A 143481-nucleotide genomic window follows, 5' to 3' on the forward strand; every position below is an offset into this window, starting at 1 on the left:
CGCCGGGGGAGGCGGGAGCGGCGGGGCGGGTCAGGGCGGCCCCGCGTCCCTGCGCTCACTCCCTCGCTCACTCACTCACTCACTCACTCACTCACCCTGCGCCGCCGCCATCCGTCCGCTCGTTGCCCCGGTGAGCATGAGGCGGCCCGCCCCTGCCCCGCCACCATTGGGCGAGCCGCGCCCGGCGGCCGGAAAGGGCGGCCCCGCTGATCGGCGTCCCGGGGGGCGAATGGCGCGGCGAGGGCGGGGCCCGGCAGCGCGGGAATGGGGCCGGGCCCGCGGCCGCACTCGCTCCCTCGGCGGCGGCAGCGCCGCGCACACGGCGGTGAGTACCGGGAGCGGCCTCCGGGCAAACCAGCCCGGCCCCACAGGGGTGTTTTGTGCCTCAGGGAGGTGGAAAGGGGCCTCTTTTTTTTGTTGCGGTGCGCCCCAAAACAATACACATGTATATCAATATCCATATATATAATACCGATATCCATACGTATCAGTATCCGTATATATAATACCAATATCCATAAATATCATACCAATACGCATATATATCAATATACATATACACCATACCAATATACATATATATCAATATCTGCATATATCAATATCCATATACATCATATCCATATCCATATCCATATATTTTATCAATATACATATGTATCTATACATATATGTCATATCAATATATATCTCGAATTATACATATTTATATGCAATGTACATATATAGCATATCAATATGTAATATAAATATATAAATGTACATATATATAATAACAGTGCATTGCCATATCTGACTTGGCCGTGTTGATCCTCATGGAGTGAGATGATCATTTTAAGGAACTTGGGGGGGACAACCTAAACGTTCCAAAATCTGCCACAGACCTTATCTGCTCACAGTATCGAAAGCCTTGGTGAGGTCGACAAAGGTTACATAGAGACCTTTGTTCTGCTCCCTACACTTCTCTTGCAGTTGTCTGAGAACAAATACCATGTCTGTGGTGCTCCTGTTGGCTCTGAAACCACACTGACTTTCAGGTAGAATTCCTTCTGCTATAGCAGGTATTAGTCTGCACGTATATCATAATTTATATCATGCAACATAAATATGCAATATTTATATCATAACCTATACATACAATATGCAATATATACATACATAAATACGCAATATACATATATACCATATCATTATACGTACATATCACATCAATGTGCACTAAACACATATACATATTTCCTACTGTATACACACATATGACTTCTGATAGCTGCTCAAAGCTAAACTTATTGATTGCAAATAAATATATTTCATAGTAGACCTGTCAGGAAATTTTTGCAACTATCAGGTATTTTCCATCTTCCTGCTTCAATGGGCATTTGAGTATTGTGTGCTGCCAGAGAAATCCTAAATTCCTATTGATTTATGACAATTTGCTGTAAAGGAGACTCAACATCATTTCCTGAGGCTGCCTTCCCAGGATAAAGGACAGATGTATCTGAACCCCATTTCCCTGATACCTTCTCAGATGATCATTACCATCAGTCCTGGGACCCAGTGAGACACTCATTATCCCAGTGCACACTGACCACAGTTCCCAAAGTGCCTTCACACCTCTGGCTCCTGCTCCTTCCTTCCTTCCTTCCTCCTCCTCACTTCCTTGAAATGAGTCCAAATGTCCTTAGAATTTACTTATATTGTAGAGTACATTTATCTTAACTGACATCTCAAATTTTCATTTGTAAAGCTCAGCCTTTTAGAGTTGAAAGCCTAAAACTTTTACAATATCAAAACAAGGTTGTTCTTCTTGCAGAATTCACATTTCCTTGATCTCTTGCTCAAGCTCCAGCATAAGTGATAGCATATATTTTATATAAAATATTATCCTGACCCCTCTAGGTGAAGCTGATTTCAACTCTTCCCCATTTTTGTTTCCCTAGAAGTGAGCCCAGCATGTAGTTGCTACACTAGTTCCTGCAACAGTGGACAGTTATTAATTGTTCTCTGCAAACAAGCTGTCAGGAAATCACCTGTGCTTCAGCCAAACTACATCTTTGAAGGGAATTTTTGCAAATTAAATTTCTGTGCTACTTCTCTGACAGTGATTTCATTCACTACTTACAAAAAATATCTTTTTCATAAATTATTTAATAATTATAAATAATAAATAATAAATGTATCTTGCAGTATATTGCTCCATTTGCCCATCAGGTGTTCTTTCCTCAATCAGAGAAAAGTGCTGCCTCTTCATCCAAGTCTTTCTTGTTCCCTCCCCTCTGGAGCGTGTCCTGGAGCAGGCAGCGGCGGCGCAGGTGCCTCAGGTAGTTCATGAGGGACACGGGGTTTTCCCTCTGCCGGCCGATCCCCTCGTCGCTGAGGTGGGAACCTTCCACCAGGCAGCAGGTCCTTGGCCATGCTGAGGGTGTCCAGCCCTTCTCCTGGGAGACACAGGGCAGGGAGCACGATGGAAGGGGCAGAGGGGCCTGAGGGGCTGAGAGCCCTCTGGCTGGGCTTGGGCTCTGGGGGAGCTGAGGCCTGGCTGGGCTGCCCCAGGCAGCAGGATGCCCGGAGCAGGTCACGGGCAGGCTCTGTCTTGTGGCCCTTGTGGCTCAGCCCGTCCTCGGTTCCTCCTGGGAGGAAGGAGGCTGAGCCCAGCTCTGCCTCTGGCCTTGGGTGCAGGGCTGGGGCAGAGGCAGAGGGCCCTTGGTGCCCGCCCAGGCTTTGCTCTCCACAGGGGCTGCCAGTCCTCACCCTACACATCACAGCCCCAGGCCGTGGTGTGTCCTGGCACCATCCCAGCTGCCTGACCCCATCCCTCACCTCTCTCCGTGGCCTCTTGGCTTTTCTCCAGAGGCGGCATCCAAGCCAAAGCGCGGCCACCAGCAGGGACAGGGCCAAGCAGCCACAGCCGAGCACCTTCAGGGGCCACAGGCCGGCACTGCCTGTGCCTGTGCCAGCGCCAGCGCCCGGCTGCTGCAGGGCCTGGGCAGGCACATCCAGCCCGGCCGAGACCCTGATGGGACGGCTGCCAGCGCCGGGGGTGCCGGGGAGGGGCGATGCTGCACAGAGCCCCTGGAGCAGGGAGAGCCCCAGGAGCAGGGAGAGCCCCGTGCAGAGCATCACGGTGCTGCTGCGATCCTCCACTGGCACCCGGAGCTGAGCTCAGGTGTCACCAGTGGCACCCACAGGGTCTGTGCAGTAGGAGGGTGGTGGCCTCAGTTGTTGTTCCTCGCACACTGTGATGTCTTAAGTCCATTGCCTGGCAGCCAGAGGGCTGGGAAATGGAATGTGAGGGTGGCATGAGAGGGTGGTGGCATCAGAGAGAGCACAGAGGTGACACCAAATATGCTGTGATGTCACAAGGCCATTTCCAGCCAGCCAGTGGGCTGGGAAGTTCATGGCAAGGCCAGAAGGTTTGAGCACGTGGCTGTCGCAACTCCTCTGGTCATCACTTTTGAAAAAGAACATAGAGATGCCACTTAAACACTAACGAGCAGCATAAGCACACTGATAATCCTAATTAGGCCTTTGCATATACTTGGGTCTCAGGATGTGTTTATTTTTACCAGAGAACATATAGTCAACCTATCTCAATAATTTCATAACACTTTCTGTACATCAACTCAATTTTGTCAAACCACTTCCAACTCAAAATATTCATGTCCATTTACATTTCATTCAAAAAACTGCTGCTTCCACTTTGTAAGATCACATTGGACCCATCCCTTCCCTTTTAAGCTGCCTCTAATATTTATCAGTTCTCCTTCTTGCCTGTCATACTTTCTTCACTCTGGATCTCGTCCCCTTGTTACAGAGGTCACTGTTCTGTATGTATTTCTCCACAAATACATACTAGTAAAGTATGTATTTGGAGAAATACATACTAGTGGAGAAATACATACTAGTCTGTCTCCTGAAGAACATGAGCCAAAATGATTTAAGAAATTGGGGGTGCTGGTGGGTGAGAGGCTAGACATGAGCTGGCAATGTGCACACGCAGCCCAGAAACCAACTGTGTCCTGGGCTGCATCCAAAGCAGTGTGGGCAGCAGGGGAGGGGGGGATTCTACCCCTCTGCTCTGCTCTGGTGAGACCCCACCTGCAGTGCTGCCTTCAGGAAGAACATGGATCTGCTGGAGTGAGTCCAGAGGAGGTCACCAAGTTGATTAGAAGGATGGAGCAACTCTGCTATGGGGAAAGGCTGAGAGAATTGGGATTGTTTAGCCTGGAAAAGAGAAGGCTTTGGGGTGACTTAATTGCTGCCTTCCAGTACCTGAAGGGAGCCGACAAGAAAGATGGAGAGGGACTATTTACAAGGACCTGGAGTGACAAGGCAAGGGTGAATGGCTTCACACTGACAGAAAGTAGGGCTAGATGAGAGATTACGAGGAAGTTCTTTGCTGTGAGGGTGGTGAGGCCCTGGCACAGGTTCCCTGTAGAAGCTGTGGATGCCCCATCCCTGGAAGTGTCCAAGGCCGGGCTGGATGGGGCTCGGAGAAACCTGGTCTAGTGGAAGGTGTCCCTGCCCATGGCAGAGGGGTTGGACTGGCTGAGCTTTAACATCCCGTCCAACTCAGACCACTTTATGATTCTGTGATTTTACCAAATAAGCCCAAAGCACTTATTGCAGTGAAAAAACCCAAAACAACTCTGACTATTAAACAAGTGCTCAGAGAAAAACAAAGACGAGGCTGCTCAGCCGCTCGCAGCTCCCACAGGGCCGAGCCGAGCAGTGTCCGAAGCCCCTCACAGAGCGGCCACGGAGTGAACGGAGCGCAGGGGCGGGCAAGGCCAACACTCCCGTGTCTGTGTCTCAGCACCAGCGACACGGGGGGAGTTTATTTTTAAGCGGTTTCGGGTTTTGCAGCGAGGCCGGAGCCGGGCGGGCCCCGGGGCGCTCCCGCCGCCGTGCCCCGTGACGTCACTGGGGAGCCCGCGCGCGGCCGCCTCATGGCGCCGCCCTCACGGCCCTCACGGGTCCTGCTTCCCCTGACACGGCTGTCGATCACCGCCCAAAACACATTTCACAGTTACTAATATCTGCTAACAAATTTGCTTACACTTCTTGCCGCCATCACCGCCTAAGACAAGCACCTTTTGCTCTCGTGTTTGCGTTAGACACACTTCAGCCTGTGGCCACCGTTTTGTGCACAGGTTGTATTGTATATTAATGACAGGAACTTGAGCACTGACCTGGCAAGAAGCGAAAAAAAATCAGATAATGCTTTGGGTTGGAAGGGACTTTAAAGATTATCCACTTCCACCCCCCCCCCTGCCGTGGACAGGGACACCTGGAATCTTTTCACCCCTAAATTTTACTTCATCTCCACCATATCCTAGTCTTCCTCCATAGGATCTTCCCCAGGGATTCAGAAGCCTCCTTCCTGGCCTGCCTTATAATCACCGAACGTCCTTCTATGGCTTTTTTTCCCCCCAATAAAAATGTGCTTCCATTAACTTTTGCATTATTGACTTTTTTTTTTCCCAAAGAGACAGCCTTAATCTTTTTTTAGTGATGCAAAAAATTGTCAGGAACAAATGCAAGTCTTTTTCAACACAAGTTTTTGGCATACAAAACTATGTGGCTTGTGGAGAGCAGCTTTTGTCTTCCACATTACCAGGTGCTTCCTCTTCTGTTGGATAAAACTACAAGGAAATCATGTGAACTCCACAAACCCTTAGAAAATCTTTGGCCTCCTTTCACAGATTTTAACGTGAGGTCCAAATCCCAGTTGAGAGTTGCTCTGTTGCCAACTTTTTTTTTTTCTATTTAAAATCCTCATTATTCTTGACAGTGATGCTGGAGTGAACCAACAAAGGTTCCACAAAGTACTTTTTTTTTGCCTCTCATATGTCAGTAGATCCATTTGAGCTAGGACAGTCTGATTTGCGGGGTGGGGGGGGGAAGGTGGGTGTTGTGGAAATGTTGCAACGCATTTGCCTTCTGGCTTCAGCCTTTCTTTGATAACACTGGCCACTACCAAAGCAGCTTTGATGTGACCTTGTGTATTCATCTCTCTGTCCTGTGTAAGGTCCTGTGCACCTTCTACTCCCCATTTTCCCTTTCACTGTCCAGCTCTCCATCTGTCAGCTAAGAGGCAGCGCAGCATGTGGCTGACTCTCAGCTATGCATATTTTCACTTGACCCTTCTGTCAAACCTCCTTGAAGTTGGCAGCAGGTTCAAATTATGAAGATAGGGCTGTCAGGCTGATGGATGGACAGCCTGATCATGGACCCCTTCTTCCTTCAGGGAGGAAAGCAAAAACCTTATCAGTGTTTGGTCCAATGCTGTTCTCCAGGAAAGCTGGATTTCAAATCCAAATATCTGTTTTCACTTGTTTTTTGATGCCTTTACTTAACTTGTCCCCTGCTGTCAGTGACAGTTTCCAAACTGGCCAAACATTTATTGTTTTTTTCCTATCTTCTGGTCCTTGCTCTTCTCTAGATTTGTGGTGCTAATCCAATAAAAATGTGATCTCATTCTGTAAATCATTCCTCAGCATACAGGTTTGACGTGAAAAGCTTTCTTTATTCCTTTTACAAAGATTCCAGCTATGTTTTAATGCCTGGTTTTGTTTTTGTTCTATTTCTTGTTGATTATCTTAGATTTCTTTGAAGCAGCCTCTACTGGGTTTACTTCCTAATTTGATAAAAAGCTTATCTGCTGCTTTAATTTATTTTGGATAAAAGTGGCTGTTGAAGTCCAGAGACTTCAGTGAGGCTTTACAAATGATGTTCCAGGCAAGAAATAGCTGAATATTTGGTTTGGGAGTTTTCAGTGCTTTTGGACACCTGCTAAAGGACAGAGATGCTGGGGAAAGGCAGTAGAAGAGGAGAAGACTCACATCCCTCTCCTATTCCTTTTAACCCAGATAAGAGACACCCTTAAACAATCAATTGAAGACAACTTTATTGCTTTAATGAAGAATTTGTCTGAGAAGTGGCCACGTGGAAAAGAAAAAAGGCAAGCACATAGAAACACAGCTCTATATCAGTCATTCCAGTTTAATTTAGGAACTTTTGGCTGATTTCTTCAGTCAACAGAAAAAGAAGCTGAATGAACAAATAAATACAAACAGGAACTTGTTATCTGAATGATTGCATGTACAAGGAGAATAGGAACTGAAGGCTGGAATCAATCCATTCAAATACCACATCATTAATTCACCTGAAAGACTGGCTTATCTTTGCAGGTAGCATAAATAAGCCTGCAATTCTCCTCCAGGAATGCTTGTTGTTTCCTCTGCATATGAAGAGGCCCCTCCTTTGACTTCTAGCCAGTTTTTACTTTTGTAAATTTTACTTAATGTCTTTTCCAGATAATGAGGCACTTCACATGAGGAAAATACTCCAGCATCCTGGACCTGTCTATGTAGCATTCCAGGCACTCCCGGCTGCTCAACGCCCACACACGGTTGTTTCCAATGCTCCTTCCATGGCATCCCAAACAGCTCTGACTCGGTGTGATTGTGATCTGTCGGCCAGCTTTCAGGGTTCTGACTACATGGGGGCCAAATCATAAGACGTGGGACTTTTGAGAAATGAAACTTCAAATATGCACTTGTCAGTTGTTGCCAAAATAACCACTAGTAGCAAATCCCTGCGAGGTTTTGTCTTTATTCCTTAAAAAGTGAGTTATGTGAGTGCTGGGTACGTAGTGGCCACTGCAGCAGGACAGTCATCTCCCATCAACTGCTACAGCAAATCAGGAAGCCAGGACTCGCACAAAAGTGGTTGTCAGAGATCATTCCTCTTCATGCCCACACAAAGCATGGTGCAGGTTTAAAGCTGACAATTTAAAAATACATATTTTGGCCAAACAGGCCAAGCTGGTGACTAAGTAACTCTTGAACTGGGCTTTCTACATGGGTTTGATCATCTCATTATTTTTATGGGGTTTGACCTGCATGGTTGCTTTCTGCAGCTCTCTGTGGGTAATGATTTAGTCCAAGCCAAAGTTGTTTTATTGCACTCAAGGTATGATACAATTTCAGTAGGGCAGTTTTCACAACATCCTCCTCTTCAAATTCTGTGATACTGGTCCAATTGCAACAGAGAGACTCCAGGATTCCTAAGTTGACTGTGAAGCTTTAAGAAAAATTGGCAGAATTATTCGCTTACTGGGGAAGTTCTGATCTTCAAGATGTGAAATAAGGGGGAAAAAATTCCACTGTCATCCCTCGGACAAGCTCATGAGCTCTATCAGCGAATTCACATTTTGGTGAGGTTGAGAACAGTACAAAAATCAATGCAGGTTTATTTTAGGATAAAATTTGCACTTTTAAACTACATCTCTTAATACATGACTAACTTTGTTATTGTTACCCTTCTCCTGCATTTTGAACCTTTTGTCTTTCAAAACATTTAACTCACAGCAAAATAAGGCAGTTAGTCTGTGGCAAAATCATCTTTCATATGTACTGTGCTGACATCATTTTGGTTCCTAGGCACTTTTATTTAGTTTCCTCATACAAAACTCTAAAATTCACCAAATGAGAAATATGTGAAAAAATTGGTGTAACTTCTGGTTGGTTCAGGAATTATGGACCTTCTTTCCCCTCTCTGGCTGTAAGGACACCCTTTCACATCAACTCTTGCCCAACACCAGAAGCGTTGCTCATCACTGCATAGCCTCTCAGGCTCTCTCCCTGCTGATGCTGCTCAGAACTCTCTAAGGAAAAGATAAGCCTGTCCCAAAATCCTCCTAAGCCCAAGGCAGCTCATGCACCTAACTCCCTCTTTGAGTGCCCAGGCTTTAACCTAAGGGGAAAAGCAGACAGGGGAACAAGGAAGGGAAGTAGCTTATGCTTAAGGGGGTTGCATTCCACAGAAATTATTTTAATCTTAATCCCCTGTAGGAATCACAGCCTCCCCAAAAAAGTCACTTGGCTGTTCTTAGTCCTTTTGGTAACCATTGCTGTTCAGATTTATATTTGCCATGGACAAACTGCCAGAGGTGGCTCAGATACACACACTGTTGACTGCAGTGGGCAGTTTTTCTGTTCAGACTTTAAATGTCCATCTTTCACTTGTGCCATTGGAAATCCCTACAGACCCTGTCTGCCTCAGTTGTCCTTTCCCTTCTTCTTTGTCCCAGAAATATTAAAAGGGAAAGAAATGTCTAAGTGCACCAGGCAGGATTTCTTGGCAAAGCCAAGGGATTTGTGCAGTGCCAGGATCACGGGACACAGTCCAGGAGCATTTGCCCATGAAAATGTGGCAACCAGCCTTTGGATTGGGTGTCTCTGAGGATGGGAGAGGAGCAGGATTTGCCAGTGGGCTCACTGGAGGCTACAAGCAATATTGTTTAAAACTCACAGTCATGCATGGCTGAAATACAGAGCTGTAACAGTCCTGAGTGGGGATTAGTCATATACTACTGATGATGAGGATAGAAAGTAATAATGACTTTAAATGACATTAATCTAGAGTGGATCCAGAACCCAAAAATACTCCCATTTATCATATTTTATGTTAAGAACAGAAAAAATACACAATACACCTTTCTGCCACCTTGCCTTCCTTTTTACAGGGATGCAGTAACATAGTCCTCTGCATGAAAAGGTCCATTTTTACTTTTAGAAAGTTGCAGTTTTTAAAGTATTCTGGGAAATAATGAAAATTACTGTGCCATCAGAAGTACCAGTGTTGTTGTTCTCATCACAGTTACAAAACTGAGACTGAGGCATTTAACTCATGATTTAAGACAAGTGCAAAACAACCTAATTACTCTAATACTTTTAAATATATATCATATATAACATAGGTGTCTCAGACATTATTTAGAAAACCCACAGTATTTTGGTTGGTTGGTTTGCTAAAAAAGTACATGATGGCACAACTTACTATTATTTTTGGACACCACTAAAATATAAAAAGAACAAAGAGCCAACTTGCTATTAATTGGAAGTAATACATTTAATTTTGAGAAGGAATAATTGAAAACATACGTGGCTTTTCATGTCTAGTTGTCTGATCTTTCTTGTTTTTTAAATAAACCCTCTTGTGATTTTCACTTGTAATATTAGAGCTTTAAATGCCTGGCTTAGACTTATAGCATGAGCTTTGCTGGCTGCCAACTTGGAGACAAACTGCTTTATACCAGACCTCCCTAAGTTGCTAGAAAAATTAGTTCTGTCTCACTTTTAAGAGTCTTGGTTTTTAATGTGTTATTTCACTGCCATCACTTTTGCTGGTTACATGACATTTAGTGAGAGGGAAAAATAAAATCATATATAAAGTTCAGAAGCTAGAACTTCTAGACCCTATTTTCCTGTTTAAAAGGATGAGATGGTCAAAACCATAATTTGTTTTGTTTGCACCAAGGGATATGAATTGCAAGGGGGGAAAGAAAAAAGAGGATTCAGAGATAATCATCTTATAAACAGACCAAAAAATTCCCACCTAAGATGCATACTGGGACAGAGCCTGCAGTTCTTCCCAGCCATGATGCCCTGCCAGGACTTGGCAACTTGAGAACCAACCAACAAAGACACGTAATTAGAGAAAATGATTGTACATTAAGCATTTCAGGTCAATACACATGACTATACAACAAAATAGTTTTTTCAACCATAGTTGAAATCACTGTCAAATCTTCCTTCATCCTTTCTGTGCATTTTGTCTTGCTGTGACTTCCAGGTAGAGGCCAGGCTTACTAACTGGAAGAAAGAAGGTGGCCAGCACATGTACATGTGAAGAGAAGACACAACACAACTTAAACTATCTAATTTCAATAAAGAGTTCTCACAGTTTGTGACTTTTTAGTTTTATAACCCTTTTTTTTCAAATTAGTCCTCCAGCCAAGTGAGCATCAAGGACAGAGGATGGCAGGAGCTCAGAAGTTCTGTTGGAGTTTTGTACCAGTGAGTCACTCAGCCTATCTGGGCATTCCGGAGGAGCAGAGATCCACCAGTGCTGCACGTTGACTTCCAGTGAAGTTATAAAAACACTGAGCCAAAAAGAAAAGCACTGATAACACAGAAGTGTTCACCAGAACTCAGCACGGTTAGAGGATTAAGGAGTCAGTGCAGTTTGTTGCTTTCATCTCCCATCAAATTTGTTTTCCATACAAATTATTAAACAAAGTTATGGAAGACTATCTGTGGACCCAGTATTAAACCAAAATTAATCTGAAGATGTTCAAATGTTTATGAAGAGCAGTTTCGTTTAAAACAGTTGAGGTCTGCAAATATTCCTCAGGTACATCGCTGCAAAGCACTCCCATAAAATCCATCTCCACCTGTATTTCCATATTGTGTTCCTTAATTCCTTCAGCCATTTTGGGCACTATACAGCCCCTCATGGGCTAAATCTAACTCTGTAATATCCTTTACATAGTGAGATAAATTTACTTGCTATAAACACTAGTTTTTACTACCTATAATTTTAACCTCTGTTTTATGTTAAAATTTGTAGAACGTTTTGGAAATTAACAATACTTCTTTCAAACTGCAAATTACCTTTCAGCTCCTTTCTAAAGTTTCCAGTCATTTTTTGATGCAATGTTGTATTTCCATTAGAGCTGATACAGCAAGCCCTTAAAAAAACCCCAACATCCCAACTCAACCCAAACCTTAAGACAAATCAATGGCCACATTCCAGGGAACAGCAGTAATTTTCTACCTACTGTATTTTCCCTGCTCCATTGACACCTTCATCGCCAACAAACAATACGGTTTCTAAAAATTGTATCTAGGTCTGCCTTGGATTTTTTTAACACATGCAATGCTGAAAGTCTTTCTCTGTATGTAACCATAATCATGGGAATGTAATATTAATACCAAAAAGTTTAATTTTGGCATAATTTGATTGAGGCGCAGAAGAAGAAAACACAGCTAAAGCCCAAAATTCCTTTGGGCCAATTTAAACCATTTATTTCCAACGTATGTTAATGAAACACTTCTAAATGGCAGTATTTCCATTAATTAGTTCTATTACCTAGGAAGTCTTTAAGGAAGAAATTAAAAAAGCATATATATAATCTTTTAAAAATATACAAAAAACTTGTATACAAAATTTCTTCAATTTGTAGTCATATTACTTCCTTCTTTCTCAAGACAGGTATTCTTTACAGATCTCTGTGGAATTAAAAACTTTAAGATCACTCAGTCTCAGCAATAAGCCTCTGCAGAAGTGTTTTTATTATTTATAAATACATCCATAATTAGGGCTACTTTTTGTAGCCATCTTCAGCACTTCTATTATTTTTAAGAGATGACATGATACAAAACTAACTGCCCCAAAACCTGTGTGTTTTCAAGGTGTAGTTTTCCAATAGTAGTACAAAACAGTAATTGTTGTGGCAGAGGAACAGAGCGATTATTACTCTAATTACTTTAAAACTCACCACCATAATTAAGTGACTGTTGGGGAAATTTTAGGTGGACAGGAATCAGAGCAGGCTGCAGTAACTTCAGTAGGTGTCACCAGTTAGAAGAGCTGAGACTAAAGTAAAGTCCAAGTAAAACCAAAGTTCAATTATTTGAATTTCTGCTTTTTCCTTGCCTGGAACTCTTCAGTTTTATTTTTGACAGACTTTATGAGCATTGACAAGGCAGGATCTATGGCTTTCTTAGCAACCTCTCCTTTCTTTGCCACCTTGTTCTCCTGGCCCTTGGTTGCCTCCTTAAGATCCTGCTCCTTTTCTTCTCTTCGGCGAGCTTTCTCTTCCAGGATCTTTTCTACTGCCTTTGTCTTCTTGAAGTTTGGATCTGAAGGATCCAAATTAAACAGGGGAGAAGTAAACATGGCTTGGAATCTTGTGTCAGCAACATTTACCTGAGGGCAGAAAGGGAGCATTTATTTTAGGTAACCTTTTCCTGTGATAGCAAAGCTTTCAAACCCAATAAAATATGAGCTGTTTAAGAAGTCACAGCTCACGAGACTGTTTGTCATCCTTAGAACTGCTCCAGCCACAAAATCAAGAGTACTCCATTACCTGGAAGTCATCTTCTAGTAATTCTTTCCTTTTCATAAGAAGTTTCTTTTTCTTCTTGCTCAAATTCTGTTGTTCTACAATCTTTTTATAATTAAAGTGTTTTCTGGTGTCATCCTCATCATCCATCATCAGCAGGGCCATTTCAGCCTGTCACAAAACAAGAAGGTCCATGTACACAATGAAATTAAGTTTTCTATGAAAAATACAGCATCTTGTTAATAAAGCCTGCATGAGTGTACATTTATATCTAAGAGCTGAAATAGGGTTGTCAGGGAGTATTATTTCATCCATAACAATATTCTTTTAACATTTTGAGGTGTATTTCCTTTTTATTAGATGTAAATTAGCCTAAAATATTTCCTTTTTATCGGATACAAAAATAATTTTATATCTAATAATAGAATAATATGAATAACACAATGCTTTTGTTATAAATTTATATTATTATAATCATAGTGATTAATATATAAGAATACTAATACTCTAATTTGAAAATTGTACACCATAATTTATAAGTTGCTAATGGATACAATTTCATATTGAGATTTCTATAGCAAAATAAAAATTAACGTATCTGGATTTAGTACATTTATTTAGTTAACTTGTTCTGAGAAAGAATGAAAAGCAAACATGCAACAGCAAACAACTCAATCTTCAAGGTTAAAAATCTACAGGTTTGAACACACAAATGTTTCATACAATGCTGATGTTAAAAGGTAATGGTTCAGCACTGCCCAACAAACTTTTTTTGGGGTAGTTTCTGTTTTAAAAGCTCTCCCTATTAAAATTATGCAGTTTTATTAACATTATACAGTTTTATTAAAATTATACAGTTTTATGCCGTTGCCATCCTTCCTATGCACTCACAAACACATACCAAATATTTGCAGAATTCAGGCAATGCAACATCTGTAATTCTTAACATTTTAAACCACTCTACCTTCTGTTTTTCAACTTCATCTTCATCTTCTGAGGTACTTTCTACTGATTCTGGCTTCTTCTTTAGACCTAAGTGCAAATAGAGGACATACACACATTTATATAAGCTTTTGAATGAGGGTATAATTTACCTATGGTTAGAACCTCTGAGTACATCTCATTTTCTTGCAGTCAACACTTAAATGTCAGATGTGGAAAAAGGCTGAAAAGTTAATAAAAAACAAGCAGACTTAAAGCAATAAAAATACACTGAATATTTGTTCAATGGAAGGAACAGCAATATTCAAATGGCATAAACAAGTCAACAAAAAAAAGGACAGTTATGAAAAATGGATTTACTGTATTTTTCATAGAGCAGTAGAGAGAGGTGTCACAACAGTGCAGGCAAACATATGACATCACACCACTGCCAGGGTGTTTTATCATGGGAATTAGATATGATTGACTCTGTTCAGCCTGAATATTGTTCTGATGAAGCTCTCTTACTCTCTCAGCATTTAGATACACCGTGATTAGACAGACATAATGAACAGCAACAGCATAAGACGTGAGTCAAACATAATCTTTAATGAAAACGCGCTCATTTATAAATGAGTGAAACGTAATCTTTAATGAAAACAGACCCATTTATAAATCCTACAGAATCAAATTCTTCTCTTTGGAATGCCTGGAGATCTTGATCAAGAAGGAGCAGGAGAAGCAGAAGGTTTGGTTTCCTGACCCGAACCACATACTCTGACCTTTGAGCTTGGAATTACATTCCCAGGCATCTCACTGCAGCCCACTGGGGGTACTCTTAAGGAAGATACTTGGCTTCATTTTGCTAAGCCAGGTTTGTACTCAGACTAGAAATACAGACATGCCAGAAACATGTCAAGTTATATATCACTAAGGATACTCTGGAACAGGACACATTTTTTGAGGAAGATTTTTTTTCTGCCTTAACTATTCTCTTGACTATTTCTATGTGGATTCCAAGCTGGAAACGGATCTCCAGAAGAAGCAAACCACCACCATCAAAAAATAAACTATCCTGATGCACAATGTCATCAGCTTAAAAACTACTCTTGATTTAGTAGTTCCAGGAAACATGTAGATTTAGATATAATATTGTTACCTAAACTACAGAATTTAACAATTTAACTACACAATTTAAATTAATTTGTAGAAGGGAGAAATAAATGTCTTCTGTAAGACTTCAACAACTGTGGAATCTTTTTTATCTTCCCAGAAGTGGCTAAACTAGGGAAAAGGAAACAAGGCACAGAAATACAAATTGGAGACAATTATATGAGAAGTTAAATCAGTAAATCTCTGTCTTTCCACACATCCCTCAAGGAAAGGCCCCTCAAGTCACCTTCCCTCATCTTACCCACATCTTTCTGTGGAATCACAGAAGTGAACACAGGTTATCTTTATGCCTTCAATATTTTCTGTGGCTGCTGGTGGGCCTGAACCAGGAGCTGGTATCAAACTGAGCTCTCCTCCATGAAAATAAATAAATTAATAGAACCTTTATTTCTTATTATGACACTATGAGCCAATAAAACCATCTCTGGACCTAAAAATCACTCTTAGCACTCAAAAATTTGCACCGTATTGAAAAGTTTGGTTTCAGAATTCCCAAATGGATCATTTTTTGTCTTTTCAATACACTCCTTCCACAATCCCTCTTCCCACATACATTCTGGAAGACACCCCCCCACACACTTTTTGCCCACTTATGGCAAACTGATTGCAAACCCTCAGATTTTTCCTAGCACCTCATTCCCACTGCCATCTTTTCATCAGGTTTGTTCCCCCTACAGCAGCAGACACCCCAGTGTTATGCAGAGACATCTGGGAGCTGCTACCAGCCAGTAGGAAAAGTTTCCAGTCCTTGCTGGAATCCCACCCCCCCTCAATCTGCCACTTGGCTCTTTCTCAGCTCAAGAATTTTGTTTGCAACGTTCACTTTGCACATCAACAATTTTCCAGTGCTGACAGCAAAAGCTAATCATAGTTCTGAGACTTCAGTACAGAGGCTGACCCCAAATCTAAAACCCCTCTCACAAGACCTCTTATCTGCCTTACTCAGAAGCTTGAGAGTCAGTCTCAAAAGCCTCACGAAGACACACAGTAAATGAGTCTTTTCATCTACTTTATCTTCCAAGTACAGGTTCTACAGCTATACTGAGATTTTGCTGTTAACCTCTAATGTCCCTGCAGTCCTACAGCTCCCTTCCAGCTTTAAAAAGCCATCAATTCCTACATATATCATAAATAAGATCATGAGAAGGCATCAAATGGTTTGGAACCTAGAGGAGTTACAATAATGTTTAAAGACCTTTTCCTCAAAGAAGGATCAAGAGAAACTACATTTAATAGTCTGAAGTGTTCTGGAACTATTCAGTGACCTCCAAAATCAGAACATTGCTCTCGTGTTAATAAGCAATTGCACTATTCAGCTATTAATTTTCCAAAAGTTTAAGCTACAAGAGTCATTCTGTCTCCCATGAACCTTTTATGAGACCCCACAGAAACCGATGCAGCGAGATTGAAACCGGCCAAGCCAAATCCAAGTTTTCCAATGCTTTTTGAAACATTATGGGCATCAATGTAAAATGCAGGTGACAAATGATTTTTTTTCTTGACAACATAAAACTAGAATCAAGCTTCTGGAATGCAACATCAAGGCTCATATGCAGAATCTGACAGTTTAGCCCATGGTACTATTAAAAAAACACATGAAAACTCTGTGCAAAGCAAGCAGTGTCATGAATTTCAGGGGGGCTGATGTGCACACACCTGCACCCTGCACAGACACCCTTTGGGCACAGCAGCAATGAAGAATTCACTCTACCTGGCCTCTCCCAAGATGAAGCACCCCCATAGTGTAACAATCACTGCCTGCGTTACAAACAGTTACCAGGAACAAAGACATACCTGAGGAATTTATGCTTGAGTAGACTTACCATAATTTCCAGTTCTCCTTTCATAGCACTCAAAGGTGTTGTGCCCTTTGCATGCTACAGCCAATTAGTGAATCCAGCACGGGAGCAAATGCAGCCCTGCAAAACCCTAACAGCACTGCTGCATCCTTAGCTCCTGCACTGCTCCACAGGAGTCTGCAAACATCCCCCTTTTTCAGCATAATCCAAGATAATCTGACAGTCAGTTGAAGGGAGAAACTTCAGTCTTTCAGGGGAATTGCAGATGGCTTGTGAAAAATGATGACCGTTCGAGTTACTGCTGCCTGTACCCTACATACAAAGTTGGTGGAGTTCCACTGAAGGTCAAAGATGATTGTAACCCACTTTCCCCCACTGTATAAGTTAGGTGTGCTTAAAAGCAACCCCAGCTGTGAGACAGAGGTTGTTCTGGGTAAACTTGGTGAAAGCCAAAGTTGTGCTGTGTAATTACCATTAAAACATCTCCTGGCTTGCAGCCAACCACTGTCTCCTCCCTTTAAAACCTCTCAAGGACTAACCATGTTCTGGTTTTCTCCTGTATCTCAGCAGATTATCAGTAATCTTGCAGACAAAAGCTTCACTTTTCTTAACCTTTATGTCTATTTTATTATCCTCACAGACTCCACAGACATTAAAGTCTATTCCCCAGATTATGGACAAGAAGGTTTAAGGATGTGCAGCTACAACCATTCACTACTGAGCCCCTCCATGGCACAAAGAACTTCTCAGAAAGCAGAAGGAAACATTTTATCAGAGATTTCATATATTATGTTGAAACATCAAATATTAGCATGAGAGTACCTAGGTAATCTTGCTATTGAAGAAAAACTAAAAAATTTGGTGGTAGTAATGGTATCTTTAGAATGAGTTATTTCAGAACCTGTAACCAACTCACCGTGGCAGGAAACAGCATTACATGACACCTTAGATTGTTTTTTCTAAGACATGGGCAGGACTCGCCCTACTGTTCTGTTTTTCAGACTATTAAAACATACATGTAAGCATGAAGTCATTCAGGTTTTGTTTTTTAATTACTTACTTTCTCCTAACACAAATATCAAACAATCAGGTCAGAAGCCTGTGCTGGCTGGTATCAAATTAAAAGTGATTTACACTTTTTAAATGGAATTTGGATTTGCACTGCTCTGCTGAACCCCACCCATCAAAACAATACACTGGTAATATTTGTAAATCTATTGCTATCTTCTTTTTGTTTGTTTTCTTCTGTCTTTTTTTCTTCTTTTAATGGACTGTAGTATGAACCACCCTTAGGTTTTGGTTCCCAAAAACACGAAATGCCAGGAACTCACCAATACTGATTTTAAAATCAGTAAAATCAGTAAAATCACACGAAACAAATTTGCTGTTATCACAGCAAAAGTTAATTTACACATCTGACTGAAGAGCTTGTAAAAAAGGTATCCTCAAAATACCTCGAAATGTGAGCAAGTTATTTCCTAAAATACTGCATTTCACTGTTTGTGTTTCTATGCAGCCAAGAGTACACAAGTGAAAATGTGTATCAGCCTGGAAGAAAAATGATTTCTTCTGAAAGACAACTTTGTTATAATGCAAAAAAGTTTGATGTTTTTGTAACTGACCCACATTTCAAAGGGACTCATACATATCTGGCTCTTCCTCTGTAAAAGAATACAGACTTTAAAAGCAATGGAGTTCTCTTCTCTGGAATATTTAGGGGAGCAGCTTGTTTTTAACATCCAGCCCCAGAAACTGGCTAACTAATGGTATCTGCTGAAAGCTAAGAGGACATTCCCTAACATTCCACATATCAAAACAGGCATCATTTTACAAGAACAGCAATTTTAGGCAAATGACACCTACTTCATTTAATTCTGAATATTCTGTCTGTGCATTTACTCCAGGCTGGCTTTGTTCTGAAAGCTCAGCATTTAAAGAAAGGGCAGATTTATTCCCCAAGTCACCTGTCTTGACCCACCTGTTTTCTCTAATTCTTCAGCAAAATACGGGTCGTTGAGATCAACATCAGGTGGAAGTTCATCTTCACTCTCTTCTCTCTCAGCAGTGGCCTGTAACAAAGCACAAATATTATTTCAATCAACATATGAACAACCACTTAAGTCGCACTGGAATTAGATGTTCCCTCTGTTAGTAACTGTGTGGATGATGAAAACTGAAATACTGTACGTGGAACATCATAAAACTGGAATACACTAAAAACTGCTATAAAGACAGATCAACAATTTAAAACCTGTTTCACACATTTAAAGCTTTTCATTAAGTGTACCCTCAAACTGTGATGTACCAGCTAACCACTCCAACAAATTACAGGATCACAGCACTGTTATATCCTCCCTTTGTGTTCCACAGATTTTCTACTTGGGCAAATACTTGAACAAGGAGCTTCATTTTGTGGCCCGAATTTCAAAAAGACTGAGCTTGGATTTAAAAGATTAGATTTTATGTGCCCCTTGACTTAATTTATCTGACTGAACAAGAGTATTATGCCAGAAAAAGTTGCTCTGCTACCTAACAGTGCTACTTTATTCGGAACACCCATGAGGTTGAAGAAGTTACTAATCAAATGCCAGTGAAAAATAATTGGAAGTCAACGTGTAGAGATTACTCTCAGTAACATTATTATGCAATATGAGCTATAGTCAGAGTAATTTAAGAAGTTAGGGAAGCTAAATTCTGTATGCCACATGCCTTTTTTCAAGCACAGGCACAAATATTTCATTTATCTGCCTATTCCTGCACATCACTGCCACAGGAGTCAGCTGCTTCACCATTACTTTCCACATGTGAGAAGATGAAGCAAACAGCAATTTTCACATTAGTATAGGACTGTTTTGTTATTTATACACAAAGCTGTTTACCAAATTTGCTCTTGCAAATTGAAATTGGAATAGTTCTTTGTGGCTATTAATTCTTTGCCAGCTTTGGCAAACAATCCTGTATTATTTTAGCCCCAACATTTCCAAAATTACAATTATCATTCTCATCACAGCTTTGCACACAGTAGCAAAAAGACCCTTCCTAATGCATTCCAAATGCAAACTAAAGCTGACTGTTATTATGAATAATTTATCTTTAAAGCAGCACAAGTAGATAAATGAAGTTTTGTGTAACATATGTATGGTCAGTAGTATCCTGAATATCATTTGCTTTCTAAGTTTGATGAGGTATCTCAGTCTTTCCACGCAAGTGACTACTGCATATTTTAACCTTAAAATAGTACTAGGAGCTATATAATCTTTTATTTAGTTTATCCAAAACAAACAATATCAGCAACTTAAGAAAACAAACAAGAAGTCGCCAATGTAAATATTACCTTTCTCTTTTTTTTAAGTATTCTTTTTTCTTTCTTCTTCTCTAGATATTTTTGCCATGGAGTCAGGTTATCCTTTCCTTCCAACCTGTTTTTGACCATTTCTTCAGCAGTTTCTTTGAGGCCTAGAAAAAAAAAAACACTCCATAGTAAATTAAAGAAACAAGATGAATCTGAATTTTTTAATCAACTGTTTTCTCCTTCATAAAAGAATAATCAAGTTTTTTTTTTAACAAGTCCATGAAAACAACGTAAATATTGCTTAAAACAACATCTTTATAAAGAAGATCACTTTACAGGATGCGTTTTTCCAAATAAAACATTCCTTCAGTAAAACCTGTACAAGAGTCAGAAGAAGAACTTCCTTATGTGATACCTGATTCCCAACATTCTTGCTGTTCCCAGGAAAGGTCTCCTCTCCCCACATTAGACTGTGCAGTCCACAGAAGCCACTTGTCATACACACATACAGACATACATAGAGCCATTATGTTTAATGTACCACACTAATTAGTTAAGACTCTGAATTAGTTTCTGAAACTTTGCCTCTGTGACAATATTGTGATAATGCTGCAGGATCTCTCCTGACCAGTGTATTTTTTGTTCATCATTATAAATGAGAACAGTAAGATATTATTTGAATAAATTTAAAATAAAAATAAATACATAGCTAGAAGGCTCAGAAAAACTGTGAATAAATCCCCTAAATTTCTTACATTGTGTACTAATGTCATGACATTACATGCTTTAAGTTAAACTAAACAAATTATTTTAAAGTTATCTAGTCATTTAAGGCTACTTAGTACTAGTCTGCTTTAACAATAGAAAATTATCTCAAATAAAAAAACCAGTAAATTCCTGGTATGACAGCAAATCTAGATTTAGATTCAATGCTTCAGTTAAATAGCTTGCTTTTGTTTTTTAAAGTATTTGTTAACAGGACGTTGAGATTAAGGGCCCAGACTGCTTGAAATACATCAGCCTCTCAAAAAAAACCAAAAAATAAATAGTTGAGAGAGTGTTTTCTGTTATCACTGATTGCCAGTTCAAATTGTAATAACTCAAGATCAAAAAAAAACAGATTTATAACACAAAAAGGAAAAAGCAGCAAGAGAAATAAACCATCCTCTTACTTGATTAGCACACCAAGTGAGTAAAAGTAGTTTGTGTATTTAGCAGCTGTGTGAACTGAAAGACAGAAGGAGAAAAGTACCATTCTATCACCAGACAGATTTCTGAAAAATTCGATACAGTTCAGGAATGCTTTTTCAACAGTCATTACATCATACAGCACTTGGATGTTATGAGGACAAACAATGAATTCAGATGCAGCTTATCCACTTTCAGCCCCTTCCTCACAGGATGGGCACTTGCAAGAGCAAAATTCCTTGATGGAAAGAGATGAACTGACTTCTGCACTGGAGCAGAATTCAGTGGCAGGAACAGAATCCACTTCCCTGGCAGGAGGTAACAACTGAGCAATGAAGGATTTTTCTCCTACCTGCAATTCCTTGCTTCCTTCACTACATACTTCTTTTTTTTTCAACTTCTGTAACAAATCAGTCAGATATCACACAGGTAACATCCTCTCCTGTGAAATGACTGAAATATCTTGGGAGTTTGGAGGAATCGTGTTTCTGCTTTGTCCTCCAAGTCTGCTATTTGCCATCTCTTCCCCAATTCTACTTTTTCTGATTTTTTCCCTTCAACAACCCCTTCTTGCCACCCCAGTCCAGCCCTCACCTGACCACATCCTACTCTCCTGCCCCTCATTCCAGTTTTAGTGCTCAGGAATCATACTGGGACCTCTCCAGATGTCCTAGACTAGATCCCATTCTTTCTCAGGTTTCTCAATTTGCCAGTCACTGCTCCTCCTCATTCCTTCCAGCTCTCCTCCATATGGAAGAGCTGAAAACGGAGATCATAATGGAAAAAATGGGCACTTTCATGGACAGTCCTGCCCGTCCACAGAAGGGCAGGCAGAACATTTTTCTGGAAAACTGCAAACACCAATCCGTGTCCTGGTGCTTGTCCACACTCCAAAAACAATTCCAAGGCTGGACAGCTGGTTACAACGCATCTGAAATACGAAGTGTGGACAAGATCTAAAATCATATTAAACCACAGAATCATAGGAAGGAAAGAGCGGAGCAAAAACAAGATAAAGGATCCTTCTATTATCCTGGAAAGATGACAGAATTAACAATAAGGGGAAAACTGTTACAGCCACAAAAATCTGGTGCTAAACCGGCAAACAAATCAGAGCCACAATAAAGGAAGGATATTGCATAGGTTCACTAAAAACGTGCCATTAAGAAACCCTCTCATACAACAAGGACAAACATTCAGTTATCTCCAAAGACAATGAAAGCAGAGTCATCAGCTTCCCAGAAATTGAACTACTATGACTTTGGATACTACTTTAGAGTACATTTATGGAAAAAATTACTGGTCAGGTAGCAACCTTGTAGATTCTCTCTGAAGGTAATAAATGCAGAATTAAAAAGTGTATGTCACATCTCCAGAGAAAGAGATCCCTGAGAGAGATCTCAAAGGAGGTTACAATATTTCTGATTTATTTGCCTGGAAAATGGAATCATTTGATCCATCTGGCACTGAAGGACTTGGAGGAAAATCCAGCCCTTTCTTGTGGTATTTGGCAGTCTCATGAAAGGCATTTGAGTTTCTCCACAGATTAGAATGGCTTAGAAACTACTGTCCAGACCACTTCCCGAGAGTAAGAGTGTATTTAAGTGGTCAAAAGGATTTTGATTGCAGAAGGGGAAAGGAATTGTCTACTTTAGGTAGAGTTATTAGCTGGCCATAGAAGGGGCTAATTTATACCCTTATCAATATAATTTTTTTTTTTTAGAATAAATGAATCACACTGGTTTCATTTAATCTTCACAAAGAAAGGAAAGAGAGGAAAAGGTCGTCTTTATTAGCATGCAATTAAATTACTCTTGAGCTAAAGGATTAAAAGTGTGACAAATACTTTAAAAAACTAAGAACACTGTTGTCACCCTGGTGGGGAAAGTGAGGAAGGGTGGGCAAGCCAGAACTTTTACTTCTCTAAATACTTAGTTTGGAAAACTTGTGGAAGTTTAACAGTCTGCAAGCGTCACACCTATTAGAGGCTAAAAAGATAAATCTCTGTTCTCAGGAAATTCTAAATGAGAGAGTTCATCTTGCATGTAATGTCTCACCAGAAAAAAGAATCATCTTGTTGCTGGTGGGTAAAAGGAATGGCAGGTAAATGCTCTGTTAACATTAGAATTTGTCACCCCCAAAAGACAGAATGTTAAGTCCAAACAGTGATCCAGGTGGAGACATACATTCCATAGGAGCATTTCTGTGCTCTACATAGTCTCCAACAACACACAGTTGGGCTTTACTGTGCACTTTACAGAGACACGAATGCTTTCTATTCTGTTTCTGACAAAAACAAATCTGAAATTTTCCTTTAAGCCCAGCTAAATATTTACATCTCCTTCTTCCCAAAGGAAGAATTTTTAAGTCAAATAAAAAAACCCCCAAAAACAAACAACAAAACTTGGCTGAATATCATCAAGAAATGCAGTTGCGGTCTTCTCCCTCTTCACTTTCTGAACGGAGCTTTGGGAGCTGGATAAGGATTCATAGTAATTGTTGCTTAAATCAGATATGATTAAGAAAACAGATGGATGCTTAAATATAACACTGATTTTGTGCCTAGAAGAAACAGACCAAAGAGAGTTGGAACTACATCTAATTTATTTTTGCTGGCACTGTGGTTTATTTAAAACTATTATGATTCAAGAATAACTGAATCATTCACGAAGTATGCTTTCTATAACCATGTGTAAATATCTGTGCCAAAACTCAATTTTTTAAATTAATTCAAATCTCTGCCTTTCAATTGAAAAACTTCCTAGATTTAACTGTTGTAATTCTTCTGTGTATTAAACATTTGGGCAGGAAAAAGATTTTGCAGTAAGTCAAGCACATTAAAGCAGAGCTTGATAATAAAAATATTTCAACAGACGTAAACTAGTTCTGAAAAAAATTAAGGAGCCTTAAGAGATTACAACAAAAGCTATTTTTGAACACTCAGGACGCTTCAATTGAACATAATTAAATTGTTTTGGAATTTAAAGAAGCACATTTGTTCAAGGAAAAAATAACATAATAACTAATGTACCTCCCATAAGGAAACACAGCTCTATGTAGATATTGCCAGAGCTATAAACTACTGTTCAGTGTGTGCTGACTGTGCTCCACCATAAAAGTATATATATATAAAAGTATCCCTTTGAGGTGTGCAGGACCTGCTCTCCAAATGCTGCCTGAAGTCAGTAACAGCTGAACTTTTGACTCAAAAGCCAAGTTAAAACACTGGTCTTCACTTTCAGGACTTGTGTTTTGGACAAAACCACATTGCAGGGGTTAATACCCAGAAGGGGCATTGCTGACCTCGAGGAGGTGAACAGTTTCTAGCAAAGGCAAGTGAGCTCTTCTATGACTTCCAGAACCTCTGCTCTTGGATCATCAACTAATTTTTTTCAGGGCAAAAAATGAGGAAACATTGACATACGCTGCAAAATCAGAGTTTCTAAATTAATGTGAAATACTACAAACCAGCAATGTAAACTTCATTGTGCACCCATGCACATTAAACCCAGTATCATCTGAACAAACCTGACCCAGGGCACAGACATCCAGCTGAATTTGGACAAAGTCAGTCAAATTTATTAGGATGAGGGGGGTTGTTTGGTTTGTTTGGGGTTTTTTTACCATCTCTCTCTCAAAAGAGATGAAATAGCAAAAGTCCCAGGAGCCCCCCAAGAAAGTGCAGTAAGGAAGGAGTTGGACTAGATGTAGTAAGAGACAAATCTAATTTTCTGAAGTCAAGTTCCATTGCAAAGAAACAGGGAGCCCATGGATTAGAGAACTGGATTCCATCTCCACTACAGTTCTACTGAATGTGAATTAATTTAACTGCAACATGCAAGGCACAGAGTTAAGAGGGAGAGCCTCTCACAAAACTTCTTGCTCTCACTGGGCAGGAGACACTAAAGAGAGAATAAAGACTAAACCAATTTTCCTGCTTCTAAAAGGAATGGTTTGCTCCAGATTCCTGACTACGTCACCACATTAAGCTGCTTAGACTTTTTTTAATTTACAGAACCTCTTTCATACAATTTGCAAGATTCTTGAGAAGACAGCAAGTAAAACAAACAAAAATCAACCCCAAATGTCCTTTCCAAACCAACACAAAAGATGGTAGCTTTAAACTATGTGTAAATAAAAAGATATATAATTACAGAACACATTCCTAGCAGTAATTAGTTTGACTGTGGTTTCCACCAAATAAAAAATACTTGTAAAAATCCTATAACAGATTCTATGTATGGAAACTCTTTGGTCTTGAATGTCCAGTGACAGGATGAATTAACTACTGAGCAAACAACACCACAAATGCAAGTACTGACACGCTGTGGACAGATGGAGTACAACTCTGTGTCAGCAAACACTTGTCCTGTCATCCATGATACAGCTTCTTCTAAAAGGTTTTGGAATAAGTCATGCCAGAAACTACTGGAATCATATATTTCAATTATATTAATTGAAAGCACACAATTATTTTTAATGCCAGTGTATCCTTTCAGATACAGACCTTCTTATAAAGAAATAGGAATAAAACTGTTCTGTTCAGTTCAGTCCATCTCAATGAACCACTACAGACCAAAATATTTAAGTGAGCATTTATATTCAACAGAAGTTATTTAAGTAAACTCAGGATAATATTAGTGTGAGTGACATAATTAGATAAGCATTCCTATCTGGAATTAACCCACAGTGGTGAAGGGCCTGAAATCTGATCCATCTCTGGTCTCTGTATTTATAGTAACAGATGAGGCTGCGTCCTGCCATAGCCTGCACCTGCTGAGCTGATGCAGCACCTTGCTGCTCCCAAAAAGGGAATGTCATACTTCCCTAGTCTTTGGGCTGCATTGTTTAACCCTTTGAACATTCACCAAATGCTTCCATTTGCACATCTGACTCAGCAGAAAAGATCCAGATTTCTTTTCTTCTTTGCCAGAGTAGTTCTGTCTTTTTAGCAAACAAAATTAAGCTTGCAAAGAGACCCACCAAGTGCCAGGGCTGGTTCAGGGATTCAGAATGAGTTCTGAGCCAGGATCAAGGAGGAAATGCCCCAGAGATCCCTTTGTGGATGTAGGGAACTGTTACCCTGGCTCATACACCTCATGGAAAGCACCCACCCATAAACAACAGAGGAGAATCAATCTGAATGTTTTATCATCATAAAGGAAAAAAAACCTGACTTTTGGATCTCAGGGTGAGTTCTGCTGGGATGCCACATGGTGAAGTTACCCTTTTAGTTTCCAGATGACAATCTGGATGTCACTATCCCTCAACTTCTCTTCCTGGTAGCTTTCCTTCTCTCAGAGCAGTCTCACTGGAAGGCCAGACTTCTCCCTTCTATGTTCCCCCAAATTTTTATCATAATGCAAGCAAGACTTTCAGACCATTCTCCTCTAATTTTGTGGCATGTTAACAAATCATACTGGTTTTCCTTTTTAAAAGTATAGGTACGTTTCATGACTCCATAGCAAACATGTGAATTCTATTTTAAAAAGTCTACAAAGTGATGAATGAAAAAGCAAATACAAAAGAAAAAAACACGGATTAAAAGTAAGCTACAAAAAGAAACTTAGACCTGAGGAACTGAGTTCAGTCATATTATTTCTTTTATTGGATTTCAATTTATGGGAAAAAAAAAGGTTTGTTTCTCCTACTATAAATTCAGCACCTTACACTATATCCCTGTTAGCAGGCCAATACTGCATATCCTCCCAGGCAGGAAAAAAAAATAAAGCTTACCTGGAACCCATTTAATCTCCATTCCTATATCCTTCTCTTCCTGTTTTTTCTCTTTTTCTTGGATACTTTGCAAAAGTTCTCTGTACTTGGCAATTTGCTCTTCATCATCTTTTTGGCTTTTCCTCGGTTTGTTGTCTTCCATTTCATTAACTACATCACCATCTAGAAAGAGAGAGGAAAACTATCACAGGCAGCCTCAAAAAAGTGAGCAACTGAAGTTCATGTTTAGAAACACCTTCTTAGATGAAATAAAAGTAGTATCTGAAAAGACAAAAGAAAATTTGTTCAGCAAATCCCTGACTGGACACAGCATTCTTTACTGTATTTTAAAATTATTATTTTCAGAGTCCCTTATGGCAGGGCAGTACCTAAATCTCAAAAAACAATGCTGTAAAGCATTTAGAAAACAGAATCCTACATTTTAAAAAGTGAACTTTAAAAGATTCTGTAACAGAGATAATTATTCAATGCCTTCACCTTCAGTGACACAAGATGGAAAGAAGGCTTTTTTTTCCTTTTTTTTTTCAAGTTAAACACAAAGAAAATGTGACTTACAATAAGCTTTTAAAAAATATTTGAGAAAGAATAGGCTTTAAAGATGCTGCAGATCCTTGAACTGTAGAAAACTAGGTTTGGGATAGGCTCCTTTTCTTCTGGTTCAGCATTAAGCTGTGCTTCCTACAGTACTGAACTGCAGGGACAGCACAAGTGGTGTCTGGAAAGACATATCACAGTTGCAAGTCTGGTTTTTGGCTAAAAGTGATGTGTGACACTGTTCTTTTCCACATCCCATCACTGTCCAAAGCTGGTTGTTGGCCGGAAGCAGAAATATTTACTGTATTTACTGTTCATAGAATCACAGAATCATTTAGGTTGGAAAAGATCTTTAAGATCATCGAGTCCAACTGTTAACCCAGCATTGCCCACCACTAAACCTTGTCTCCAGGTGCCACATCTACATGGATTTTAAATACCTCCAGAGATGGGGACTCAGCGACTTCCCTGGGCAGCTTGTTCCAATATCCACCACCTTTCCCTCATCCACCATGTCATAAAAGATTAGTCAAGCAGGACCTTCCTTTCCCAAGTCTATGCAACTGGGCCTGATCCCCTGATTGCCCTGTACAAGCCATGTGATGGCACTCAAGCTGATCTGCTCCACAACCTTCCCCAGCAGCAAGGTCAGGATGACAGGCCTGTAGTTCCCTAGATCTTCCTTCCAGCCCTTACTGTAGATGGGAATTACACTTGCTAACTTCCAGTCAACTCCCCAGTTATCCAGGATTGCTGAAAAACAACAAGAAGTGGCTAAGCAAGCACATCTGCCAGCTCCCTCAGCATTCTTGGGTGGATCCCACCTGGCCCCATAGGCCTGTGTGTGTCTAAGTGGTGTAACAGATCACTGACCATTTCCCCTTGGGATTCATTCTGCTCCCTGTCTTCCAGCTCCCAGAGAACAACTAGTCTTACTGAGGCAAAGAAGGCATTTAAGTATTTTATTAAGCCTTTTCCTCATCCTTTGTCACTATGCTTCCCCCTGCATCCAACAAAGGATGGAGTTTCTCCTCAGCTCTCCTCTTGCTGCTAATGTATTTATAGAAACAATTTTTATTGTCTTTCACAGGTTAAGTTCTAGCTGGGCTTTGCCCTTCTAATTTTCTCCCTGAATAACCTCACACAACCTTGTGTAATCCCCCTGAGCTGCCTTCCAAAGTTCATAAACCCCCCTTTCTTTCCCAAGTTGCAGCCAAAGCTCTCTGTCCAGCCACGCCAGGCTCCGTCCCCGCTGGCTCATCTCCCGCACGGCACATGGGGACACTCAGCTGCACTGTCCTCATCAGAAGCTGAGATCTAAGAGGGAAGCATCTGCTCACATGGAAAGCAAAAGCCAACCCTGTTTTGAAGATGAGAAGAAAAATAAGCCATTTGGTGTCCTGTGAAGCAAGAAGCTGGATGGGCACTGAAGAAATCCTTAAGCTAAGAAAGGCTCCCTAGAACCCGGCTTCCTATTTACCACTGGTTTTGCCAGGAGATATTTAAATATTTAAATGGCAATGCATATTGTCATTCTTTCTCATTTAGATAAAACTTGCAGTTCTTTTGTCAAAACTAACTTTTAAAACAAATGCTCAACACGGCCTTCAAAGGAACCATAAGAGCTTTTCATTCTGTAGGCAAACAAAGCACATTTGACAACAGCTGCAGGAAAGGAAAGTGAGCTGAGTATGTCCTCAAAGTTTGTTCAGAGTTCAAATAACCTTGTCAGTAGCTTTCAAGCATCACACTGTGTTGCACAACATCAGGAACCACTTTCTGCTGGATACTGAGGCAGCGATGCTTTCTGCCAACAGCTTGTTCAAAGGCTTTTTGAACAAAACACACCAACAAAACAAAAAGTTCTGGTGCATTAACAGCTGCACTGCAAGAGAAACACAATCAAACTGGGAAGGAGAAAAAAAGCAAAAGCTGATGAAATTTAAGAGTATAAAATACAAGTATATTCTTATTGTTTTCAAAGGAAAGTACTAACAGAAGTGCTAAAAGATTTAAAAAGGACAAAGTTAAAATCGTGAGGCTGGTCAGAAACACTCCAATGCAACAATGTGTGGGGGCATGTTTGTTTTTAAGAGTAGAAATTAATAAAAACTACAACCAAATGCAGAGGTTCAACATATTAAATTGGTGATTAGCAGCTGAGAGCAGATTCTTGTAATCACAGGATTGTGAAAAGATTGTATTCTAAGTTTAAGAAGATTATTTTACAATAGCTGAGTAGATTGATTCCTTTCATTTTTTAAACTCAGCCTTAGAAACAAAGATTAGAAAACTTATGGCAGATACAACATTTGACAAGAGGTCTCCTGCAAAGCTGAGTTTCTTTTAAAGATGGAAAGATAAAACTCCCTCTCATGACTTCATGGCACAGCAGAAAATTCAGCTACTGATTTGGATTCTGATGAGCCACACCATAAAAATGCACTAAATGGCTCAATTCTATCCAGGGTAGTTACTCAAATTCAGATAGATAGAAAGAAAAAAAAGAAAAACATAACTCTCCTACAATACATGTAGACCCACAAAATTACAAATATAAAGCTCTCTACTCCAGCAGTCAAGAAGTAAACCCAAGGTAGAGGGTATTGCACTGTATTACAGCATGATACGAAAAATTAAATGTGCTGACCTTAGTCTTGCACCAGAAAATAATGACAAAAAACCTGGGATTTAACCCCACTTTCCCACATTCTCAGCACTCCCTCAACAAGAAGTTGTGCAAATCCCAGTAGTTCATCCCAATGATAATAAGAAAAAGAAAAATTTACAATTCAAGGTAATCAAAAGAAGCTTATTTAAAGCACATCAGAGTCAATGTCTTTTCCTAAGATATTTTTCAGGGAGAAAAGATACTGGAAGAAGAGAATGCAAAGAGACAGGTAACACTAAATTAATGGCAAGCGTAAAATTATGGCTTTTTTTAGGGTTTTTTTGCATTTTCCTTCAGGTTTGTAGTGTAACCACTTGAGTGGTGTGCACTGGATGCAGTTTTTAAAACTCCCTTTGCAAACCAGGTGACTGTTGTCGCACCTTTAATTAAAAACCAAACCCAACATAACAGCTCCTGCAAATATGTTTTGGAAAAGTATTCAATACCTGCATCAGTTCTATCAAGTGCCTGGTAATTCATAGAAAGAAAATAATCAGGTTGTGGTATTTCTATTCTGAAATTCCCATGGAATTCCAGCTCATAAACTGCTGAATCCTCTTGCTGCTTCTTTCCAGAGACAATATTAAATAATTGCATGTTCTACTTCTGTCATCTTCCATGTCTTAGCCTTCTGTAATAGTTCTAGCAAATATAAACACATGTGAAGAGTGTTCATTATTGAGGGAGAAAGGAAGGCTGTACTGTCATCTGATAAAATGCTGTATATGCATTTAAATTTCTCTATGTTGTCAGAGTTATTGGACCGAATAGATTTCAGAATTGTAACAAGATTTAATCAATGGTCTGATTTTATTTAACATTAAGCACTAAAGTTACATCCCTTCCAACTCAGGATATTCTGTCAGCTAATTAAAAATACACCTATAAAGGTATTTTGTCATATAGTCTGTTCCAGTATCTGTGTGCTGTGCAAAGCAGAACAGTAGAAAAGATGTTGCTCTTGCCAAGATTTAAACAAAAAAAAAACCAGATTAAAAGCTGAGACATGAACCCCATAAGGCTTAATTTGAAGCATATTTTAAATGCCATACACTAAGGCACTGGTGCTTGTGGTCAAAATAGCAATTATGGGCTAGATTTGGTGAATACCACAAACAATTCCTGACTGGAACAAAGGCACCTGAGTGACAGAAAATTCAGCAGCAACGTAAAGGAGACACTTTGTGCTATGAACCACAACATTCCAGGTCACTGAAATACTTGACATTGCAGAACTGTTGTATAACAGTAACACTAACAGTCACGATGCACATATTAAAAGCTGAAAAATTCCATAAAAAATCCGTCAGATTAGAACAGGCCAACAAAATCCCGTTTATAAATAAAGCATTTTGATAAGTTTAAAGAGTATGAATAAAAGTCCAGGACATTTTTTCCTTGCTTATCACACTCCTACATGTCCATTCACGCAGCTGACATTGATTTTTCCCATTTGTGCATAGTGCCACAGAATTCTGCTGGATGGAATCCTGACAGATGGGATCCTGTTTTGTATCACATAACTGCATGGATAAAACCTCAGGAACACATTAAAGACATGACAACATAATTCCTCTATTAATAACTTACTTTTCAAAACCTCATTAGAATCCAGACATTTCCAGGTTTAAAATTTATTAGTGTGATAAGATTACTTTAAGGTCAATTTTTTTTTTCCTTCCCAGCAGTGGAATTTTACTCTTTAAAGGTTCTGAAGTATTGCTTACATGGATATTTGCTTTCATCACTGTCCTATCACAGATGCTAGTTAATATCATGATCATCTTGTATGATCCCCAAAGTTCACAAAGGTACAGTTTGTAAATGAATTTTTATGCATGAGAAGATGAGAAACAAATGGGACATTAACCCTGCCAAGATATTGCCAAGCTGAGTTTGCTGCCAGAAGATTTCCCAACTCCATAACCAGAAAAATCTGTAATTTTATTTTCCATGCTCCAAGCTCATCTCTGATTGCAATAACCTGCCTTAATGCAGCATAAATCAATTTTAACTCTGCTTGAAAGACCTGATTAAGGCTTAATGAAGTTTTATTTGCCTTGTAATTTAGGCTGTATATATTAATAAAAGCATGATGAATTTTAGAATGAAAACAAGCAAGTTAAATCAGGGATTTACACATTGGTGCACCAAACACAGAAGATTTATGTACCTTACAAAGTTAGATGAAATACTCTTTGTATTCTTAAGAAGTGAATCAAAAAGCATTTGAAAGATTCATTTAGTCATTAACCACTTGACATTTCAAACCAGAACTTTTCCTCTGAAAAGGACGCACTCACAAGTTCTATGGTTCTATAATTTTATCTCAGAAATGAAGAGATTAAAGTAGGTATTGCCCAACTTGACAAAGAGATGTCAAGGTACCCTGAAAAAAAGAGAAAGGGGGTAGGAGGAGAAATAAAAAAAGCAAGAAATTTTTTTTATGCTTAGAGTTTCAAGCTCCTATTCAGAAAGGAGTTACTCAGGGGCTCAGTCATTGGGATCACTCCAAATCACCTACTATTTGGTCATTTTTGATCAGTGTTAGTCAGACTTCACAGAAAGGCAACAGATCTTCATTCATTCAGCACCAAATGTACAGAATGGCTACCATATTCTCTACATAAATAATTCGAATGTATGATGAAAACCAACTTTTAACAGATTTACCATATCAACAATAAAGAAAACAGGTCATGATTTAGATCATGTGATCTTGCTACTTGAAATCCCTCAAACTATAATTGTTATACTGGGCTTAATCAAACATTAATACACCAAAGAAAGATTCTGCAGTAGAGAAATGAAAACCAGAGAGCTGTTTCCAAGCTAGGGTGACAATACTTAAGTCAAACTCCTACTAACAACCTTCTAAGTAAGCTGAAAGTCCAAATTCAGCTAACATACTTTATCTCCAAAAATAATGACACAATTTTGGGGTCACACCAGTGACATTGTTTACTTGGAGAATCAGAATTGGGTTTGCATAATGAGTATCAATGGTGGCTTTAGAGATACCATTTTAAAAACTGACACGTGTTTTCCTGTCATGTATAAAGAACACTGGAAAAGTGTATTTAACTCAAACAAACAGAAAGAAATAAAGAAAAAAAATGTCAAGGTCCAGGAAATTTAAAGAACTCTACAGCTTCCATGGTAAGAGGCCTAACATATGAATCCTCCAAAAAAAGTTTAGCATTTGTCAATGTTCTGTCATCAAGCTAATTATTTACTAATTGAAAAGAAAGAAGAAAAAATGCCAACATGCCCCCCCTCGTTTCCCTCCACCTTTAGGTCACACACACAAAACATAAGCACACACCAGTTTCAGAGCTGTTTAGCTCTAGAGGAAAGGCAGGTTATTCTCATAGCAGAACCTGACCACGGCTTTTACACAACAAGCATAAAACTGTACTTGTAAAAGATGACATTCAAAGCATTTTCTGTAGATACGGAATTGAAATATTTAAATAACTCCTGTTGAAAACACTGGAGCTAATGACTCTGTGGACAACATCTATTACCAAAGTACCTTGCTGCTCTTCTTCCTCTTCTTCACTTGATGAAGCCAAATAGGCTTGAAAATCCATGTCAAGAAGTTCCTCTTTGTTAAAAGTTCTGCTGAGTGATGTGACTCGTTCATGATCTGTCTCGTCCCATGTGATATCTACCTTAAAAACAAGAATGGCAGTTGTGGAAGCTGGAACACTAGAGTTAAACATTGTAACACTGGATTTTAGGGAAAATTATTTGATACAGCAATATAAACTTGTTAGTAAGCTCTCTACAATAATTAGCTATAATAATCATTTGCTAAAATAAATTTAATTATAACTTTTTGGAATTTATTTTACAGTGAGTTTCAAGGAGTTTGAGCTACATAAAAAGTCTCCTCATGTACTGAAGAGCTCTATAACAGCAGGTCACACAACACAAAACCTCAAGCCACATTTCCTTTGTGGCAGCAGATACTGGTGTTGAAGCAGCCACCAACTCCTCTCTTTTCCTCTTACAGCAGCAACTCACTCCCGGAATCACGTAGGGATCGCAGTGGGGACAACGAAAGTGTTTGTGCAACAGCACCCTCAACCAGAGCATGGAACAGATGAGAGTGAAAAATGATCCAGCAGAAAGTACTTATTTCTCAACTAATCACTTCCCCAGTCTGGTTCTCTTCACGGCCAGATGGAAGTGTTGGCTGGCAGTGAGACAGAGCAGGAGTGAATTGCTACAAGGAGGGGAAGCAACTGCTTAGGCCTGGGACTACCACCAGAAAGGCCCTTATTGACTTACACACAAACACCCATTTTAGGCAAATGAGAAGATTTAACTGTGAAAAAAACCAAAGCCATTTCATGTACGACTTTTACTGGGTTAAAACATGGTATTTAATTTGTAGCAGAGAATCCCAATCTCTTTTAAACTAATCCAAAACAGGGCTGCAACTTGCGGGTCCGTAACGCGTTCAAATCTTTTAATGTGTTTGATGACTTTATTTTGAAACAGTGGAGATAATCAGTAATCTTTTCCCCACTACAAACATAATTTCCAAGCTGACAGTAAAACTAAACACGTTAGAGAAACATTACAAAACCACTGTAAAGGTACCTTTGATGTCCCCATAGCAGCAGATGTGAAGTACTTTGGCTTATAAGCAGCTACGTTCACTTCTGAGGCTTCATCTTTCGGCTTATCATCAAATGTAACATTATCTGGAATAAATCTTAAGGGCAAATAAAACATGTTATTCTTCAAATACATTGGGAAATTTCATAGTATAAACAGCCTAAGATTTTCTCGAGTATGGTACATCAGCATGAAAGAATGTGCTAAAATAAAAAGTAGGTAAGCCTGAAATGGGAACAAAATGGATGAATGTTCCCGACGTGTAAGATGAACTGCCTGGTTTCTGCACAGCTATTCCACAGGTTTTCTGTGTGTAACACATCCTTTTTGGGAAGTAAATCAATTTCAGTCTGGTCTAAACAGAGCCAGAGGCAGGGGTTTTTTGGGTGGTTTTCTTTGTTTTAAGAGTCATCTTTGCAGGAAGCTTAATGTTAAAAGTTAAAAAGTGAGTAAAATGGAATTTGGAAACAGATAAATAAAAAAAAAATCAAAACATTTTAGGAAAAATTATAATTAGTAGGGGAAAAAAATGTTAAAAAGACCAAAGTCATGGGTAACAATTGAAGAACTTGGTTTAAAAAACCAAAAACGTTTCTACACTATGTGAGATTAAAATTTAACAAAGCAGAAGATTAAGAAAATCACTGGAGAATTTCAAACAGCTGTGTCTGTTGTAAAACATTACATTTCTATGTTTAAAATGATGAAAAGTTACATGTTCACTTGGCAAAGATCATCTTCTCCAAAATGGTTCAAAGCAAATGAATTAAGCTCCTCTAGAAAATGATTCAAAGCAAAAAATTTAACTTCCACTGACTTCCAAGAGTGCCCACAACACAGGTCCCAAAAGACAAACAGGGCTTCTGTCACAATCTTTTATGATTTAGTAACTTTTCTGCTCAGACTGAAAAGCTTCTTTGCAACAAAAGGAAATACTAACAATGAAGCAAACAATAATTTAGAATCCTTTCTTCCCCAAACGTGACTTTTGAAATATTAGAGCTTCCAGCTCATCCACAGGGGCCAACATATCTGTTGCAGCTTCACGACAACAGCAGCAATATTCTTGCCTCGTGAGAAGCAATCCTGACAAAATGCCACTTCTGGACCCTTGGGGAAAGAAAAGATAAAAAGAAAAAAGCAACACTGTGTTGCTGTTTTCTTTTCTAAATCCTATCCCTTTACTTAGTTGTACCAAAAGTTTGAAGATGCAACCAGGACATTTTATCTGGCTTCTCTGAAAATAATCTCTCTGTGCAGAGATGCTCTCAAACTTCCCATATTCCAATGGTCAAAAAGAATTAAAAACAACCAAAGGGAAACTCAGCAACCCACTGGATGCCAAATTTATCTTCATATCTCATTTTGGTTACAGAATAAAGTCAATATAATTTACTCCAAATTATTTTAAACTGCCTTTAATTCTCCTTCCCTGGCCCAACATATAAAAACATCCCCAGTGGAGTTACCTCAGGTCTATGAAAGAACAGCTACTTTCAAATTCCAGTCCATCACATTCCTCATAAATTTTATTGGCTGTTTCAGGAGAATCACATTCTACGACTGCATAGAAGTATTTCAGTCGCTTAAACTGATATTCCCGCAGTTTTTCCCTATAAATCCTGCCAAAGTGGAGAAAACACCACAGTCAGGTGAGCTGGCTTTAACAACTTCTCATCTGCAAAATATTTTAATTCAAAAATTAAAGTATTTATTAAAAACATGCACCAACAAACACACTCCCAATCTTATGATGAGATTAAATATTAAACAGCAAGAGGTTCCACCAGTTTCTATTCAGTTTTATCAAGTGTCCTCTGATGCACTAGGATCTTCCCTTATTTTAGAAGAATCCAGATTTTCTAAATGCAGGGCAGTCCAGCAGGATGTATTATAGAAATATGGTCCTAGCCAGGCTGCCAAACATCTGGAAATTCTGGAAAAATATAAAAGCAAAACCTTTAACAAAAGCTAAAAAAAAAACCCCAAAAGGCAAAAAAAGACATGCCTCAACAATGGGTTAAGTCCTAGTAAGCCAGGACTGCTGCTTAAAGCACTCAAGAAATCTCCATCTGGGAATTCTTGGCCCAAGTTTAGGTCCCTGTTGATGGACAGATATGAATTTTGACAGTGAGCACCAAAGGGAGTTTACTGCATGAATTTGTGGAGGAGAAATGCTATGTTAAGCTCTCATTCATTTCATTGATTACTCCAATGAGCTACATTATATGAATGTTGAACTTACTTATCAACAAGCAAATCTTCTCAAGTTTCATCATAATGCATTTATGAAATGCACTGAAAAGAACCAGGGCCAGTTGTAAAACATCACTTGAAAAACCTAAAAAATTGAAGTGTCCACAGGGGACTTCTACATACAAACTTCTGGAAACTTAATTGGGATTTTCACTGAGAATTAAACATGTTATATCTCTCATTTGAAGATATAAATACCCATCCTCCTCTGTGGTATTCTCTGGAAGCTCAAACAGTTCCACAGGTCCTTTTTGTTCTTCCTCTTTCAATCTCTCTTTTCCAAACTCTGAAGGATAAATCTACATATAAAAGAAACACAAAACAAAATTTTTAACTGTAGTGATGTAATGGGCAATAACTAGGAAAAAATGTCTCACCAGGTTTTTAGACTTTATGGTTTTTTATTTAAAATCAGTAAAGGGATCAATTCCATAACCTTTAATACCCTCCTAATTTTACTGTATGGAAAAGACAGCAGAATAACCAAACTGCCTGCTAGGAATGAGTATATTTTGAGACAGATGAAGAACAACAGGAACCCTGACTTTGTTAATTCCACTGTGACCCTCTTCAGAAAGGAGTATCTTGACTAACATTTCTCAGAAAGATGGAGGCAGACACTAATAATGGAAAAATATAACTTAATTGACCAGAAATCCACCAATTTATTAATAACTTAGAAGTGGTGAAAAAAACTAAGTTTTGTGCAATGGTAAGAGGGTTGGAAGGCATTTAGAAATAGCCAGGTTTAAGGTTGGGTTATTTATCATAAAAACACTGAAAATTAAACTTAAACCAAGGAAATGTTGAGAACGTCACTATTAGTCTCAGAAAAACAGCACTTAGAGCCAAGCTCATAAACAGGAGGAATCAATGGCTTTGGCCTCTATCAAATACATGCCCATTACTGAAAAGCAGCACATTTATTTCTAACACAACGACTTAAAATTGCAGCACAGTTTCTCATTTAACATGTTAATCTCTCTTTAGGTTCTCCACAGAACTGTCTTATTTTGTATTTTTCTTATTTTTTTTTTTTACAGTAAAAGCCAGTACTCCTTTTAGAAATCAGATCTTACCTTAACAGAAAATACTGTTCCTCCTTTGGGCGTGAAAGAAGTAAATAGAGCCAGCAAATCCTTAGCCTTCAGCCTATCCCAATCCATATTACAAACTGCCAATCTACTGGTAATCTGAAAAAAAAAAAAAAAAGGACATAAAGTTCATAGGTTTAATTCCTGACTTTTATGGGGAATACACAATTCTCTAGCAGAACTCCATGGTAAAAATCAAAGCCAGCAATAAACTTTGCTGAAAAAAAATAAAAGAAGCATTTTCCTCAGATGTTGCAGTGACAACATCAACAATTAGGATTTTGTTATCATCTTACATTGTTAGTCACAATAGCAACTAATATCAAGGTATTGGGACAGCACAAGAGTACTGTCATTTCTTAGACACTGTGCTAATTGTAAAGTCCTTCTTCACTATCTAATGATGTCTTAATTTCTAAAAGTGTAAGTTAAGTAACTAAATATACAACAAAAAGTGAAAAAACCCACCAGTGAACAAAACCAGTACTATTTAAATTCTGGAATTTCTGAAAAGCTCGATTCTGTTTGTTTTTTCCCCTTGCAGACAGCTTATCCCTAGGTGAGTCTGCTCAGAGGGAAGGGGAGACACCAGTGAAAACCACAGTCTCAGTCCTGATTTCATCATCCCTTGCGTTCTGTAACTAAAAGGCTGAAAAACCTTAATGAAAAATACTCCCCCAAGCTGTTCCACAGATGAAGGTCTGTAATGAACTCATGACATTTCTGAGCTTGTCATGTAGCAACTTTTCACATGGAAAGTATTGTTACCTCATCTCCACGAGGGGCATCTTTATCCAGCTCGCGCCAGGAATGCTCGATCTCCGGCTCCTTTGGAAACAGGTCATTTAAATCCTCCTCATCCTCTGAGCTGGTTTCAATATTCCCTATGCCTCTAGCTAGATCAGGTCCACTATCACTTTCTTCATCATCTTCTGAATCACCGTCTTCTTCACCTGTTTCTCCATCTTCTTCTGGCTCCTCTTCCTCGCCTGTTTCCCCATCGTCATCTTCCGGCTCCTCTTCTCCCGATTCTACATCTTCACTTGCAGAAGTTTCTGCCTCTAATTGGCTTTTCCTTTTTACAGTTTGATCACAGGTGTCTGTGCACAGAGAGATAAACATTAGATACCTATATTTATGGTGGAATTGCATAAGATCCTTTAAAAAAAGGAAAACTTCAGGTTTCCCTAATGGATATTTACAGGACCCCTGAAAGGTGTAACGGTGGAGGAACAAATTACACCAGGGAAGTGCAAATAATATAAAACATCAGTGTTGCCTCTTCTGTTTGCCTTGTTTGGTCTAATCTGATTTAATTGCTCTTTAGGCCCACAATTGCATTATCAATCTCAATTCTAATGAAATATCCTGTTCTTTTATTTATATGTATAGAACTAACATGCAAAAATCAGATTTCAATAACGTAGGCTATAGACATGCATAAGCAACCTAAAGAAAGTTTTTCTTCAGGACATCTCTTCTTTCTCATCCCCTCTAATATTAGTGGCTCAATCCTGTCATCTTTACATTTTCAGTCAACAGACTGTGATGTGCTGAAGCCCTCATGGTATCAGACCACGTATTTGCTGTTTGGTTTGATAAATACAGTAGTTTATAAGCTACTGGACATTTTACTTTTCTAACTGAACAAAAATTTCAACTCCAGCAATTCAAAGGACAGGGATGTTCACAATCTTACTGAAAAATGAGCACTGATTCTATACAGAGCTGACCAACTCCAATCCTTCAGCAACACTGAACCTGACTCAGGCAGCTTTTTTACAACTGATCTTGCAAAAGATCTTCCATGGATAGCACCAGCATCCAAGCAAACACAGATGAATTCTACTCGTTATTTGAACGACTAACCTGGTTCTTTTAGTTTCCCTCCCAGGGACTGGTCCCTCCTGGGAGCTTTCACTGATTCAATACCTCTTGCTTGTGAAGACTTTTGCTTCTTCTGATTTGAAATCAATCTTCCTCCTGATGCATCTCCTTGCTTGTTTCCCTCTCTGGGTAAAAGGCTTTTGTTTCCCTGAGAGGGATCAACTTCCACTGCAGTTTTCTTTGAGTCTTCCTTCAAGCTGAGTTCAGATTTGCTTTTTTTTCCTTCCTTTTTAAGGTCATTTAGTTTCGTATCCCCGTCACATGTTTGCTCCACCCCTTGTTTGTTTATTTTGTTGTCTTTTGGGAGACCACCAGCAGGTGGCTTTGCAGAATCTGTTTCTCCTTTACCTTTTCTTTTCTTTTTTTGCTTTTTTTGCTTTTCAGTGTGCTCTTCACTCTCTGAAACATCATAGTCAGATTCCGACAAGGCATAAAACTTCCTGAGGTTCTCCGTGGAGGAAAAGTTAACAGGGCGGCCTCTTTTATCCACTGTGTATCTCAGCTTAAACTTCTTGTCATGAAACATGGCTCGGAATCGTTTGTCAATCTTGACTTTCCGCTCTTTTTCAGGCATCTCCCAAAACCTGGGATCCCTTGCGACGCAGCTGAACCGCCCATCGCTCAGGATTTCCTCTTGGGATGACATTTTTGACTTGGACATCTACAATATGGAAACAAACCAAACATTTATGATTTAAAAAAAAAACAATTATCAAAGATTCAGATATGCAACTGAAAAAAAAAAAATTAAAGGACTAAGCAAAGTTGGATTTCTAACCTATACCTAAAAAGTTCTTTCCAAAGGCACATATGGCAATTTCATGGCATCACAGACCACCAGGTTGGAAGGCACCTCAAGGATCATCAGGTCTAACCTTTCTTGGAAAAGCTCAGTTTAGAGAAGATGTCCCAGCACCCTGTCTAGCCAAATCTTACAGGTGTCCATTGTTGGGGAATTCACCACTCCCCTGGGGAGATTATTCCAAGGGCTCATTGTTGTCACTGAGGAAAAGTTTCCTTTGGTATCTAAATGGAATCTCCCCAGGAGTAACTTGTATCCATTACCCCTTGTCTTTTGCATGTGACTCCTTGTAAAAAGGGAGTCTCCACCTTCTCTGCAGGCATCCTTTAAATACTAGAACACAGGCATAAGGTCTCCTCTGAGCTTTTTTTCTCAAGAGTGAACAAACCCACCTCTCTCAGCCTTTTCTCACATGGCACCTTCCCAGTCCTTTGGTCATCCTTGTGGCCTTTGTCTGGACCATCTGCAGCCTGTCCACATCTTTTTGGTATGGCAGGGACCAAAACTGAACTCAGAATTCCACGTGTGGCCTGACAAGCACCGAGTGAGGCGATGGTTTGTTATCTCTGCTGGTGATGCCCTTGCAGATAGAACCCAGCACCCTTATGGCTTTGCTGCAGCAGCAGATAAAAGAGTCACACCTGTAACTACTATCTTTTTTTCTTCCTCGGCAGTGGTGCCCTGGGCTGCATCCAAAGCAGTGTGGGCAGCAGGTGAGGGGGGGACTCTACCCCTCTGCTCCGGTCAGGTGAGACCCCACCTGCAGTGCTGCCTCCAGCTCTGGGGTCCCCAGCATAGGAAGGACATGGAGCTGTTGGAGAGAGTCCAGAGGAGGCCAAATGATCAGAGGGATGGAGCACCTCTGCTATGGGGAAAAGCTAAGAGAACTGGGATTGTTGAGCCTGGAAAAGAGGCGGCTTAGGAGTGACCTAATTGTGCCTTCCAGTACCTGAAAGCAGCCAACAAGAAAGATGGAGAGAGACTATTTATAAGAGCATGGAGTGACAAGACAGGGAGGAACGGCTTCACACTGACAGAACATAGGTTTAGATTAGAAATTAGAAGGAAGTTCTTTACTGTGAGGGTGGTGAGGCCCTGGCACAGGTTGCCCAGAGAAGCTGTGGATGTCCCGTCCCTGGAAGTGTTCAAGGCCAGGCTGGATGGGGCTCTGAGCAACCTGCTCCAGGAGAAGGTGACCCTGCCCACGGCAGGAGATTGGAACTGGATGATATTTAAGATTCCTTCCAACCCAAACCATTCTGTGATTCTGTGGTGAGGGAATACAACAAATACACCGCGCTGGCTGCACACACAGTCCTTGGTGACTCCCCACCAGACTCACGAACAGACCTCGGGCGAGCTCTGCCCGGTGCCTCCCTCAGCTGCGGCAACCCCCACTCCCCCTGCCGTTCCTTCCCCAACCCCAGCAGCAAACACAACCCCCGCAGGAGCCCCAGAGCGGCCCCGCTCGCACCCACCTTGCCCGGTCCGGTCCGGCCCCGCCGCTCCCAGTTCCCACCACGCCGCCGCCGCTTCACCTCCACTTCCGGCGGCGCTACGGCAGCCGCGGCGGGACACGGCTCCCAGCCGGGGCGCATGCGCGGGGGGCGGCGCGAAGCCGGGCCATGAGGGGCTTGTCCCGCCCGGTGCTGAGGGCGGGATGGTGCGGGCGACTTTGGGCTCCGCCGCGAAGGGCTCTGGCCGCTTCTCCACCTTCTCCTCCCTCTGCGACCTCGGGTGCGCTGAGCCCCTTCGACCGTCGGCTGAAGCGGAAGCAGAAGAACTGGGCGGCGCTGCAGGCCGAGCCCGCCAAGTGCGATTACCTGCGGGAGGAGGTGCGGGGCGGGCGGGGCAGCTCCGGGGCTGTGCCCGGTGTTGGGACGCTCCGTTCGGGGGGGACAGTGAGAGGCTGGTTGTGGGTGTGGAGCACAAGTCTGATGAGGAGCGGGTCAGGGAGCTGGGGTGTTCAACCTGGAGAAAAGGAGGCTCAGGGGTGACCTTCTCGCTCGCTACAACTCCCTGACAGGAGAGTGTAGCCGGGGGGAAGTTGGGCTCTGCTCCCGGGGAACTGGTGACAAGATGAGAGGGCACAGTCCAAAGCTGTGCCAGGGGAGGTTAAGGTTGGACATCGGGAAGAATTTCTCCACAGAAAGGGTGATTAGATTGGAAGGGGCTGCCCTGGGAGGTGATGGAGTCCCCGTCCCTGGAGATGTTAAAGGACAAACTGGACGTGGCACTCGGTGCCAGAGTCTGGTTGACAAGATGGTGTTGGGTCATAGGTTGGACTCGATGATCTCAGAGGTCTTTTCCAGCCCAATTGATCCTAACTGACCGCGGGCTCTCCCCCCAGGTCGGCGGCAGGATCGCGGACAGGGTGTTTGACATCACCAGGTGAGAACCGCTGGTCCCACAAGAGGACGCTCCATGGGTTGAGTTTCATGAGGCCTTTAGGAATTAGCAGGTGAAACTTAACTCAGTCTAAAACATAAAATGTTCTTAAGTCTTGACTGTGTTTTGTTTTGCTAATCTTGTCCTTCAGAACGTTTCCTCTGGCTTTAGACGTTGGCTCTGGACGAGGTTATATAGCGCAGCATTTAACCAAGGTACTGGCTCTTCACTGAAAGTGTTTAAAGTGAGTTCATATGCATCCCTCCATTTTCAAATAGGGCTCAGTTATAACTTAATCTTCTGGGTCTTGATGAGGTAAATCTTCCTCCCCTTTCACACCTGTAGTTATAGTCCAAAGCAGTGTGTTTTGCAGGCCATTCTTAATTTGTTGCCAGTGAAAACTTGACAAATGATAGTGCAAGGGAAGATCTCCATTATATGACAGTGAACTTTTAGTTTTGAATATACATGTATTTTGATCAATCTATTTGACACAGTTGTTAAAGAGAAGCATAATTATGAAAACTTTTAAGCCATGCACAGTTTCCCTTTCATGAACCATGCTGAAACTAAAGGTGCTTCCTAGGCTATTTATATTTATATATATATGGTTTATATTTAGCTAAACTTAGGCCTAAAAATCCAGAATGTGTTTTCTGTTACCCCTTCTGCTCTCCCTGGGAATAAGTGCCATGCTGGGTGGGGAAAAATGCTTTCTGCTTTATATAAAGCTTTTATCAAGAGACGCAAGGATGCTTTCTAAGTTGTAATAGATTGCTCTAAACGTTCCAAAAAAATGACTTATGTCCACTTAGAAAACAATTTAAATACTTAATAGACTTTTAAAATTTTGTTTCAGGAAACAGTTGAAAAACTTGTTCAAGTTGATGTGGCCGAGAATGCTTTGGTAAGCAGCTTTTTGAAGGCCATTAATGTGCTTCAATTCTGTAATACAGGAAAGCAGAAGAAGTGAGTTTCTGGTGTTGTTTTTCTTCTAACCCAACATTAGAAAAATGCTGTAGAAACTGAAATCCCCACGGTCAAGGTTGTAGCTGATGAGGAATTCCTTCCTTTCAAAGAAAACACATTTGACCTTGTTGTTAGCAGCTTAAGGTATGCATTAATCATTCATTTATTTATTTATTTTTGCTTTGTTAAAAATGTTAAGTAACGTTCTTTTCAGAGTAGCTTAAAGAAAATAAAGCCAAAATAGATTAATAGTGCATTAAAGAGCAGTAAGGAATGTACTTGAATAGTTAATATGAGTCTGTATTAGAAAAAACTTCTGTCCTGGTGCTTCTTCCTAGTTGGTTTGTTTTCCTTCAAAACACGTGTAGTTTCTCTCTTCCCTGTATTTTGACAAACTAGTCTCCAGGACTGGAATCTTCTCAATTTAACAAAAAAACCTAAAAGGAAAAAAAAAAAATCTACTTTTACCAACTTTAGGTTTTGTTTAATACCACTTTTAGGCAGGTATTTCAGAACTGTTGCAGCTTGAGAAACTAGTTTGTGGCTTTGGCTCCTGGAACTTAGTTAATTAAACAGTTAGGTGTATTCCCTAAATTTTATTAAATATATGATTAGAAAATGTATGCTTCTGTTATTTCAGTTTGCATTGGGTGAATGACCTTCCTAAAGCTTTTAAAGAGGTAAGAAACTGTTTTTTAATACTATAAGCCATCACTTGCATTGAGAGCACTCAATATTTCCAGATCTTTTTTAAATAAGAGGCACAGAAATAGCTCACATTGCACACAAGTATTTTTTGCAATATTCTTGGCAACTTGAGGAGCATCACTTGATATTGCTACTAATTTACTGCCTCAAATCAATTTGGAATAAATAACTGAAACAACATGTTTATATAATATTTTGAATTCTCGACAGCTGTGATTGTGGTAACTAGTGTCACCTGAGGCAACACAGAGAAAGGCTTTTTCATTTTGAAGTCAAGCAAATATTGGTTGAGGAGAGAAAACCGAAACTGTTTCTGAAAAAAAAGAAACTTATTTTGGATTAGTTCGTCTCTTTACTGCAGGTTTAAACTTCAGTCAAATCAAAACCTTGGAGCAAGAAGTATTTTAACCAGTTTGTTGGGTTTTTTTCACTTATTTCAAACTAATCAGTCATTCCAGTGCTATTCTTTCACCTGTTGGCAGGAATAGGAATACCCTGTTGTTATGGAAATAATAAACTGGAATGCTTTCAGTACTTAAAAGAAAAATACTTGGAAAGAAATATATAATTTTCACTGGAATTTAAGTGTTCTAGAGGGTGTCAAACATTTTTACTCCCACAGTAAATACAATATAATACCCCACACAGGGGAAGAACTGGATTTTTTGGCCAACTTTCGTCACGGATGCTCATTTCCTGTGGTGGTACCACTGGCTTTAACTAATGGAAACTGCCTTTAACTACTTAATATTCTTACCTGTCAATTAAAGGCTTTTTTGCTAGCATAGGAAAGTAGCTTGATTAATACTTAATTAAAAAACAATTGAAAATATTTTTGTTTTAAAGTGCTGGAAGTTTTAGAAGAAACTCCCTTGTTAGCCTGATTATCTAATAAGGCTCTTCTGGATGTCTAAACCAGGGATCACTGCCAATTCTTAGAAAAAGAAGCATGAATTTAGTGGCCTTGTCACTAGGACTTAGGAGACAAGAAAGCAGTTTGGTGTTTGAGTTGTGATGTTGCTGTTCTGGCCAGTTGAAAATAAGTAGGGGTAGGCATAATAAAAGCTGCATTACTCTGTTGTCTCTCAGAAGTGGAAAGATCACTGCTGGAAATTAAGGCCTCCTTAAATCAAGGCATTAAAAAGTGCTTTTGCTGTTCTTATCTGACAAAGTAAAAGCAAGCAGAATCTGTCTTACTCTACCCTATTTTCAGAAGTAAACTGATTGAGGATATTGGTTTAGGAGTATCCCGCTGAAAATAGTTTTACCCCCAATTTCCAAAGTTCCTTCTAGGTTTCCTGACTTTCAGTGTAATTTTTGGAGATTTACTATTTCTTAAGAAAAAATAATCTTTTTTCAGACAGATCATTTGTTTGCGTTGTTACCAGAAGCTGTGGCAGAATGCACTCAATGTTAAAGATCTGTTGAAACGACTGCTTTGGAGCTCATTAAAAAGCGAAGTCCTAAGAACTTCTTAATTACATGATGTCAAACCCCATTTTTATTTCTGTGTTGCAGATCCACCACGTTCTCAAGCCAGATGGGGTGTTCATTGGAGCAATGTTTGGGGGGGACACCCTGTACGAGCTGCGCTGCTCTTTGCAGCTGGCAGAGCTGGAGAGGGAAGGCGGGTTTTCCCCTCACGTGTCACCCTTCACTGCTGTCGCTGACTTGGGACATCTGCTGTCCAGAGCTGGCTTCAACACCCTGACTGTGGTAATTACAAACAACAGAAGAACCACACTGAACAATCCAGAGCTGCTGGGATATAAAAATCACTGTTTGCTAATGTGTTAGTAATGTGCTGCTTCCTTCTGTGTGTCGTGCACCTTTGCTGAATAAGCTTCTGAAGTGGCTTGGGCTGTTGCTGTTCTTGGCTTTGTGGTGATTAATGGGACCAACTGAAGTGTGTCTTTGGCTTGTGGCCCAGTAGAATTTGGATGGTCTTCTTGGAGAAATGTCAGAGAATGTTAGATCTGCTTGAAAAGCCTTTAGACACTTGCTGTTTCTTGTGAAAGCAAGAAGAAAATAATGGCATTTCGATTAAATTTGGTTGTATTTGGGCTACTAAGCAAAACCTTTTAGAAATGTTAAGACAGTATGTTCTTCTGAAAAATACCTTGTTTGAGCAGAAGAGGCAGATGAATAGAATCATAGAATGGTTTGGGTTGGAAGGGACTTTAAAGATGATCAGCTCCAACCCCTCTGCCATGGGCAGGGAATAGTCCATTAACAGCTCTGAAGGTTGGCATAATGCTGCTGGTTTAGCTTGATGTGCTCTAAAACTGAGCTTCTCAATTCTTTCAGGATACTGATGAAATCCAAGTCAACTACCCAGGATTGTTTGAGGTCATGGAAGACTTACAAGGCAAGTATATTCCTTGTGGAAACATAAATGTTTTCTGTATCACTAGGGCAGGCACAGAAGAGTTTCACTGTGTGTTTATTAACTCCAGATCGTTTGGGTTGGAAGGGATCTTTAAAGGCCATCTAGTGCAAGCCCCCTACAGTGAGCAGGGGCATCTTGAACTAGATCAGGTTGCTCAGAGCCTTGTCCAACCTGGCCCTGAATGTTTTCAGATATGAGGCATTACCACCTCTCTGTGAAACCTGTGCCAGTCCCTTAACACCCTCATCATAAAAAAAATTCTTTCTTACAGCAATATAAATAAATAATAAATTACTATAACAGTGGGAACATTACTTTTTTCCTGCTCTCCAGTGAGTCAGGAGATTGTGCTTCTCAGCAGATTTGTGTTGGGAAGCAGAAGTCAAAGGTTTGCTACTTTATGGCCTGCTACAAATTTTCTGCTTCGCTTGAATTCCCATTCGGAATGAGCCTGTTCGGGGGAAGGTGGAGAAATCCCTGAAAGGGAGACAGAAGCCTGTATCCCATATATTAACTCTTCCTGTGAGCCTGATTATCAGGGTATTCAGCAAACAACTGAGTAACAATTTTGTTAATATTCTGATTGCGCTTGTCATGGATTGTAAAGCAATTGCTCATATGCAGTCAGTTGTTACAGAACAAAGCAGGGCATTTCTTATCTGGATCAGCTGCTGTTTGGAGTAACTCCTTAATGAAAATGAAATTTATCCTCATCAGGAACATTCAGATGCTGTAAGTGATTAAGGAGATTAGAATTGTTGGCTTATTTCTTATTAAAAATCTCTTAGGATATTAATACATCCTAAGATGTATGTGTAGATATGGTGATGTGTCTGAATTTTGTACTCATTGTTAAAATAAGTTATACTAGAAAGCCTAAATGTTTCAAGACTCAGGCTGAAGAAGTATAATTTGAAATCATTCCTAGCAATGCAAACTGCAAATTGCAAAGCATGAGAATTAAAAGTTCTGGATTCTTACAGGTAAGAAACTCACCAAATTATTTGTGCTATGCGCTCTCTTCTAGCGAAATGCAGAGGATTCTGTACTTATTGTGGTTTAGTAAAAAATCTGCCCTTAGTGCATGACACTTAACTCATGGCATGTGCTATATCTTCTTTTTCTTAAAGCTAAAACATATTTTTAGGTATGGGGGAGAGTAATTGCTCTTGGAATAGAAAACCTCTGCTGCACAGGGAGACAATGTTGGCAGCTGCTGCAATATACCGAGGTCAGTGTTTGAGAGGTAATGACTTCGCCTGAAATGACTTTAAGAACTTCTTTTCTCTGTCTTTTTCTCTGAGCTTTGTTTAAAAAAAGATCCCACAAAAAACCCCCAAAACCCCAAACACTTTGGAATAGAACAGAATACCATTATCATAAGCTATTTTTAACCTTAATTATAATGACAGGATTTGAACTGTGTTGATGCACCGGTGTGAGATATTTTTATTGTCCCAAATCTTTCACTGGGAGTCATTATGATGAATATGTCACACTTAGTTCTGATGTTCTGAGAACTAAGTGTTTCCTAAACCTGATGTTCTGGATACCTTTCCTGTCTCCTTTCCTTCCCCAACAGAAATGTATGGAAATAGTGATGGTTCAGTACCTGCCACCTTTCAGATCTACTACATGATTGGCTGGAAATACCATGAATCACAGGTAGTGTGACACTAAACTCTTTTCTGTTTGACTTTTTAAATAACTGATGCTTTAAAAGCTTTCTAGAAAACATTTGAACTTGAAATTCGCCCTATATATATTTATTTTTTACTTCCTTTTTTTTTTTTTCCCCTTAGGCAAAACCAGCCCGGAGAGGTTCTGCAACAGTTTCATTTGGAGATCTGGCAAAAATAGAAGGACTTATTTCAAGAGGAAAAAAATAGTTGTTCACCAGAAATAATGATTGTCTGGAAGCTTCTATAAAACTTCTCATTGCAGATGGTTTTCACTTGTACTTATTTAGTGATGACATTCTGAAATGATAATAATGTTCACACAGCAGGGTTTTATGGCTTCGTACTGCCTCTGCCACAGCATCATCATGGTGTTTATTTTTTGTTTCTGGGGAAATATTTGAGCAGTTTTGTAAATGAATACGTGCTCTCCCAACTTGTGATTAAATTACTGTTTTCAAAAATAACTTCTCTTCCAGCATTTCTGTATCACAGACTACTCCAGGTATGATTTGCAAGTCTTGGGTGAATCTCAGCCTCCCTTATTTTTTAATTATTCCTCAAGGATGATAGATCATAATAAAGAATGGTATATTGTAAAAGTAGAATGATGACAGGTGTATTTATAAGATATCCATAAGATAAAATGTCAGCAAATAAAAATGTCTAGATTATTGTGGCTTTTGTTGGTTGGAAATTATGGGTAAAAAGTTACTGTCTGAAGTGTTTGAGATTTGAATAATTAAAGGTGATACTTTATATGTAGATATTAGTTTTAAATTACGTTTGCACATTACTTTCTGCTTTTCTGTGTTAGAGGCTGAAAACAAGAAGTATCATTTTCTCCTTAGCTGTGACATGGACCTATAACTTTTCCTGTCTATAAACACATTATGAAAAATTGATATTAGTGAAAAATATGGCCCATTAACATGAGGAGTTTAGAAAAAATATCTGCCAAGAGATTCCACGTAACTTTAGCACAGATAGAGATTGGTAGAAAAGAAAAGGATGAAGAATATATAATCAAATACACAGTTCAATCAGTTTTATCATAGTATCTGGGTGGTGTATCAATGCTGGTGGAACAAAAGGGTTTTTTTAAGCCTTTTTAAAGCTTCTTTTTCCTAGTCTTTTTTAAAGGTTATCCAGCAGGTGGAGTTTGACAGGACTTGTGTGCAGCACAAACCCAACAGGCCAGGTAGGCAGAAACCTTCCTATCCGTAAGGTCCTAATTTGGGGGGGTTATTTTGTCTACCAGGCTTTCAGTCTGAACAAGAAATAAAGGTACAAAACATCGTAATAAGGAGGGCAGGAATATTTTGTCCTGCATTTGGTTACAAGCCTAATCCATAATTATTCAAGGAGAACGAGTTCATCTTTAGTTTTCCTTATAAAAGAAGAGCAACCCTCCTGGAAAAAGGGGGAGAGGCTGTAAATGGTCTGATAACCTTTATGGTCCTCTAAAGAATAAATCTAAACCAAGAACTTATTTCTGTGAAAGCCTCTTTTTTTTTTTTTAAATACATCAGTGGATTCAATACCAGATACTGCATCTCTCTACAGATCTTCCCTGGCTTAAATAAAATTCCCTTATTTCTGGGGAATCTCTCCAGTTTCCCAGATGAAGATTTCTGTGAAGTTTTGTGCCAAATTAATATAACTCTAGACATTTTTTTTGCTTTAGTAGGTTAATTTCCAGTCACTTGAGGAGCTGGTTGTGACTCAGATGTGTTGAGGGAATGAGGAGGTGGAATGTGCTGGGTAAATGTTAATTGGAGAAGGGCTCCTACTGTGCTCAGTTGAGTTAAGGAGAAAAGGAAGGATTTCCAGTTCTTTGATTCCATATTTCAGGGATGGAGTATGTAAACAGCAAAGTAATGGGGAATTGTACCTTCCAAACAGAAATAGATGAGTGATTTGCCTCATAGCACTTGGGGAAGAAAAATTTAGATATTCCATTAATTTGGAAAAAGGCTGGGGAGTAGCAGAAGTGAGGAGTAATACATATGGTATTGGGGCAGTGTTGGCTGGAATTGGGGGATGTGTAACTGGCAGGTAAGGTGTTATTTCCCTGGCTAACTGTTTAAATAACTGCCTTTTAAATGAATTTTTAACTGCAATTGTGGTTTTTTTCCTGTAGTATTTGTTCTTGAAATTCTAGGTTGCTCTGGTTTCCACTAGTCACTTGAATGAAATACTTTGAAAACACTTGTTTTACTATGAAAAGCTGTTTTTGTCACATAAGGCTCTGTTTCCTTTTAATTCTCTTTTTCAGATTTAAGTCTTTATGGCTTTCTAAAATTGTAATGAAGAAGAATGTGGTTGCCAGTTGCTAGCCTAGAAATTATTTTAAACTCTTAAGTGCATGTTCAGTGTCAGCTTTTGCAGAGTAAGTAACTTCTAAAAAGTAGTTGCTAAGGTGACATAACGTCTCTTGTAAGCTTAGTTAATTTGAAAAATCTTTATACACAATACTGAATGTTTTCCTCCTGATTACAGAATAATGAAAAAAGAATTGTTTTGGCTAATCAAAAGTTAGGAGCCCATAAAGAAAAATAAGTTTAGAAGAAGCATGTGTACACTTAATGAATATTAGTATTTTATTTCAGGGTCTGAGTCACAGATCAGTGAGTCTGCTTGGGCTGTGTCTTTGATTATACATTGACAGATCTTGTAGTTTTATGCAAGTGTTTAGAGTCTCATCCCTATCTTCTATGCTTTCAAAAGACTGAGAATTTGTGAAGTTAAAACATGGGAAAGGATCCTTCATTACCTCTAATTTATAAAAATGTCATCAGCAGAAGTACAGAAGTGAAGCATACAGAATTAAATTTAACTGTGTTTTTTTTACTCTGCTTAAAAAAGAAATATGAATGACACTCTTTTAATGTTTTCTAGAAAAACCAAGAGCTAACACTGAACTCTGTCAGTTGGAGGGAGAGAAACATGCCAAGCTTTCATATGGTGTTTAATTGGAATTTCCTGAAGCAAAAACCTGATCTAGTGGAATAAATTCATTAGAGCATCTTGTTTAAGAAAGCTAGCATATATGTTAAAATCCTTAAATTTTCATTTGTCTAACCCAACAATTTAATATCTAATTTTCAAAGACATGACCTATTTTTGGCCCAGGTTTTGGAGCCATTACTTTGGGGGAGTGCAATTTTTGCAGTACTTTGATTGGAATCAGTCTGAGAACTGAAGCAAACGTGACCTGTGTACCTCGTGGGTTGATTTCCTGAATCCCTTGGGGGCTCTCAGGTGAAGGAAAAAGAGAATAAAAAAAGAAAAATAAAAAATCTGAGACAGTTAAGTTTAGCTGAAGGCCACATATCAGTGTGAAGCAGAAGACACTGAAGGGAGTGTCTGTGTTGCTTGTAGGGGTAAACAACTCGTGGCTTAAATCAAGTTAGAATTGAAGTTGTGGGTGATTTATTGATGGCTTGTAATTAACTGTTAGTCCATGAACTATACATGCAGGATTAATAGCAGCAATATCACAGATTAATGACTGCTAGACCCTTAAAAAACCTTCAGATACCTGAACACCCTCCTACAGCAGCTCCCCACCCTGAGTTTGCAGGTCCGTGCTCCCCTCTGTCCCTCTAACAGGAGGTGACACCCCAGGAGCAGCCTGTCCCTGTTGCTCCCTGTGCTCCCAGCCCATGCCAGGCATGCAGGGGAGGATTCTCCCTCAGGCCTCAGCAGAGCTTGAGGTGCCAGGGAGCACCTTCCTGGTGTCAGACCAGGTTTTCACTGCTCTCATCTCACTGTTAGAAACAGTAGTGCTTTTTACACTTGATTTTTAAGCTGATTCTTCTTTCCCACCTGAGGTCTCTTGGTAACTGCCTGGTTACTGTTTCAGGTCTTCATTTTCAGACAGTCTTACCTGATTTTGAGCAAACAGCCTCTTGGTTTGTGGTATTCTGTTCACCTACATTTCACTCTTGTTTCTGTCATGGGAGCTGATGTCCAGGATTTTTTACCAAGGTGTAGTCCATGTGGATTTCCCCCATGTTCTGCAGCTTTTCCTTGGGGTACAAGGTACATTGATAAAGGAAGAGACAAAGTCCTTCTTGGAAAAATTGTTCCTGTTCGGAACCTTATTTTGAAGCAGTGAATTATGAATGCTGGGGAGTTTTATTTGGCCTCAAAGTGTTTGTGATAGGCTGATAGTACCTAAAGGGGCTACAAGAGAGCTGGCAAGGGACTTTTTACAAGAGCATGGAGTGACAGGACAAGGGGTGATGGCTTTAAACTGGCAGAGGGCAAGTTTAGGTTAGATAGGAAGAAATTCTTCCCTGTGAAGGTGGTGAGGCCCTGGCACAGGTTGCCCAGAGAAGCTGTGGATGCCTCATCCCTGGAAGTGTCCAAGGCCAGGTTGGATGGGGCTCTGAGCAGCCTGGTCTAGTGGAAGGTGTCCCTGCCCATGGCAGGGGGTTGAAACAAGATGAGCTTTAACATCCCTCTCAACCCAAACCATTCTATGATCCTGTATATAAAATACCACCTTTTTATCCAAACCAACAACCTAAAAAAAGTGACTCTTTATTTAGTCTATGCATTAATTGAAATGATTTGAATCTCTAAGCTTAAATCCTTTACTTCTAAGGTGAAGCACTCTAATATTAAAATATTGCATATTCCATGGAAATACTATGCAAAATGAACAATTTACTGAGGGAATCTTCTGGGTAACAGGTTTAATAATGACTAACTTGAAGTTTTTGATGATAATGGAATTTTTTCTCCCTGAACTGAGCCACTGATGCTTGTATGTAACACCTGTTTTTTAGCTCCTCCATCATCTCATCTCTACAAATTATGTCCTGCTGTAGCATCCAGGTGCCAGGAGCATCATTTCTTTTCAAAAACTGCTTAAGGGATGTTTTGAAGTCTCCCACTTCTTTTCTGCTATGTATTCTATTTTATTTTTATGAAGATCTATTACTTTATTCCAGTTCTAGAACTACTGACTGCTTTAATTTGATGCTGAACTTGTATCTGTCACAGAACTCTGGCTGTTATTTCCTAATATCAGAGTCACTTTCACTTTTTAAACTAAAAATGTAATTCTCATCAAGTAGCACTTTAAATTTGATGATTATATTCCCAGGCAGTATCTTTTCTGACTCAACAGCAGAATGCCCAATACTAGAGTAATATTGCTGTTCCGGGGCAGCAACTGTAGCAAGGTTTAGTTGGTTAATGAATGCTGAACTTCATAGGTAGCCAAGTTCAAAATAGAAACCAAAGTCATAACTCAGTGTCCACTTAACACTTTGCATTGGATTCTGTCCATGCCTGATTTTTTTTGTCTAGGAATTTCTTTTACCTACAATTACTTCTGGAATTCCAAAAGATAGCAAAGCTACTGCCAAGAGGTTTTGTTAATCACATTTTAAACAAAGCATTCCTCAGATGATTTTGCCCCCAGGATTCAACTTTGGAGGCATTCTCAGGAGGAGCTGTGCTGCTGTCACAGTGCTGTTGAGTCAGTAGAACACTTGTTTGATGCATGGATGACTGATCTTCCATTACCACCTTTCACAAAACAAACTAAAACATCTGTTCTTCTGTTTATATTTGTGAGCTTTCCAAGTAGGAGCTCACAGTTTTGGTTTGGGTTTTTTAGTTGTGTTTTTTTTCGTCGTCACTCACTGAATCTTCTTTGTATGGAAAGTGAAACTTTGAACACTGAATGGATTGGATGATTGCATCCCTATTCAGGGCATTTTACAGCATGGTAACTTTTGCATTTTCTGTGGTAATTTTTTACATTTTACATGGTAACTTCTTACATTTTACAGCACAGTAAACCACAGACTGGTACTCTCTGATAGCTAAAAGTTTATTATCCCTTAGAAGATAGAATTTAATTTATAACTCTGTGGTTAGCTATCCCAAAGATGTGAAATTAGAAGGTAGTAGTATGATTATTTATTAGCCTCTGAGATATGTTTGGAGTGGACTTAATTGTTCCTCTTTGGGAAAGGATTCAAGTTTATGAACCCAAAGGCTTCCTGAGTGCAGGGAAGTGATTCCCCGCAGAGGGTTTGTATATCTTCGCAGATAAGAAATTACTCAGTCTCTGCACTCCTTTCTGGCATTTTCTGCTGTTCAGCTTGGCTTTGTTGTACTGCAACAGTCACATAGAGACTGTGCATAATCTTAGAAATCTTGAGAATTGAAATCAGAGCCCTTTTGCTGTAAAAGGATCTAAGGGTCAGATCACAGACTCATAAAATTGTTTGGGGTGGAGGGGACCTTAAAGTTCATCTGGTTCCAACCCCCCTGCCGTGGGCAGGGCCACCTTTCACCAGAGCACAGCCCTAAGTGCTGCAGCAACACAAATGCTTCTGTACACCCACTGGTTCAATTTGTGCCTTTGAGTATTGCTGAATAAGTCCATTTAACTGCACTGTAAATATTATTTGTTTTCGAGCAGTTAACCATCTTGAAAACATATCAACATGACTTAGTAACTGTAACACTTGATGAATTTACAAATGAATCTTGGCATAAGGCAAATGTATTTTAACACTGTGGTTTGTGTGCCTGCTCCCTGCATATTTATTTTCAACTTCCAGTTGATTAGCTGCTTTGTCTTGTGTACAGAAATGGCCTGTTTAATGCAGTGGGAAGTCGAGGAGAAGCCAGCATTTGTTAATGGATGCTTTGAACAGGCACTGTCAGACATTTTAAATTATTCTAACTAAGCAGGAATTCTAATTTATTTCTAAAGATAGAAGTACAACAACCCAATTACCTAGTTTCTTCACAGACTATAATGAGTACAGTTAGCATAAAATTGGTCTATAAATTTAATGGGCAATTTCTTGTGTGGACATTGAAAACACTAGTAAAATTTGGCAAGCCGTGTTAGAATCCATGTAGTAGCTGGCTCCCATTGGATGCTTCCCTGACAGAAGGCATTACTGTAAAATATCAATCTAATCTGTTCAGTACAAGGAGTTTTTAAAGTATTGGCTCAAACAGGTATGCCAGTGGGGTTGAAAGTTCCTTCAATAAGAGAATTTTTTTTGTCTGAGGTAGCAGTAAGGTTTTTTACTTTTTTAATACGTTGTTATGACTATAAATTTAGACTTTTAATATGTGAGGATGTGGCCAGTTCTGTGTGTACAACCTCATAAGAATAGCTGGATCAGTTCTTCTAAGTGTAGAATGTACACACACATGCTAAAGATAATAAAATATGATTTAACATTATACTGAGAGAGGAAGGGGTGCTGGAAATCCCATAGCTGATAGAGAGGCTGTCCAACCTGGCACAGAAGGGCCAGCAGTTGTGCAGTTGGTTGGTTGGTTGGACTTCAGAAGTTCTAGCTGATGGAATCCAAAGGACAATTCTCCCTCCCTTGTACAGCTGATTTGTTTGTGATGGGAAATCCTCTTGGTGACCATATTTTCATGCAGTACAGAAAACTGAGAAATTCATAGTGAAGCTGCAGCGACCTGCTGGGACTGAAGTGGTGAAAATTAAGGCCATGAAAACACAGTAAAATGTGAAGTTTCTTCTACTTTGCCTGTTCCCTAGAGAGTGAATAAACAAACAAAAAAACAAACCCTGAGGCTGGAAGATTAGAACCAAGTTCTTCAAAGTATCTTTTCATGATGGATTTTTGATTTCACCTCTCGATGCAAGCTGCCATTACTGGAAAGAGATAAATGTAAAAGACTTTTCTCTGTAACAAACCTATGGATCATGAAAATGCTTTAATTACTTCAGGAGTGCATCCATTCTAGTAAGTACAATGAATAGAATGATAACTGTGACTGTGAAAGTAACAAGTTATTTCTTGTGCTTTAGAACACAGACTTCCTTAGGGATTTATGCCCTACCACACTTTTCCCTGTCTGATAATTTTGTGCAGCACACTTGCCTGCTTTCCTCTTTTGCCTTATAACTGAGCAAATGGAATATCCTGGCTGGTCCTGGGCTGCTTCGGGGGCTTATAGGCCACTATGTGTGCTCTGTGCCAAAAAAAAGCAGGCAGTGTGTTCAATTTACTTGTTTGTAGGGCCATTAAAAGGTGTATCTTTACATTTCTAGGCTTTAACTCGGGGCAATGTAAATTATTTTATTAAAATATATCATTTGCCTACACTATAGAAATATCTTTGACTTTTTGGAGTACATAATGTTGGATCTTCATACTGATCTTGGATTAACAATTGTGTTCAGTTGTTAACATTCAAAGAATGTTAATTCTTTGGAATTTCTAACTTTAGTTTATTCAAGGAATTGTATTTAAGAGCAGGCATTAAAAACATTTTTGATTATTTTTTTCAAGTTCCTGAACTCAATAGGACCCCCACAGTGAGGGAAGAAAAGTCAAGTCCATTGCTGGGCTCCTTCAAACTGAGCTGTACTTTGCTAAAGTAGATCTTATGCAGGAGAAGTGTTCTCAGGTCTCTTGTTCAGAGAGAGCCACAGAAAAGGTAGGTCAAAGTTTTAAATAAATCTCTTGAGGGAGTGTATTCATATCTTACACAGTAAAACAGTGCATCTCTCTTCACCAGTAGCTGAAGAGTACAGATCTGATTCTATGATTAGGATATTTTGGCAGTAGAACTGGTAAGAAGTAAAATGTTGTGTTGATCTATGCAGGAATTTGTGCTTGACTCAGAATGTGAGAGCAGCCTCACTTAATCCTGATTATAGGAATAAAGTTATTCTCAGGCAGTGCAGGAGAGGTCTGGGTTTTGTGACTCTGCTGCCCCCCAGCCCCAGCAGCACTTCAGGGCTGCCCTCACCTCTGCAGGCAAAAGAAAATAAAGTAATGACGAAGTTCCCGTGCCTGAAAATGTTCAGTCAGGTTGGATGGGATTCTGAGCAGCCTGATCCAGGTGAAGTTGTCCCTGCTCACGGCAGGGAGGTTGGGCTGGATGGCCCTTAAAGCACCCTTTCCACCCAAACTGTTCTATGACTCTGTGATCTTATTAAAGTGGAAATTATAATGTGTATTTCTCTATAAAATGCTTTGGGATTGACAAAATAGGGCTAAATGTAAGCATAAAGCAAAGCCCTGTTTCCCAAGAATTTTTAGATGTGAAAAATGGACATCTGGGCAAGTTTAGCAGTTGGCTGCAAGGCTGGGTAAGTGAAAAAACATAATTGTTTGTAAGAATATTTGCATTGCAGTCTCTAGTGCTTGATTTTTCTCTTCTGTGATTTTTTCCCCCCCCCCACTACAGGTTTTCACTATCTATTGGAAGCAGAGCACTTCTGCAATGAATAAATAGCTGTTGAAATATCTGTCAGTGTTGTCTTCCTCTTGCCTTCTCTTGCATAACAGAGAAACTGAAAATAAAATAAAGTTATTAAATCCTGTACACAGGTTTCACTTTCAAGTGAGAATGGGAATGCAATATTACAGAGATACTGCTGGGGAAACACACTTCTCATCTTAGTGTTTTTCTAGTAATCATGTTTTCAGCAGTGCTCTTACAGAACAGATTTTCTGAACATAATTTAAAAAAAAAATCGTAATTTAAACTCCAATATAGTGCCATTAACTGACTGTTTTTACTAAATGGTACATGAGAAGCAAATCATTTAACAGTAATGAGGACATTAAAATCAGCATTTTATGGGCCATATATAGTTTGCATTTTAGTAAAATATGCGCATTTCAATTTTTATAATATATTTTGCATAAATACTGATGTGATTACTCTGTTTTTGTCTATATTTGCAGTTATTGTCACTTGCATTAAACTGTTTTGCAGCTCGTCCAGCTCTGGAAATAGAATTAACTGTATGTTACTATCTGTATTTAACTTTTTTCTCCAAAGGCATAAATATTTATAAAACAAGGTATGAAAATTCCTGTTCTGGTAAAGTTTACTCAACAATGCCGTATAAATTGACGGGAGGAGAATGAGGTTTGTGATGGAATGGAAATGTAATTTGGAAAGGTACAGCTGTAGTAGAGGAACATGAATGATAACCATGCAGACCTGCTTCTTTCACCAGGAACTGGAATGGCAAAGACAATGGAAAGAAACTCAGGAAAGAAAGATGGCTCACAACTTGTATATTGACATTCATGCTCAAAACTAATGAGAGACCAAAAGGTATTACCAGCTCAAGATTTTTACAGGAACAGTATCATATTTTTTGTTAACCTTATTTAATAATTTAGATTCTATATGTATTTTTCCATTTCCCCTTTTCATGCCCTGCCTTCCCCTTTTTACCCTGCAGAGAACTCTCTGCTAGTTTTTCATTTCCAAGCTGTGTTGCTCAGAGGTGCTCAATCATAAATCACAATGGTGTGTTTCTTTCCATTTGCTGAGTGACAGAATGCACATCATCTCTGCATTGAATCATATGTTAGGTTGGCACAAATGCTTTGGCTTTAGACCTTGACATTCATTCCTTCTCCACAGGCATTTATGTCAGGAGAACTCAATTGTTTGAGTACTCATGGAAAGTAAATGCGAGAAGTGCCTCGGTCTGACTAAAGAAAATTCACTGAAAAATGTAAGAAGGAGAAAGGTATGAAGTGAAGATGTGAGGCTGCAGAACTGAAGTGTGGTTAAACATGGAGATAAGCCTTGTAGCTGGCTTGAGCTCAGATATTTTTATTGCTTATGCAGGAATTAGTTACATGTGGAATCTGACAGTGGGTCACATAGCCTGGCTGGGACAGGTCTGGAACTCTGACATCTGGATTGCCAAGTTACTGCAATCAGTGTTTTCCTGTGCTGTATTTGTTACTGGTGATTATAATCATGTACTGCTCTGAAAAGGAATGAAAGGTGTACTGCAAACCATCCAGTATATAAATAATATCATTGTTCTAAATAGTCTGAGGTAGTTACAGGGCTGCAAGTTCCAGTTTGAGGCAGCGGGCTCCTGATGAGGCAGCCTCTGCAAAGGAAGGGCAGGAGGCACAAAGAATTAAAGAACAAATCTTAGTCATAGTTTCTGTTTGCCCCTTGTTGCTCAGGCCCTGAAGTGCCAAGGTTGCAAAGTGGCTTGAAAGTTTTTGAGATTTTTATTTTCTGAAATGGAATGAAAGCAGTTCAGAGCAGCACATTTGCTATAGTTCTGTGTCCAGTTAGAAAGTAGAGGGACTTCTGAGAGCAAAGAAAGCCCTTGTTTTGGCACCTGACTCAAGATAGCAGTCTTGCTTTATCTCCTTGTTACCAAAAATATAAAGTATTGTTGAGCTAATGATGTTTGCAGCTGTGGCAGGGAAGCTGTATTGCTTCCATGTGATTACCCAGAGCACTGACAGAAAACACTCTGAAAACACAGGATATTCAGAGTGGAGAGCTCAGAGGGCACCATAGGCCAAGCTAAAGCCCGAGATAGCAGTTCAGGTAAGAGTTGGAGGCTTCTGAAACTGAAAATGAAAAGCCTTAATGTGATGTCACAGATAAAGGAATGGCAAAAGCAGGTGCTGAGGGTGGGGTGGTTGGCAGCTGTATTCCCAATAAACCAAAGAACTCGGGGTGACAAGCAGGAAAAGGGGTGATGTCAAAACTATCTACTATGGTTTTGGGATCAGAGAGAGAGGAAAACAGGTTTATAGAATAACGGGAAAGGAAAGCAGAGAGGATTTAGCTTAGCTAAAGGAGAAATAGGTTTGAGTGCTCTAATGATGGAAGAGAAGAACAAGTTTGACAGAGGGGGAAGATCTGACAAACTTGAAACTTTATTTTTTTTGTTAAGAGGTGACAAGGCATACTTTGATTCTCGTGCTAAAAATGGGAGCTGGGAGTACAGTCAGCAGAGATTTAAATCACTCAAAGGCAGAAATGACTGTTGGAAATACTGAGAATAGGTGATGTCATTTAGGTGAAAGAGACAAAGTGCACCCAAAGAGCTTCCCTTGAGGCTGCAGGAAATCTGTCTTTTTATCAGCTTATTCAATGAGGTTAAGTTGTAGAAGGAGGACTTCTTTGACGTTATATAGTTTGACAGGTGCAATCACTGAAAATATTTTAAAAATTATTCTGAAGATAATATTTGAACTTTTTCAGTGTCTTCCTGGTCATTTGGATAAGTCAAGTTTCACTGAAGAAAGGAAGAGGTATGTTGTAGATTTGAAAAGATTAAAACTAGTGGAGCAACAGGAATTACTTTGCTATGCAAAACACTGCAAAAGTTTTGGAGAGAGGTTCGCTGGGGCAGGTTTAGTGGTGAAGGTGAGAGGCTGAAAATGAGAGGAGTCAGTGTGGGGAGTGGTGTAGGCTGAACTCCTATTGCACGTGGAATTCAGGGTCAGCTCAGTATTTCTTGGCACTGTGAACAAGGTTGAGTTTTAGTGCCCAAGAGGTGAGGGGAAAATAAATTTCCTCTCCTAGAGAGGATGAAAACTAACTCCTGTGCCTGCTGCTACCTGCCAGAGAGTGAATCTGTAGACAAGTCAGATGCAGTGCCATGGCAACTGCTCTGAGACCAAGCAAGTCTGCCTCTTGCCTTCTTTTTTTAAGCTTTTTCCATCCCATCGGTCTGAGGTTATTTTTCTTTTCTTCCCCTTCCCCAAGTAATTGCTTGCTGTGCTAATAAGTGAATAAAAATGAGGAAAGGCATCATACAAATTGTTAAAGAAAGGTAAGAACACGCACAGGGATTAAATCACCTGAGAAGGCATCAGCAAGACTGATTGTTTTTAATGGACACATGAGGAGGCATGTTTCTGTTTTCCAAGTAAGTAGCTGGAAGGAAAAGTTTAGTGCAGCAGTAGGAGTTGTTATTACAGATTGATTTATGGATACAGGGGAGGATGTACTTAAGGATCTCTGTTTGCTTCATGTTGGCAGTTTTATATGATGCAGTCCATTAATTTTTGAAGGCTCCAGTCCTGTTGGCTTGAAAGTATCTTGTTTTTTTCATGTTGATTGGTAAAGCTTTTCATGCCTGGGCTTGGTCTTGACTCCTTTAGGGGCTCATTATCTGTCTTTGGGGCATCACCTCTTGGGGACATCTTTTGGAATACAGGAGAAGCCTTGGTGGCTTCTCCTTTACTGATAAAGGACCAAAAGACATTTAATCTTTATTTGAGAGCTCAAATTCCAGAGAAGCTACCACAGGCCTTATTTGCAATGGTTAATTATTTTCACTTTTTAAAAAGGTGAACTTTACTTCCAGCCTTAGATCTGGAGCTTCCAGCTGTTGAACTGGTTATGGATTGCAGCCCTCCAGGGTCAACACATACCCAAGGGTCGATAGTGATCAAATTATGTTTTAACACACTTGGATGAAGAATCTAGTAAATGTCTTTAGAACTGCTTATTCTTTAAATAGCATTTAATTGAACTAAGTATTGTATATTGAACACCTTTTTACCTGTTTCCCTCAATTTTTATTTCTTCATTTTTTTCAATTTTTTTGAGGGAAGAAGATGACATTTTTTTTCTAGAAGAGACTCCTTTAGATAAAGACAACTTTATTTTTATACACTTTTACTGACTGTAGATATACAGACTGTACACAGTAGATAATTTTTGATGCAAAGAATATTCACATATGATAAGTATTGCACAACCTGAGGATGTGAAACCCTGCTGTCTGCCCATCATTTTTAACATGCTTTAGGCTTTGTAGCACATGTTAACTGATTATAGAATCTTTTGATGACAGAATAACTACAATTTTGGGGACCAAACCAAATGTGGATTGATTTCCCCAATCTGAGAAGGAAAATAGGCAGTACAGAAGTTCTCAGAGCAGCTTTCCAGTTCAAAAGCACTTTGGTAAAGCTGGACAGGAAAGTAGCAGCAGAACTAAGAGAGATTTTACACTTTTGCAGCACATCTAAGCAATGAACCAGACCTTAGTGTTTTAATATGCATAAAGTATTGTATGGTTTAATGAGATCTTGAGCTATTGGCTCTGAAGATTGTTGGTGCCCTGGTGAACAGCCCTTCAGACTTCAGGCACACAATGAGAATTTGCTTCCCCTTTCAGTTCTTCATTTCTTGGATAGAATTTATTATTTCCCTAAATATAAGCAGCTGCCAAAATTCATTATGTATTTTAGTACCTCTTTTTGCTATTTTTAACTCCATCTCATTTAGTGGATTACATGGTTTCCTTTCGTAATTAAGTGTGGATTAAATATTATATTAAAAACAAATGACACCTTTTCAACTGCCATCATGAAATCTTTAAAGACAAAAGAGCTATTCTGATGCTGAGATTTTTTTTTTCCCCAGAAATGTTGGTCACTATAATAAATATATCTTCTTATCCATGTGGTTGTAGAATCAGAAATATCAAGATGAAATGTGCTCTGTTCTTTCTCACTTAAATTCCATTCAAAGAAGGCTAATTTTTGGATTAGTTTATCCTTTTGTGCTCTGGGTAATAATGACTTCCTTCAAAAATTTCTGTTGGGTCATTTGGACACCAGCAAACTTAAATATTAATAGAGCTCAGGGAAAAGAGAAAAAATGTAAATCTGCTAGGGGCTTGTGTATTAATTTGGTAAGTATTTACTTTGTCTGATAATAAAACAGCATTTCTATTTCCAGTGGCTACTTGGGGTCAAATCCATCTATGAAAATTACTTGTAAAAATTCTCTTGCATGTTTTAAAATTTGATCAAGACAAGCATTATAGATCCAAACTTTTCTTTATATGAGCTTGCAGAGTCCTAAATTGAACCCATTTAACCTCAGTTAAGAGTCTAGAAATAAGGGAGGGATTAGTTTTTCCAGGGTTTTGATCCCCACCTAAGACTTGCATCATCTCTAAAAGCACCTCTCTGCCTTTACTGCCTATAAGGCAGGGCAAGGCAGCCACACTCCTGATCCAAGTGCCCCATAAATGCCTAAATCTGGGGGAGTAAAAACTCAGTGGTCCCCACTGAGCCCAGTGGAATCAAGATGCTCGGTGGAACTTGGTCCTGTGTCTCTGGAATTGAGCTCTGTGTTTGCCTCCTGCTTTGCTCTGAGTTTGGTGCAGGTATGATTTAAGTATAAAGTAAATGTGTGTTATTAATTATCTCAATCTGTATCCTAGAGAGATTTCTTTGGGTAATACTAATTCTGATTGCTCAGGTTTCAAACCAAGTCACCAATTACATGATTTCTAAGAGCTGAATTCTGTCCCCCAGGTTGAGATGTGGTGACAACCAGCCCATTCTGCCACCAGTGCTTGAGTCAAACTGCAGCATTTTCTTGAAAAAAACCTAGAGCAGGCATCATACTATTATTATATACCTAAGCAGCTGCATTAGACCTAGCCATTATCAAGGTCTTAATGATGGCAATTTATCAAATTAGCCTTAAAATAATACATACCTTTTCCTAAATGCCATATTATTAGCATGCCCTATTTTGACTGTCTCTCTGAAAGAGTAGAAAGCTTTCTGTAAAGACAGTTTTACGCTCACCCCCTTAAGCTGAAATGAGCTTGATATATTCTCCATTTTCACTTTGTTTCAAAAGTATTAAAACACACCAAAATGTCTTTCCCTGATTAGCTTCTTAATCTGATTTCTTGCAAAAAGTCATTGTTGCACGTGAAGTTTCACTCAACAGATTTGTGATGACAAAAGAGCCACAGTTCAGTGTGGGAGGTAGAAAGTGGCTGCATTTGAGGTCATATGAGAAGAGTTAGATATCTCAGCTGAAAAGAATTCTCTCCAAAGAACAAGGTCAGGTTAACTCTGCTCAAACCAGACAAACCAACCATCAGAAATATTTGTTGCAGTGCATTGGTATGTATGAGAGATGCATTACTTTATGTGGAAAAATGAAACAGTGTTCAAAAGTATTACAAAAAAATATTGCTGAAAATACATTCCCTCCTCTGCCCAGCTGTTATAGTATCTCTGAAAGTGCTCAGTAAAGTATAAAATTAATGAATACATATATTTATGTGTGTATGATTTGTATTTATGTCTTTTTGAGAGGGCAAGCCTTAGGCACAGGAAAGTACTTGCATCTTTGTTATTTTGCAAAGTCTTGCAGACTATGCTGACCTAGTAAGTCAGAATTGTTCCTTCTCGCAGTGGGGGCAGGAAGGGAAGAGACACCTTCTGATTGAATTGCTTTTCCTACAGCTCTGAAGCAGGAAGGAACTTTCTCCTGGTTTCATTCTGTCTGGCAGCCTCAGTCCCCCTTTTTTTGGAGGCCTAGAACCTGCTTCAATTCCAGATTTGCAGCCTATTATCTTTTTTACATATTTCTAGGTTTGATAACTATTGCAATATTAGGTCTTAGGATCTAGATTGGAGACTTTTTTTTCTGGCACAGTGAAAACAAGTACAAGAACCAGCTTGCACCCTGAGAAGTCTTAAAATCCAGTCTGCCCTTTTCTGAGCTTTTCGTTTCTGTGGGCTGTGTCTGGTGTGGAGCAGTGGATGTGGATATGAGAAATAAGCAGGCTGAAGGTACTGTATGGGTTTTAAAAAGGGTGAGGGGTGGGTTTACATCAGCCTAGTTAAGATCTCATTTTGTGAACTAGATGCCCATAAATGGTTGAAGTCACTTGCAGTTTATTGTCACCTTAAACTAGTCTAGTTAGTGCACGCCATGTATCTGAATGGATCCAGTTGAAACCAATGGTTTAATCTCTTCCAGTAACGCTTGGTTTCTTTGATTTTTCTGTGCCCAAAACACAGGCCCTAATGACTTAGAAAATAACACAGGTTCTCCATGTATGACAGTGCCTACCTTGAGCAAAAATCAGGAAACACTGTTAGAGCAGGGGGCTGAAACACATCCCCATAAACTGCCAAACCACCGTTGCCTTTTGTGCTGCTCCCTTTTTGCCCCAGACCCCCAAGCAATTTTAACAAAATATTTGAGAGTGCCCCCCAAACCTTCTGTTACCAAACACATAACTTAGTTGTTAAAGGCTCCACTTTTGTGTATCTTCCATCTTTTTAACCTAACACTAGTTGTTAATAAACTATAAGACCTAAAGGTGAAAGAACACTATATAGTAAAGAAAGAACACTATATAGTTCTATATAAAGTATAGAACACTATATAGTAAGATATCAAACCACCCAGCTTCTGTTTAACTTAATGAAACTGCATGAACAAGTTGGAATAAACATGCACAAGAAAATATTGCTCTTCATCTCTCCTCTTAGTAATTATTGGATGGTTCAGTAAAAAAATAACAGTAGCTGGAAAAAGTCAGTGCCAGGACTTACAGTGGAAATAATCAACAGTTCACCCTTCATGTGGCTGCAGGTACAAGGGCAACAAGAAGTGAGAGATAATGATCATATTTACCAAAATGTAGGGTGTTTCTGTGAGCTCCGTGTTTGCTGTTGCTACACTGATGTATTTCAAGACTATTTGCTTGCAAAATAATGTAGTTTAATTTTACCACGACTCCTGTAAACTACATGTTCTACTGATGATGCATTAAGGATGAAATCTTCTTCGGCAAAACCAGAATAATATAAGAAAACTCAAACTGATTATATTACCTTCAAATGGCAAAATATGGTTTCAGCCATTACAAACAGAATTTCTTATGAAGCTCACTATACTTCAGAAACAGAGTTAAAAGTAACAATTTATGACTTGAAGTACAACATGGCTATAGCATAATCCTATGAATTAGGGAAACTTTTAGTTAATACTGCAGTATTGGGGTCAGCACTGCTCCTGTCCTACCCACCTGCAGCACAAAGCTTGGCACCAGTTCCCACAGGAAGCTTAGTCAGCTCAGTTAAATAAATTGCAGTAGTATGGTTTCAAATTGTATGATAAAACTTAACACCTACTCTTGCAGTTAATGTAGGGTACAGCCATTTGTAAAGGATAAAGTATTTGGGGAACTCGTAACTCCAAGGGCTGAGCAGGTTTTGCTTGTAACATCAGGGAAGCAACACAGGTCTCGTGAGCCACAGCTCTGCTGGCTCAGCTTGGTTTCTAAAAAATCCTAAACATAGGCCTCTTGTGTTTTGCAAGACTAAATAGGCTGTAAATATCATCAAATATGAAGCCATTACAGCTGCAAAGCTGTGCAGTCGGGTTCATTTCTTGGCTTGAAGCACTAGCACACAGTTGGAATTTGAGATGCGAGTCTACAGGGGCACAAAATGCATCAAGCTGTATCTGATGGAAGCTCTGCAAGTGTTTTTTTTCTTAAAATATGTCTCAGCTACTGAAACCAGAAATATTTTTCAGGAATAGGTATACCTGTTTGATTTAGTAAAGATTTCATAGGCACATTTTGGAAATTCTCTTGAAAAGAGTTAATTGACTGGTTGTGAAATCCAAGCTCCTCTGTTTAAATCATATTTTTCATTTAAAAAAAAACCCAAAACAATAAAACCAAAAAACCACCTCAAAACCTTAAGTTTTGTATGGAGTTTAGAATAAAAATGTTTTTAATCTCAATATCTTTGGTATTTCTGGTGTAGGCTACTGAGAACTGGACTGGTGGCAATGGCTCAGAAATGCACATCACAAGGGCTGGGAACCCACAAATCAAACCAATGGAAACTGATACAGAATCTGGGGTATGTAATTTTTGCTGTGTATCCCAAGCTTTTTGGTAGCTACAATCTGGAATTAAAAACATTAATGATGATTATGAGATTAGAAGGATAAAAATCTACAGCAGCTCCTGCAGATATTATAGCAAAGCTTCTTCGTGTACCCAAGGAAATAATACTTTACCATATTTAAAATAGTGATAATTATTCCTAGAGATAATTCTAGACATAATATTTATCTCAGAGTTAATTTTTTTTAATAGTTTTGATTGAATTGGTGTTCATTTTATGTATTAATGTATTTTTTTGTCAGGAATATACAGTTCTTCAGAGCCTTTAAAATGGATGAAGGGGAAAGATAAGTCTCTAATTCATGTACCATTTGCAGCCTACCATCCTGCACAAGAGGGAAAGTTCAGAGCAAAAAACCAAAACCCTGTACAGTTTAAAAGAAATTGCTGAGGTGTTAAATAAGGAAGAAATAGAACTTCTCTTCCACAGTTTGACTCTGAAATGTGAGTTAAACATAAAGGAAAGACATACTGAAGCACTGGGGAGACTTCTGACCAAGGCAGTGGAGGTTTCACAGTTGAGTGGCAGTCTCTAAATATAACTGCATTGACACACACTGTTCCTTGCAAAGCTGTAACAAACTGCCACCCTAACAATCCCTTATTGCACAATTGCACCTCAAATTGTCACCCAGTGCAGAACTCCCTGCTGGTCATGGAGTTTTGTTTCTTTTTAATCTTGTCTGCTGTAAAACTACAGGAAGTGTTGCAAAGGAACATTATGGGGAAAGAAATGTTATTTTTCAGGTTCTCTGCGGGAGACCAGAGCAGGCTGCCAGGGAGAAGTTTCAAAAGGAGTCTTGCCATGTGAGATGCTATGGGAGCGTGGAGCAGCTGAGGAACAGGGAATTATTGTTATATAAGCCTTCTAGTTCCCGCTGGAACAAGACAGGGTGCTTGTAGAAAGCGAAATCACGAGCTGATACGAATCCCTAATGCTTGTGACAGAGAGTCACAGCCAAGTGGGAAAAGGTGTCCAGTGTCAGAGCTCTGGGAGGATGAACCCCAGGGGTCCGTCTGTGGGGTGCATCGAACGAAATAGAGGTGAGTGAAATGGTTTTACTGGTAAAAAACCTGTCACACAAAAAGTGGAATGAGCAGATATGGTCTGTAGGGCCAAGGGAAGGAAGGCGAATGGTGCTGGGCCAGCATGTTCCTTCTCTCTGCTTGGTGCCGTCCAAGGCAGTTTGCATCCACTCCTCTGCAGTGGGATGCAGTCACGAGGTAGGTACCAAACTGTGCCAGGTGTGGTATCTCACTCCTTTGAAGTGCAAACTTCGTGGAGAACAGCTCCTGCCAGAGTACTCGGGTGGATTCATTTCAGCCTCAAATACTTGTTTCTTCCATCTTAAGAAGCAAGGGAAAAAAAGGGAAAATGAGTGGAGAGAGCCCTACCCCACACCCTTTGGAAAAGAAATCCTTGCTCAGTCCAGGAGTGGGTATAGTTGCTGGGAGTCTCTGTTTGATTATCATCTATACGAGTCATTTACAGTCACTTATCCGCTTTTCCCCTAGTGCTTTTGTCCTTAAAACTTCTTATTTTGCACTGCAAAGTGAGGCATTATCAGCTGCTTTTCTGTTCCCCTCTGAGGGGAGTGTTCCGCAGCTGCTGGATTGCACTCGGAACAGCGGAGAGCGATCACCAGGATTTACAAGGAGGCTTCAGGTCAATACCCTGCTGAGGATGAGAAGGAACAGGGTCTGATCAGAGTGAGATAACTGCTGCTGCCTGGAAGTTAAACAGGTGCCCTTGAGGGGAGACCACACAGGGATCACAAGTTCAGTCACTCCAGGGATGTGGTAATCACTAGATGGGTCATTTACCTAAGGAGTCTGGAAGTAGCAATAACTATTCATTACTGCAGAGCTATCAGAATGATGGCTCTCTTTTCTCCTTCTCGGGTTTTCCTTCCCTTCCCTGAGCCCAGAGAGAGCAAAACAGGAAAGCCATTATATTAAAGAGCTCTAAAATAACGTGGAACCTTGAGTTTGGTTATAAGTAGTGTTTATAAACGGTACTGAAGAAGAAAAAAATCCACGGAGAACAATCTACAGCTATTATTACACAAATTATTCCCACTCATGGGTTTGCAGAGTTCTTAGTCCAAATGAACCAAATTTCCTACATTGGAGTGAGTAATATCACAAGAGATTGACAACCTTCCCTTTTGAGCACAGGAGTAAAAGAAGAAGAAAGATGGACTTCAAGTGGGTGTCATCCAGTGAAAGGTAGACTCATGCCAAAGAAATCTGGAAGTTCAAACTGCCCGAGGCAGAGCCTGACAGGACAGTCAGAACAAGTTATTCAAAGCTGGTTTAAGAGCATAGGTGATAGAGACCAGGCAGCTGATACCCATTAAAGGCAGAGCTGTCCCAGTGTTGGTAAAACTGATCTGTTGGCTTAGACATTGAGTGGGGATGCTGGAGATTTGTATTCTCTTCCAGGTTTTATAAAGACAGCCCATACTCCCTGGACAGTTGGTTATCCAACTTCTTCTGTGGTTTCTATATGAGAAATCAGTGTAATAATTCTCCTACTCATGGTCACGTGCTGATAACCAACAGAAAAGATCACTGCCACGGTGCTCTAACTCCATGCTCCATCCACAAAAAGTTCAGAGAAACAAGGATGAATGTTTTCTTTGTGTGAGCTTTGCTTATGAAATATGTTTCTCTGAAGCCCATTAATCGAGGCAGAGTTTGATGCATGGTTATTTGCTTGATCTAATGTTTACTGAAGTCAGCAGAAATCTTTCACTGGGTGTTTAATGTCTTCCCCTCCCTGTCTGGCTGTGATGCTTTATGGTCAGTGGAGCAACTGAGGAAAAATGCTTGAGATTAAAAGCCCTTGGGATGAGTATTGAGGCAACAAGGATCCAGAAAAAGTAATCTGAAGGGTTACACAGTTCATATTTTATAAGTAATTGCAGCCCTACAGTTAAGAGACAGTGTTAGTGTAAGGGCTGTTGCAGCTTTGATGGTTCAAAGGCATATGGGAAAAAAGGTTGTTTAACTCAAGTTCTAAATCACCTTTAGATGCATTTATTCTAACTTTTATTACACTTATCCCCATAGTCTGAACTACAGAATAGAGTGCCCAAGAAGCTGAACAATGACCCAATAAATCTTATTTCATCAGGTAAAGCAATTGAATTTTGAAGTTGACAGTGCCATTGTTTGAATTTTCAGAATTCTTTGCTTGAGACATGGCCTTCCTTAGATAACACTGTCTTGAATTTGCTTTTTTTTCCCACAGACTTAAAATAATAATGATCTGGAATACAGGTAAGGAACAGAAGCAGGAGGAGCACATTGTACCAGGAAAGGCTGTGTCCACTCACAGCCCACCCTGCTCTGCTCCAGGACGAGGGATGGTGGTTTGTAGGGTTGTTTTAGCAGCTTGGTCATAGAGAGGAGCTCAGCCCCATAATGACTAAGGGGTCACATTCAACCTCTGGGGACATCACTGTCAGCCCCAGACAAACTCAGCGCACAGGGATGTGGACAATGCTGAAAGAAGCCAGGGAGGTAGTTCCTGAAATGGTAGGATTTGTTTTGATGGGAATGAGGAGGATTGCGGCTTTTGCCTCTTCTGGGAAAAACAAAGATCTTAGTGTGGTCTCCTCTGTCCCCTACTCCTGTTCTGTGCTTCACATATCCTGACTTATTTTCTTATAAATAAGAGCTACATGATGAACTCTAGTCATAATTTTGGCGTGTTCAACATCTTTTTCACATCAAAGGCTTATTTAGTAAATACCTGGAGGGCCATTTGTAATTACTGTGACACATTCAGTGTGTCCACACAATGTTTGAAAGGGGATTTACTATTACCTACTTGTTTTATCTTTCTGCTAACAGTTTCCAGAAGTTTTGTCTTAAAGACAAATTAACTGATGGACCTGGACTGACAAGTAGCTTTTAGACCTAAAGACCAAAATTCCTAAAATGTCCTTAAGTTCTACAGCTATTGGATTTTTATGAATGAAGTAAGGAGCAGCATACAAGATGTCTTCAGGTAAGACACTTTCCATAGTCTGTGTTTTAATGGAAAATATGTCTTGAAAATTCTGCCATCCCATGGTATTTATTCTACTGTCCATTGTACCCATTGTCCTTTAGACTACATTTTCTATACCATATTATTGCACGGTCATAAAAGGCTCAATAAAATGAAAAATTACCAGAATGAAAAATGGGAATGAGACTATGACTTGCCTGGCTTGTACAGATAAGGGAGTATATGAAATATAATGTTATCAGTTTAATCCCTGTTACTTTGGACATTTACCACACTTTAGAGTTCATTAACAGTAAGGTTTCTGTGCTGTAGGTTTTGTACCAGCTAAGTTGCTTAGCAACCTTAACTCCAAGATAATGATGTCTTGCTGCCTGTGATTAAAGAATGATTTTTCCTGTATTCTGTTTATGATATATCCAGCTTACTTATATTCTTGTTTGCAAACTCTTTTCCTCATTTTTCATTCCAAATATAGCGCTGCATATGTATGTTCCTTGAAGCATTTTATCTTTAAAATTCACCACAGTCACCTACTTGAGTGAATGCAAATAGCACAATAGTATTACAGAAAACCCACACTGCACAGTAATGCAAAGAACATAAAATGGAGAAGCAGCCTATAGAACTGCTCCTGGTACTGCTGAATAAATCCTTAAAACCTTTTCAGCACAAGTGCATTGCTAATAACTGTGGATAATGCTCTAGTTCTGGGCTTTAATTCTCCTCTTAAATAAATAAATAGAAAGCTCTGGGACTTGCCCATATGTGATGCTGAACTTTGGAGCTGGGCCAGAAAAGTGAAATACTGCACTTTAAGTGGTAGCAGATGCCTCCTGCTAAAGCTGGGAGCTGGATCAATTCCTTTAGTAGTATTTATGGAAGTCCTCTGGACCTCAACAATAACAGTGTTCTGAGTTAATATCTAAAGGATGTCACACATTACAATGGACATGGGGTGACATTATCTATTCAATATATTTCAAATTATTCTCTTAATTCCTGCACAGCTTATCACCATGGTTACTGTGACAGGAAATTAAACAAACAGGAAAATTTTTTTTAATTAATCAATCCTGGATAAGATTCCAATGAAATCTAGAGTCACAGTTAAGCATTGGAAGCCACAATGAAGAGGACAACTCTTTAGCTAATAATATAGCCCTGGAAGAGGAGAAGTTCTGTCCTGGAATTTGGTGTCTCTATCAGAAATTACTCTCCATATTGTAGGAAGTGGTGGTTTTGCAGTGAAGACCTAGATGGGAGCTACTGGTGTAAACTGTCTGCTTCCAACAGACTGGAATGAAATCAATAATCCTTCATGGTGTAGAGGTTTGTAACTGAAGTATTGGTATGGATGCAATGGGAATACATGTGTGTGACAGCACCAGAACCTACAGCCAAGGGTTATGAGAGCAGGACCTGTCTTGAACTCCCAGGACACGGTACCCAGGAGTAACATTGAGGAATATGCTGTTTAAATCCAAATGACAAAGGAGCACAGCACAGATGCTTCCTCAGTGCAAGACCCTCCATCCTAAACTCAGGATTCAACAAGTTGCAGCATACTGTGTGTGCCAATCCTTTCCTTTTTCTGGGGAAACAAAAAAGAAGAAGGAAAAACAGACAATGCATAATGAGCTTATCAAAGGCTTATGGAGCTACTGGAGTCAAAAGCAAAGCACTAGCTGCCAAAATGGGTAAATGGATTGTCTTCATGCTTCAGTATAAATTTCATTCCAAATTCAACTGTCTTCATCTAAGAGATGTGAACAACTCCTGTAGGATGGCATATTCCTACTGTTTTCAAGCGTTTTTAACGTGTCAAGTTGCTTGTAGTTCCTGACTGTTCATTTCAACAATTAGAAAAACAGAAATTCTGATCTAACTGAGTATTTGGAATAAGTTTTTAGTTACTGAACTAGACTGACTTCCACTGCAGTGTTGGGTGTGTGAGGGTGTTACACAGGCAGGAGGGGAAGGGATCTGTAACACACAATGATGTTCATGTCTGCAGTGAATTTATTGTTTCTTTAGACAATGATGTAAATCTCAGCATTTGTGCAGTGAATTCCTGCTGGATCAGCTGATGCTTCTTGCACATTTTTGTAAAGAATACTTTAAAGAACAGAAGTGTTGCCTCAATAGAAGTTGGAAGTTGTCCCATGTAGGATATAGTTCCTCTACATGAAGCATTTGTTTCAAATGTCTGTCTGCCAGGTGGATACCAAATTTGAGATTGTTTGGTGCTTGGTTGGAACTGCAAACTCTGTTCATCCTATAGTTGCCATGGGATCTGAAGCAAATTGAAAAAGTACTCTTCCCAAAGAAATTCATACAACCAAAATGTAAAACCTTGGTAAGAACAATGTCAAGGCATAACAGGAATACAATAAGGTGACAAGGTTAGTCCACATTTACTTTCCTCTGTGTCTTACACCAAGCATGTTTATACAGGTAAATATTTGACATCTGGGGATCCCCCTTGAAATCAGACATCAATTAAAACACTTTCCCCTAAGCTGAACTAAATATTAGTCTGTACTAAACAAGACAGTGAGAAACATCCAAGAAGCTGTTAACAGACATACAGGGTGGAGGATCCCATCCACTGATAGTTATGAATGAAATGAGTAGAATCTGGAGCACCTGATTTTGTACTGAGATCCCCAGTGAGGAGTTCCCAATGGTAATCCTGGCTAGCTCTGAGTTGAAAGTCCATTAAATCATAGGGGGTTGCAATGGGAAGTGAATCTGGTATGAATCACCAGAAAACAGCAACTGGGAATAATGCAGTATTTTTAAGGGAAGATCTGTAACCCATATAATTAGTGCACAAAAGAGTTTTACTCGGAGTAAAATTCTTCTAAATTATATCTGATATTTAAGACTCTTGATCAAAACAGAAAGACTCCATTGTGGTAAGTTAAACTATTTTCTATTTCTGAGTTATAGCTAATGTTTTTCCCCAGAAAAACATTTTGACCTTGGTAGCATTTAAAGATGAACCTGTGACTTCAACAGCTAAATATAGTTTTCAGTGGTAGTGTAAGAACATTTCAAGTAAAATAGTCAAAACATCTCTCACATTTATACACTCAAAATTCAGGTTTAAAACCTTCATGGGGAATCATATTTAATATTTAGTTAAACATTGCCAATTATCTTTGGAACCACAGAATAAAACAGAACTCTAGTACTTGTCACAAAAAGTGACATGGAACAGCCTATTCCAATATGAATGAAGCTCTGAACATAAGTAATCCTTTCAAAGAATAAAAAGGAAGTACATTAAAGGTTCAGTGGCACTCATTAATATTAGTTATTCCCAACACTGATCACGAAATGTGATCCTCTTAAAATGATCTCAAAGTGGATACTGTCGTCTGGATAATTACACGTGACCCCAATTTATGCCAAGATATATGTAAAAGTAAACTACATCTTACTGCTATTCAAATATTTATAAGCTTTCCAGCTGAGTTGTGCTAATTAAAGCTTTATACACTTTCAAAAAATAAAATTTAAAACAGTGCTTTTAGCTTGGCTTTTATAAAATCCTTTCTTTTCCCCTCAAGATGTCACAGAGCAGCACAGCTGCAGTGCCATTGTGTGCAGAAGGCCATCAGCACTGAGGAGTAAATCAGGAGCTACTATTCCCATTGCATTGAGATTTCCTATGGCTGTTGTTTTGTTGGCATTGAGAGACTCTAAATCAGAATTGAGGGGTTCAAATTGAATGTGAATGTTTCCCAAGGCCTTTAAGAGCAGTTACAGAGACTGCAGAGCACTGGCCTGAGCACCAGGAGCTGTTATTCCACCCACTGTGAGCAAACTACGGTACAATTTTTTGGCAACAGAAGTCTCTCAAGTTCTGTTTCTCCTCCCACACTCCCAGAGCAGTAGTTTTAACTTACTGTGACTATTACTTGGTAACATTAATATTAACATCAGGTCAGGGTTAATAACATTAAAGGAATAAAAAAGATGACCTGGCAGTTAACTCGTAGAGAAAAAATGTTTAGTTCAGGCTTACAGGAAACCTCTGGTGAGAGACAGGACTCCTAAAGCCCTTTGCATAAAGCCAGAGCTGGATTTACACTGAAAGCTGCAGAAACCTAAAGGAAGCCACCAGAAGAAGGGCCAGTAAAACACTGTCAGGTCACTGGCAACCCAGAGCAGTTTCTCCACTTGTGCCAGTGCAAGGAGAGGTTGGCATGGGGTAAGGAAAGGGTCTGAGGTGGAGAGGATTGTTTATTTTGGTGCCTATGCATTTCCAACTTAAACTTCATGTGAAACTATAAGATGGTTGTGTTTGGTGTAAAGGAAATTCTACCTGAAGTTTGGGCAGAAGATTAAAAAAAACCCAAAGAAACATTTTCCTCCATTCTACCTGAAGATGGTAATTCCTGTGGTGGGAAATGTGTTGTTCTGAAGCCTGATTTCTGGGTACAAAATGCATGTTTTGGGAGACCTTGTTTCTAAAGAGAGTCCTGTGCATCAGGCAGCAGCTCTTTGTAGGAAGGTGCCCTGGGTACTACATTATTTCAATGCACATGTCTTATATTCTTATTGAGAGTAATGCTGGTGCTTATTTTTCTCTAATGAGTGAGGAAACACCATCACAAGTTATTTCTTGAATTCTTCAGTAGATTTTTGTGTTCTGAATGGCTGCTAGAGAAGTACAAATTGCTTCTCAAATTCTCAGTCTACCTTCCTTCATCCTCAATTTCTAAATGAGGTTTTCACCTATTTTTGTGTGTGTTTTTACGGATTAAAATTTAACATTATCTGCATATTTCTTCTTTTGGTTTTGTTATGTTAAATCCTACAACTACTTTAAGGAGATGCTTATGTCAAGTATTGGTACCTATAAAATCTAGTAAGTATATATGTATTTTATTCAGGTATTGCTGTGCTTGTTTTTACCTAAACTGCATTCTAATTGAATGTCACTGGTTTTCAAAAGCTTTATTTCAATATATAACCTCTTTGACATGTATAATACCTTATAGATGTTATATTGTTATATATAATATCTTATAGATATTATATATCTTTATAGAGTTATTTAACTTGTAATAGTCAGACATTGATGTGATACAAATTAATAGCATTTATCATTTGGATAATCACATTCATATAACTGCATAAAGTGACATTATCTTATTGCAACAATACTGTAAATGATACATCTCATTATCACAATTAGTGTGAGGTTTATGCTGTGTTTGACATTTGACACTGTCCAGTGTTCACCAGATCATGTATATTGGAAGATATCAGTAAGTGCTGTCAGGGGTGGTCTGGATTTCTTCCTGGTTTATTTTGAGCTTGTTTTTTTTTTCTTCTTTACTTTTTCATCTTCCACCTTTTCTGTTTCCTGTTTTCTGTAATTATTTGTTTCTTCTTGCATTGCTGAGGGAGGACTCTTCACCTTGGGAGCAGATTTCTGCCTGTCCTTAGGAGGAGACTCAAAGGAAGAGGGAATATTTCTGAAAGGTTTCATATGGGGTAAGTACACAGGATACTTTCTGGCCTCCATCTGCTGAGTAGCTCAGAGACTTCTTGATCTAGTTTATAGTGCCTGAGTATTTAATAACCCTCTGATTTTATTTTCTGTTAAGCTGTTCAGTGTCCCCTAGTGCTCCTGTAAGTTTGTGGTACTCACCATACTTTTTAGCAAGTAGTTCCTTAAATCTCCTTCCTCTCTGCTACATGAAAACTTCCATTTGTTTCCAGCATAGCTCCTAATAACTTAATTTGATCCCCCACAGGTTTTGTTTTGGAAGAAGCAATGAATACTTGGTCTCTTTCCAACTTCTCTACACCACTCGTGAATTTGCACATCTTTTTAGTCATCTCTTTTTCAGACTAGAAAAAAATATGTATTGGGCAAGTTTAAGAAAACAACAAAAACAAAGCAATTTTTAAGACTTCGAGAAAACACTACTGCTTATGAAAGTTACTATCTATTCTGCAGAATGAAAGGCAGTATTCTGCTTTCCTCCAGGATCAATAGATGACTGAGATGTCTGATTTTGTTTGTTATGCCTTATCATCACTTGCAAGGTAAGTATGATGGGGTTTGCAGGCTGTTCTGCAGGCAAACAGCACCTATTGTAGGTAACAGACATTTTGTTCCCTATTTAATAACTTTAATAACAGTGAAACAGCTGTAGTAATAAATAGTTTACAGAAAATAACAGCTAACAGAAACAGACTTTTCAATATTATTGTCAATCACAATGGAAGTAACAAAATTCCATCTGCAATCACACAACATCAGCTGGAAATAATCAGAAGAATTCCACTGGCACCGCACTACTTGGAAAAATCCAACCATTAATTTAGATAAGGGATTTTTATTTCTTTTGGGTACTTAAGGATAGATTAGATCACATCAAGGGAAAAATGCCATGATTCTGGCTTTTGTCTTTTGTAGTAGAAGCAATTGGCTTTCTTTGCCAGGTGGATGAGGCTGGGTGGGATCTGAGGAGGTTTCCCAGAGCAGGTTGCCCAGGACCCCATCCCATCAGGTTTGGAATACTTCCAAGGATGGAGCCTCCACAATCTCTCTGGGCAACCTGTTCTAGTGATCACCTTCACATAAATAAGTATTTTCTTACATTTAGCTGGGGTTTCCTGTGTTTTAATATGCCTCTTGTCCTGCCTGGATACCCCTGAGAAGAGAGTGGCAGTTTTCTTTGCTGAAGGTCAGCCTGAAGTGAGGACATCAAGTACTTTGCTCCTTTCTGTGTCCTCTGTCATCAGGTCCCCATCCCACTCAGGAGCAGCCCCACATTTTCCCTGGACTTCCTTTTGCTGCTGATTTACTTGTAGAAACCCATCTTTTTGCACCTCACATCTTTCAATAATTGGACTCCCGATGGGTCTCAGTTTAAATGTAACGGATGAGTTTAGATTTAGCTAATTGCAAATTAGTTTGGCTCTAGCAGAGATTTCAAGGCCGAGTTTTACAGATGTTACTTGTTACTTGAAGAACCAGGAGTTTAAGAAAAGTAAAATTCCATTTCCAAAACAACACAGTTGTTGCTTTGGACCTCAGTTTTCCAAAATGTTGGAAATCTTATTTTCAAACTAATTCTTGCCAGAAAAGAAAATCAAACTCTGCTGGCCTTGGTATATCTTTACACTGCATTTAGGAATGGAATGGCCCATATGAAAATGGAAGTAACTTGTTATATTGTTTCAAATGTCTGCCTTTGGTTTTTGCCCTTTTCTGTCCTTAAAAGGATGTTTACCTGAGGAAACAAAATGTCTTTGTTGCTGGGCTTAGCTGGAGCTCATGTAACACCGGTAGCTTCTTAGAATTAGCTAGTGGTTAATATACACTTTGGTAATTATAGATATTTAATTTATTTCTGAGCAGGTGGTGAAAAATATTTTGTCTAGATGGTTCCAGTCCTCTAAAAGCACTAGTTTAGAAAATTTCTTTGCCTCACAAATCCCTCTGACACTTTCTACAGCACTGAAAAATCACTATTGACCACAATATAGATCTAAAGTCCGTGTATTTCACAGTTAAAATACACCAAACATTTAAGAGTTTAAGAAATCTTTCTGTTTTTCCTCTGTGACTTTTTCTTCATTTGGATGTACTCACTTCCCCCCACTGAGTCACTGCCTTTGGATCATCAAACAATCTATAATCTGTGTTTTACAGAAAGGTTTTCAAAAAATAATAATCTACTCCCAAACGCAAATGAAGCGAACAATGATGAATTGGGCTCACAGTCAATTAAAAGTTTAAGCAAATGCTCAAACATTTTACCATATGGAAGTACTTCAGAGCAAGAATTCAAAATTAACCCTGTATGGGATTTACATGCTGAACTGGGAAGGCAGGTCATGTGAGCACGCAGAAATCAAGTGCAACACTTGTATTTACTGACTGATCCATTGTCCTCTTTTATGGCAATATTAAGGAAGATGAGACTATGGAATGCAGTCAATGCAGTCCTCCACCCTTGATCTGCAGGCAGAGATATTCCCACCCGTACACAGGACTTACTTGCACCTTGTAGTCTTTTGATAAAGTGCATGAAAAATCTTCTATACCGTATGTGTGAAATGAGAGGCAGAAATGACCTTTTACCACAATTTCCATGGTGACAATCCTCATTTTGATGTCATTAAACTGTTCACTAATATTATACAAGGGACATCTGGAGTGGACATGATGTAACAAGTAAAAGCAGAAGGGACACTTTGTTGAAGATTGTGCTTTAAATTTTTGAGACACATCTGCTTTAGAAAGGCTTTGCAGTGCCATTGTCTCACAGGACGAACAGCATGTGGGCAAAGCAGGTACTTACAGCCTGAGCTCTTGCTGTGAGGAGATGTCTTCCATTCTTAATCTTTGAAATTCATTCAGTCTGTCCTGGATATAAGAAGAAAAGAAACAATGCACCATTTCTTTCAAAACTGTTATTATTTTGGAAGTATACACACATCTGTGTATTTGTAGATATCCTACATCATTCACATTAGCAATGACTGAAATTCTCTTCTTTTATCCTTAATATATAGGGCTTAAACAGTCTTGTTATGCTGCTGTGAGCTACTGAGCTGTATTTGCCACATTTGTTAAGACTGACATCCCATAAATAAAAGATCTAAGAATTCAGCTTATCTGCTTTTGAGAGGCACGAATATGTTCACATATTGTATGAGCTAAAGGAATCTGGGCTCCTTTGGTGGAAGAAAAGCAGGTTATAATTGGTAGCTGCAAACTGTGTGATCATTAAGAAAATGTACACTATGTGTGTTGACTTTCAATAAACAGGAGCAATGGCCTATTCTCTGTTTAGCAGAAGACACTTCAATAAGTATTTTAGATATATATATATTTTTAAATGTTCTGTTTTATTAGTACTAGGAATTTAATAACAGATATCAGAACTCCAGTGTTACCAATGAAATGTCATATTTAATGATATTTAATATTTGTTGGCTTTTGCAGAAAACAAAAACTAAAAGGAGAAGTGGTTGTTTAGTAAACAAATTACATATTCCATTTGTAACTATTAATAATTTTGCACCTGTGCTCCTCTTTTTTATTTTATTTTTGCTTAAATTGTTCTCATGGAAGGTGCCTGCTCTTCTTCCAGACTGACTGCATTTGCTTACATGTGCACCCTGATGATTTCACCCAAGTCAGCATTGTTTCTAGAATTAACAAACCTGGAACCAAAGCACGTCTCAATAGGTAAGCAAATCTGATAGACTATTTCTAAGTGTAATATCTGACAGAATAACTGGGATCTACTCTATTGTCATTGACTTAACTAGTCCTTACAAGCATGACAGGTATAGTGGGAAAGCTGTTTTCCTTAGGGATGATTGTTCTGTCCAATACTAACATTGCTCACATTTTGGTGACATCATTCATTATATATTTGGAGCAGTCTTACATTCTTGATTAAAGTTCATAAAAGTTCACTGAAATTCTCAAAAAATTATTGTTTCATTCAGCCCCAGTGCCATGGGCATCACAATCACTTAAATATTTTTTTTTCTGAGTGTTTACTTGATTGTATTTCACATTAGCCTGACCTAATTTACCCACATCTCAAAGGCCATGCCAGGTTTCATTCCCTGTAAGTCAGTATAGCCTCTTGGAGAGCCTGGGGATATATCCAGATCCAGTGGAAATAGCTACAGCCTTGTTTTATTACTGCTGGAATTTGACCTATAAGAAAAAACCTTGCTTCCATTTTATCCTACTGAAGCTGTTTCTTAAGCCAAGAAACCTAAATTCTGGATTCCCCTATATTTCTTCTAAAACAAACAAGCAAACAAACAAACTCCAACGAAACACACACACAATGTCCACCCCTCTACACCCAGCAAAATACTGTCCATGAGTACTGATATAAATTTTGTTCATGTCTCTCACTGTTACTTCCTGTTTGGAGCTATCCTTGATGTACTTTTTTTCCCAAAGAAAAGTCTTATAATCATCTTTTTTATAAAGGGAGAATCTGGAAAGTCTTTGAAGAAATAAAATTGCAGCATCCCCATTATAATTTCTTCAGAATTTGGATTCTGGTGTTTAGGTAGTTCCCATTTTAGTTTTCTCTTTCAGGGTGTAACTTTCTCAGCTGGAACTTGACATCCCTTCTGAAATGGCATTTGTGACTGCAGTGTTCAACCATCATGAAAGGCACTTTGGTCTGCAGCAGCTGCCCTTTGGGACTGAAAACCTTTTCAGGCTTCTCTAATCCTGCTCAGATGCAGGAACATACCAGGAGAATCCAACAAGACCCTGACATCAGACCAGTTTTGACAGTTTTATACAGTTTACTTGCATTAGGAATTTAAAAAAAGGTCAAATGCAAATGTTTTAAACCTGTAGCTCTTCCTGCTGAATCACTGCAGTGCTTCATTTGGATAGCAGGATGTGAACCTGCGTGGAGAGGGTGATGGCCAATTAAGGATGGAAAGAAAGGCAGAGGCAGGTCATGTATGAGGCTGGATAATACTCATGAAAAAGTCTGCTGGCAGAGTTATATCAGTAAATGAACATTTTGGCAAGAATTGGTTCATCAGGCAAAGTCAGCTGTGCTAACAAAGGCAGTTTGATACCAGCCTTGTTGTGTCTATGCTGGAAGGACAGTGGAGGATTAATTAAAAGGAAAAAAAAAATAAAATTCACTAGTGTTTCTAAGTTAGAACTATTTTTGCAGTGAATTTAAATTTAGATTGATTTTTTGCTAAATTACTACTACTAGGATTTCTGTTTTCTGGTTTTTCATTTCCTCCTTCTATTCATGATTTGCATTCTGCTGACCCCTTTAATCCATGTTTTAAATGATTTCTATCAAACTATCTCACCTTGGTATTATAACAATAATATGCTTTGTTTTTTTTCAACTTGGCAGTCTTGTTAAAAAATGCACATCATTTGTATTCAGGTAGGACTTTATTTGCATGAAGAAGTTCAAGCACAGCAGCTCCTCTATTTTCCCTGGAACGTTTTTCACATTTGAAGCATGTAACTATTCCAGATCAGCTTTTCCATAGCTCATGTAAGTCTATTAAAATCATATTTGCTCTAGGCAATAAACCAGCCTAAAGCTGAAATACTGACTGTGACCCTTTGGAAGGATGTAAAGAATTTATCAGCAAAAGTGTTGTGTCCCTTTGGCAATGTCACAATTAATTATCCTCGTGCCACTGTAGATCTGACATGTATATTGCCATCAAATGGCCAGGGTGAGCTAAAATGCATCGTGTTCTTCCATATTTCATACAGAAATTATGTTAAAGTTAAGCAGTTAAGTTCTATTGTTATTAAAGAAAGGGGAAAACTGTGCAAACTTACTGCAGAGCTCTGCTAAGGCACATATGGTCATATATTTTTCTTCCAATGTTAATCTGGTGTTTTAACTTCTCATAAACACTGTGAGTGTACCTTCTGATGTTGTCTTGAGCTCTGTGTTTAACCAGAAAAACAGAAGTAGAACCTACAGGGAAATTACAGCTGATCTGGTGATTGTTTAAGGTGTATTTTTCCTGCTGTATCTGGATACATGGCTTAGTGCAGGGGGCCTGATAGGGAGTTGTGCTGTCAGCTCCACTTGAACTAACCTCATTACTCCTGGATTCTTCCCCGAGGCAGTTTCTACCCCATTTTGTAGAACTAGAGCAACATGAAGAGACTGAACTTTTGCAGACTTGAGTCTATGACATGAACTACTAATTTATGTCTCTTTTTTTTTTTTTTGTCTGAGTAGCTGAATTTCCTTGTACAAGGAACTCTCTAAATTGTACAATTAGCTTGTCAGAAGGAGCATTTTATTATTAAGGACTGAGAAGGTGTATTCTAGGTGGGGGTTTTGTGGTTTTATATCTGTTATGATTAAATAATATTCTTTGGTAACAATCTCAGATTACCTAATTCTTAGAGTGATGTTAAATGTGGGAGATTATCAGCAAATAAGACGAGTGTCAAAACTAGAAATCATCATAAAACTCTTTTGCTGCCTTTACAGAGGCAATCTATAATGATAACATTTTTAAAAACTGGAATACGTATTTTGTACACTGAAAGCTGTTACTATTGCACAAACCACAGAAGTCCTTCATGATGAACACAGCATTTCTTACTGTGCTATTTACCCATCCAGAAAAGTTAACATTGTTTTCAAATGCAACTGAAGCGAGGCCCAAAGAACTAAGTCAATTATTTCATAAATGCTCACTGGTTTCAGATGGATTGTAAATTGATAAACCTTTTTATTACTCCACATGCAAAGCATCAGCACAAAATAAAGTTCATCTAAAATACATGCAAGTCTCCAGCAGAAAAAGATTAGCAATAAAAAGCTTGTGGAGAGCAGCCTATGATATTGCTGCTCATAGATAAGGACTTTCTTTGATATAGCTTATTTCCAATAAAAACATTGGAATGCAACTGGATTTGGGCATAAAGTGAGATAACATTTCAAAAATTTACTGCTAAAATAATTGCATTTGGAAGCAAATATTTGATAAGCACTTCTTACATACATCACAGCTGTAGCTTAGCACTTGAAATGGAACTTGTTTAATAAGTGCCATCTTCACAAATCACAATGCTGAGGTATTGATTTGGATACTAAAAATGAGCAGATCCAGAATTAATGACCACTTTGCAAAATGTACTTGTACTCAAATATTGTGGGGCAACTCTGGCTGTATGTGGTGAATTTCCATTTCCACCTCACTCCTAGTTTAGGAACCTGGACTGATTCATCAATCTTGGAAGTACTTTGCAGTTTCCTGCCTTATCAGCAGGAAGATACAAGGCAATATATGCTGTTATATATAACAACAACCTCTTGCTATTTAATTTTTCCAGTAATAATGACATATTTTACCACAGTAATGATATTATATTTGAAGTTTATTGAAAATTGCAATTTTTAGCCATCACTTGAGAGAACACTTACTGTAAGAAACAGTTTTGAGGACTCAGGACTTAAAAATTAGCTCTCATTTGCTCTACCCATTTCAGGTCCTCTGTGGTCAAGTGTATTCCACTGCCTGGTTCTGTAGTGATGATCAGCTGCCAGGGAGATTACAAGAGACATTTGTGGCTCAGAAAATTACCAGTAAGTCCATCTGTAGCAGGATGTTTGGTTGGGGGAGGGAGAACAATTTCTGTGAGGTGGTGGCTGTTCATCAAATTAATTTCTGAGGCCTGGGGACAAATGCCAGGGAATGTATCCCAGTGATGGTCCTGCTCCCCCTGAGCACAGGACACAGGGGCTGGACTTCACTGCTCTGTGAGGTGCAGACCTGACATCTCCTGCAGCTTCTGGTGACAAGTCTCTTGACATCTGTGGTGGCCAGGGTTGGGCAGCCAAATTGCAAAGGCAGGCAGCTGGAGTGCAGGGGCTTCTTTCTTCAGCACCTTCCCCATGGAAGCTGCTCTCCAAACTTGTTTGAATTGTCTCTCACTACTCTACTCATTTATAAAAGCTGTGGGTGTCTCAGAGACCGTCATCTGATCTTATTCCTGTCTGCTGTGTGCTCAGGTGTCACCTCAGTGTCCAGTTGGAACGGTGACCCTCTGAGTCTCAACGAGAACCACGTGTCCCTGCAGGGAGCCCCCGGGAGTAACCAGAACTGCTCATCACCGCGGCACCCGGTGGACAATCCCTCCAGGTTCTCCTCTCCTGCTGGGCTCCACAGCATCCCTTTGGGCTGCTCCAGACCCCACCACAGCCTGCCAGAGCCTCTGGAAAGCTGCTTCCCGGGTAGGCACTCGGTGCTCTGGCTCTAAAAGTTCCCTTAACAGTGAATGTGTGGGAATGCTGCCTGTCCATGCTACCTTTAAATAACTGGGTGCATGCAGTTTGGGTGCTAGTAAAAAATATTGGTACTTCTGGCAATTTTTCAAATTTATTAGGAGAAGTAATGGCTCCATTTATAATGGCAGTGCAACACAGTATGTGACTGTGTTGGAGGGACTAAACCTTCATCCTGATAAATTATACAATTATGCTTTGAAATGCATTTACTTGTTTTGAAACATTATTTCTCTATGGTTTTCAAAAAAAATATTTTCTGCTTCTGAAAATAAATAAGTTACTGGTAACAGGGTTCATTTTTTATAAAATCGTTTTGTTTCTATTCAAACAGAGTGTATTTGGGAGACAAATTTTCTTAATTTGCTAACTAATGATGTCATTCTTTTCTTTTTTTTTTTTAGAGATAATTCTAACACCTTAATAACCCTGTAGGATACTTATTAAAATATAAGAGATTAAATTGTAATGAGCTACACTACAGCCCACTTCTTGAAAGAGCTCCCAGGAAGGGATTGCTATAGGGAAAAAGAACAAATTCATTTTCCAACCTATAACAAAAGCAGCATAGAGTACATAGCACAGAGCTGTAACATCTGCATGAATAACCATAAATTAAGTGGTGTTTTAGCCAGCCAGTTATCCCTCAGACTCCTATGCATGAGCAGGCAGAAAGTCTTCATTTTCCATGGAATGGGTGATTTGGAGACTTTGCTATATATCAGCTTTAACTGTACTACTTCTTGTACATGGATTTGGATTCACTGTCTTAAAGGACATTTTGTATCCACAATAAATAATTCACTCTCAATCAAAATAAGAAGAATTTTGGAGGGAGTTCAATGTGAGCAGAATAGAGCTCCTAACACAATTATTGGCCACCTTGAGAGGGGGAATAAAAACAAACCTGGTTCCTACAGGTCAAGAATTACTTGTGGATTATGGATGACTAATAAAAAGATTTACACAAAGATTTACTCTTTGTGATTTGGGCACATTAAGAAAAGCTATTAACATACTAGCAACTAAAAACACTGTAATGGGGTAAAGCATTAAAGCTAATGGTGATGAGTACTGTAAAAAAATGAAAGTCAGAATTAAAACATCTTGTAAGAATTGTGATGTAAAACTCCTGCTTTTTTTGTGCATCATATACTATGTCACTGCTACAGTAACACACCATTTACAAAGCAATTAATTCCAATTGATGGAGAGGATATTTTAATTGCCAGGATAAAGGCTGAGTATTATTATATATAAAACCATAAAATTATTTTTAATTTTATCTCCTATAGAACCTGAACTCTCAAATTTTGAACTAATTTTTGCCAAGTGATACAACATAATTAAACTGAAAACAATACACACAGTGTTGTGATACCCAGGTGTTCAAAGGTAAAGCAGTTCTTTCTATCCTAGTACTGTTCTCACACCAAACAATTTAGAACAACTTAGTTGAGAGGAAAGTAGTGAGGTGGATACAGCATGTATTGCATTAAGATGAAAGAAAAAGATAAGGAAAATGTAGATATATTTGTGCAGTGCTGGAAGCATTACAAGAAAAGGAGCAGGAGCATGTGTTGTATTTACAGGGGATAAAAATACAGAGTGCTACTAATGGAAAGAAGATCAATAAACAACATGAAATGTTAGGTGAGGCAAATAAAATGCAAGAGAATACAAAAGAGTGAAGTAAAATCACCCGGAAAATCACCTGAAAAATAACCATGCCATTGCTTCAGCAAAGTTAAGAGACACTCTCCACCCCAGACTTTTTTTTGGGTTGGACTCCAAACAAGTATAAAGATACAGTTCTTTGCCTAAAAGCCATGGAATCCCAACATGAGATCCAAGGCAACGGGCAGGGGCAATGTAGTGCAAGGAAGGTGCAGAGTGCAGGGATACCCTTGTTCAGCTTTAGGAATTGTGGTACATCGGTGCATTGAACTGAAATTCCTTGGACTGTTTCTTTAAAGCTTAATTCTAGATGAAAGTGTAGGAAGGGTGGTGACAAACTTCAGCAAATCCAGCAGAGGCTGGGACAGGTTCCCTAGCGAGGCTGTGGATCAGCTGTCCCTGGAGGTGTTCAGCACCTGCTTTGGACTAGAGATCTCCTGTGGGCCCTCGAGCCACAGTGAGTCTGGGATTCCTTCGTAAAGCCAAACCAAACAAAATAACTGAATAAAGGAGAGAGATGGAAAAGCAGGCTTGGAAAATTAATTCAGTTATTTCTTGTTATGTATAAACTAAACATATGTTTTGTAGTGGTATAATTCCACTGATTTTGGTGATGCATGATACCTGTTCAAACAAAAATAGTAAGATGGATAATGTATACATTCAAAATAGCCTCGCTTTTCATCAATAACTGTTTTGTACCAGCTTTCACCGTACGTGATTCTAAAAATTCAGCTTGTCTTTCCAATTCTTACACCATTTATCTACTCTCTCTACTCAGTCTTTCAACTCTCAAGCATATCTCTTGGCTTTTTTTTTTTCCTGTCTGGCTACAAAGTTGTTGTGAAGACAAAACAGAATAACGACAGTGGATGTCCCCTCTGGTGAGATCTAGATTTCCTCAGTGCAGAATGTCTGACCTTCTTTCATTCTTGACACTTGAAAGCTTTCTTTATTAATGTCATTCCAGCCTAATTTTATACAGTCAGCATGTTAGATGTCTTGTAAAAGTACTCCCATCTTTTATTGTTTTTAGCAACCAATTAATTCCCAGCCTGACTAGTCCCAGTTGCTCAGCACTGTACTGGGGATTTGGCACAGCATGTTGGAATAAATCTCTCGCCTTCTGCCCCTTGCAGTCTCAAAATACAAATCCAAGCATGGATGTAGATGTGTGCAGGGATGAGGGAAGAACCAAAACAAGAAAATGCATCTGTTTGCCTCTTTTTATGGTCAGCCCGCCTGAACCTTTCCAATGCCAGGTTTTTGTTTCCCTGGAAAGAAAAGAAGCAATCATTTAAGGACTTTTATAATTAGGAAATATTTTTACTACTACTGCATTTTTGCTACTACACTATGCTTTGCTCTGCTTGATGTGATCACATTTAATTATCTTCTGTCCTTGCAAAGCCACTTGATGATGTGACTGCTGCTGCTGAGAAGGTTGAGCAGAGCCCACTGAGGTCAAGTTCCCAGCGGTCACAGAGTATGTCACTGTTACTTTCATGTACTTCAAGCTTGAGCACATGGTTAAGTCCTGCTTTTTTCTTTTTTTTTTTTTTTTAACTCTGTTCCTCTGTATTGAGGTCACTTTGACTGTTTCATTCTGTTTATGCTCTCAATCTCTAATTTTTGCTGAGGACACTGTAAGCTGAGCAGGAATTCCACATTTTCAAGTGGCATACTGAGAAGTAATTTCCTACTTAAAAGTTTTCCTCTCTATCAAGTGCTTTGTGGAATACATCTTAGTTCATTCTCATACAGAATGACTGAGACTAAAAGGGATGGATTCTGTTTCCAGCAGCCACTGGCAGAGGCCTGAAAGGGTTTGTGTGAGCCCCACAGTCACACCTATAAACACCTGAGGTGTGGCAAACTCCCAGGCACCAGGGACCAGGGAGCCAGTGTGGCATTACACTCCCTTCTCCATTGAGTCATCTCCAAGGTGGGACACTTCTCTTTTCTCCCTCTTTTCCTCTCTGAGCCAGGAATAGTTCCAGGAGCAGAAGACAGTTTCAGTCTGGATCAACTGCTGGTTTTTTTAGCTTCTATTTTTATATCTTCCATATGATGCTGATCCCAGAGAAGAGCCTAAGTTGAACATTCCTATCTTTTTTTCTGTCTTCTGCCACACATAAAAATTCAGGTCTGTGGGTTCTTCTGGAAACTCTGAAAAGCTCTTTCTCCTTTGCCTTTGCAAACATGGATTTTGACCACAGTAACCACTGCAGTAATTAAAACAAGCATCAGTCTCACACCAGGTACATAATAACATCCAATACTTCTGAACTGTAATTAAGTTTTGGGAAAATGCTCCACTCATTTACACCACCAGACTGAACTGTATTAGGATACCAGTATGCTGGAACAGTGTTTTCCAAAATAGTTGACTTAAAATAGGTCTGACTTCAAAGGATCTACAGATTTCTCTTCTAAAAGTTTGCGATGCTCTAACAAATCAAAGTAAGACGAGTCTATATCAAAATATTAGAAAATAAGTCTCAATTATCATGAGTCAATACTATGTATACATCAGATAATTTGAATAATTGTATTCTGTGTTTAATATATTATTTATTTACTATAAAAAAATTATTGTATCTAGATACAAGTATAACCTTAGTGGTTAAACTGAAACACTGTGCATCTGATAACTCATGAAATAGTAGAATCATAGAATCATATTAACAAACACAGCAGCAGTAGAGAAACATTAATTCTTCCCTTTGTTTGAATAGTTTATCACATTACTTGATGGACCGAAAGGTATTTCCCTGACAAAATGGATTAAAATCATAAAGCTGTAAGTAACAGGAGTATATTGCCTTTCATCCTCCTCTCCACTCACCCAGTTGGACAAACGGGGCTTGCAGTGACTTGTTTCCTCTTTAGTGTGTTTGCCCGAGGCAACAAACCCAAGAAATTGCAGGTAACAGTTTATCAAATGCTTGTAGTCAGTTGACTCCCTCTCCCCCTGTCACTCGGCATCATTTTATTAGCAGAGCCTTGACCCAGGTGTGCCAGGAGCTTGGAAGTTCAGAAGGTGGGATGCAGCTGTCACATGAAAGATGGATGATGTGCATTTTGTGTTTTCAATGTGCATTAGAGTATCCAAGAGCGAGCCTGCTAATAAAAGGTGACATCTCACCAACGATACCGTGGAAGCCTTGGGAGAAGAACTGGGAGCAGTTTCAGCATGTGATAGGAATGGACAGGAGGAGAGACTCCATGGTTCCTGTACAGGGGCTGTAGGTTTGCTTTTGAATTTCCTGCAGTGGAAAGGTGCTCGGCACAGGGCTTATCAAAATCAACAGGACTGTCCATAGCACACAGTTTGCTACAGGGGCAAGGTTTGAGAGAATAATGACAGTTTAAATACATTTTTATAAATATAAATAATTTTTAAACACGTTTTAAATTATTGGTGTAATAATAAATTTAGTTTAATGGTTACAGAAATTGTACATTTAAAAACATACCATCACATGCACGAGGAAAGAAGTTTCTCTTAACATGTAAAACTGTCCGTAATGTTGTTTTTTTTTTTTTAGTGAGATAGAAATTGAGGAAATAATCTAAATATAGATTTGCATTTAAAATTAAAATGCAATTAAAGTTTGCATTTAAATTATCAATAAAAATTATATTTATAATATGAAAATTCAAAATATTTAAATGCTTTTAAGACATCTTAATTTCATCTTTACCCCTTTCACTGTATTCAAGGAATAACTGAATAAACAGTGTAAATAACAACTAAAGGACTATTTTACATTGTAAATAATGAGAAGAGCTGTCATTTTCATATAAATGCTATTCTTGTTAAATATCAAGGCTTTTCTCACAAAATTGCTCCATTTTGCTGTTTATCATCCACAAATGCTGGCCCTGACCCCGCACCGTGGTGTGGTTGTGAAGGTGGCACCAGTTTGCCACCTCCAAGTGCCTTTTTCCAATGTTTTTAAGACAATCAAGACCTGGAACCACTGACTTCCACTCCCGTCCTCTCCGTTTCTCCAGCAACTGACATTTTGATCCTTTCCTTAAGATCTGTGTCTCAGACTGGCTCTCTCCCCCCTCTCTCCTGGTGTCCATGTATCCCACACCACAGCTGATCCCCATGGAGCTGCTGCTCACCCTGTGGCCACCACGTGCCTCCTCCAGGGCCTTGGATCCGCTCAGCTTTGCTCTGCTGTGGGCAGGATCTGCAGTGCCACTGCCTTTATTTTGGTCAGGATGGTTGACAGCTGTGGAAATGCTCCACATAGCTGCCTTAATGCTGTTTTGGTTGGATGATCCAGCAGTTTGGATCAAGCCTCCAACTCTCCTTTGGTACATTTATTCACTTCTATAGTGCAGTATTTGCTCTCATATTAATTTACATTTCCTATTATATCTCTGATGGGAACTCTTGAACCAGTCATTACTTTATCCATATGTTAAATGTTCATTTTACAACTATTAGTATTCTGCCAGGGTATGTATCTCTTAAATGCTAATTTTGGACATTTCCCAGTTCTCCTGTCTTCCTCTGTACAATGTCCCCAGTGTGCTCAGTAGTCCTTGAATGGGCTAAATAAACCCAGCTCGTTAGACAAACACAAACTTCCTGCTGGTCCCATTTTCATGCTCATTGTTTCAACAGAACATTTTTAAGCCCTTCTGAGCATTGCTTTAGCTTGCCACATGTACAGCTTTCTCAGAAAATAATCTCCTAGTTTTTGCAGCCTCATTGCTCTTCATCCAAGTACTGAAATGATGCTTTTTAGGTAAATCTTCCCACCACACGTGATGCTGCTGATCATTTTTTCTGGCTTCAGGCCTCCAGAATTAAGTGTAAGAAGTGAAGGACAGGTCATCCTCATATCAGTCAGTACCATGATTTCTTACTGCTTCGGTGGGATCAATTGTATCCCCAGCATCTGAGGTAAAAAAATATAAAATGCATCAATAATTTTCTTGCTGGAAGTTGTAACATTTGAACATTTCTGTTTTTATGTCAAATAAAGTTTTATTCCTGCCTTTTATGTTGTCTTCCATTCTGATGCTGGTGTAAACATCAGGCTTCGTAATTTTTTTTCCCCTTTATATATGTACATACTTTCTTTAGATACTTTCCAAAATTATGGCTCTTGTAGCTGCTTTTACAAATGAACCTGCAGAATATGTGCAGATGGCCTCCACAGGAAGAGTTAAGTTCTTTCTCTCTCCCCTTCTAGTCCAATAAACATTGATTTATAGAATGTGGAACAGATCCCACAGGACACTAGAATATTCAGTAGCTTGGTAAATATGCAATGATCTAGGATATGCATTCAAATATTTGTTCCACACCATGGAAGCAAGCATGATTTAAACTATGTATTTTTGGTTTTTGACCTGTTGGCTCTTCTCTCATTTTTATTATCAAGATGAGAAAACTGTGCTTAGGCTACCAAAGCACATCACTTGGGCAAAGTGAAGAAATAGGGTAAAGATGGAAGATAACAACATCCCCTTGGGGATGATCTAATACTAGTGTTTAAATATGCTTTGTAAAGAGGACTCTTAGTCTTATTTGTTAAAAGATTAACTGAGTCGTTCCTTGCATCAATGAGTGGGATAAGACTAATGATTTTACAGTAAGGAATTATGGTAATAGCAGAGATGCTAATGTCTTTGTTTAGCAGAAAGTATGAGAAGTCAAAATGTTGCTATGCTGTGCCTCACCTTTCTTTGATACAGGTGAAGCACAAGAGAGTATCACCAGAGGAAAGTTAGTTTTTGAGCAGGTGCTGCACACCAGACACTCTCTGTATGATTTAGCTGAAGTTCCATTTTCCATGTGACCAGAGGTGCACTCTCTGTGATTGACTCCAACCAGATATCTCTCTCCCATCGTGAACTGTTCTGTCTCAGTGCAGGTCTGTTGGATCATGAGCCCCATGAGGCACTGAGGGCTGTGAGGTGTCCTTTGTCACCACAACCCCTCATCACTTGTACATCACTACAAATTAAGTACCTGCTGTGCTCCAGGGCCGAATCCATTCACCTGCGCAGGGAAGGGCCTTTCTCTCCACAGGGACGCAACTGAAGCCAAGAGGATCACTGCAGCTGCAAGGAAGCTTTTATATTTATTTATTTAGTCCATAGAAGTTTGTGTGAAGGAATAAATGACTCGGTCAGGAGAAGGGCAAGTGGCGCAGGGGCTGAGGTGCCTTCCCCGACCTTTGGTCCCAGGTGGACCTTGGCCTTTGCTGCAGCAGGGGTTGGTGGGAGGGGTAGAGATGCCAGAGATCCCAGCGACTCACAGAATCAGTGAGGTTGGAAGACGTCTGAAATCATCAAGTCCAACCTATGACCGAACACCACCTTGACAATTAGACCATAGTTCTGAGTGCCAAGTCGTCTTTCCTTAAAGACTTTCAGGGACTGTGAGTCCACCACCTCCCTGGGGCAGCCCATTCCAATAACTAATCACCCTTTCTTGTGAAGAAATTTTTCCCGATGTCCAACCTCAACCTTCCGTGGCACAGCTTGAGACTGTGCCCTCTCGTCCTGTCGCTGGTTGCCTGGGACGAGACCGACCCCCACCTGGCTACATCCTCCAGTCAGGGAGTCGTAGAGAGCAAAAGGGTCACCCCTGAGGGGGATTAAACACCCCCAGCTCCCTCAGCCGCTCCTCATCGGACTGTTCTCCGGCCCCTTCACCAGCTCCGCTGCCCTTCTCAGGACACACAGTTGTGTCTCTGGACACCCGCGGAGCCGCCCGCTCCCGGTAACCTCAGCCCGGAGCTCCAGCACCTGCGTTTGAACCGGCCGGGGCTGCTGTTCCCCGCGTCCCGGAGGCTCCGGGGCCGCAGGGGCGCGGGGGGATCCTCGGGACCGCGCTGGCGGGCGGGCGGGTCGGGCCGTGCGGGGCAGGTCCCGCCGGGTCCCTGTAGGTGCCGCCGCCGTCGCTCGGCAACAGCCCCGCGGTGCCGGGCACGGCCGGAGCCGCCGCAACCCGGAAGCAGAGGGGCGGAGGGGGCGGGTGAGGGGCGGCGGCGGGGCGGGACGGGGCTGTCCGCCCGCTCCCTCCATCCCTCCCTCCCACCCCGCGGGGACGGGGAGCTTCGCGCGGAGCTGTCGCACCAAGCACCCACCGCGCTGTGTCCCCCCTCCCCACCACCACCACAGCACCCCCTTTCTCCCTCGTCCAAATCCTCCGGACCCGGCGCCGCCGCGCTCAGGCTCCTCCTGGCCGGTGCGGGAGGAGGAGGCGGTGGCGGCTGCTGAGCGGCGTGTGCCGGAGCCAACGGGCGGCGGGGAGCGGGGCGGGCGCTGCGGGGGTGTCGGGGTAGAGCGAGGCGTGACCCGGCTGACGGGCACCGTGCGGCGGGCGCGGAGCCGGAGTCGGACCCGGCGGGAGCGGCGGCACCAGCGGCGGCGCGGGGCGTCGGTATCGCTCGGCTCTGGCTCTGGCGCGGCGTCTCCTCCACCCCCTCGTGAGCCTGGGGAACCTGCAGCTCAAAGCCGCCGCCAGCCACACCACCATGTACTCCGGCAACAAGCGGAAAAAGCTCTGGCGGGAGGAGAAAGGTATTATCGCCCTTCCCGGTGCCGGGCCCGCTTCTCCCGCCTTTAACCCCATGCTGAGCCGGGAAGGAGGGGCGGTCCCGGCGCCCTCGGAACCACCGCCTCGCCGCGGGGTGTCCGGCAGCGCTTCCCGCGGCTGAGGGCACGGGGTGGGGAAGCCTGGGGGGGTGGTCAGCGCTCTCCGCCCTTGTCCTGGGGTCTCCTGGCTGAAACACCCCAAAATTGCACGCCCCGCCGGCCTCACGGCAGCTCGGGTGTGCGGGAATTGGGGGTGTTCCCCCCCAGCTCCGTGGGACCCGTGAGGAGCGGAGCCCCGGGGCTGAGGGGAGCGAGGGCGGGCGGGCGGTAAACAGCCCCTCTCCTGAGGGCTTCCCGCCCCCGAGTCACCTTGTGGGAGCGTTCCAGGCCGGGAAGTTGGGCACATGCCCTCAAAACGTGCCTTTCCTCCTTTTAACGCGTTCGTTTTCCGAGGCAAAATGTGGTTTATTTGAATTGCTGGTGTACTGTGCTTCAGTTCAGCTTCTAGTGTTCGTCAGCCGGGATGAAGTGTTCGGGGTATGAGGCTGTCAAAGCACACCCCCTCTCCCCGATTCCACCTGTTTAGTCCTTTTATATTTTTTAAGGACCCCCACCTGTGTATTCTGTTTAAAATTCCTCAAAGTCAAACTCCAGAGCATGAAAACTGTGGGCCAAGCGTTTGATGCAGACCTCGCTGTTTTGGTACTTTATATCAATCCTGTGGAGAGCAATGTAAAAATTAAGGAAAAAAAATCACCCAGTGGAAGTGTGATATTTATATCTGCTAGGAGGAAAGCTTCTTGCCTGGTATGTTTACAAATAGTGTAGTAATACACGAGGAGAGGATGAAAAAAATACCAGAGGTTCATATTTTACATTCTCTTTCTTTTCTTCCGTCACCCCTGTGACTCTGTGTGTGTTTCAAGCTAAGAAGGCAGAAGACCAGTGCAGTGGATAGGATTCATACTTCCTGTCTGTGGCGGAAATCAAGTGTACGTTCGTAAGGAAAAATTGTTAAAACACAAATGAACTGATCTCTCTGCAGGTTAATTGCTCCTGTCAAACTCTTCTCAGATGAAGTGACTTTTGTTCCACGCTTTTTTCTTTCAAAACGGTCTTGCAGTCCATGTTTCTGTAGTAAAAAGTAAGGCAACAAATTTCTACCAGACAAAAGTTTCAGTTTTCAACAAAGATACAGGTAAATCTTCTGAGGCATTGTTTATGTGGGGTCAGCTATAACTGACTTTCCTTTAATGCTGCATGGTGTTACCTTCAAAAAACGCTGGTTTTGTGCCAGGGGACAGATGGGGAGAGGTTTCTGACAGGCTCTGGTGAGTGTTCCCATTACTCCCACTTGTCTCTTCCAGCTCTGCTGCTGTCTGTGTGAGTTCACAGCCTGGCAAGTAAACCTGGACCCTTGGTGAGGAGGGCTGAGTGGAGAGGCTGGAGGGTAAGCTGGAAACCGGAGCTGCTGACATGCTTTCCTTGTCTCAGTCAGCTGTGAGGATGGTGGTCTCCATCAGGTGATGTTTAGGGATGCAAACCAGAGCTCCCTACTGCTGGTGAGGTTTTTTTCCTCCAGGAAGCATGTCTGAGTGCTGGCTGGCCAGAACTCACTGTGTCTTTGCCTAGTGTGAATGAACAGTGTTTGCCAGTCTTCTGCTCCAGTAATTGCTTTCCAGCACGATGCTGATGGTGCTGGGCCTGGGTATTTGAGTGAGGAGGGCAGAAAGAAGTTTGCTGTTCACTGCTGGCATTGCTCTTCAGCTTGTAGCCCTGTGGGACTTGCCAAGTACCTTCTTTACTAGAGAGGAAAATTAGAGAAGCCCAGCTTCTTTCCTTCCTACCCAGACTGTACTTTGGAAATGAAGTCTTTGGTTAGGACTGCCTTCACCTCTCACAGGTACTCCTGAACCCCTGCGAAGCTGTCTGTGCTTGCTGGTTCTGCTCTTCCCATGAAGCTCTGAGTGCAGTTGCTCTCAGCCTTTTATATTCTGAAGCACCTCTTGAAAAGAAAAAAGCACCAATTGCTAAATATTGAGTTCAAACCCACTGACAATACACTTGATTGTCTTAATTACTTTCTTGGTAATTAAGGGTTGGTCCACATCCTCCCAGGGGAGGTCTTGCTTGAGGACAGCTGGAATGGAGCAGGAGCAGGAGTGGAGTTGATTTCAGAGCCTTAGACACAGGACTGGGCTGCCTGCAAACTTTCCAAGTTTCTGCTGCAGGCAGAAAACTGCACTTGCAGCGAAGGCTGTCGGGAGCATCTTCCGGGAGGTTTGTGTATAATTAAGTCTCAGTTTAAGTTCTCGCTGCTGACTCACGGGAGCAAAGTTCTATAAAACCTTTTTGTAGAGAGGAACTCTACAAAGTTTTGAAGGCGTGGGACTGGCTCTATCACCTCTTCAGCAAAAGGCACCCAGAACTGCTCTGCTTGTCAGTCCCTCAAACCTGACACACAGAGGCACTCTCTCTCTTGGGTCTGCCTTCCTGTAGCACTTCAATGTTCACGTCAAATGCTTGGAGTTTTTTATACTTGAAGCTCAGGTAACGGATTTAAGTGCATATCTGTTGTGCATGATGGTGACCCTGGTCACATCAGTTCTACTTTGGCAGATGTAAATATCCAATTAAGGCATACCCAGCCTGCATAACAGAGAGAAATGTTTTTGTCAACTGAATAAATTGGTAGGGCTGTCAAAAACAGCAAAGTGAACTTATTTTGTTAAAGGAGCCTGTGCTCCAAAGTTGCCTTTGGTTATTAGACTGTGCTGATTGCAGCCTCCATAATTAGGAAACTTCATTTAAAAAAAGAAAACCACCACAACCAAAAACTCCACAGTGCAAGTGATTTTCTTATTTTTTTAGTGTTTCATCTGAGAAGCAGTTTCCATGTCGAACTCTTTCGCTGCCTCTTCTACTTGAGAAGAAAATGTTCTTTTCAAGTCCATCTAGCCCTTTATGACAAAGGCAAACAACATGGGTTTAGCCTTCCCCATCACTCCTAAAAACTGAGTCTTAAAAAAAGATTTATTAGTGATTAAAGTGTCAAAAAAACTGTTAGTGTGGTTGTAGTAGTAATAGTGCCACTTGTAAAAACAGATCAGAAGCTTCAGTAGTATATGAGTGTTATAGTGTGCTTTACTGTTTTTTTTGGGTTTTTTCCTCCTTTCCTTTTGGGAGAGGAAAAGCTCTGCAACTTGTGCTGAGCTAATACTGATCATTGATGTGGGGAGGGAGATGAAGATGTGGCTGCAAAAATCAACTCAAGTGCTGGGTCATGGGGGTGTTTGCAGTGTTGGGTCACTGGGGTTTTTTTTTTTCCTTGCTGTACAACGTCCATTTGTAGAAAGGTCTGAAGAAGAGTGAAGCTGGCAGTAGCCATTGCAGTTGTACACTCTTTGAGGCTTTACCTTTCACTAAATGTCTGAAAAAAGATATAGTGACTTTCTCAGGAGGAAACAAAAACAACCATCCGTTTTTGTTTTAGTGTGGTAACAAGTGTGTCCTGTTAATATTCAAACAAAAGTCTCTGCAGAGACTAAACATGCCTTTCTTACCACCTAGAAGGTAACAGAATGTTTGCTCCCGTGGCATTTCAGTGCACTGGTCTGGTCACTGCTTGGCTCATGTGGAAGTTTGCACAACTTTTTTCATGTCTCTTCCTCCCACTCAAACAGAGCGTCTGCTGAAGATGACCTTGGAAGAAAGACGCAAGGAGTACTCGGGGGACTACGTTGCACTGAAAACTATTCCAACGTGGATGGAAGACTTAAAAAGCAAGAGTGAAAGTGATGGTAAGTAAAATGGGGAAGTCTTGAAATACAGACCACTCTGTTTGCTCAGTCTGAAGTTACTTTTAGGAAGGCCAAGACTTAGAACCCATGTTAGGAGCAATGACAGCCTAAAATGAGGGCAGGGGGAAAGAAAAAACAACAAAATTTCTTAAAGGCTCACTGGTGTCCCCTAACTCTGCAGATATCCTCAGGTGGAGTCAATAACCCTTAAGCATGTAAAATAGCTGTTCTCTGCAGGAGTGTTACTTTCCAGATACTCCAGCAGTCAGCTGTTCCTGAGGAGCTTTGTCTTTGCAACTTAGTGAGCATAATGATCTGGGGAATCTGGGCGAAACAGTGTTGTAGGTGACTGAAAAGCAGAGGAGAAGTGCACAAGTGGTGTTGTTTTCTAAAAGTCCGGAAATGGGAGGAGATTGGGTTTGAAGCCTGTCTTGCTTTTGGTCCTGCCTGCTTTCTTCGGCTGAGGAACATCAGCCTGGCCTGGATTAACTCCCACTCTCTTAGTGTGTGTGATCACCAGGAGAGTTGTCTAAATACTTGCAGTGATGACTGACCAGAAATGAGAATCCTGTTCCCTTAGAGAGTTCTGTCCTCTGTAAGTTATTCTGAAACAGTTCTTTGTCTACTTCCCTTTCATCCACACAAGGACGTGGAAGGACAGGGATGACTTCTGAGCTGGTTACCTCTTCCTCTTTTCTTCCTGTGCCTTGTTATACTATTTGACTGAAGCCTGTGTTTTTTTTTGGAGGAGCATTTAACTAGGAGACCTAAAGTGTTTCCTGCTTCTGCAGGTATAGGACTGGTTTTCAGACCTTTTTGTTACCACTGAGAGCAAAGACTGGCCTGTGAACAGGTGTGTAGAGTTGTCTTGTGGCTGCAGGTGAATGTGATCTTTATGGTAAATAATCCAGGTGACGAGGCCTGGAGCTAATCAGCTGTTTTTAATAAAATGGGAAGGCTGTAGCACTTATTTTAGCACAATCTGGAGGAGCTGACAGATCTGCAGATGTCCTTGTCATAAACAGCTAAAGCTCTTGTCTGCTCCTAAAAGCACCTGGAATGACTTTTGCAGTGAAAATATGTCAGAGGTTGCTGAGCTCTTCAGTGCTGCCGAGTAGCTGAGTTACATCAGTACCTATAGACCTCTTTCTCCCTTTTGTATCTCACAGCATCAGGAAGCCTGTCCATCTAGAAATCAAAGGCTGCATAAAAAATAAAAACTATTAACTGATTTCCTCTGAGTTCATTTCAGAGGCCTGTGGTATGTGGGAATATGCAGCATGTCGTGGGGTTTCACTGGGAGACTCTTTATCCCTGCTAACCCAAACTATGTTTTCATTGCAGCTACTCTCACATTCCCTATAAAGTGCTGAAATTCTCAGGGCTTGTATTACTTGGGCTGCTGAAGGTGACAAGGTGTGGATTTACGTTGTGATTGGTGTTAGACTTCACAGAAGCAAAATGTCACTGTCTAATATGTGGCTATTGAATCATGGCAGTGGTGAATTTATTTTCTTGTAGCTACTCTTGCCTTGTCTCTGTTAGTACTCAGTGCACTGCAAAAAAAATGCTGGAAGGCAAAAGTTGTGCTGAAACACTTCTCTGCTACTGGAAGCTTTTGTTATACAGTACATTCAGGAGGAAATAGCCGTAGTCACTTGTTGTCTTTGATGTATTTGTTGTAAATAAGCCATGTGGAATAGTGAACTTCTGGAAGGCTGGGCTGCTGAAATGCTTCCACATTCCAACTTATCAATACAATTAGAGGAAATATGTGTATTAATGTGACTCTTACTGCATGTATTTCAACCTTCCCTTAAATGTTGACCCCACTTGAACGTACTGAGAGTTTGCAAGAACTATTTTTTTGAGCTGAAATACAGAAAAACTAGAATTTCAGTCTTGGTGATGGGGACTTCTGCTCTCTGTACTGGGACATAGAGAGGGCAACAGGTACAGCCTGAGTGAGGCTCTGGAGAGGAGTGAGGCCCCAGGTGTGATGCAATTGGTGATGACTTGACAGTGCCATGCCCAACTTCTCATATTTTCTTTTCTTGAAATGTGGCTGCTTGTACTGACAAACTGAAGAAGAGGAAAAAAAATAAAATCCTCTGTATTACTTGTCAGGCCAAAACAGCAACTGATGGGGAATGTGGAAAAAATTCTTTACCATTTACTTCCAAACAGTGAAAAAATGACAGATTGATTAGTAAAGCATGGAGTGGCTGCGCAGGAAGAGTGATGAGGAGAAATCAAGAAAGCAACCAAGAACAAATCAAGTGAAGCAGGAGCAATCAATCAGCTGCTGTAGTAAGAAGCTGCAAGAGGAAGGCAGAGCATCTGGGCTGGCAGTAGTCCCTGTAGATACTCAGTACTCAGCTGGAGATTAAGACTATTCAGTACTGCACAGATTTGTGTACTGACTGTTAGGAACAGCATAAAACCTTCATGGTGCTCATTTTTAAATGTGAATGACTTGCTGAGGGGTGTTGGGAGATTCCAGGTAGGCACATGTTTTTGTTGTGTGGAAGTTTAACAGAAGATTATTGTGAAGTCTGTGTGTGGAACTGCTCAAACTGAAATGACTTAAAAGGTTCATGTTGGGAGGGAACCAACCTCACTGCTCTTTGTTGACACGTTTGGAGAACATACCGTAGTTGGTGGAAGAAGCGTTTTTCCTCACCCCTCCTGCTTCACCCTTTGATGGGAAGTTGTGTTCAGAACTAAATTTTGAAGAAAACTAGTAAAACTTGGAGTAAGTTTGTGTTTTGGCAAGGCTGGAGGTCTTTGAGTAACAGAGGGGTGTGTAACTGTAAAGCTTTCTGAGGAACAGAGTTGGGGAGTTCTGAATGGCAGCTGACAAGGGCTTTGTCTCTTATAGCAGCAAAGGTGTTTGAAAGCATTTGGGAGTTGAAAGCAGCAGTGTCTGTGTTAAAATGCTCTTCTGTGACTAAAACAAAACCCCACATTGTTTTGCAGGTCTCCTGGTATGGACAGAAGTAGCTGTAAGAAATTAAGTTGGTGTGTGTTTTGGGATGGAATTCAGTCCATGTTTGTGTTAATTCTTCGTTATGGGAGGAGAGTGGTGCAATGTGGAATGCAGAGACTAAGCCTGGTGCCCACTGCTCTGGGCTGAGGGAAGCAAGCTGGTGTGGGTATTTCCAGAAGGACTGTGCTGTCAGGATCCCTGGATTTTTGGTGTACCAGGAGACACAAGTGGATCTCGGAGATCAACTGTTGTAACACAGCAGTGGAAGGAAAAGGGAGACTTAGTGAAAAGTGTCCCTCTTTAATGTCACAGGGGATGGTAGGAAGGCAAAAGTTTTGTTCTTTATGTTCTGTAAACATAAGCTTTCTTTGTTTTAACTGCATTTATTAAAGAAATAAGGAATTGCCCTCTTTGCAAACAAAGAATGAGCTTGTAGAGGGCTGGATAGTATGAATATACTGAAATCCATCATTCTTCCCACTTCTTATCCTTCAGATGCACCAAATGCAGGCATCTGATCTGTTTTCTTACGTACTTTGAAGCAGAGTCCCTTCCTGACAACATGTGAATAATGGACCTGTTTTCTGAAGCTTTGGAATTTATATCCCTTTGTTTCAATGATATTTATTACCCACCACTTTATGCTGGGCACTCATCTTGTACAGCAACAGGAGCTAATGTTGCTCAGTGACTAAAACACCACTATGTAGACTCACGGCTAGAGTGGTTTTAGAAGTTAAATACATACATTAGATTTTGTTGGGTACACAGTAATTGCCAAAGATTCTCTGCAGAGATGACTTCAGAAAACTTTTTCTTGAAAGCTTTTTGAGAAAATCAGGGTCTTGGTAATTTTGTTTTCGCTGAGTTTTGCGTGCCACTTGTAGAAAAACATTTTGTTGCATTAATTGGGCAATTCAGAAAATGGAATAAATTTTATATAGTTGAACTCCAGGCAGCTGAGAGTCCTGCTGATTCTCACAGCCTCTGGAATTCATTTGTATGGCAGTGTTGCCAAGAAAACACCAGATTCAGGTGGTAGTTTAAAGATCTTTGCTAATGGTAAGACCTGATTTCGATTGGATGAAGTTGAAAGGGAAGGACACAGTAACTAAGTTTTTAATTTCTATTTAAGATGTAATGACATAAAAGCTCTGCAGTCCTTTCTTTTTTAAGCAAGTCTTGAAATATGTTTAGATGTTTTGGCAGCTTCTGTATCTTTTTAATCTGCTATTTTTTTAAGAAAATGATATGGTTCAAAGTGTATTCAAATTAATCTACTTTAACACTGAGGGGTTTATGTATAATAATTTGCTTTGGATTTAACAAAAGCATCTTTGCACTGTGAATGTGTAACTTTCTAAATATTCACAGTGGGTTGACACGAGATTACAGAGACAAAGCATCAGGGTGAGCCACTCGAAATGCTTCGTGGTGGAAGGAAAATGTGTGGTTATCCTGAACTGTGACCAGCATTTCTTGAGATGGGTAACTAAGCACAGGTAATATAATATCTGCTTGTGGCCCTGTTTGGTGTGGATATCTGTCCTGCAGGAAATAGGAATCCAGGTGAATATTCTCAAACTGACCTTGGCAAGTGACACCACTACTGAGGTGCAGTGAAATTCAGCCAGATGTCTGCAAGTGAGAAATAACATCTCTCTAAACCACTCATTATTTCCAGTGACTTACACAGAAGAAGAAATTGTGCTCAACTAGAACATAAAGATTGATTGTCGGGCAAGTTATGACAATGAGTTGTCTGTAATAGCTGTGTCAAACCAGTGTGTTTCAAGACCATCCCCCACCAAGAACCCAAGTCCATCAGCTTGCACTGTGTGTGTTCTTTTTTTTTTCTTACAGTGACTTTAGCAACTGTCTTTATAACATGTTTTCAGCTAAGTGACAAGGAGGAAAGTAAATGGAGACAGCTCAGTGTGATGCTTTCTATCTGTCAAAGAAAATGGTGCTTTTGCTACTGAAACTCTTGGTCTGGTGAAGTTCACAGTGCAGCAGTTTTTCTGCTGAGCTCACACAGCAAACAGCAATAACTTGTGTGCCACCATTCAGGATCTCTGCTGTTACCTGAGGCAGTGTGAACTCCAGCTTTGCCTAAACTCCTGCTGTATTTGGTTTTGTCCTTACTCTTCATGTAGTCATACCACTGTTACTCCCACTAAGTGTCTTATCACAAGGTCTCTCCAAGACTGGTGTGTTAAAGGTTAGAAAGCTGTGTCACTGAGATGCATGTGGAGATCTCTGCTTATTAATTGCTGTGTGTAATAGCTGAGGGAGCACCCCCCAAAGAGCAACAGCTGTGGTTTGTGTGAATTGTGTGACGATCATGGCAGTGAAGTATTTGGAATACTTGGAAAACGATGTACTTTTTGTGGAAGTGCCTGTAAATCTGTTTGCTCATTTCTGCTCTCTGTCCATATATATTAAGGAAGGAGCAAAGGAATTGGAGGGGTAACAACAGCAAACCATGTTGGGAGCTTCTCAGTCTGTTCTGGAGGTGTCCAGGAGTCTGTGTACATGATGTGGGGTGACTTTAAGGCTGAGGTGGTTTTTGTTTGCCTGCAACCCATATCAAAGGGAGTAACCAGAGCCCTGTGTGTGCTCTGCTTCACCCAGGCTCTTGGCTGCCCTTTGGGGATGTGTCCTGAACAGATGCAGAGCTGCAGAGTGGTACAAATCTGACCATGTGATTTGCTGGCCCCACACACTTTTCTGTCGTCTTCATATGCAAGTTTACCTATTGCTTGAGAGCAATAATCTGTGTGTGTGTTGGTTTGGTTTTAGAGGCAAATATTCCTCCCTAATTAGTGATAACCCTGATATAAGTGGATAAATGAGTGTTTAGTGCAAGGGGTGGGGGAAAACTACAGTAAACAGAAAGAATGAATATATAATCAGTTGACTTTGTAATTCCCTGGTGAGCTTGCAGGCATATAACCTTTATAGGATGGATTAGCTGTCAAAGAGGTGATGCTTGTGCTACAGTTTTTTTTAAAGTGTTTTGAGGAAGAACTAAAAAAAAAATCTTGCTCTCAGCAAATGTGAGATGATTATTACAAAGTAAAAGTTCAGATCTGTTTACATAGATTAAAAACACAAAATCCAGTGTGGCTAATCCTCTTTCCAAGAAAGTAATAGCACTTGTCTTTGTAATTAAGGCAGTGATTTCTCTTTAAGCTGATGCTTGGTGATTTTATTTTTTTTGACAGGTTAACTTCCACAGAGCAATAAGCTTATACAGGTCCTGGATAGAGTTATCATTTTGTGGCCCTTCTGAAGGCAGCTGAGAAAACCCTCTTATCTGCAGTGGCAGACAGCTCCTTGAGGGGCAAGAGTTAACTGGAGGAAAGGATGCTGCTCTCAACAATAAATTGGTGTCCTTACCAAGGCTCTGCAAGCTCTTGGTGGGTTTCGGAGAGCAGTAGCAGGTGGAAGTGCAAGGGGAAGTCAGGCATGTCTTTACCAGAAAGAATATTTCCAAAGTTTAATTCCTGGTGACACGAGTCTTGACCAGATGAATAATTTCCAAACTTACTTCTGTCTCATGCAATATGAGATACAATCCTTTTTTTCTGTAGCTGCTGAACATCTCTGTGCACTGAAGTTTTGTGCAGAGGTCCCTGGGGAAGTACTGAGCAGAGTTAGAAAGTGGAGATGATGCAGGGTGCTGTGAGCTGGCAGGCTCTGCTTGCTCAGGGTGTGAGGGAGGGTGGCTTTAGCAGCACTGATGCTGCAAGTCGGGATGTGCTGTTCCTCAGGAATGGCTGAGAAAAACTGTAGGTTCCAGCCTGGAATATTTTGGTGGCTGACTCGTCTGGTGTTCAAGACTACTAAGATAAAGCAGAATAATAGTAGCTTTTTGAGCAAGATAGTGTAATACATGCAGGGGAAAAGTAACAGGTTATGGACTTTGGCTCATGTCTTCTCTTTGATTTATCATTTTCTTCGCTCCCCTTTTTATGTATAAAGGATGAGCTTCTTCAGAGTGTGGGGGATTGCAAGATCAAACCCCCAAATTAATGCTCTGCAGAGGCAGTTTCAGTAGGTCATCCAGCTTTGCTCAGTGTGGTGGCTTGGCTAATGCCCCAGTCTATAATTTATGATGGATTGTGGCATATGTCCTCACAGTCCTGTGCAGACAGATGTGAGCCAATGTGCCAGCCTGCTTAGAAGCCATGTGCCTGTGATTAGGTTGAGTCCAAAATCAAGATGTTGAATTGCACCCTTGTCATGGCTTACTATGTAGACCTGTTGCCTGGCTATGTGACTTTTGGATATTTTCAAGTGTAGGTAAAAAAAGCTGATGTCCTCCTACAGAAGATGGGAGCCTCTTTTGATAAGACAATAAGAGACTGGCGTGGCTTGGTTTAATTTGCTGTAGCTTAGGTGTGACAGACATTTATGAAGGTACTGAGCTGTTGCCTCAGCTAGGATTTGCTGCTTGGGACTAATGATAATTATGATCACACAGGGTGGGCTACTCAGCTGCTGCTCTTTGGGTTGTGAGAGTCTTGCATTGAGTTTGAAAATGAACCTCACACTCAAACTGGGTAAGGATTCTGCTTTAACTCCCTCGGTGAGATTGGGGGATCACTGATGCAGTTTGAGCTCGCTAAGCTCTGTTAGGATCATATTAACCAACTTTCATGGATAGTTGCGTTTGCTTCATGCACAGTTAAACACTTGATTGCGTGTGTTAGAAACCCAATCACTGGAAACCAGATAAGCCTGGTCTTCCTTTTTCGATTCACTAGAACTGAACTGCTCAGCATGTAGAAATGTCTCTAACAAACCAACTGACGTCTGAGTAGGTTGTGGGGAAGAATCACAGAATCATTAAGGTTGCAAAAGACCTTTAAGGTCATTGAGTCCAACCATGAAATGGTAGTACTTACTCTGTGAAGTGATACGTGGCTTTCTCTTGGAAAACCCAGTTGAGACAGAATTCCTCACCCCTGTAGGAAGCGCTGTGTGCAGATGCATTTGTTATGATGCCCAGAAAATGCTCTTCTGTGCTGTAGAGAAGGCTTAACAATCCAGTTGAAAAGTAAACTTGGATTTTGCACAGCCTTAAAACCCATTAAAATGGTTCTTTTCTGTGTGGCTCCATTTCACTAAGAATTATTTCCCACGTCAGTGTGGGGTGTGAAAGGGAAGCATAATGTTTGTGCACAGAAAACGTCCTGAGACTTGCAGCTGTTGCATGTTGACTTGGCATGTCTGCAGAAGTGTCTCACAAGGGTCTTTACCAAAGCTTCCAGATGTTTTTTTTTTTGGGAGATGGGATGCTATAGAATGCACATCTTGCAAAATGAACCCACTCAGCCTTGTGCTGATGTAGCCAATACATTTATTTCTGAGAGTGGTTCTCTGCAAGCACCTTTGCACTGAGAGCATCTCTGGGAGTTGGTGGTCAAGCACTGTGTCAGAAAAGGTTGTTCTAGAGTTTACCAAGAGCCTCCTGTCCAAAGGACTTGATCCATCTCTAATGCAGATGCTAAAAAAGGGTAAAACTGATTGCACCTCTGTCTTGCTTTAAAACATTTCCCTGCCTTATCCTGCCCTTTGCTTTTCCAGAGGCTCGTTTATGCAGTGGTGAGCCTTTCTGATGGTCTCTTTTGGTATGGATAGTTAGGCTGTAAAGGTGTTCAGAGTTCTGTGTTTTCCATTTGCCCCACAGGTTTGACTTGTAGTTGAAGTTCATCCTGCACTGGGTTTATTCCCATGTGCACAATGTAATCTTTTCTGTGTGAATAAGGTCCTCTGCTGCTCACCTACTGATGGATTGGGTGTTATGTAGACATGCAGAAGAAGATAGAGCTAAATCTTTCTACTAACTGCTAGTGAGTTTGTATTCATTTCCATTTTTCAAGTCCTTAAATTAAGCGAGTATGACTAATGATAATAATGGTCGAGTTCTCTTCAAATATTGCACGTATCCTCTGCCCCTTGCTGTTTAAATCGAAGCTCAGCTGTTCCTTAGGGTAGCAAATTACACTTGGTATCTCAGGGAGGAGGGAAGGGGAGATGCTGCAAGGTGCAAGTTACCACCAAGCCCAATGTCTTCATGTAGAAAACATCTTTTGCACTTGCATAAGAACTTACCTACCTGCCTCTGGTACTAAAGTTCCTACTCCCACCTGATAAAGAGTTGTCATTCATGCAGAGAGGCTCATGAATGACAATGCCATGAAATGTTTACTGATGGTTTTGCTGTAGTTTTGCATAGTTTTGTGGTAGTAACATTTTATTTCCAAGCTCCACTGCAAGTACTACAAAAGCCTGTAATGCTCAGCTAGAGAAGTTGTTGCTTAGCAATGGTGTAGGGAATTAAAAAAGCAGAAAATGTAGAATATAAATTGTCTGACTGCTTAGTGAGCTAATGAATGAAGGCTAATGAATTTGTGGTTTCCCACTATAAACTTATTTTAATCCTGCTTAATGCTGTATGTGCTCGCCTGTTAAAAGTGGGTTTTCATGTTTTGGTAAATGAAATAGGTACTGCTGAAGACCAAACACCTGGCTGTTCATGAAAAGTCATTTTTTCCCAGTTTCTAAAGCTGCACTGCTGGTAGTGTGTTTTGGATGGAGGCTCATAGTTATCCCAAGAGGTGGTGGGTGGATTTGAACACTCCAGGAATAGTTGTAGGAATGCTGGGATACTGCAAGGCACAGCTCTTGCAGTGAAGGTGATCTGACTTGTCTGTGAAGTGACATCACCCGTAGTCTTCCAGCTTTATAGACAAGTATCAACATATTCATGGAGCAATGAACAGGGGTCTAAAGCAATGTAATAAGTTTGTCTCTCCGTTTTTGGGCTTCCACTGTTAGTCACAAACTCTCAGTAGTAGAAGGAGGTTATAAAGTAGGAACTGAGTCTTAGACAGTGCAGTTCTTGCCTCCATGTGACCTTGGCTGGCCATATACTGTGTAACTCAGGCTGCTATTTGGGAAGAAGCATCTGTGTATTGAAATTCTTGGTGAGGCACTGATAATCAGACTTGGGCAAGAACTTAGCAAATGCAGCATTCACCAGCGTTTTTATCCCAATATATCATTGCAAAGTCTGGAAGCCCTCTGAAGGTTCATGTAAAGAACCAACCAAACAAGACAGCGATTGAATGAGTGCCTTCAAGTACAGAAAGCACAGCTCCTTCTGGGTCACAGCTAAACCAGCAGCCATTCCTACGGACCCTAAATCATGAAATCCCAAGCCAGCAGAAGCAACCACAGCAGCTGGATGCTGACTCTCCAAGTAAACACACAAATACCCACGGGCCTCAGCCTACTTGTGTCTTATCTCTGCTGTCACTGTGCATGCTGCTGAAGTGAGAAGACTTTGATTTATGAGTTGACAATTGCATGTCCCTGCAGACCAGGTTGCCTCACAAATTAGAACTGAGAATGTGTTCTGTTCTTGTTCTCCTCGTTTGTTGTTACTCCTTTCTCAGACTTGGGTCTTCGGTACTTTTGCGTTCCATACCAAGTCTTCCCTTGGTTTACAAGAACTTCAGAAAAAAGGCAAACTCCTCCTTTCTATTTCCTCTTCTCCCAGACTAAAAGAGTTTTCTTGCCTCTCAGCTTTGTGTTTTGGGGATATAGAGAGCCATGTGGGATAGACTGAGGGAAAGGCTGGAACATAACGCTGTAAGGACTAGGCAAGACCTTGGTAACACAAGAAAATTGCATTTTGCATGAGCACTGTGTGGGTTGTTCAGTCTGACTGGCTGCTTTGATCAGTTCTCATGGTACCCCACTCTTTCTCTCTGTGATGTGTAAATGTCTTCAGTGACTCCCATGCAAACATGGGGCTAAAACGTCACTGCTCATACTTCCAGCCCTGTTTGAGGGCTGCTGATGGCCACATCACTGCATTGAACTTGGCCCAAGTGAGTGAGTTCTGGGCTTTTTGCAGGAGTTGTAGAGGGGTGTGTTGTAGCCCCTTGTTCCTCAGATGGTGGATATTTCATACTCCCTGAAAAACCTTGAATGGGAGACACAATGACCTCCTCACCTGGAAGATGGTCAGATTTAGCCTGAAGAAAAGTCATCCCCGATGGGATCTGATCAGTGTTTATAAACATAGAGTGGAGGGTGTAAGGGAGGTGGCTCCAAACTCTTCTCAGCGCTGCACAGAGACAGGACAGGAGGCACAAGTTGGAAGAGGAAATTCTCTCTGAGCGTTAGAAACAAAACCACACACTTAGTGTGAGGGTGGCTGAACACTGGAACAGGTTGCTTGGAGAGGTTGTGGAGTCTCTGTCTTTGAAGATATTCAAAATTTGTCTGGGACTGGGTTCTGGGTGACTCTGCTTTTAGTGGGGAGGTTGGACTTGACAATCTCAGGAGGTGCCACCCAACCTCATCCGTTCTGTGGCTCGTGGTGTCTGTTTGCCTCGGGAGTTTGGTACTTGGCTGTAGTCCTGGTCTAATCCATTATGCCACTTTGTAATTAGCAGAAACACACCATATTGGCAGAGTGTGCAGCCAGAGAGAAGGTGTTGGTGTTCATCATCAAGTGCCTTTGACTTGGATGTTGTGCTACGTTTTTAGCTGGGTAGGAAGTGATTTGTCTGCAACAGATGTTTCCTTATTGTGCTCAGGTTCTGATCTCGTTTAAGTCCAAGAAGTGATAGAACAAATCTGTACTACAAATCTGAAGTACTACAGTGCATCTGTGAATGCTTTCCCCCTGGTGATGGAACATATGGAAATAATGCTTATCTTGATTTAGATAAGCAATTGCCTTTCCTGTACAATCATCCACGCTTAGTAGGAGTGGAAGCAGACATGGAATAGAACAGGTCTTACAATCTGTCTTTTCTAAAATTTCTTAAGCCTGTGCAGAAACAAATGGAATAGAAAGCTGTGTTAGATGGGAGGTTAGTAATTGATAATAGCTTGTCATTTTTAATCTGTACAGGACACCTGTGAAAACAAAGCTTTAAATTAAAAAAAAAAAAAAAGACACTGAAGGGAAAAGGCACAGAGTGTGTAGCAGAGTTGTTGCTGCACATTCCCCTGTGGTCAGATGCACTCCTAAAGCTTGCTCAACTCCTTTGTTTTTTTTAAGTAACCCAAGAAGAGTGGAGCAGTATCCCAGTCTGATGTTTGCTGAGGATTCTCTCTCTCAGGAGTGGAAGGGCTGGCTCTTGTCTGGGAATCACATTGTGACTCTTATCCCTTGCTCAGGTTCTTTTTCCAGCGTTCTTTCCAGATCCTGTTAGAATAGCCTTCCTTGTGTGTGGATACACATCCCTACTAGTAACTGTTGTAGTAGTGATGAGAGAGTGGGCAGACTTTTTTGAACTTCAAATTAATTTATTTCCTTCAGCTGTGAATTCTAAAGCTGACTAGAAATGATGAAACTCTCCCATTTTCAGCTTTTTTTTCTTGCAATTCAGTCTGTTACTTGTTTTTATGAAGTGGGTGGGGGGGGAATTAAGTCATCTGAATTGTTTAACAAACTTTTATTGTAACAGTGTGAGCCTTTGAGCTTTGCTGCCATTGATCCTTTTCACTTGTTCTTTCTTGGATTTCCTTTTTCTCGTTTTTTTGTGCCATAGGTATTGCTTTATACTATGGGGCTTTGGTACCTGTTTTTACTATGTGTGTGCTCTGCTTTCATTAACAAGTAGTTTTAAAATGCAAATATAAGGGGCTTTTATAACAGAAACTCTTCCAGCTGTAGGTTTTTCTCCTCCCTCTGGTTGTAAGCTGTTTGGTATTGCTGCAGGGATTCCTGTAATTGGATGCCTGAGACCTCAATTTCAAAAATTAAGATACTTTATACTGGACTTTAAAACCTCGACTATTTGAGCAGTGACTGAGTTTCAGGGCTGATTTTCCGATGCTGTAGGTTTGTGCCATCCTTGTCCATTCCACCAGCTGAGCATATTCATGTCCTGGCTGGGGGCTCCCTCTAGTGAGATGTTCTGACAGTCCTTTTTTCCTCTTAGTCTGGAAGAACTTAACAGGTTTTCTATTCGAGCACAGGTTTTGTTGCCTAAATCTAATGCGTTTTTCTACCCACGTGTGAGTCATAAAGCCCCTTTTCCTTCGGGGTGAGCTGGAAGGAGCTGTAAGTAAAGCTGAGGACAAGGACTGCTTATTTGCTGTATTTGGTGTGAAGAGCTCAGCTAATCAACCTCATCCTACTTCAAGCTGTGACTCTGTGGACTCAGATGTTGGGGCCAAAGGGTGACTTAGGAGGAAGAGCTAAATGAAATTGGGTTGTGTAGGCAAAGGGATAGAATATGATGGGTGGATCTAGAGGGAAAAAGTGTGGATGGGACATGAATGATCAACTGTTTCTGGTGGAGAATTTCAACTCTAATATATTCCTGAGGCTGAGGCAGAGGGGGAAAGAGGAGAAGCTGGAGCATTTATAGTGTTTCCACTCTGTGTGTCTTCAAAAACAGCTGAAACAAAACATATATTTTTAGAAAGGATGTACCAGGATCAACTCTATCCTTTGTGTATGTGGATACAAAGATGGTTTAGTGACCATTGACTTGACTTTCTCATAGGAGTTACAGTCAACTTGTTAGCAGAGCTGTCTTATTTCATAAATAGTTTTAATAATAAAAAAGGCTGGATTAGAAATCTTGCAGTATATTGCTCCATTTGCCCATCAGGTGTTCTTTCCTCAGTCAGAGAAAAGTGCTGCCTCTTCATCCAAGTCTTTCTTGTTCCCTCCCCTCTGGAGCGTGTCCTGGAGCAGGCAGCGGCGGCGCAGGTGCCTCAGGTAGTTCATGAGGGACACGGGGTTTTCCCTCTGCCGGCCGATCCCCTCGTCGCTGAGGTGGGAACCTTCCACCAGGCAGCAGGTCCTTGGCCATGCTGAGGGTGTCCAGCCCTTCTCCTGGGAGACACAGGGCAGGGAGCACGATGGAAGGGGCAGAGGGGCCTGAGGGGGCTGAGAGCCCTCTGGCTGGGCTTGGGCTCTGGGGGAGCTGAGGCCTGGCTGGGCTGCCCCAGGCAGCAGGATGCCCGGAGCAGGTCACGGGCAGGCTCTGTCTTGTGGCCCTTGTGGCTCAGCCCGTCCTCGGTTCCTCCTGGGAGGAAGGAGGCTGAGCCCAGCTCTGCCTCTGGCCTTGGGTGCAGGGCTGGGGCAGAGGCAGAGGGCCCTTGGTGCCTGCCCAGGCTTTGCTCTCCACAGGGGCTGCCAGTCCTCACCCTACACATCACAGCCCCAGGCCATGGTGTGTCCTGGCACCATCCCAGCTGCCTGACCCCATCCCTCACCTCTCTCCGTGGCCTCTTGGCTTTTCTCCAGAGGCGGCATCCAAGCCAAAGCGCGGCCACCAGCAGGGACAGGGCCAAGCAGCCACAGCCGAGCACCTTCAGGGGCCACAGGCCGGCACTGCCTGTGCCTGTGCCAGCGCCAGCGCCCGGCTGCTGCAGGGCCTGGGCAGGCACATCCAGCCCGGCCGAGACCCTGATGGGACGGCTGCCAGCGCCGGGGGTGCCGGGGAGGGGCGATGCTGCACAGAGCCCCTGGAGCAGGGAGAGCCCCAGGAGCAGGGAGAGCCCCTGGAGCAGGGAGAGCCCCAGGAGCAGGGAGAGCCCCTGGAGCAGGGAGAGCCCCGTGCAGAGCATCACGGTGCTGCTGCGATCCTCCACTGGCACCCGGAGCTGAGCTCAGAGGGCTGGGAAATGGAACAGAGGGTGGAATGTGAGGGTGATGGCATCACTGGGAGCACGGGGCGGGGAGAGGGGGGTGACACCAAATGCACTGTGTTGTCACAAGGCTGCTTCCTGTCTGTCAGAGGACTGGGAATGCCAACGTGAGCCCAGAAGGTCTGAGCACGTGGCTGTTTCAGCTCCTCTCTCGCCACTGGGAATGGGTCCGAGCCCCAGGAGCTCAGCAAGGAGGGGCTGTGCCAGGGCAGGGATGTGGCTTGCAGGGCCTGCAGATTTGAGCAGTTATTCTGAAATTCATGGGAATTTAGGGTAAGACTAAAGAGGCAAATTTATTTGGACTGTTTCTACCTTCTCACTAAGTATTGAGGACTCTTTACTTACAAACAAAATTTATTTGTTCTGAAGATTTGAGACAGCTTCCCACTTTAATTGTCACTTTAGCAAATGAGTTCTATTTCTGACCAGTAGATGAACTTGAGCCTCTTGAGAATTTTGCTGAAAGGAATGTTAAGAATACTCAATTTAATAATCTTCCCTCCTCATTTTGTTGCTGATGATGTGCATGTCTAACAGTGCAAGACTTGGTGAAGCTTTGGGCAATGTATTTGTAAAAGGGTTGGAGGTAACTGAACTAACTGCTCAATAGACTGAGTAGGGTGCAAATGATTTGGTGATGCAAAAATTAAAGAGTTTACCAGAATAACAGACCTTAGTTGTTAATTGTAACATTATTTATTAACAAGTCTGTTGAAAGCTGATGTATGTTGTCTTCACTGCCTGCCTCCTTCTAGTTGAGCAATTTAAGGTGACAAAGCTTCAAGTTTTAAATTTGATGGTGGTTTTTTTCAGGCTTTTCTTCTCCTGACTGTCTACAGGAGTCATTCTGAATTTTGGGGCTGTTGGCAAACAACGTGCTTGTATATTTTTGTACTCATTTGGAGAAATTTTTGCTCTAGTAGGAGGGTTATGTTAACTAATTCTTCAGTTTGTTGTTGCAATTTGCTCCCTTGTGATTACCAAATAAAATTTGATGGATCTCGCTTCAGAAAATGCTTGTTTGTAATCAAATGGTATGCGGGCAAGGATTCAGTGCTTCCTACTATTTTGTATTTGGAAACAACAGGAAAGCAGAGTGATTTTTAGGGCAGTGCTGCTCTCTCTGTGTGTTATCGGTGCCCTCTCGAGGTGAAACTGGAAGCTGCTGCAGTGTGACAGCAAAATGTGACTGGACTGCTGCCTGCTTGGGGCTTGTAAATAATGATCTCAGACCCACGTTTGTAACCTGATTTTACTGCTTTCTTTGTTTGTAGGTGAAAGCACTAAAGAAGACATGCAGGGGAAGAAAAGTCTGAGTGAGAAAGTTTCTCTTTATAGAGGTGACATTACACTGCTGGAGGTTGATGCCATCGTTAATGCTGGTAGGTGGTGAAATATTTTGCATTGTCATGGCTTGAAAATCCTTTATAGCTCCACACTGCAAGAAAGAACTCTGAAAAGTTACCTGAAACTGGTGTGTCCTGTGGAAATCTGTTGGAAAATAGACCTCTTCCTCCGATTCCTTTATGTTGCATCTGTTCATCCTGTGTGCCTTTACTGTGACAGGGATTATTGTGAAACTTTAATAGCGTGATCACCATGAAAAATTTTATTATATCCATCTTTTGACTTCACTTGTAGCTGGGACTTCATACTTAATATTGTAGAAGGCTCAATTTTCTTACCAAGCTGGTGCAGTACATTCCAGTCTGCTTTTATAAATCAAGCCATTTGTGAGCTAGGTAAGGTGAAAACCTTAACAACAAGGTGACATGAAATCTGATTTTGTTTTATGTGGTTTGTGCAGTTGCTTTCGTGTTGGGAGATTCTGTTTTTCAAGTTTTTGGTCCTGACCTCCAGAGTTGTAACTGTTTTAGTACCTCTTCTTGCTCAGTGACTGTCTCCATGTGGGCAGCTGAGGTGAAGAACTGTGTGTAGCATCTTGTGACAAAAGGAGGGAAATGCCTCTGCAATTAGTTGATTTGTGTATGAGGTTATAGTAAGCTGATTTGGGTGTTTTTTTGGAAAGATTGTGGGAAGGTTTCCCCTTGGAAACCTTCTGCAAGAACTAATTTTTGTTGGGATTCATTTGTTGGAAGGAAATGCTGCAGTATCTTCTCTGTAATGCAATAAAGTGCAGAGATTCCCAAGGCTGTATTGGCAAGAATAGATATGTTTGTAAAAAGCTTTGTTTGTGGAGGTACTGGCTTATGTCTGTAAAGAGCACAGGAGTGTTTGCTCACACAGTGTAGAGGTTTGTGAACAGACTCTTGGGTTGTCGGATGTTGTTTCTCTCTGTGTGACTCCCCACTTGAACAGTGGACATCTGCTGGTGGGTTTTGGGAAGCACAGGTAGAATCCTTAGTTCTTTCCAAGTGCAAGTACTGAGGCTGGTATTCCCACGTAAAAGTTCTTAATTAATCTAGCTTGCTGACACACAAAAGCCTTCCTAAATTACAAACACCACGGTAGCATCCATGTAATGTGATCTCCTCTCTGTGTTGGCAAGGCCTTGGAAGCTTTACTATTTTAATTTTTTCCTAGTTCTTTTTTTAAGATGATTTTCCAGTAGTGCCCTCCCTGACTTCCTTGCTTTATTGCTTTCCAGTAAGTCAATATTAGCACACTTCTCTCCATTTGTATTTAGCTTCTCTTTGCTCACGGGCCTCCCTTGAATTACAGGCTGGAGCTGGTTGCAGATAAGCTTTGGAATAGGAGTACTTTGCTTTTCTTTATTTAAAGGAGTTTTATTCCTTTTGCTTGAAATATCCCAGACTGCCAGTGATGTTATCTGCCTGTAAACTTGCCTGCCATCCTGATGAGAAATGCATCTCTGAGTAGAAATAAAAAATAGAATCAAAACAATGCCTCTTAAATGTGCAATTTTGAGAAAAGGTTTAAAGACCGCTCAAAACAGTACAAACTGAGACTGAAAAACCTGAAGAGGGGACATGACACTCTGACAGTATCTAGAAGGCTTTTGGCAAAAAAGAAGTTGTTTCTACTGTTGTCTTCTTTAAATTGGATTTGGGCTCAATGAGAGATTCAGATTAGATTTTGGCAGAGACACTTATTGAAAGGACCTTATTTATACAGTGATGCTTTGGTGTATCAGGCTGACATGGAGCAGCAGTCCCAGGGCAGGGCTTTGGTATGGGTAGATTTCTGAGATTCTTCTAACTCTCTCTTGTAATCTTCTTTTATATTTCCTTAAGTGCTTAATATATTAACTACTCTGAGGTGGTAATAAGTTTAGATTAAAACACTAACCTACAGTTGCCTTGGAAAAAAATCAAATGCTCTCTGTATGTCAAAGCAGGAATTAAATTTTAAGTGTAAGCCTTTGATTTGCTCCTGGTTTCAGTGTTACATTTTTTTCTGTTAAACCTTTTAAACTGTGGAGGACAGCTGGAAAAGCTACATGAGGAGGGTGTTTTAGTTCAAGATCCGTGTTATTTGTCCAAACATCCACTTGCTGCACTGGGATTCCTTTTAAATCAAACAGTTTCAATGAAATTGGAGCATCTCTTAGATTGTATCTAAACCTATGTTTCTCAACCTCATTGTTTTCCCTTCTGCAATGGAAGTTATCCAAGCCTCAGAGATAAAGCAGAAAGTCACAGTACCAGCTTCTGTGTGTAAGTTCAATAAAATTCAGCCCCCCGAACATGGAATAGGAAGTGGAGTTTTGGAGGTAAACCTGTGCAGGTTCTTTCTATATTTAATGCTTTTTGACTACCCCACATGTTAATGACCGATTCCCTCCTACCTGGAGGGATAAGGGATTCTTCCTGGGTTAGGAAGAAAGGAAGGAAGAGACCCTTTTGAGACTTTCTCTCTGAACTTAGAAATTCTGTCTTCTGTAATAAATAGTTTAAGATGCAGCAAGTCATATCCAAATTAAGGCCACAGGAAGAGACTTACAGTTGGAATGTTTACATTGACTTATGTGAACAACTAAACATGCCTGAAATTAAGGGAATAATCTTGAACATTTTGGAGCTGTGGAAGGGTTCCAAGTGGTTCAGATTGTCTCCAGATTTGGATACGAATGTATTGCCAAAAAAATGTATGTTCTCAAATAGCTGCCTGTGAGGAGGAAATGAGATATAAATTGTGGTCTTGTGTAGCTAAATATCAGTATATCACTGATGAACTCTGCTACAAAAAGATCCCCTTTTCTCCTAGACTTTTAACTGACAAACTGAATGGTACTTACTTCCCAAAAATATTTTATATGTATTTTATGCTAAAAGAGAGCAACTAAGGAAACAGTAGAAGAAAGTTTGTGTCTTTGTTCGTTGTCAAAAGAACCACATCAAAACAGCTGCTTGGAAATCATTCAGGATCAGAGTGAAGATCTGAGAAGCAGCGTGAGGGAGAAGGGAGCTGAAAAAAGCAGCTGATGTGCCACTTTGCTAAAATCAATGTAAATTATCTACCCCTGTAAATCTCTTTTCCTTCCAGAATGGCTTCCTAGAACTTCCTTGCTGCTGATTGCATTGCAGACAGGTATTAGTTTAAGTTGATGTTTTGCCTGAGGTATCTTGTTATGTCATGTCCTTTGCGCTTTTTTTGAGGATTCAGGTAAGATTTGTACAAAAATCTTATTTTTACTCCCATATCCTCTTCTGCTCTATCATTATTACACTCTAAGAATGGGAACAGGCTCTCTTAAAGGCATGTGCTTCCTGCATAAATCCATGATAACTGGGCTTTTTAACAAATTAAATATTCTTGGATGTTACTTCATCCTGATACCAGAAATGCTTCAAGCACCTGGAAGCCAGATAACCACAATTAGCCAACTTCCAAATAACTTGTGGGAACTGAGCTCAGAGGGTGTGTCTGTGTTTAGGAGAGGGAGAGAGGGGTCGTTTAGTCCCTTTGACAATCCCAGATATAAAAATAAGCAGTAAAAACCTCAGTAAGGTTTGAAAAATAGGTTGTGCAATATTTATAGCATCAACTAAGAGATAAAGAGTAAATTTCCTCTGCATTTTTAATAAATATAGGGAAAACCACATTGCTATTTATATCCTGTACAGTGACCATTTGAAGGAGTGGAATTTTCAGGTGGGTGTGACGTGGATGTCTGTGTACTTGATATACCTGAAGCAGCACTTTTTCACCACTGACCTCAGGTATTCATTCACTTCCTGCTTGTTAATAAATCTTATGCCCAGTTCTAAGATAAGGAGATGTACTAATATGCTTGTGAGGGAGTTTTTACCAGGGGCAAGATGGATTAGGTGAGGGGCTGAAAAGGATTCTCCTTGTTTTTATTTGATTAGGAGGAGGAGGATGACTTGCAGAACACTAGAAGAAATGACATTTCTTCTTAGCTTTGAAAAATATTCTTGGATATCTGTACAAAAGTTTGATACTGAGAACAGAAACCTTTAATCTTTGGGCAAAGGGAGGATGATCAGTTGTAGTCAATGAGCTCTCTCTGGTGAGGAGTCTGTAGTATTGCTTCTAAGTTTGAAGTTAGAGGGTTGCTACAGTTACAGCAACTGAATGGCTCCTTGTAAACTGTGCTTGAGCACTGGGATCATCCCTAATACTCCCAAATTTGGGGAGAAGGTATCACTGTTTAAAGGGAGTATCTTTTCCATATGAGAAAACAAATGGGAAATAAAATCTTAAGTAGCAAAAAGGTTTAGTGAAGAAGATAAGTAGACAGCTCTTTATGTCCCTTTTCCAGTCCAATGCTGGCATTTAGTTTAGAAACTCACACTCCTCAAGAAGATGTTTCCTCTACAGGAAACCACCTCCCTCTGTGCAGTGAGTCTCCTCTGCATGACTCGACTTAGAGAATGAAATAGCCCTTTTCATTTTAAGTCCCACCTTTCCTAATGAAATATGCCTTTCCTCCCTCAGGCTTCTGACTTCACCACTGTGTTTCAGTATTTTAGTGTCATAGCAATATCCTTATCCACTTTTCCTAACTGGAGATAGCAACAGATTTTCTTCCTGACTCTTCTTTCCCCGGCCTTGACCTTGAGTTATAATCTGATTGTTTATGAGGCATCCCATTTTTCTCAAGTCCAAAATTACATGTCAGGGTAGAAGTGCTGTGTATTGATACTGGGAGCTGAATATATTATCAGGGAATTACTTATAGGAGTGTGTAGGTGCAGATAGTGGCTGAACTCTGCCTTTCCACACAAACAGCTTGTTAATGCGCAATCAGTCACCGCCGTTGCCTTGAACTTGGTGCTTAATGAACAGGTGGGGAAAAAGGATGGATTCTAATCTGGAACAGATCTGACATCAGGCAATTTCACTGATTGCTAATCCATTTCATTTGGCAACTTAATTTATCACACGGAATTTTCATCTTATGGCTTCTGGAGTAGAAATTACTTCAGAAGTGGCCTGTCTGAATATTATGAAGGTATTTGAGTCGGTTGCTGAGCCTGACCCAGCACTGGGTATATACTTATTCTCCACATTATTATTTTACAGTGACCAGTAGTTCCTACTCTGGAGCTCATTTGAAATTGCTATTCAAAAATTCACTATAAAAATAAGTCCCTTAACTTAAATGTTCCTGCTATTGAAAGTGGAATGAACAAAATGTAAAATCTGCCCTTAAGTTGCTTATGGGATTTTGACATGGGATGTTTGCATCTATTAACATTGATTTTTGTGGGGTTTTTGTTCTTTTCTGCATAAATGGTTACTTATGCTTTGGAGCTTCTTAGTGAATTTGCTGTCCAGTGGCATGTTTTGTAAAGGTATTTTAAGTGTTTTATTTCCAGTTTACAGACAGGTAAACTGAAAACTTGTAATGAAATCTCATGTATGGAGTCATCTGGCATCTGCCTATGTAACTTACACTGTTGTAATTTCCTCTAGGAATAGAACCAATATTGCTAACAAATTGTTGTTAATTTGGTTTTCATCTTTACTGCGAGCAGACTGTGGTGTTAATCAAAGGTTTCTCAAGTTAATTTACAGTTGGTGCAATTACACTTGTGTGTAAAGCCCCAGACTAATTTAAATATAGTCCTGACTTATTCATCAGGAAAGTCAATGTTAATAGTTGAGGGAATCGGTCATTCTCAGTCATGACATCTGTGAGTGAGTGAGTTTATTGCTGCTTTCTGTGGGAAGTGCTTTAAGCGTGGCTGGTGAGCTGTACATGTGGTTAAACCTGCCCTCTGCTTTTGGCCTAATTTCATTTCAGTGCTGTTCTTCCCTATAGTGTAATACTCATTTGGATGAAAAACTAAAAATCTGTGTACAGTGACAGCGATCAAGGGAATGAAAGGGAAGAGAAGTGCAGCCAGAGGTATGGTTTAATTTAGTCGTGGATTAGTGGAGCTGCTGCCTCAGTCAAACACCATTTGCTCCAAGGATGTGGCCAAGGCTTAAGGCTGAGGAGGCTCACTCAGAACTGCACTGCATGAAGGATGGTTGCAGTGCACTTTGAAAGTATCTCAGGTATAAGTAATATAACTCAAAACCTAAGGATTAAAAAAGGAGAAAGGCTTGGCAGGGCTGCAGACACATGGCAATGAACTTTTTTCCTTGTTCTGGGGTGCTTTGGTGGGGGGAAATGAGTTGTGGTGAAATGTTTTTGGTACTGTGATCACCGGTGTGCTCACAGCTGTGCTGGGCAGCTCACAGGGATGGCTTCTGGAGGGCTGTGAGCCTCGGACATGGTACTGGATGCCAACCTGCCACATCAGGTGTGGTGCCAGGAGCTGGGAGTGTGGGTGGTGGAATGGAGACCTAAACCTTGCATTGCCTCCAGGAGAGCTCTGCCCATCAGCCTGCCATATGGGCAGGCACTGCAGACAGAGAGGCACTTCATGTTAATGATAATCAAGTGATGATTTCAAGCAGTGGGATGTGAGCGTTCAATGACTTACTGAGAAGCCATAAAAAAAGCAGTAGAGAAGAAAATATACTTTCCACTGGAACAGTGCACTTGAAAGGCCCCTTAAACTAACAGATTGTGGGCTGAGTCACCAGACACACCGCATGTTGAGGTTCAGAGCAAAGCTTTTAGGCTTTTCCTGTTGTTCCATGCTGCTGTAGAAGTCTGAGTGGAATGAGATGAGTGTGCAGGAACATTAAGTATCTAATATTCAATTGCCTAGAGAAGTTGTGAATAACCCATCCTTGGAATTATTCAAGGTCAGGTTGGATGGGGCTCTGAGCAACCTGGTCTAGTGGAAGGTGTCCCTGCCCATGGTGGGAGGGGTTGAACTAATTGATATTTGAAGGTCCTTTCCAATACAGACCATTCTGTGATTCTAGGAAATAGCCTGGCTCAAAGTTAATGGCCAGTTCTCTCCTCTGACAGGATTCAGCATAGTCTGTTTGTACAAATCTGATGTGAAATGGCAAGATAGACTAATCTAACATGAAGGTCTATGATACCTGTATTTATTTGCCAGCCTATTTTCAGCATTGATGCTTTCAGAACACTGTTTTACCTGGGCCAATATGTTCTCCTTATTTCTTTGTGCATTTAGTGTTGAATCCCTTTACTATGTCTGAAGCCAATGTGATTATTGATCCTTCATGCCGTGGTTACCCTGGACCTTTTTTGAGTGTGCCCTTTCTAGAGATAACCAGCAGCATAAAGGCAAAACACCTGCAAAGTTGGATTTCTTAGAAGTCTGACTTCCCTCAGCTGGGAAGTGCGAGTTGGTGTGGGATGACAAGAGTGCTTTCCAACAGCAGGTGGCAATAGTGCCCCTGTTATCGTGGAGCCACTTTTTTGGCCTGTACACCTTAATTTTCCTGGACATAAAATCAGTAATGGCTTAAGCAGAGGAAACAAAATGTGTGTATTCTGGGCGTGCTCGTTGGAGGGGCTGTCGATACAGCCCGCGCTTATTAAATGCCGACTCCATTTCATTCCGTGTGTTGAAATAGAGCAGGAGACAGGCGTGGTCTGGAAGAGCTGGGAGCATCTGTTTTACTTCAGAGAGGGAAATATTTAGGAAGGACCTTGCTATCAGCCTGTCTTATCATGCATTTGACAGTGCAGCTGTCGTCCTGAGTGCGCTCATGGTGTAAGAAACCGCCCAAGGTCGCCTTGAACAATTATGCTTCATTTCATAATATTAAATCCACTTTTAATCAGGACTTGTGGGGGATTATCTAAAGGACTGGGGCTTTTCTAAGCCGATAGTTGCAACAGTGTGTTCTCAGTCAAGACAGATATGCGACATTGTGGGTTTTTTCAAGCTTTCACATTTTAAAAAACCTAAACCAGTTCAAGAAATTATTTGAAGTCTCCTCTCTCTGCGATACTAAGAGAATCTTGGCAGTGAGAGATCAGTTGATAGGCTGAGATTATCCCTGTAGTGTTAATATTACCCCTCATACTCCTCTGTCCAGATGAACATTTGCTCTTTCCTGGCTTTGTGTTGTAACCATGAACACATTGGGTTGTCCTGGGTTTGTTCAGATGTTGGATCATCATGATCTCAGTCACTGTAAGCAGTACAATAAGGTCAGCAAGGGAATCACTGTTTCCATGTGTTTGGAGTTAAGTATTGAACGGGGGAAGATCTCCTTTGGTTGGAGCAAGGTAGCTTTAGGTTTGTCTTACCTAACTTACTAGATGCAGAAAATGGGATAAATACTCACCAAAATGGTGGTGAGAGTTGATGTTCAAAAATGCTGTTGAGTAGCTGGCTGACCCTGCTGACCCTGTCTGTCTCCCCTGCCTTCTCCTCGGGCAGGAGGAATTGGTTTTCCTTGATTCTTTTAGCTGCTGAGTAGAAGACTGATGCTGTGTCTTCCACCCTTTTTTAGGATTTCAGTTTTGCCTAGTGCTTTGCCATTTGCTGTGGGTTTTAGGAAAGCTTTTTGAGAAATGTAGTCCCTTGAAATACAGTTTCCTTTGCTTGTTACATAAATAATTATGGACCGTGAAATGCAGTTTAGGTTTTGTTTTGACCCATGGCTGTTAGCAGCTGACTTTTCTGACAAAAGGAAAACATTTCTGTGGCAAAACCACAAGTTGCTTTCTTTAGGAATTCAGAATGCCTCTCACTTGGAAATTAGCATTAAGAGTAGGGCTTGGCTTTAGAAATCTGGGCTCCAACCCCCTTTGTGTGACCTGCTGTCACAGTCATAAAAATTAGCAATGGCAGCTAAATATACATCAAAGCAGGGGGGAAGGCTTGTGAAAGCAGCATTTGCTTGTTAATCCAGGCACAATGGCAAGTGGTGTTTGCATCATGTGCAAGGAATAGTCACTTGTATGTTTACATACCATTGCTCAGAGTGCTCTGGATGTGTCTGGGAATTGTTTTAATTCCAGCAGTGAAGATGCTGCAAGGCCCTGGGCTTTCCTCACAGCCCTGGCATGAGGAGCTCCTGCTGCTCCCGTACATCCCATTCACTCTGAGGCGACTGGAACATTCGAGGCCCGTTTTAGTATCTCCTGCCTGGATTGTGAATGGCCAGGAGGGGACATGGGGGGTTGTATTCCTTCTTTCTTGGGGTGCCCTGTCCCTAATACTGCCCTCCTGCTTGCAGAGAAGTTTTTGGAGCTCTGCAGCTTTTCCCCTAGCCTAATAAAGCAAAACTTTGGCTCTTGTAGGAGTGATGTTGGAATGACCCTTGTTCTCAGATGGTTTCACCACTGCCTCGGTGCCTGGGGCTTTTATTGCCTATTGTGTCTGAGTAGTTGAATTTTGTGGGAAAGACACTGATTTGGCAAACTTTTTAGGATTATTGCTCTTTCTCTCTTTTATCACTTGCATGTCTGTGCTGCAGTAACTTCAATCTGGTGTGCAACGTGAATCACTTAAATATGTCTCTGTAGCACCTTCGTTTTATGCTTTAAAGGTGGTTTCTGTAGAGTAATAAATAGAAATAGTTAATATCTGGTGTGCCTAGTTGTAGGCTGCCTCAAAAAGATGGTTCTGTCAGCTACACTTGATTTGTATTTAGAATGTTTTGCATTGCAAATCTATGTTAGAAATGCTTTTTAAATTCAAAGTGTGAACCATATTGCTTTTTCAAGGGAATGGTACTCTTGTGTCATGTGAAATAACTTTTTATTTAAGAAAGGTGCTATTGCTTTCAACTCTATGAAACCAGGTTATAGAGGAATGTAAGTCTTCCCAGTGACTTGATATGCCAGATAATAGTAACTGGCAGCCCATTCCCTTTACATTATTAAGAATTTATGGTGTATAGGCTGTTTCGGAGGAACTCTCTCTTTTTATCCTGTTAGTTTTAGTCCCCTTTGAAGTGATTATGCTGAGCAATGTGGTCCAGGTCACTATTGACTAGTTCTGAATTTCTGCAAATCTGAGTCCTGGTATTACTCTTTCTGAAGTTAAAATCAAATTTTAGAATGACTTCCAGAATAGCCAGTCAGTGAATTTTACCTGCAGAGTTCACTGAACCATATGAGAGAAACTAACAGAAATCCAGAATTTATGCACAAGCTCTTATTTGTAAAGTTCTGAAACAATTTTCATTTCAAGTTGTCCATTGCCTTAAAAAAAACCCCAACTGAATCTACCCTAGAGGAAGGGTGGACCAGGACAAGGTCTTCCTTTGATTCCTTGGATGAAGGAATCTCCGAGTGCTGGAGGCCAGACGATTTTTGCCTTGTGTCCCAGCAGAGTTTTGCCAACCAACAGTTCCAACCTTGGCCATGGTCCAACTAATTATAGTTTCTTTCTTTTTTTTTTTTCTTTTCTCCCCCAGTACTAGATGACAAAAGCAGCATTTCAGGGAGCAGAGTGATCAGTATTAGGGCTGTTCCACTGCAAAGAGTGATTTCTCTACCTTCCCCCTCCTTTCTGGTAAAAAAGAACCTGCTTAGGAGGCCCAAACTTGGATTTTTGGCAAGGCTTAGAGCCCAAAGGCTCTTTAGGTCAGGAGTTTACAGCTTCAGAGGCTGCAGCTCTAGTTCAGACTAGTCCCCGACACCAGTAACAGATTAGATTAAAGTAAAAACTGTTTCTTAAATTCCAAGTGAATCCCCTGACAGACAGGCCAAGGGGTGTTTGCAGGTGGGAGTTCTTTTCTCTATAACTCTTATCAAAGACACAGCAGAAGGTTTTGGTTTCCTACTTTTCTTTTTAGTGCCTGTGTCCCAGGGGTTGAGTTACATCTGGCTTCTCCTCTTCCATCATGCTGGCATCATCAGGCTGAAACCAGGATTTGAGCCAGAAATTACAGCTTAGCAATATCTCTGCTGCCTTTCTTCCTCTCCTGTCCTCTAGTGCTAAGACCCAGTAGAGCAGCTTGTGATGGCTGTAGCCTCCCTTTCCACCCTTATCCTTGGGGAGAAGGATGTAAGAGGAGAATCAAAAACTTCTCCTTAGCAAGGCCCCCATGAGCTGTTCCTGGGTGTAGCCTCACGACTACAAATTAATGTCTCAAATCCCAGCCTCCAGCCTGTGCTTTTGATATTTCAACCCACTTGTTTCTGTTTGGGCCAGTGCTGATCATCCAGGAAAGCCAGGTTTTGTTCCTGTTCCTTGTTGGCCTCTTTCAGAGAGCCAGGGCTCTTGTGCTGTGCCCGGGGGTGCCAGTGAGCTGGATGGCTCTTTGGTGTCTCTGCTACAGACACCATGCCTCGGGAATCTCCCTGGAGCGCCGCTGGAGTCACTTCAGGTTTCGTAATTCCCTGCTGACAATTAAGTCAATTTGCTGGTGCAGGCATGATGGAGCTAAGCTAGGACATGTTCCTTTTTTTAGCCAAGATGTGGAGTGAAAAGCTCACTCCTGTGCTTCGATCAAATTGAAAACTGAAGTGTATCATTACCTGTTCCTGCCTTGGAAGGGGGACCGGATTTATCAGCGGCGTTGCCATCCTCGCTGGACTTATTGCTCATGAATTTATTTTCCTGTTTGTTTGTTTAGTGGGAGGAGGAATCAAGGTGGGCAAGCCTTGATTTTTTGAGCAGGAGATGGTAAAGCATCTCACTTCTCTGTAAGAAAGGATTCAACTGTAAGCTCAGGCCCCTGGAACTCTATGGAAGGACTTGTTTGTGGGAATGTGGGAAGGACATAGTTTCAGGATCCAGGGCCTTAGGAAAAGTGGACAAACACTTTAGATCTGTGCAAACCAAGTAGGCTTTCTCTTTCCCAGCATGGTCTCCTGGATCTAGGGATTACTTTTTAAATTCCTGGACCAAATGCAACATTCCTCTTGCTAGAAATATTGCTTTTGCTTTAATTTTTTTCTTTTTAATTAATTCTTTTTTTTTTTTTTATTTCTGTTAAACAACATTATCTTACATAGTCTTGCTAAATATATAATTTAGCAATTATAATTGGGTCTAATTTTTCTCCAGTCCTGGCATGAACACAGCGCTGCAAATGTGGACTTAGTCTGGTGAAATGGAGGATGATCTAACATTCAGAAATGGAATTTTGGGTGCTTTCTGGTTGTGGTGAAATCAGTTTATGAATTGGCTTAGGTTTTTTTGCTTGGGGTTGTTATGCTTTCAGACATGGGCTTTTTCTAGTTGATGTTTATACACTTTTAGCTTAATATTTAATTCTCAGTGTCTGTACTGCAACATGTAATGTGTGTGTGTATTTGCACTCTTTGTATTTTGCTTTATTTTAAATTTTATAAATTTAACTGCAGTTCGGAGTGTTTCTTCCACACCAGCTGAGGAAATAGGCTGAACCATCAGCAGCCTGAATGCCATTGTGCAAATACTGAAGATAAATCCTGTACAATTAGCGAGACCGAGGAGTTTTAAGTTACGATCCTGAATTCTTATCCCTTGTCAGTGCATATAATGAATGTATGAGGTAGGTGAGAAAGAAAATGTGCATATGAACTGGAAATAAAATCAGTTGCTCAACAGCCCTAGGCTTTTAATTCAGCTTTGGTACCAACTGGCCCAGGTTTCCAGGGGGCTGGTTCTTAGCAAGACTGAGGTAAATGTATCAATACAACTCCAGTGGAGCAAACATGAAAGGGCTGTTTTTATATTACACAAGTTTCTTTCAATTATATCATCTTTTAAATGCTTTTTTTTTTCTGTAGAGTATCATTATTGGATTTCCTGCCATTTAACAGGCATGCTTGTTTGAAGATAACTGATGGGAGAAGGGAATGGCAAGGAAACTGCTTGAAGAGATTGTTTGTGGACTGTTATTACTATTTTTTTTTATACCAGTGCAACTGGTGACTCTTTTTTTTTTTTTCTCTTACAAACCTTGTTTGGAGAAGCTTATTTATTGATGGATGTAGGATTTCCATTTTCAACTTTGGTCGACTAATCTCAAGAATCAGAAATCTGAATCTAATACTTCCAAAGCATCTTTCTTCTTCTTTGTCTAAAACATTTTCTTTTCAGAATGACTCTTTTTGATGCCAACAGATTATTTTTCTGATGCTTAATACCTGCATCCTATATAATAGCTTACCAGTTTGATGAAAATGCTGATTTTTAAATAAGGCACTCATGTCTCTGGATAGATTTGAGTTTAAACTTGAACCTGGAAAAAGCTGCTCAAGTCCTTAAATTCTAGTGCAGGCATAGTCACGTTCACTTGGGAAGGATTGTTCATACATAATTTAAGGACATATAAAAGTCTTGAAAAATGATGTGTTAAAGGACTATTTCTCATTGAAGTTTTGTTTTTTTTTTTCTCCCTGGTATTTAATGAAAAGGCACTAAGTTTTGTTCCCTTTAAAAGCTGCTCTCTAATCACTGTAGTTCATTATTTCAGCTTCAAAGTGCAGTCTGTACAGGGAGGCAATGAGGTGTATCCACATCTAGAAATTAAGCAATAATCATGTAGTTTAGTGTTTCAACAGGCTTTGTTCATTAGTAAGTACAATGATCCATTGTAAGTACTTGCTGTAGTCATGATGTTCTTAACAGTCTGAAACTTATACTCTCCAGAATGATTTTTTTTTTTTTTTTTTTCCCAGTATATATTCCCGACTGAAGCGGTGCTGCCAGGTGTGCCAAGTGCAATTCCATGTGTCTTGTGTAACAGTAATTGTTCTGCAGAGTCATTATGAGGAGAATGTCAGACATTGTGTGTTAGTGTAGTGTGTTCATGCATAGGTACATGGCTTTGGATATACCAACGATTCTTGCTTGCACTGAGAGCAAGAACAACTGTAGACGTGGCAGAATGATTCTAAAAACTTCTTTAAATTAAGCACTTTTGAACAGTTTGGAGCAAGAGAAGGAGAAACAAAGGCACAGCAAACGCTGGGGAAAACAGAGAAAGGGGATAAATAAAACTTAGATGCTGCAGATTAGTAAGAGAAGGAAGTTGGCACTGAAATACAGATGGGCACATGGAGACAAAAATGAGTGGTTTGGGTTTGAGTTATTGAAGCTTATCTTGTGACTCCATGGACTCAGTGACTAAGACAACAGCTCCAGATTGTGAAGTTTGGTCAACAAGTCCATAGGATGTGGAAAAAATGGATGCTTTTTTTAATTTATGAGAAGATGGGGGAGTGTTTAGATGTGCTGAAGGTGTGAGTGGGAGAGGGTCACTTGACCAAGGTGTTGTGAGTTGGGGCTGTAATTATACGGCAATTTGGAAAGCTGCTCAGCAATAAAAATGAGTGACTCTTCACCCCACATGCTCTGTGGGCTTGAACTCCAGAGACCTGCCAAACCATTGGGCAAGTACATGGAAGTGTGGAAGTCAGGCATTGAGTGGAATTTCTTTCACTTTTCCAACCTTAGTGAAGCAGTTTGGCTTGTGACTGTATAGCCATAGTTTTCATGATGGTTTGTGCAAGGTAACTGTGAAATGCTTACAGGGGGTGGGAAGGGAGACTTGTCCATGTTTTCAGTTATTTTTGGTGTTGCAAACTGACTGTTTGTCACAGCAGCTGAACCACCTGTTGAAAAGCTGCTGATCTTCAGTTATGAAACTAGAAACTGTGAAAGAAAATGCCGTGGTGTGCAGAGATCTCTGGAGTCTGCTGGGTTTTGGGGAGGAGTGTCCTGGAGCCAAGGTGCCGCTGTGGCATCTGCACGCAGGTCCCACACTCCTGTCTGCTGCACATCAACTCTCAGCCAGTAAGACAAGGTGCAAAGCTCCTCAGTGGTTAATTTTCAGTGTTTAAATCTGACCCAAAGAAGCAGCAAACTATAAAAACCACAGTTCCCTTCCCAGGGCAGAAGGGGCAAAAGGCCGCTGGTCCCAGACCAACGCCGGTCTATCCTTTGCCTCTTAACAAGCATCAAATGTTTTATAAATGGAGACAGAGTTCAAATCACTGCTCTTTAGGTTTTTTTGGGGAGCACTGCACTGAATTTATTTAGGTTTTACCGTGGAGGCTCCGGGTCACTAGAGTGTGCTGCAGCCCCAGCCCTGGGCTGGTGTGAGCTCACCCCAGCGCTTTCCCCGCCACTGGGTGACTGGGAATTTTTCATCGCGTTGCTTTGCTGTCGCCTGGGCAACTTGAGCGAATTCCCCTGCTATTTCCTTTGTGTTCCACCCTGCTCCCCTGGCAGTGAATGACCTGGTGGCTCGTTAGCTCGCTACCTGGGTGCCCCAGGAGAGAACATCGTGTTGTTAAGCACTATAATGTCCCCACGGCCGCCTTTATTTTGCCGACGGAGGAGCCCGTGCGAGGTTGCCACGCTGATAAAGAGTTGGCTTATAAAGAGTTGGTATCAACAGCGTTTAATTAAATCGTTTATAGGTGCTGTGTGGTAATGTTTATGGAGCTGGGCTTTGGGAGCTTTGTGGTGGTGAATGTGGGGAGGAGAATGCAGACCTGCTGCACAGGGCTGTGTATGGAAGAAAGCCTGTGGTGTATACAGAGCTTGGAAACGTATTTGTTTTCTTTATCAAAAAGTTTCAGTTCTGCCTTTTTAGAATAAATGTGGTCTGTTTGCCATGTTCCTGCAAGTTATTCTTTGCTAGAGATGCACAAATTGAAAGTAGTAATGTTCTTTCTTTTTTTGACATTCAGTGCTTTTCTGCTTGGTCAGGAAAACTTTGTACAGTTGAATTCCTTTCATATTTTTGGTGAAGGCTGAGGCAGTCTGGATGTCTAGCTTGAGGACAAATCCAAAACTGTAGAAATGTAATTAAAAGGTTTTTTATTACTTCTGCTGTCCTGTCCTATTTTAATTAAGTTCATCCTCTGATGAAAATTGCTCTCTGAATTATAGTGGGAAATCCATAATGTCGTCTCTTCTCCTTGGATGAAGATCACGGTTGACAATTCTCCTCTGCGGGCAAACTGTGAGTTTCTGCCGTGAGAAGGGAAGCTCAGCTGTGCAGGGAGTTTTTGTAGGCACAGGGCTAAAGTTGGGAGGCTCCATACAGAAATGAGGGACAGTTGCCTTCCATCTGCAGTGCGAGGTTAACCTGTGTTCTAGGGGAGTAAATATGTACTTTTCAAGTCGTGATTTCCCAGACCCAAAGCCCTGTTATGTGTACATTTCTGTACCAGTTCTGCAAGGAGTCAAACAAATGGGGAATTGTTGCTTGAAGATGATCCAACACTAGGGCAGAGCCCACCTGAGCACCCCTAGTACCCAAAAGGATTACCTGCAGTTATGAGAGTCAGGGCCATCCCTTTGGTTCCCTTATAGCTCTGTGTGCTCCAGGATTCATCTTGTGCCTCGTTCCCACCTTGGGAAATTCAGCAGAGAACTGTGGGAAACAGGAGTGTGGATCAGGACATCAAGGAGAAAATACTCTGCCAAAGGGCCCCCTTTCCTGCCTTCTCTGATAATTTTGACTTTGCAGAAATGAGTTGTCCGGCCACTTTCTTCATGGAGTGTGTGGTTGAAGTGGCCAGATCAGAGCAGCAGGATCTTTAAGTGGTGTTGGTGTTTTATAGCAACAAGATAACATTATTTAATCTGGAAATAGTTACGGCTGCTGATACATCTGGAATTTGTACCAGATGGTCATTTTCTTGTCTGGAATGATGCAGGCTAAACCTGAAAAAAGCCAAACCCCAACCCTACAAACAGGTTTAGCAGCTTCCCCTGTGCATACACTGCACGGAGCTGTTGTGTCCTGTGTCTTTAATTGAACACAATGAACATGGGTTTGGCACAGCGACTTCGGGAAAATAAAAGTTCCCTTTACAGGCCAGTGAGGGATGGAGGCTTCTTACTAATTTTTGTTTCACTAATAGGAGAAATATATTTTTTTTTTATTATTTTTGAGCTATATGTTAAGGCTGTAAATTTCCTTGGAAAGCTAGCAAATGGAACAAGCCTATGAAGAGATTAAAGTAATTATACTGCAATGCTCCACTAGCAACAGAGAGCAGTCTGGGATAAAATTATTTGGAGAGAGGCCAAAGCCAAGTTTGGTTCCGTTTTAAGCTAAAACTAATTAAAGTTGTCAGGTCTTAGGGTGGTCAAAGGTTGCTTAGCTGCTACTTGAAATAAATGAATCTTTTCCTCAGTCAGTAACTCCAACAGCTACGTGTTTGCAGCTGTCTCACAACAAAGAGAGCTTCAAGAACCTTCTAATTGTTGTGTGTGTATTTACCTTTGTTTATGTCTATTTTAGCACAAATAGTGTTTCCCGGCCACAATATGGAGTCACCTGTCTGCCAGCTGTACTTTTAAGTCTTTTTGTCAATGTCTGCCTTCTCCTTTGTTATTTTATTTCAGTTGTGGGGAGGAATTCTTATGAAAAAACTTCCTCAGGAGGCTGCTTTAACACTTTCTGATTCAGAAAAGCTGCTGTGGGTCATTGTATATATTGAAAACAGCTGTACAAGACTCAGGTGAACAAATATGGGTTCTTAGAATGTAAAGTCTGAGAGAATATTAGATTTTCTAAAATATTCCAATGCCTGAAGGGAACCCACAAGAAAGATGGAGAGGGACTTTTTTTACAAGAGTGCGTAGTGACAGGACAAGGGGGAATGGATCCAAACTGAAAGAGGGCAGGCTTGGATTAGATATTAGGAAAAAATTCTTCCCTGTGAGGGTGGTGAGGCCCTGGCACAGGTTGCCCAGAGAAGCTGTGGATGGCCTATCCCTGGAAGTGTCCAAGGCCAGGCTGGATGGAGCTCTGAGCAGCCTGGTCTAGTGGAAAGTGTCCCTGTCCATGGCAGGGTTGGAGCTGGATGATCTCTAAGGTCCCTTCCAACCCAAACCATTCTATGATTCTAAATTTTTCACATGTCACGTACCAGATACAATTGACCTCAAATTCTGTTTAATGAGGAGTTGTTGATCATGAAGATACCCGTGTATCAAGTAGATACTGTTATGTAATCAGATCAAAATATGCTTATGGCTTTTTGAAGAATGGGGAGTTTATACTTTCTGTCAGTAGTAGTAGGCTTTTGTGAGAATCTGTATCAGGAATAACACTGTATATAACAATAATGATCCATGTGTTCCTAAAAATCAGAAATGATTAAAAAGAATGAAGTTGGGGATTATTGTTTGTTGTTCTTTTGTTTCTCCATCACAGGCACAGTGATGTGGAGGTAGTTGTATGTACTCAGGGTTTGATCTCGGCACGTTAAGACCGAATTTTTGCACTGCCACTTTTGCAGTTTGGAGGTGGAAAGTTTGCAAATGTGTTTTGGTATTTTCCATTCTCAGTTCTGGCTTTCTGTGACATAAGTTTTCACTTATGCACCTGTGCATATGTGCACACACACATGCGTTGAAAAAACAGCCAAGCAGGTCACACTTTCATGCTTTTCTTATGGATGAGCTGTAAAATTCAGGCACTGTTTGTTTTGTTTGTACTGTAGTAGGGCTCAGGAATGGTGCTTGGCCAATATCTGGGTGAAATCTATGTTTTTGCCAGAAGAACTATCTAGAAATACATTTCTTTACCTTACTCATTAATCCAACTGTTTTCCCTCCTAAAAGAAAAAAAACAAATAATGTCGATAGCGTTTAAAACCTCATTTAAAATTTTTTTGTATTTAGCTAAATCTGTTTGTACTTAGGGAGAAAAAAACCAGAAGATTGGGAGTAGGGTCTGATACCAGTTGTATATATAAGTTTATAAGTAAGCTTTTACCTTTAAAATTTCACCAATCTCTGCTGTAGATTTAACATGACATTTGTGTCAGACTTGACTGGCTAAATTCCTCCTGGAATAATGAATAATTTGCTGTTGCAATTTTTTTTTTAGGATTTTTAAAAATTTTTTATTTCTCCTGTTTTATTTTACCTGAAGAGCTTTGAAGTGCTACTTCCAGGTATACCGTGTGTGTATATATATATATATATATATTTACTACTGATATCCTTTGAGGGTGAATATAATGAGAAAGATTGAGGAGATGAGCTTGAAACCAGGAGCTGGGGTTGGAAGTCAGTTGACTTTCTGTGCTTTTGGGTGTCTCAGCTGTGATATTTCATTAAAGACATTGGTTTAAATTGACTTTGCACATTAATCTTAGGAAGTAAGAAAACTTAGTGGATATTGCAGGTGGAAAAGAGGCACTTTTATGGTGACTAACCATGTTGCCAAGATATTTTTCATATATGAAAATTGTAAACATCTGAGATCAAACAGGTTGTGTAAGACTTGCTTTGACTTTATAGCGTCTGTGTATAATTTCAGGAATAAAGTCCAAGCACAATTATGAAATAATACTGTTTCCTCTCCTGTGAGTTTTTGGTGTTGTAGACTTCACCCTTACAGGTAATTCTTGTGTCTGTAGCTGTTCACAACAAGTTCTCAGCAGCAGAGGAGACTTATTTAACCCGGCTGGAGGGACAATCTGAGGCGACACTAACGAACCCTGTGGGACCGGGAGAGCTCGTCCTTACAGCAGGTGCTCTTTAAGCTGGGCTTTAGCAATTTGTTGCCTCAAACTGTGAGGAAGGCAACCTGTCTGACCAGAATGTCAGTTTGTGAAACTTCCATGGAGATGACTCCAGGGTGGCCAATCTGTGACTGTAAAAAAACTTGACAACACCTTTTTATTAAGAAGAGAAAAAAATAAATCTGGGCTAGGCGCTTTGAGAAAAGCGAGGACCTGCAGTTGCTGGGCTTCATGTTTGGGTGAAAAGATCTTAAAACTGTTTATTAACAATAAAACAAGTTATATAATGAGCATGTTAGATTGGATGCTGCCTTTAGGTGTTACCCTGCTGAGAGTCACCTGCTGCTCAGCTACGGCAGCTCCTCCAGGTCTGTTGGGTGTTCCCCTTTTGCCAGGAGGAAGGCTCTGTTTAACCATATTGTGCCATTCCATATTCATGGATACAGGGAACTTGAGCTCTGTGTCGAGCAGCAACCTCTAAATGCCAACTTTGTTCACGCAGAGTGTATCTTAAATTGTTTGCTGCTATTGCTGTAAGTTTCCTTGACCAATTCTTTTACCAAACTCCTCTGTTTTGGCCATCTCACTCCCTGTGGGAGAGAGGACTGGATGTCTGTCAGAGCACACGGAGCTTCTATGTTAAACTTCTCTTCCCAGCCTCTAAATCTTTCTGTGATTAGACAGATTCACAGTCAACAGGTCACAAATGGACAGTAAAAGGACTGGACATAAAGGTGTGCTCTCAACATCCTTAGTGCAGCAGTTGTGGATGCAGGGGGAATGGAAAGGGAAGAGACTGCAGGCAGTTGCCAGGCTGACATATTCTCCCTGGACGTCATCCCCTGTTGCTCCCACCAGGGAGAAAACCCATTAGTCTTGCCTGGTGAGGCATTTCTTCTTCTTAATAGTCACATGGAGTAGGTGTTTCTCACACTTAAAAACCAAACTGCTCAGGCTTTTCAGGACAAACTCATTTACCCTCGTTGCCCCTGTCATCAGGAATAAGTTTAAATTTTCATTAAATATGAAGGAAATGCTTCTGCATTAAATTTTTCCAATAGCACTGGTGTCTAGAGCCATTTTTCTCTTGCAGGAATAAGTGCTGTAAGCCAAGCCCACCTTCTCTAAATATTTTTTTTTTTTTTTGCCTTGTAATGAGTGACAGTTCAATTATTTCAGCAACATGGAGCTATTTGGGGTGCCATGGAGTGGCACATATGTTATATATAAGCACTTTAGTAGTTAAACCCAAGCAAGGCAGTGCTGAAGACATGAAGTGGTGTGCTGCATTCCTGGAAACAGGAATATCCAAGTTGCTGTAACTGAGTGATTGGAATGTGTTACCTGTTGGGATTTGCTGTTGGGTGCATTAATAAGCAGTAACCATTTAAAATGGAGATGTGCAGCCACACACACGTGTTTCTTACCACAGCATTTTTATCGAGTATGGAATAGGAGGAGAAAGTACTTTGTTGTTTGTGTGCACACAGCACAGATAAGTCTGGAGTATTTTCTTGCAAAGTTCCCAGTGGATTACCAGATTTTTTCGAATTTCCTTTCAAAACTACACCACAGCAAACTGCACTTGCTGCTATGAGTTGCTGATGATACCTAGAAACCTTATGTTAATCACTGAAACCCACGAGCCCCTGAACAAGCAAACAAATCAAAGAAGTCATGGATTAGCTTGTTACGCTGTCCTGGATGACTTGTTTTTCAGTGTGCTTATGGGGATTGCTTTTTGCTGCCCACTAGTTATTTAATCCTGTTTTAACGCAGAAATTTGGTGGGAAAAGCTGCTAAATCTCCTTTTGTAAAACAGCCCTTTATTGTTTATCATGGAACAATTAAAATGAATGTGAATATCTGTTTATGAAGTCACTAAAGCTTGTAATACCTTTCTTGTTTGCTTTGGGTTTATTTAAAGTTTTTTGAGGGCTACCAGTGCCAGGTAGGAAATAAGATTCTTTGGAGCAGAAACTGCATGCTGAGGTTTTGCAATTTTTTTGTTTGAATTTTAGGATTAAACTATGATTATAAAGGAGACAGGTCTTCAAACAGTGCCAGAACAGTAACTGTAATGTTTAAGTTACATGTCTTGTTTAATCAGTAGAATTAATGAACTTTCAGTACTTGCATGTCAGAAGATAATTTGGGTGATACTATGCACACATCCATGGTGGGTTTAACCACAGAGTCCCTCGGTGTAAGTACTGAGTATTTCGTTTCAAGAAACGAAGGGGAATTTTTTAATTTACCACTGGTAAAGACTAAATGTGCTCTTCATGTTTCATACCAGCACTTGAACAAATAAGTATTTACCCTTTATGATGAAAAACCCTCAAAGCTTCCAGGTTGCAGCTGGTGAGAGAGGCCAGAGATTGATCTCACCTGCCGGCTCTGCCAGAATTCAGTTATTGCTTATCCCTGATCAATACCCTGCAAATGGAAAACCCCAGGCCGAGGCAGGAGGGAAATTCTCCCCACTCGGCTGTAACTGAAGTGGCTGCTGCCTGTCTGGACAGAAAAGCTTTTGCTTTCATCTGTGGTCTGCAGTGGAAGGACAAAAGGGGAGACTTTCAAAAGCCGTAATGAGAGTGAGGAGCTGAAATCCCATTGACTTTTAATGAGGGTTGGGGGCAGACGCCCTCGTTGTGCATCAGAAACTTCCTCCTCCTTCTCCATTGTCCGAGTTGCTGATGGTGGATGAGATGTGCCCGTGATACCTTGTGGACTCCCAGAGGAACAAAAGTTACCTTGAATAATTTTGTTTGCTAAACACAGATCCCCTTTCCTTGTTTCCATGAGGAGTGGTCAGTAATCACCCCCCACCCCCACCCCCGCTGCTGAGCCACGTCTCTCCAGAGCAAAGCCACTTGAAAGATAAAAGCACTGAAAACTTACTTTATGCTGCAGCACTGGGGACCTCCAGGAAACAGATTTAAAGTTTTTCCTGAAGGAAAAACTGTTGTATGTGCTGTTGTGTGGGAGAAATTTTATGTGGTGACCTGCAAAAGGAACTGCAAAGGTCTGTGTCAAACAGTGTTGGAAGTACCTTCCCCGGACCTACGTGTGACTGTGCTTACAGGAAAGGGAGTTTAATGATTAAAAAAATACTTCATTCCTTAAATGACTGAAAAAGGCACCTCCCTAATTTTTCTTTGATAATATGTGGAGATACTGTCATAACTTATACATTTTACAGTAGTGCCAGACACAACCTTGGAAAAAAGTGCTGCTAGCATACTTTTTTTTTTTTTTTTTAAATTTTCTTAAAACATTTGGCTCTTCCTCTCCAGGTGTGCTTTTCCCATGCTGATAGGAAGCTGGTACCATATCAAGGGCTGGTAAGCACACACACACACACTTGGAGAATTATCTGTCAAGTGCCTGGGCAGCTTTCCCCCTATGGCTCTGGTAGTCATGGAGCAGGGTCACGCCTCCCTGAGTGAAGGAGTGAGGAGAGAGGAGGGTGGTTGTTTTTGGGAAACACATGGGAAATGCAGAGACTTACTTCTTTGAGACTTAAAATATTCCTGAATACAGCATGGAATTAAACCTAGCTTTAAATTTTGTTTGTGCTCTCCAAATTGCCAGCTGGTTCCCCTCTCTCTGCCTGTGTGAATGCATTGTGTATTGTCTGCCATAATCTCTGAGAATTTAGGACCTGATTCATTGTGACTTTTGATCCAATTCTTGATTATTTTTTTCCTCTTTTGTGCTTGAAGATCTTTGTATTTTGTGTGCTTGGAAGTGTAGCATTTGGTTTTAGAACATGAAACTATGGGGAGTCTGCAGCAAGTCCCTCCATAATTGTGCATTATTTTAGGAGTTGAGAAGGAGATGCATCTGTATGCAACCCTCACTTCTTTGGAAAAAGGTCTTTGGATGCATTATGGATGAAGCTCAAGACAAAGTGCTTTTTAAAAAGTTTATCTTGCTCAATTATGCTATATATGAATGTACAATCCATACTTCTCACAGTGACCAGCCTGGTGCCCACCTTCCAGCTTGTGGCTTTCCTCCACAATTCAATAACCTTCTTCATTATTCATATAGGAAACGATGCCTGAGGGCTTTGGGAAACTTCACCAGTACAGTGTTGGCAAGTGTTGGAAGTGATGGAGGTTTGTCCTTTGCCTGGAGGTGGGTTTCACAAACACCTTGGCCAAAGCTGCTCTTCCACGTTGGCTGCCTGTGGAAAACCAGTGTTCTTGGAAATGCGTGTGTGCTGTACATGGATTTGACTTTACCATTCCATATCAGAAAACTCAATATGACAAGAACTAACATGCTTTCTATAACATTTTGAAGTCATCTACATCAGTGCTTGTTTTTCTTAAAGGTTAGAATATATTTTTATAACCTGAACAGTTACTACTGGAAAACTAAGCCGAGGTCTGATTTTTGGCTATTAATACTACACCCTTCAGCTGTTCTGTCTGCATCTTTGTAGTTATGTAACTTTATTTTTGGTTTAATCTTTTCATTATATAAGCTTTTGTCATTTTTAAGAACAGATTATGAAAGCACAAGTCTGAAGAAACTAGTCTTGGGTGCTTCAGGAAAAAACTGAACATAAGGGCAGAAGTATGGCAATATCTTTATCACTAAAAAAAGAAAAAAGATTGGAAGGGAGAAGACAGGGAATGGTTTCAACCACCTGAGCAATGTGTTTTGGTCTCTTACCAGCAGTGTCTTTGTGCTGGGCAGTAACCCCCTGAATTACCTTTATCTGTGTTTTATGTAACATTTGCCCCAAACCTGAGCTATTTTCTCAGTGTTTTGATAGCTGAGAATGTGACAGAAGGTTATTACAAAGTAGAGATCTTGAAAATCTCCAAAATAATTAAAATACATAAACCACCAGTAAGTAGCACATAGCAAGCAAGTGGCTGAATTAAACCAATAACTCTTTAAACACATAACCTCAACAGGCCATGTACTGCCATTGCAGGCAGTGCTACAATTCCTACCAGCATTTAATGATGGCAAGAGCTGAAACACAGTTTTGGAGATCATATTAAAAAAAAAAAAAAAATTAGCTTGGTGGGGTTTAGGTTTGATCTCATCCTCCCTCCCCCTGTTTCACATGGATTTCATTCCTTAGGCTGGTGTTCTGCAAACTGTTCCGTGGGCTGAGGGATGGAATCGGCACCTCTCACTTGTTGGTATTTAAAAAAATAAAATCAAAGTGGGTTTGCCACACGAGTTTCAGTAAACATGGGCAGGATTTGTTGCTTTGTGAAGGGAAGAGGTGTTATTTAGGAGGCTTTGGAGAGAGTGTGGCTGAGAAAGTGGATTTTGCAGGTTTTTTAGCATGGACTTAGCTTTAACATCATCCCCATCATTTGCTTTCTGTTAACTGGTGAAATTTAGACTTGAGGGATTGGCAGGATGAACCCTAAGGAGAGCTTAGACTGGGCTTTGCTGCCTTTGTGCCCACCTGATTGCAGAACCTCTCTCCTGACACGTTTGTAAATGGAACTTTTTCTGATTTTTGCTGTGCAATTGATTTGGTTTCAGCTGCCAGAATGTGTTATTTTAGGGCTTATTTTGGCTTTGGGCTTTGCACAGTAGCACTGCCAGCTCAGAGATGCCCTTGGTATTTGTGTTCTTGCTCAGATGGGTCGGATGGTGTCTGGTGGATCGATCGGTTGCTGTGACAGCACGTGCGATGTCACCACTGCTCCTGCTTCCCCAGCCACAGACAGAGCTGGGCTGCACAGGCACTTGCAGCAGGAAAAAAAGGGCTTTCTGGCTAATTCTTCAGTTTAAAGTATGGAATAAACAGTTTAATGGTATTAGAACCATTAACTCTGTGTGTGTATATATATATAGTTACATGCACAGTAATAAGGACACCTGAGGAAATGTAAGTCTAATCTGATTTTTTAAGAGACATGTTTTAATGGAGCATTCTTTCTTTCTTACCTCCATGGCTTAACTTACTGCATGAGAAAATAAGTTTGCTCAGTGTAGTCCCCTGCTCCCCCAAGTCCACTTTCTTTCCAGCCTTGCAGGCTCCTTTGGATATCAGTGTCAGGCCATGTTGTGTTTTTGATCAGTCTTGTGCCAATCTTCAGGACAGATGTCACACTCATTTTTATGCATAGAACTTTCAGCATGGGGGGAAAGAAGGGGAAGAGTAAAGGAGAAGATTGGATCTGTCCAGGCATGAATTAATTTGTGCATTTTAACTTTCTTACCTTTCTTTTTTTTCTTCCAGTCACTTCGTTAAAAAAATAAAACTCTAAGGTAGTTCTGTAGGTTTTCCTGAAGTCCCTTATAACCTTCCTGGTGATGGTGATAGCTTTAGCTCAGCAGAATTCCTTGGAATGATTCCTTGGTATTCTTGAATGTCATAATTAATGGGATTTCTCTGGAAGTGAGACAGGTAGCCAGGGTTTTGGAAGCAGAAGTCCTTTGTAGGGGAGAAATTAATGAGACAGACAAGGAGAAACTGTAGTAGCAGGAGCATCCACTGAGGTTCTTAGAAATTTCTTTGTGCTAGGGCTGCTCCCTGCTTCCCTTCCAGTGCAGGCTGCTGCACTAAAGTGAAGGAAAAATATGGTTTAAACCTCTGCTCTCCTTATCTTTCTCCCTCTTTTTAGGGAAAGCTGGGGGCTGGGTTTGGCCACTTACTCTGGAAAGTGGCTGCCCCAAATTTGTTTTCTGTCTAAACATTGCACTTTTGTAAAATCAGAGATATTTTGGTGGAATGATAATTTTGGAGTCTTTCTTCTTCAAAGTTTCATGTGACTTAATTAAGAATTTATATTTCCAAATGAGAACAGGATTTGTGAGTACACATGCTTGGGCTTCTCTTAGTCAAATCTTTTCAAATTCAGCCTTCTCGGTGCTTTTGAAAGAAAACAACAGCAGCAATGTCTGAATAATTTAAAGCCATCTTTAGAGCAATATGTTATGACAATTGCCTTTTGAAAATTTCTGTGGCAAGGCAAGATCATTCTCTTAGAACTCTAATTCAGTAGGATATCAAAATGCCATTACAGTGTACAGTAGCAGAAAGGCAGCACCAGGTAGTGCTTTTGTTGTGTCACTATTAAAAGTTGCAGAAATATTTCCTGTTCTTCCTGATGGAAACTCTTATTTTTTCCTTGCCTCACAATAGGAATGCTCAGCTAGTAATAGAAATATCATTGCCAGATACTTTGAATAAATTGTTTTCCTTTAGAAGGAGAAATTACCAACAAATTCAAACATGTATTCGATTATGCCATATGTACAAATAAGAAATTTGAATATGCATAAATAATTTCCCTTGGATTGCTAATGAAGTTGACAGGCAAGAAAACAAATAGTAGGCATTTTTATTCATTAAACTCATTATTGAATTGAAGAATTATTTAAAACTTGCTTCTGGTACAATGACTAGCTCCTTGAATCTTATCTTTGTATCAGGCTCTTCTTAATTGCTTTTAATTCCCTGTAACTCTTTTTATTTTTTTATCCTCAGCCTTTTTAAGCTGTGCATGATCTGAATCCAGACGTGTGGGACTCGAGTTACACTGAATCTGTTCTCCTGGTGTTCTCTGTGCTTTCGGCCATATGGGCATCTTTGTTTTTCCTTTGTGAGCCTCCTGCAAAGCCTTAGAGCTCACTGGTAACAGGAACACTTGCTTTCTCCTTCAGTTTTTGTTTTTCTACTTCTCCAAAGATATTAAAATCCATGTGAGGGGAGGGGGGGAAAAAAGGTTATTCATGTGAAGCAGGAATGTTGTTACTGGCACCTGGATTGGGGCAACCCCTGGTGTCAATCCAGGCTGGGATGAAGGGATTGAGAGCAGCCCTGGCAAGGACTTGGGGGTTCTGGTGAGTGAGAAGAGGCTGGACAGGAAGCACTGAGGAAGAGGCTACCAAACTAATTAGAGGTCTGGAGCTCCTCTCCTCTGGGACAAGGCTGAAAGAATTGGGGTTGTCCAGCCTGGAAAAGAGAAGGCTTAGGGGTGATCTAATTGCAGCCTTCCAGTACCTGAAAAGGTTACAAGAAACATGGGGAGAGACTGTTTACAAGGGCCTGGAGTGACAGGACAAGGGGGAATGGCTTCACACTGACAGAGAGCAGGTTTAGATTAGAGAGAAATTCTTCCCTGTGAGGGTGGTGAAGCCCTGGCACAGGTTGCCCAGAGAAGCTGTGGCTGCCCCATCCCTGGAGGTGTTCAAGGCCAGGCTGGATGTGGCTTGGAGCAACCTGCTTTAGGGGAAGGTGTCCCTGTCCATGGCAGGGAGGTTGGAACCAGGTGATCTTTAATGTCCCTTCCAACCCAAACCATTCTATGGTTTTATCCTAATATATTAAAGAAAGTGTCTGTTGGCATTTCAGACTTAAATACTTTGATATAGCAGCATTTTATTGAGCTTGTTTGATAGCTGTGTATGGACCAGGTTTTTTCTCACTCACAGATCTAGAGTTTTCTTCGCTTGATCTCTTTTCCTTCTGTGATAAAGTGATACATTTTTATACAGCCAACATAGTTTTGGAATGTAAATACAAAGGATAACATTCCTCTAAGATTGGATTTTGGTTTGAGATTGCAGTGTAATGAAGAGGGATGGGAATAGAGGTAGAGCTTGGTCTTTTGTAATGACGTTAATTTTTCTTGTAGCTGCTTCGTGCTTAACCATTTTAACTTGATTAAAATGAAGCTAAAGGCGCTCCTTGATTCTCCTTGAAATCTCCTACTGGGCTCTTGGAAAGCTTTTGTTTAAGTAAGGTTTGCTTAGCTGATAACAGCAAAACTGTGGCTTTCAGGTGTGTGTCAGCAGCTGGAAGCTGAGACGCGGAGCTCGGTGGGCTGCATCCGTACGGCGCCTCGGGGTGAGCTTCCCCGCTGCCTTGGCGGTGATGAATTTCCCTCTGTTAGGTCCTGTTTGTCTCTTTGTTCCTCAGCTGTTTCATGCAAGTAACCAAATCCTTTAGAAAACACCTGCGTTTTGAATTCCAAGCGTTCGGAAATCGCTGCGGTGGTTCTGTGCCGAAAATACGTGGTTGTCTGGGTGACAGCCCGGAGAGGCACCCCCTGGATGAGGGGAGGAGGAGAGTGAAGGTGGGCTGCAGGTGTGACAGAGCCAGAGTGCACAACCCCTCCTTTCTGAGGAGAAGTTACAGTTTGGAAACTGGAATAAATTCGAGAGAGCAAAAATGTCAATTGGATGATAGGGAAGAGAAAATAGTCACAGCAGCTGAACTCGCTAATGTGAGAGAAAATGCAACGCGCTCCCAGCCAAGGGATGGCCCGACCTCACACAGCTCCTGCCTCCAAAGCAACCGGGAAGGCTGAGGGCATTTGCATTTTCTGCCTGTAATAGCAAGTTATTCAACACACACATGCATAATTTTGAAGTGTATAATAGCAGTAGAGTCAAAACTGCTTCATGGAATGAAATTTTCAAGGAAGCGCTGCCGTTCTGAGGAAGGCAATTCAAATGCAAGACTTGGGATTCCTTCATCAGTTAACTTGCTGCAGAACTGAGCTCTGGCTTGGTTCAGCAGATGAGCCTGGGCTTTATAAAGCTTACCAGCAGTGAAGTTTTGTGTATCCTCAGCAGGGACAGTGTCCCCTTCCAGGTGACTTTCCAGGCTTCTCGTGAGTCGCCAGGTTCTG

General features: G+C 40.6%; 4 protein-coding genes and 4 long non-coding RNA genes across 15 annotated transcripts in view; 5 read left to right on the top strand and 3 right to left on the bottom strand.

Annotated features, from left to right (window-relative positions):
* The window catches only part of TASP1 (taspase 1), a 79549-nt gene extending 79391 nt beyond the window's left edge, over nucleotides 1-158 (bottom strand). For all 4 annotated transcript variants that reach the window (XM_027653905.1, XM_027653902.1, XM_027653900.1 and 1 more), the window contains exon 1: nucleotides 96-158. The gene's annotated coding sequence lies outside the window, so the exon portion shown is untranslated. The remainder of the gene's footprint in view (nucleotides 1-95) is intronic.
* An 11680-nt stretch (nucleotides 159-11838) lies between these two features.
* Nucleotides 11839-42450, bottom strand: ESF1 (ESF1 nucleolar pre-rRNA processing protein homolog). Its single transcript, XM_027653888.1, has 14 exons — nucleotides 42377-42450; nucleotides 40079-40757; nucleotides 38978-39309; nucleotides 38195-38308; nucleotides 37314-37414; nucleotides 36329-36481; nucleotides 34842-34956; nucleotides 33766-33904; nucleotides 27026-27187; nucleotides 20144-20265; nucleotides 18788-18878; nucleotides 13881-13948; nucleotides 12941-13087; nucleotides 11839-12780 (listed from the first exon to the last, which is right to left on the bottom strand). The coding sequence occupies exons 2-14, from the start codon at nucleotides 40755-40757 to the stop codon at nucleotides 12481-12483; spliced, it is 2523 nt and encodes an 840-aa protein (XP_027509689.1). The 5' UTR covers nucleotides 42377-42450; the 3' UTR covers nucleotides 11839-12480.
* Nucleotides 42451-42512: 62 nt separating this feature from the next.
* On the top strand, nucleotides 42513-50720 carry NDUFAF5 (NADH:ubiquinone oxidoreductase complex assembly factor 5). Of its 3 annotated transcripts, none has more exons than XM_027653881.1 (11): nucleotides 42513-42733; nucleotides 43249-43289; nucleotides 43438-43501; nucleotides 44146-44193; nucleotides 44296-44399; nucleotides 44896-44935; nucleotides 46482-46679; nucleotides 47271-47331; nucleotides 48500-48598; nucleotides 48935-49017; nucleotides 49155-50720. In XM_027653881.1, the coding sequence occupies exons 1-11, from the start codon at nucleotides 42524-42526 to the stop codon at nucleotides 49239-49241; spliced, it is 1035 nt and encodes a 344-aa protein (XP_027509682.1). In that variant the 5' UTR covers nucleotides 42513-42523; the 3' UTR covers nucleotides 49242-50720. The 3 variants fall into 3 exon arrangements, with proteins under 3 accessions (XP_027509682.1, XP_027509683.1, XP_027509684.1); XM_027653882.1 differs by having other exon boundaries at nucleotides 48500-48583; XM_027653883.1 differs by lacking the exons at nucleotides 48935-49017; nucleotides 49155-50720 and having other exon boundaries at nucleotides 48483-48589.
* Nucleotides 50721-60287: 9567 nt separating this feature from the next.
* Nucleotides 60288-62195, top strand: LOC113952138. The gene is made up of 3 exons (XR_003529409.1): nucleotides 60288-60540; nucleotides 61053-61102; nucleotides 61560-62195. It is a non-coding gene; the product is annotated as an uncharacterized LOC113952138 (long non-coding RNA).
* Nucleotides 62196-65291: 3096 nt separating this feature from the next.
* On the top strand, nucleotides 65292-68051 carry LOC113952139. The gene is made up of 3 exons (XR_003529410.1): nucleotides 65292-65413; nucleotides 67409-67507; nucleotides 67797-68051. It is a non-coding gene; the product is annotated as an uncharacterized LOC113952139 (long non-coding RNA).
* Nucleotides 68052-76716: 8665 nt separating this feature from the next.
* LOC113952137 lies at nucleotides 76717-81604 on the top strand. Its single transcript, XR_003529408.1, has 3 exons — nucleotides 76717-77086; nucleotides 77350-77644; nucleotides 80688-81604. It is a non-coding gene; the product is annotated as an uncharacterized LOC113952137 (long non-coding RNA).
* A 6275-nt stretch (nucleotides 81605-87879) lies between these two features.
* Nucleotides 87880-93958, bottom strand: LOC113952175. The gene is made up of 2 exons (XR_003529425.1): nucleotides 92779-93958; nucleotides 87880-91991 (listed from the first exon to the last, which is right to left on the bottom strand). It is a non-coding gene; the product is annotated as an uncharacterized LOC113952175 (long non-coding RNA).
* Nucleotides 93959-94416: 458 nt separating this feature from the next.
* MACROD2 (MACRO domain containing 2) overlaps nucleotides 94417-143481 on the top strand; it is an 841263-nt gene continuing 792198 nt past the window's right edge. The window contains exons 1-3 of one of the 3 annotated variants that reach the window (XM_027653978.1): nucleotides 94417-94629; nucleotides 98328-98444; nucleotides 114408-114515. In XM_027653978.1, the coding sequence (XP_027509779.1) occupies nucleotides 94584-94629; nucleotides 98328-98444; nucleotides 114408-114515 (271 nt within the window). In that variant the 5' untranslated portion in view covers nucleotides 94417-94583. The remainder of the gene's footprint in view (nucleotides 94630-98327; nucleotides 98445-114407; nucleotides 114516-143481) is intronic. The other 2 variants (XM_027653977.1, XM_027653979.1) reach the window with 2 other exon arrangements.

The sequence above is a fragment of the Corapipo altera genome, unplaced genomic scaffold (assembly GCF_003945725.1).
Source record: "Corapipo altera isolate COAL_440 unplaced genomic scaffold, ASM394572v1 70, whole genome shotgun sequence".
NCBI classification, from domain to species: domain Eukaryota; kingdom Metazoa; phylum Chordata; class Aves; order Passeriformes; family Pipridae; genus Corapipo; species Corapipo altera.

What these genes read in the sequence shown, in the direction of transcription:
- NDUFAF5 (XM_027653881.1), top strand. Translation starts at nt 42,524, where the DNA reads ATGAGGGGCTTGTCCCGCCCGGTGCTGAGGGCGGGATGGTGCGGGCGA. An exon ending in AGGGTGTTTGACATCACCAG is followed by an intron (nt 43,290 to 43,437) that starts GTGAGAACCGCT and finishes CTTGTCCTTCAG; the next exon opens with AACGTTTCCTCTGGCTTTAG. An exon ending in CCGAGGTCAGTGTTTGAGAG is followed by an intron (nt 48,599 to 48,934) that starts GTAATGACTTCG and finishes CTTCCCCAACAG; the next exon opens with AAATGTATGGAAATAGTGAT.
- ESF1 (XM_027653888.1), bottom strand. Translation starts at nt 40,757, where the DNA reads ATGTCCAAGTCAAAAATGTCATCCCAAGAGGAAATCCTGAGCGATGGG. An exon ending in TACTTAAAAAAAAGAGAAAG is followed by an intron (nt 18,879 to 20,143) that starts GTAATATTTACA and finishes GCTTTGTTACAG; the next exon opens with GCCACTGCTGAGAGAGAAGA. An exon ending in TGAAGAATTAGAGAAAACAG is followed by an intron (nt 13,949 to 18,787) that starts GTGGGTCAAGAC and finishes ATTTGCACTTAG; the next exon opens with GTCTAAAGAAGAAGCCAGAA.